Source organism: Hibiscus syriacus, unplaced genomic scaffold, assembly GCF_006381635.1.
Source record: "Hibiscus syriacus cultivar Baekdansim isolate YM2019G1 unplaced genomic scaffold, ASM638163v2 tig00110930_pilon, whole genome shotgun sequence".
NCBI classification, from domain to species: domain Eukaryota; kingdom Viridiplantae; phylum Streptophyta; class Magnoliopsida; order Malvales; family Malvaceae; genus Hibiscus; species Hibiscus syriacus.
This window is the reverse complement of record NW_024062917.1, coordinates 831612-958256: the sequence shown is the minus strand read 5'-3', so window position 1 is coordinate 958256 and position 126645 is coordinate 831612. Positions and strand designations below refer to the sequence as shown.

General features: G+C 35.4%; 10 protein-coding genes, 2 long non-coding RNA genes and 6 pseudogenes across 16 annotated transcripts; 10 read left to right on the top strand and 8 right to left on the bottom strand.

Annotated features, from left to right (window-relative positions):
• Positions 1 to 2849: 2849 nt before the first annotated feature.
• LOC120146678 lies at positions 2850 to 3848 on the top strand. Its single transcript, XM_039160179.1, has one exon. The coding sequence runs from the start codon at positions 2850 to 2852 to the stop codon at positions 3846 to 3848; it is 999 nt and encodes a 332-aa protein (XP_039016110.1).
• A 486-nt stretch (positions 3849 to 4334) lies between these two features.
• Positions 4335 to 8719, bottom strand: LOC120146677 (PHD finger protein MALE MEIOCYTE DEATH 1-like). Its single transcript, XM_039160178.1, has 5 exons — positions 8428 to 8719; positions 7523 to 7766; positions 5907 to 7438; positions 4631 to 4770; positions 4335 to 4439 (listed from the first exon to the last, which is right to left on the bottom strand). Exons 1-5 carry the CDS (start codon positions 8717 to 8719, stop codon positions 4335 to 4337), a joined length of 2313 nt encoding a protein of 770 aa, XP_039016109.1.
• Positions 8720 to 9800: 1081 nt separating this feature from the next.
• LOC120146560 (pentatricopeptide repeat-containing protein At3g26540-like) lies at positions 9801 to 12022 on the bottom strand. The gene is given in 2 exon segments (XM_039160086.1): positions 9801 to 9978; positions 9981 to 12022. Coding segments are annotated over 2 exon segments (2115 nt in total). The 5' UTR covers positions 11971 to 12022; the 3' UTR covers positions 9801 to 9853.
• Positions 12023 to 13710: 1688 nt separating this feature from the next.
• On the bottom strand, positions 13711 to 17197 carry LOC120146585. Its single transcript, XM_039160107.1, has 2 exons — positions 16912 to 17197; positions 13711 to 14012 (listed from the first exon to the last, which is right to left on the bottom strand). Exon 1 carries the CDS (start codon positions 17099 to 17101, stop codon positions 16955 to 16957), a length of 147 nt encoding a protein of 48 aa, XP_039016038.1. The 5' UTR covers positions 17102 to 17197; the 3' UTR covers positions 13711 to 14012; positions 16912 to 16954.
• A 1621-nt stretch (positions 17198 to 18818) lies between these two features.
• Positions 18819 to 23120, bottom strand: LOC120146602 (DNA-directed RNA polymerase V subunit 5A-like). 2 transcript variants are annotated; one of them, XM_039160118.1, is made up of 4 exons: positions 22828 to 23120; positions 20825 to 21001; positions 19484 to 19597; positions 18819 to 19132 (listed from the first exon to the last, which is right to left on the bottom strand). In XM_039160118.1, exons 1-4 carry the CDS (start codon positions 23095 to 23097, stop codon positions 19007 to 19009), a joined length of 687 nt encoding a protein of 228 aa, XP_039016049.1. In that variant the 5' UTR covers positions 23098 to 23120; the 3' UTR covers positions 18819 to 19006. The 2 variants fall into 2 exon arrangements, with proteins under 2 accessions (XP_039016049.1, XP_039016050.1); XM_039160119.1 differs by having other exon boundaries at positions 19484 to 19567.
• Positions 23121 to 30790: 7670 nt separating this feature from the next.
• On the top strand, positions 30791 to 46985 carry LOC120146643 (UDP-N-acetylglucosamine--dolichyl-phosphate N-acetylglucosaminephosphotransferase-like). 3 transcript variants are annotated; one of them, XM_039160155.1, is made up of 13 exons: positions 30791 to 30802; positions 33566 to 33570; positions 42303 to 42661; positions 43113 to 43200; positions 43425 to 43516; positions 43643 to 43761; positions 44738 to 44853; positions 44926 to 45053; positions 45148 to 45234; positions 45763 to 45823; positions 45917 to 45957; positions 46045 to 46165; positions 46455 to 46985. In XM_039160155.1, the coding sequence occupies exons 3-13, from the start codon at positions 42330 to 42332 to the stop codon at positions 46512 to 46514; spliced, it is 1245 nt and encodes a 414-aa protein (XP_039016086.1). In that variant the 5' UTR covers positions 30791 to 30802; positions 33566 to 33570; positions 42303 to 42329; the 3' UTR covers positions 46515 to 46985. The 3 variants fall into 3 exon arrangements, with proteins under 3 accessions (XP_039016086.1, XP_039016085.1, XP_039016084.1); XM_039160154.1 differs by lacking the exons at positions 30791 to 30802; positions 33566 to 33570 and having other exon boundaries at positions 42230 to 42661; positions 46455 to 46531; positions 46579 to 46982; XM_039160153.1 differs by lacking the exons at positions 30791 to 30802; positions 33566 to 33570 and having other exon boundaries at positions 42230 to 42661; positions 46455 to 46983.
• On the bottom strand, positions 36352 to 41294 carry LOC120146676. Its single transcript, XM_039160177.1, has 9 exons — positions 41291 to 41294; positions 40821 to 41032; positions 40432 to 40548; positions 39516 to 40389; positions 38231 to 39339; positions 37865 to 38011; positions 37650 to 37758; positions 37242 to 37483; positions 36352 to 37092 (listed from the first exon to the last, which is right to left on the bottom strand). The coding sequence occupies exons 1-9, from the start codon at positions 41292 to 41294 to the stop codon at positions 36352 to 36354; spliced, it is 3555 nt and encodes a 1184-aa protein (XP_039016108.1).
• Positions 46015 to 51107, bottom strand: LOC120146644. Its single transcript, XR_005518246.1, has 3 exons — positions 51097 to 51107; positions 50627 to 50629; positions 46015 to 46256 (listed from the first exon to the last, which is right to left on the bottom strand). It is a non-coding gene; the product is annotated as an uncharacterized LOC120146644 (long non-coding RNA).
• LOC120146642 lies at positions 49000 to 51233 on the top strand (annotated as a pseudogene).
• Positions 51234 to 54232: 2999 nt separating this feature from the next.
• Positions 54233 to 59929, bottom strand: LOC120146675 (annotated as a pseudogene).
• A 2860-nt stretch (positions 59930 to 62789) lies between these two features.
• Positions 62790 to 80487, top strand: LOC120146618 (chromatin-remodeling ATPase INO80-like). The gene is given in 29 exon segments (XM_039160132.1): positions 62790 to 63022; positions 63202 to 63289; positions 63454 to 63835; positions 63980 to 64412; positions 64497 to 64575; positions 64578 to 64696; positions 64796 to 64884; positions 64886 to 64904; positions 65426 to 65847; positions 65944 to 66052; positions 66162 to 66242; positions 66316 to 66488; positions 68706 to 68831; positions 69374 to 69535; positions 69627 to 69684; positions 69889 to 70119; positions 70252 to 70398; positions 70496 to 71056; positions 71159 to 71387; positions 71390 to 71415; positions 71506 to 71613; positions 72072 to 72166; positions 79135 to 79291; positions 79552 to 79588; positions 79591 to 79617; positions 79620 to 79747; positions 79856 to 79870; positions 79873 to 80010; positions 80388 to 80487. Coding segments are annotated over 29 exon segments (4341 nt in total). The 5' UTR covers positions 62790 to 62962; the 3' UTR covers positions 80430 to 80487.
• A 2957-nt stretch (positions 80488 to 83444) lies between these two features.
• On the top strand, positions 83445 to 85210 carry LOC120146619 (annotated as a pseudogene).
• Positions 85211 to 87447: 2237 nt separating this feature from the next.
• On the top strand, positions 87448 to 89578 carry LOC120146623. The gene is made up of 4 exons (XR_005518242.1): positions 87448 to 87595; positions 88647 to 88688; positions 88782 to 88872; positions 88944 to 89578. It is a non-coding gene; the product is annotated as an uncharacterized LOC120146623 (long non-coding RNA).
• Positions 89579 to 91557: 1979 nt separating this feature from the next.
• LOC120146620 lies at positions 91558 to 95964 on the top strand (annotated as a pseudogene).
• A 512-nt stretch (positions 95965 to 96476) lies between these two features.
• Positions 96477 to 99668, top strand: LOC120146674 (annotated as a pseudogene).
• Positions 99669 to 103818: 4150 nt separating this feature from the next.
• On the top strand, positions 103819 to 109027 carry LOC120146621 (annotated as a pseudogene).
• A 311-nt stretch (positions 109028 to 109338) lies between these two features.
• Positions 109339 to 111632, bottom strand: LOC120146559. Its single transcript, XM_039160085.1, has 3 exons — positions 111534 to 111632; positions 110963 to 111460; positions 109339 to 110013 (listed from the first exon to the last, which is right to left on the bottom strand). Exons 1-3 carry the CDS (start codon positions 111622 to 111624, stop codon positions 109493 to 109495), a joined length of 1110 nt encoding a protein of 369 aa, XP_039016016.1. The 5' UTR covers positions 111625 to 111632; the 3' UTR covers positions 109339 to 109492.
• A 10972-nt stretch (positions 111633 to 122604) lies between these two features.
• Positions 122605 to 125832, top strand: LOC120146634 (leucine-rich repeat receptor-like tyrosine-protein kinase PXC3). 2 transcript variants are annotated; one of them, XM_039160146.1, is made up of 3 exons: positions 122605 to 123154; positions 123368 to 125266; positions 125375 to 125832. In XM_039160146.1, the coding sequence occupies exons 1-3, from the start codon at positions 122926 to 122928 to the stop codon at positions 125698 to 125700; spliced, it is 2454 nt and encodes an 817-aa protein (XP_039016077.1). In that variant the 5' UTR covers positions 122605 to 122925; the 3' UTR covers positions 125701 to 125832. The 2 variants fall into 2 exon arrangements, with proteins under 2 accessions (XP_039016077.1, XP_039016076.1); XM_039160145.1 differs by having other exon boundaries at positions 122605 to 125266.
• Positions 125833 to 126645: the final 813 nt, after the last annotated feature.

The window sequence follows — 126645 nt, the reverse complement described above, 5'->3', positions numbered from 1 at the left end:
ATTTAATCTTTGAATTTTATATAAAATTTTAATTATAAATTTTTTTTGTAAATTTAAAATAATTTAAGGATAAATTTGTAATTTAACCTTCGTAAAATTTTTATTATTCAATGACAGAAAAATGATATTTTTTAGAAAAAAAATAAAAATTTAAGAATATTTTAGTCCAAAACGACGGTAATGTTACTATGTTTAAGGGAATGAAGATAATGACATTCCGATAATATACCAAAATAAATTTAATATTGATAATAAAAATATTACCAGAAATAAGATTTTTGACCAATCAAATATATGAATGTGAAATTTTCATCACATGAGACTCTCATAATCCTGAAAACACCCTTTAAAAAACAGAGAGAGAATGGACTTTTAGAGAGAGAAAGAATAAGAGATTTTGCTTTGTCCTTGCGGACGCCAAATCTGTATTCAAATTGATTGATTTTTTTGGGGTTAAATCAAGTCAAATGGTTTTCTCTCTCTTCACTTGTTTTTGTGGGTTTTTCTCTCTCTTTTGTTATCATGGGAGGATGATAGTAGCATATGCATGCATACATGATTAGATACGATGCATCATCATGAGTCGTGGATGATGGTATTATTTTTGAGTTTTTGTATGAAACGATTATTATTTTTATATAGAATTATATCACATTTATTTCGTGAATATTATATATATAAACTATATTAAATAAAAAAACATATTTTAACGTATTAAACTAAAAAATAATCACAAGTAAAACTTATAAAACTTAAAAGTATATTAATAATTATTATACTTTAAAATATACTTTAAACAATAATTTATGTTTTATTTAAAGCATTTATGAAAATATGAAAAAGTAAAATATTAATACGTTATTATTTATAATACCTAAAAATAAGATAAAACTTTTAGATAAACTAAAGATGAAATTCAAGTGATTAAATTCCATGTTAAAGTTAAGATTATTTTAAATTTGTTGAAGATTATAAACACAATTGCATTAAAATGAAATATGATGATTAAACTATAAAGAGAAGCAGATGGGATAAAATGTGAAATCAGTCATAAAGTAACGATACTTCAAATATGATATTGTACTACTCATATAATATCGATACTCAAATTCATTTTTCTTGAATTTAAAATGTCGAAGTCATGTGAAATATCGATATCTTGCCAATGTATATAATTGGACTGTACCTTATAGATATGGAAAATCTAGACAAGTGGATTAAACATAAAAATGATTGAAAAATCACTTTCCTCATTCTTTTTAAAAATATCACTTTTCTCATTTTTCCCTACTATCTGACTCCTCGTAATTTCTTCTTTAATTTTCACCTGTATTGGATAATCTTTAAGCTTCAAAACTCTATCCTTTGTTTAATTTTACTCTCTTCAAAAATAAAAGTTATATGAGATATGAGAAGAGTATTAGTCTAATCTACAACACCTGAAGTGTGAGATATCTTACTAAAACAGATTTATTTGCATAGTCAAATTGTACTCTGTCAATCGATTTAACGCACCTTATTAACATTATATTATCCAGTGTTTTGAAAATCAGATCGGATCGATCGGTTCATTTTACATCGATTAAACCGCTACTAGTGAACCGGAAGGAACCGTTGAACCGGTTGAAAACCGGTTCTGTTTTTTTTCAAAAAAAATTTAAATCAAACGACGTCGTTTGTTAAACAAGCCGAGTCAAACTAGAAAACTTTAAAAGTAAGCTCAACTCGATTAAAAAACACAATGGCTAAAAATTATCAAGTTCAACTCGAACTTGATATATAATATTGAAACTTGAACTCAAAAAGGCTCGAACTCAAAAAAAAATTAGAAGCTCGATTGAAGCCTGAAATTCAAGCTCGATTGAAGCGAAAGAATATATCGTTTTGTGCTCACCAAAATGCTCAATGATTTTGAATGCAAAATTACATCTATTATTTATAGAAGTCAGTTGGAATGATCTTCTATGTTTCTTAGCTATATGGGATTGTTTTGTTTTCATATTTTTACTCTTTAAACTTTTGTGATGCTCTTCTATGTTTCTTAGCCATGTCAGATTTTAAAAAAAAATTAAACCAAATGACATCGTTTGTTATGATTTTTTTAGCCCCAAATTTATTTTTGATTATAGTTATATAATTATATTTATTATTTAATATGTTTTACCTTAAATATTATATTGTAGTTAATTTAAATCATTTTGTTTCACTTGATTTTATGGTTTTTAACTTATATATGTTATAACTTGCTTTGAATATAACTTGTGATATAAAAAACTATTTTTTGTTAAATATTTTTTATATTTTTATTTAATTTTTTAAATAATTAATTAATTATGACGTCGTCATGTTCTTCCTACCGATTTGACCGGTTCAACCGATTGAACCAATAAACCAATAACACGGCCGATTCGCTGACCGATCCGATTTTAAAAACCATAATATTACCCATTGATAAATGTTAACGGTTGAGTGAACTATCTATTATAAATTGATAATATTAGTAACTAAATTATATTTTTGAGTGTAAGATTAAAAAATAAATTTTTAATGCGTATATTTGGGGTGAAAAAAGAAAGCCTATTTTTCAATTGTTTCATATGTTGAACCGAGTAACCAAGAGACATGCGTGTTTTGATTTGGCTCATTCAAATGAAGACTTTTCCTTTGGAATATGTAATAGATGCTTTTCCTCTTTTTAAACCGGCTTTCGTCGATTTTTCTTGGAAATGTGTATATGTTGACATTGACTTGGTTTCGTACATATAACCCATTCCCTATATCCTTCTCGTCACCATCGGCAATCTCTTCCATCTCTCTGTTTTTCTCTTTCTCTGCAACTCAAAAGCATCATGGATAAAGAGCAAGAAGAGATGCAATTTGTTGGCTTCTTTGGCATCTTCAATGAATCCTACAAAGCCATCTTTGCATGGAGAAAGATGTTCGGCAAAATCACTCTATCTTTAATCCTTCCTTTATCATTCATCTACCTTGTTCACATGGAAGTCTCGAATCTCTTCTTTAGCAAAATCATCCACAACGAGATCGAGCTCCACCATACTCGACCCGGCACTCCCAAATACGAAAAACTCTCCGACCTTATCTCCGATGAGTGGGCTTACTTTTGGCTTTTCAAAGCTGCATACTTCACTCTGTTTTTCATCTTTTCCCTTCTTTCGACCGCTGCCGTCGTTTACACCATCGCGTGCATATACACAGCTCGGGAACTCACCTTCAACAAAGTCATCAGCGTCGTTCCCAAAGTCTGGAAACGGCTGCTGGTTACTTTCTTATGCATTTTCGTCGCCATGTTTTTCTACCACGTCGTGGCGTTTGGCGTCCTGCTCGTTTCCGTCATTTCAATCGGACGAAACGATTTGGGTTTGGCGGTGTTCATTGTTTTAGCCATTTTCTACCTGGCGGGGCTTTTGTATTTAACCGTCATCTGGCACTTGGCTAACGTCATCTCTGTTTTAGAAGAAGCCTACGGTTTCAACGCCATGGTCAAGAGCAAGAACCTGATAAAGGGAAACACATGGGTGGCTGCGCTCATTTTTCTGACAGTAGGAATCGCCGCCGTCGTCATCCAGTTTTCATTTCAGAGGGTGGTGATTCACGGAAGAAGGTCCGGCGTGGGCACAAGGGTTGTGTATGCAATATTTTCTTTGTTTTTACATTCCATGTTGACACTCTTTGGATTAGTTATCCAGACCGTGATATACTTCGTGTGCAAATCTTACCACCATGAAAACATCGATAAATCTGCCTTGTCGGATCACCTGGAAGTTTATCTGGGAGAATATGTTCCTCTGAAGGCCAGGGATGTTCAATTAGAGCAATATCATGTTTGAGTTGAATTAAAATAATGGGTCAATGTTGTAAATTGTAATAGTTTTAATTTTGGTCAGTGGTGTTTTCTGTACCTGATCCACATATGGGATTATAGTATGAAAGTAATATGTAATCAATTTATATTTAATTTCCATTGGACATGGACTTCGTTGAAACCTGGGGTAGTTTATTTGGTAGAGGGAGATTATTTATTTTATTGGATTTCTGGTACAGGGGAATTGTGACCGGAAACACGTTGAAGACGGATGATTGATTCGTTTCCCATACACTCAACGGGTAGGCATTGACATTCTCACATCATAGTTCTATTAAATACACGAGTCTTGTGTTGCCAGATTTGGTGCAATCTGCCATTGTTTTTAGGGTAGTAGGTGTTTTTCAACGTCTTGCTATCGAGAGTTTTTCCCTCTTAACAAGCAAATCCATCCATTTGCACTGATATAAGCCTGATTTGCTTGGCTGAAGCCCACGCCATGTTAAGGTCTTCACATTTCCATATCAAAGAAACTACCAGAGTTTATTTCCAACAACTGATTTCTGTCATAGTTGCTGGGTTTACCACCGTGATTTAAAGCTGGAGATTCTGCTTTCTGGGAACACTTGAAACAAGATGGGTTATTGTACACAGCATGTGGAACTTTATGTTGACCCTCAAGTTATCGCTAAGAAAGGATATAAAGTGGATATTTGGTCTTGAGGGGGTGATTCTTTATGTTTTTCTTGCTGGGTTTTTACCACTTCAAAACGATAACTTAGTGGCAATGTATAGAAAATTTTTCACAAGAGATTTCAAGTGCCCCCCATGATTTTCCCTTGAAGCTCGCAGGTTAATCACTAAGCTTTTAGATCCCAATCCAAGTTCACGAATCGCTGTATCAAAGATCATGGACTCCTCTTGGTTCAGAAAATTTATCCTCGTGCCTGTTAGAACCAAAGGAGAGCTTGAATTTGAAGCTTTCAATGTCAACAAATCATCAAAGCCCGAGACTTTGAACTCCTTTCACTTCATTTCTTTGTCTCGGGAGGAGAAAAGGGAAGTCTTGCAGTTGAGATAAGATTCACTACGACGAGGCCGGCAAGAAGCATGATATCAAGACTCAAATAGGTGGCCAAGTCGGTGAGGTTGAACGTGAAGAAAAGCAAGCGACTATAATAACGTGTCACATCAACCGTCTGTCACTCACAATAATTGTGATTAACGTCGAGGGATAAATTTATTATAATTTGATAGCGTTAGTGATCAACTTATTAGTTTTGAAATTTCAGTGGGGAAAACGAAAACTTAGTAAAAAATTAGTGACCTTGTGCAGTTTACCCTTTTACTTTTTAATTATAGTAATATTTTAAAATTTTATATTTATTTAATAATTTAATTATATCTCACATAGAGAGATGTCAAACAATGACTTCAAGAGTTGTTTTCTTTTATATCATTGACCTCAAGTATTGTTGTGGTTGTGAGCAATAAACTTGGATATTTGTTTCCGGAAAACATAAAGTGCAGTTGCTTCATATTTAGTTTGGTGTAGAATTAACATTTCCAGATCAGATGAAGATGTTGCTTGTTTCGACCGATTTGGCTGTTACTCAAGGAGAACTAGGAAACTGACGAAGCATTTATAAAAGAAGAAACTGCCTCAAAACATAGTATTAGGAAAATGATCTAATCATCTGCACAACCCTATGATTTTACAACAACAGAATTTTCTCTTCACGTGTCAAAAGAATTCATACATCCCGCGCCCAACCATACCAGCAAATCAAACACTAGCAGTTTCCGAGATTACGTGATGGTACGACAAGCTGTCGCCTACAAGTTCTGCTGCTTAATCTTGCTTCGGATATCAAAAAGTATTTGGTGTATGCCAACATGTAAATTTTCAAAAGAATTGAATTCATACTCTGTTGTGCTCCTATATATGCTAGTGTATGACAAGATGAATTTCATACTATGCAACCCTGATGAATCACCATTTTATGGAGATTATCAACAAGCTGCTGAGAAAGATCGTTTAGTCCTTGGCTAGCACTCCATAATCATTGTAGGAGTCCAATACAGTTTTCATACTCGAAGTCCATTCCATAAACGGTGGCCGAATCCAATAGCAGATCATCAGAATTCTGAAATGCTAGGGGAGAGTCAGTCATTGGTGGTCCAAAAGGAATGCAGCACCCTGGGCAGACAAACAATGGTGGCACAGCCTCGGAATCCTCTATGCCACAACAGCGTGTGTGCTGCCACACCTCACAAATATCACATGCTACCATCCTCTCCCCATCATCATCCCGAGCCCCACACTCACATCTGACTATCCAATTACCGGAACCACCTTCATGCCTCAGATTACTGTCCAAATCTATTCCACTCCCTCCAACCAGAATTTCTTCCCCTGATTCAAGTGCTCCAAACAGCACGTCTCTATCCTCCATTTCGCCCAGGTTGTCAATCTCTGTCACCACAAACTTATCCATAATGCAATATGTATCCCTTAATGCTTTTTCAGCAGCTTGCTTTAGGTCATGAACTGTAGCATGTAACTGAACAATGACAAGTTCACCAGTACGTGAGGTCTCGGTAGACATGTTCTCCACTTCAAACAATCTGGGTTTGACTCGGCAAAAGAATCTCAACAACTGGTCATCTTCATCTCTAAATGGCTGGTCCTTCACAAAGTGTTTGCTATCTAGAACTGCCTGAGTGGCAAGTTCCAGCAAGTCTGATTCTGGATAGTTCAGTAGTGTGTTATTATACAAATACACCACATCATTATAAACATCAGTTCCAGGGACAGGAGCAGGCAAAACATCTGGTAGAGGTTTCTGATATATCTCCTCCTTTGCTTCTGACACCTTAACCGGATTGTCTATGTCGTGAATTGTATATTCTAAAACCCGAGCTGAATTAATTCCACGGCGCACAATGTGACATCCAACAATGACATTGTTCATTGATTTCAAAACATAATCCAGCAGACCTGTATCACCAATATGTATACGAGCTGCATCTCTTAAATCTTGCCTAGTCATCCCACCATGACCGACTTCAGATTTATGTTCCTTCAAAGCATCTACAATCACCTCTGCTGCAAATTCTAGCCTTTTTGCTGGCCATCTGCTATCCATATGAGCTATGACATTGGTAAATCTCTTACATCTCATATACTTTTCCTTCGAATTGTCCTTCTTATGGAATGATATTCTGATGGATTTTTTCTGTACAGAAGCTGAAGGAGCAGTAGTAGCTGCTACCAATTTCTTCTGCAGTGCGCTATGAGATTTGACAGTGAGCATAAATTTGAAAAGATCCCGAATTGTAACCAACTGGCTCTCACTTAGATCTCTATAATGCTGAACCGTACACTTGATTTGTCTGCTCTGCTCCCTATCACTGAAATCTTGAATGATTTTGTCAAGTTTCTGGGAGCTGAGAATTTCGATTGCTTTATCATAATTTTCCTCTAAAACACCATAGCTTCCACGGCCGAACTTGTAACCCCATCTACCAAACCATGTATGTCCATATGCAACTCCATGAAGCAAACGTAGATCCATACCGTGCTTCTTTGATGCATCCTCCACTGAGATTTTCCTAAAACAAATATGAAACGATGGTCATGAAGGCATTCTTAAATGTGAACTGGGCTAACTTGAATTTTCAGTTATGGAATTCTACCGTGCTCTAAGAATTTCGCAAATACGATCCCACAAATCCATGATTTCTCTGCCATAGAGATACTTAGAACCACCTTCGACTCCATTGATGCAAAGGAGATGGCCAAATCCATTACAGTGAATCAACCCATGTAAGAGATGGGAGTGGATGTTTAATACATTATCCTCTAAAGGCTTGTTCCAGTCTCGGTCATTTGGTATTACCACATGATACTTCCTTTTGGAAACTAAATGGTTGCTCCAACCTAAAAAGGCAACAAGGAAAACAAAATGTGAATTTGGGCAAAATATTTAGCAACTAGAATTCTGTAACAACAACTTTATCTAGGAGCAAAGCTTTCTTAACTATATGACAGTATATGGCTAATTCCTACTTGTAGTATGTCATTCTGGAATTCATTAACATGCTAAAGTTGCAGAATAGGGAGGAGGGGGATGAGAATGACTTTAGCTTCAAACAAAGATACAATAGTTTAATCAAACTGAAGACTCAAATTCGTTACACTATCCGTATTAATACTACCACTTATGGACGGGAAATTTTTGCAGACAATAGGAACTTCCATAAACAAAACTCAGAATGCAGCAGGTGCAGGCTTATTGGCATAAGATGGTATGATTTGAAAACTATATTTCTCAGAATAACTACACTTAAATGATAAAAAAAAAGTAAGGAATCAAGAGACTGTCATTCTATTGATCTTTAAAACCTAGAAAGATGTCATTTTTATTTGATCTAGTAGTTCCATTCTACTCTTGGTTAAAAATTCATGTTTGCTATGAATTTCCAGCTTCTTTAGATAAACGAAATTGCAAACTATAGAAATGAAAGATAAACAAGAAACCCAAAATCCAGAAAAAGAACACAAAACCCGACTCTGGGAGAAGAAAAAGAAAGGGGCAAACCTGTACATCTGCAGTGATCACAAAAAGGGTTTAGAGAGTGGTTAACACTCTCTTCAATGGTGTAAAGAGGAACGACGCTGGTTTTGTCACGAACGAGAAGGGTGCACCAAATGGGCATCCCTTTTACGCAGTAATCTTCAGGCTCGGCACATTGTTGAAGGAAACAACGAATGTTATCTCGGAAGGGACCGGTGGGGTTTATGGGGCAACCAGGTTCTCCAAATGAATGCAACCCAAATAGCTTTGGCCTTCTCTTTCTCTTCCTGCACGTCTCTAGGATTGGGATTGACATTGTTGAAGTAATGCCTTTTGGGTTCTTTGGTTTCTTCTTCTTGTTCGGAGCATGGGAAAAGCTGAAGAAATTTTACTTCTTTTATGGAGTTCGTCAGTAACTGACTCAAGTTTGCAGTCAGTTCGTTAAGCATGGGGACTTTCCGCGCTCAAATTTTGAGTCGACTTTGTTAAGAAAACCAGTGAAAAGAGGCCCATTTGTCTTCTAATATTGGACTATAGTTCAACAAGGTCTATCAAAAATCCAAAACCAAATAAAAAAATATTTTTTTTCACATGCAAGTATCCATGAACCAAGTGGTCAGTGGTGAAAGGATTTGTTATTTGTTTTTATCCTTTGAAATCTTAAGTTTAAGCACCGCGTATGTTAGGGGTATGAAACTTCATTGTCCAAAGTTTTGAGATTTTTCTTGCCCAAAGACATGAATCATTTCCAAGATTTATATTTGATTTGAATCTTTTATTTTCTCTCTTTGATATCTATAAAATAATTTATTTTTTAGTTTTTTGTCGTTGCAAACTCCATTTTTCTTTAGAAATTTTGCAATATAAACCATGTGTTTTTAAAAGCAATGACAGGCACACTATGTAGAAATAGAGAGGTAAGAAGAGTAGGGTCTAATACCAGTTTAGGAAGTGATTTTCTCCAGAGTATAGGGTAGTGGATGAAGAGTGGCCAAATGTGCCTAGGGTTGTATGAGATAAAATAGTTTCTTTTTCTACACATTTGGAGGGCAAGTTTTCATATCTTTTTATTTCAGCATTTTAATGCAATATGGTGTTAATCCTAATCAATTCATGCATGGGGTTTAGGGTATGTTGATTACTTTTTTGAGCGTTTGTTGCCCTTAATAACTACACCCCCTATTCTAAATGTTTTGTCCAATATAATAATTATGAAATTAAAGTCTAAAGAAGAATATTGATACTATTTTCATTCAAATACTAGGATGAAGTTTCTTTATGTTAAAGAAGTGGCTGAAAATAAAAGGTATAAGATAAAAAAAACATCTTTAATGTTGAATTAATAGTTATTTTATACCTTATTCTTTTTAGGAGTATTTTGGCCCTCAAAATTTTATTTTGGGATAAAAAGACCCTCTGGAGAACATTTTGTTTACATACCAACACTTGCCTACCTACCTGTTTTCCTATTGTCCTTGAGTTGATATCTTAGTGGAGTATAAGAATTCAACTGATTATGTTGTTCAGCAGCCCATTCCCCAAACCTTACAGCACCATGCTTCGTGCATGCATAAAGATTCTGGTCAACATTGCCACAGTTGGCTCAAATGGCATACTCTTAACAAATTTCTCGAGCTCCTCCATGCACCCACACCTGCTATAGAGTTCAATCATGCACTCATAGTGTTCCATCCGGGGTATAAGGAAATATTCATCACTCATTGAATTAAAATAAAGCCTACCCAACTCTGCTTCATGCTCACATATGCATGCAAGCAGAATGCCATGAAAGGTTACATGGTCTGGTTTGACACCCTCCTCCATCAATCCAATAAGTTCAAGTACCTCTCTACCCCTTCCGTTGTGACAAAGTCCGAAAATCATGATGTTCCAAAGAGCCACGTCACGTGAATCTGCCTCTTTGAAAATCACAAAAGCATATAAAACGAAACGACATTTAGAGTACATGCTAACCAATGCTCCTCTTATCACTGTATTCAGCTCATAAAAATTTCTAACCATGAACCCGTGGATTTGTTTGCCATGATTAAGGGCAAATATATTTCCACAAGCTGTAAGAAGGGTTCCAAGGATATATATGCTGGGTATCGACTCCCATTGCATCTCACTAAATAATGAAATAGCCTGCTCACCCCGCTGATGCCGTGCATAGCTAGTTAGTAAAGCATTCCAAGAAACAGTATCCCGTCCCTCACTCATTTGATAAAACCAAACTCTGGCACTTTTCAAGGTTCCACATTTTCCGTACATATTGAGAAGTGCATTGCTTACAAAAATATTGGTGGAAAACCCATGACGGTAGATGAATCCATGAACCTGTTTCCCCAGCTCAACATCTGAAAGGCCAGCACAGACATCTAAAATTAAAACAAGCGTCACATGATCAATTTCTTTAGTTATTCTCTTCATAAGAAAAATAAATTCTAAGGCATCATCCCAATGAGACAATCGAGTATACCCTGCTAGCATTGCATTCCATGAGATAAGATTCCGTTCGGGCATCATATTAAAGAGTTCTCTTGCCTCTCTACTTCTCCCACTCACGGCATAACCCGACATAATCGCAGTCCAGGAAATCAAATCCTTGGAAACAAGTTGATCAAATACTGCACGAGCACTTTCTAGATGCCCACATCTCACATACACATCAATAAGTGAACTAGAGACCACTTTATCCTTCTCATAGTTAATCTTAGTCACAACAGCATGAATTTGCATCCCTTCCTTAAGTGCTGACATGGTTGAACAAGCAACAAGAGCATTTGAGAATGTAAAACTCAAAGGTTTAACATCTCCTCGGATCATCTTAAAAAACATTAATACTGCCTCCTTTCCATCCCCAATCTCAAGATATCGTCTAACAATCACATTCCAGGAAACAGCAGTCGGAGTCTCAATCTCGTCAAACATCCGCCTTGCATTTCTCATAACCCCACATTTCCCATAAATGTCAACGAGTGAAGTCCCCAAAATTACATTTTTTGAATGACCATATTTCATGGCCAACGCGTGAACTTGGCTTGAAAGTCCAAACTCTAAGAGAATACCACAAGAGCCCAATACACTAACGACTGAAAACACATTTGGCACGATTCCTTCTCTAATCATCTCCGAAAACAAGCACAAAGCACTTTCATGAAATCCATTTCTTGCATATGCTGTTATCATCGAATTCCAGGAACCACCATTCCGTTCAGGCATTTCATCAAACAGTCCCCTTGCATCATCCAAACACCCACATTCCCCATACGCTTCGATGGCACGGTTCAGTAGGAAAACTGGGGGACACGGAGAGAACGTGAGTAGGTGGCATTCAAGTTTCCGGGCATCGACGATATCTTTTTTGGAGGAACAGAGGGAAAAAAGATGGGCGTAAAGAGAGTAAGGTAAGGGTTCTGGGGAAGCAAAGAGAACCGAAACAGCTTGTCGGAAACGGCCTGAGTTAAGGTGGTTGAGGATAGATTTGGTTATGGAACTGAGGTTTTGGGGTTTATGGTTTATGTTTTGAAGAAGACGCTTCAGTATTGAGGATGCACTCACAGCCATGCAAAAAACAGAGCAAGAGTCTGGGATTTAACTATTTAAATGCTATGGTTTTAATATGCTGTTGATTATTGTAGTTAGGGTGCTTATCGAGTGGGTCGACGGTGAGTTTGGCAGTATTTAACTTGTGTTTGTTAAATTTTTTTATTGTTTATCTTAATTCGTTGCTCGTTAAAATGTTGTTTGACTCGTGCTTATTTAAAAATTTTACTTCTCGACTCTATTAATTGCTCATTGCTCGTTAAGCTTGTCGTTCTTTACTCATTAATTTCATCATAATTTTTATATTATTTTTTAACTATAGATAAAATCTACTAATATTATATAGAACTTAACAAAGTGTGATAATAATTTCCTTTCCTTAACCAACATAATTATAATATTAATAAAACAGTTATAATATCTTATAATCATGGGCGGGCCCTTCGTGAGAGTCAAGAGAAGTCTTGGCTCTTACTAATTTTTTAAAGTATTAATTAATATTAAAAATATATATCTTTAAAAAATAAATAAAGAAAAATTTACTAAGTCCCCTCAATTAAAATTTTTTGTATTTTTAGAAATTTAAAAAATACTTTGAACCCTATTTTAATAAATTCCTAATTCTACCTCGGCCTATAATAAATAACTAAGATAGATATTACTTCGTCACAAATAATAAAGAACTACTATGCTTAATTATTAGTACTTACTTTGGTCTTTCTCTTCACTCCATAGAGAGATCGACATCAATCTCTATTATAAATCAACATATGTATGATATCCGAAGATAGTGAAGCTCTATAAGATTATGATTTACATACAATTTTGATCTGGATTAAAGATAATGGTTTGGCTATGAAGTTTCTTTCAAGAACAATTGCAGAACTTAGGAAGCTAAATTAGAATTAAACAAATAATTGAAGAGAGGGGTTTGCGAGGAAGGTGCGGCAAGCAAAAGGGAGGGGGAGGAGGGGGGTTTTTAATTTTTTTTAAATATAGTAATTAATTTTAAAGTTTTTAAATAAAATATTTAAAACTATTAAAATAAGACACGTGTTACTTAACATGATTTGTCAACGGTCATTATGATCGAACACTTAAAATGATAAAGTTTGTAACATTAGACACTTGGATTGATCGAAAAATAATTTAAAAATTTAAATGAAAAAATGATATAATTTAAGAATTTATTTTTATATTTAAGCCTTGAATTAACGAGGCTATTGTATAAGAAAATAATTGATACAGCATTGTCGCACCATATCACATTATTAATAAATAAAATAAGAAGAATTAGAGGTCAATAATCCATAGAGCAAATGATTAAAAACTCTTAATTGACACTTCTCTAGTAATTTTAAAAAGTTATGTTAGAAGCAATGTTTACTATGAATACGGACTTTGTAATAAGTTCAAAGCGGCCCGTAGGTATTCTCATACGAATACTGCATATATTCCTATAGTCCTCGTACATGTACAGTTGCATAAGACATATTCCTTCCATCCCAATAAATTTGTCCCTGTATTGTCTTATTAAAAAAATCAACAAATAACATTTATATTTTCTTTTTGCCCTAATATATCTCATTCTTTCAAACTTATCAAAATAAATCTATCAAATCAATTAATCATTGTTTGGAATAATTTTGTCATTTCTTTCATTTTATATAACTTGATACGTGATTAATTTTTTCTCCTAAAACTATGTGCATAATCAATATGCGACAAAAATAATAGAACAGAGGGGCAGCATATGAGTGGTATAAAATGAGTAATGTTCGGATAAACCAGTAAGACTGATCATTTAAGATTCGAGTGTGCCTTCCATGAATGCCACAAAACTGAAGAAAAGTAGTGTCTGTACAAAGTATGCTGTTCATACCTCCAGTAGTCTTTCATAAGGGACCATGCAACATTATCAAACTGATCCAACACTTTACAGCATACTGGAATTTAAGAAAACCAATAACCAAGCTTTGCAAGCCACACCAATGAATGAAATTAAAAATGGTTTCTGCCTTTCCAATCCCCATGCCCCTTCTGTTTCTTCTTTTAGGTTCCTCCTGCAAAATATAGAAATAAAAATGTATCTTTTAGAGGATAGATGGATAACATGAAGCAAATACTACTAACAATGGATTGATGAAAGCACCATTGGGACATGTTATACAAATTGACAAGAGGGTTAGCACCCAACTTGCATTGCCGCAAAAAGAGTAGTTTTGATTGAAAAGAAGTCATCTCAGTTGAAAGTTCACGGTTTCTACAAAACGGCTCCTTATAGATGTTTAAATCTGTTCAGAACTTAGCATAGCTTGCAACAAATGTTCAAGTCACTTCTCATATCTAGGAAAGGGCATGGACAAGGACAAGTATACGAAAATGGAAAACTATCATATTATTTCCTTTTCACTTTTTTCAGTATTTTATCTTTTTCTTCTTCCTTTTACCTTCTCTATTCTTCTTTTCTCTTTTCATACTCTTTTTTCCTTGACACACCACAGCCTGCAGCCAGACAGGCTAGGAGCTGGTAATAAATGGTGCCAATTTGGCCAGATCTCATGCCACCCAGTGCCAATCTGGATCAGAGAGCCTGGATCAACACTGGCTAACCTCCCCTAAGGCCTTGGCGGTTGAACATTAGTGATTCCAGTATCTGAGGAGGAGAAAACAGAGAAAGGAAAAAGAGGGAAAGAAAAATGGAAATAAAAAAAATTGCTCTCCATCTCAACATTTTTCTTTTTCTGACACCATTTTGCCAAATAATTGTATTTGTTAGTGACATTTTATGGTTCGTAAGGCATATTCCATCAAATAGTCCTTTTGTTTTTATCTTGAGCCAAATTAAAGTAGAGCAATGTCATTGAATATTGGCTGGCAGATTTGGTATTTATCCCTAACAATTAATTAACAGATGACTTCCAAACCAATAATAAGACTAAAAGAAATAGAAAAAATAATAAAGCAGGAAATTTGAAGTACAAAAACCAACAAACCCTACGCCGATGCCATAAAGCCCATTACAAGCCTTCTAGAGCTGCGGTTCAGAAGGATTAAATAATGTTCAATAATAGCAATGATAATAAGCAATAAGGCTTTACCGTAATTGCAAATTAAATAACAAAGCATGCATCAATTCTTGGCCCAAGAAGAATGTATATAATCAATTTTGCAAGTCATTAGATGTTAACACAGGGATCATTAATTTTTTTTTTAAAAAAAACACAAGGATCACTAATAAAGTCATCATTATAAAATTCTAAAACTTCTTGGAACCAAACTTAAGCACATCTACCTATCGCTATCCTTCTTCAAATTCATCGACTAAGACTTCAAGGGATCAAAAACCACAAAACAACCTTCAATCTATAGATTAAATTAGGATACATCTTCAGTTAAACTTTCAATTGCACCAAAAACCTTAAATCAAGCATCTCAACTCTCATTCCAATAGTTCCACATGTACTTCGTCAAGTAAAGGCTTCCAAGAAAGCAACACGTAATGGTTCATATATTATTAGTTCTCAACCAAAGCTATCACAAGTTAGAAGCAAGAATGAAAACCATGACGTGAGAATATTCCCATCACCTCACTTCCTTGCAAAGAAATCCACAATAAGAAACCTTTCCAAGCATCTATCAAGTATATGCATTTTTACTCTTCACTTCATGTCCTATAGTTTAAGAATTTACAACAAATAAATTCAGAACAGCTTGCAGATGTCCTTCAACCCCAATGATTACACGACACAGCAGTATGACAATTTTAACTATGAAGGTCAGACAAATGTCACTTTTAAAAAATCCAGTAGTTGTTACTAAGTTTGCGGAGATGCAATCAATAAAGTTGGCAGATGCGGAATAATCCACCAACCAACAAATGCTCTAATTAGGTCTGTAATCGTATGTTTTATCCTTTTTAAGAAAAAATGTTGTGTATAATTCAATGCAAAGGTGTTTGATGCTAAGGAAAACCGGTGAATCCCATTACAATTAACTTAAAAAGTCTAAACTCCTGCATCAAACGTAGATCTTTGGTGAATCCACCATTACTTCAATTGTTAATTTGGGTGAGAAACCATTCATGCTAAGAAGTATCGAATTAGAAGATAGCAGAAAAGAAAAGAAAACTAGAATTTTGCAGTCAGATAATCGTTGATAAACAACTCTTCAAAGTCAGATCCATACGCTAGCGCTTCCTAATGCTTTAAATATGTAATAATTAGCAAATTGGGTATTAGCCAATAATCATTTTCATTGGTGAATAACACACTCGTCTAGCTTTATGATATTACAAAAAGTAACTGAAAGGCGTCTAGGTATCTCTAAATTGGTTTCTTTTACACAGTTCCGTGCAAAATGAAAGCCATCAATAATCAGCTTTCAACCATATCTCCGGTGTGAGTCTCAGAACTAACAAATCAGCAGTAGGATCATGCACAATTTGCCATGGATGGGGGATCCTCCCAATCAAATCCCGATTTCCCACCAGTTCCTATCCCCTATACCCCCTATGGTGTTTTTTGTTAATATAATTTGCAGCCCCAATCCAAATAAGGGTCCATCTGCTTAACATAACAATCTGTGGGAACCTAACACTTATGAGGAGCAGGACAATTTGAAGATCTGATAATTCAGTTAAAAAATGCTTGAAAAGTACATATAGTTAGAAACAAGAGTTTGAAAAGGATTATATGGCAAGAAATAAACAAAATTCTCTTCAACATACCGTTCCACAAACAAAATAAAATTAGAATGCCAAAAGCCCAAATAGTATTTCTTCATATTACGAATGAAATCAATCAAAGTAATCCACCAAACAAGGATAAATAAAGAGTTAAGAAGTAGTATATATATATATATATATATATATATTAAATTGTTGCCTTATATAAACATAAGAGAGAAAAAGAAGATAAGGGAAAGAAGTATGATTTGGGGGGGATTGAGAAGGAAACTAACCAGAGATGTGGGTTTGATTGGAAAAACAAGAGAAGAAATGAGATTAGCCAACATGAAAGGGACCAATATCATCACTTCTGAGAGAGGCGGCGACTTCATCAGCAATTGTCAAGCAAGAACAAACCCATCCACTTAAAGCTATCCACACCATTTTTGCCATCTCTAGAGCCACGCCCAATGGCATTGCCATTTCTTTTCTTTCTTTGAAATCAACAAGTAACAATGGTGCTGGTTATGGGTTTTGTGTATCAATCAATCAAAATCCTTCCCAGTAAAAGAAATCCAGGAGATTAAGAATCAAGTAGAGGTGAAGGTTAAAAGCAAGACTATCCTCTCCTTACATTCATTTTCCCCCTGATTAATTACCCCGCGGTCAATATATGTGGTTCCTTATAACCTTATGTTTTTATCGGCTTAAATCTTTAAGAAATGTTAAAAGTTAAAAATTTTGACGTTTATGAATGAATTAGTCGTTTTCATAATAGATATGTGAAATTTAATATGAAATAATCGATTAATAAAATTAATAAGTGCTCAAATATATATTTTGTTCATTTTAGGCATTTAAATTATTTTTTGCTTATAATATTAACGTTTTCGATGTAACTTTTTTAAGTGTTTAAGTCGTTATAGTCGTTAAAAAATTTATTATTTAATACGTGTCGCGTTTATAAATTTTAAAAATTGTATTTAAATTGAAAAACTTAAAATTATTATTATTTAAAGAAAAATCATTTTTTCTAAAATATCATACAACTCCCAAAATTTTAAAAATATAAATTTCAAATCTTTATTATCAGCCATCACTCACAGTCACTTTTGTTGTCGTTGTCACCGTCATCGAACAACTATCCACCCATCATTGATAGCCATCACTATCATCGCCGTTCGCCAAATCCCCAAACCAATGGGTTTATGATTTCATGGCAAAATCCCAAAACCATTAAAATGAATTTGGGGAGAAAATAGAGAAACATGGAAGGAGATACACACCAGCAGCGCACTTGCACCAAAAGCCATCTGATAGAGGAACAGCCACCTTGGCCAATGGGTGGGAAATTTTAGTAAAAAGAAGAAATGTAGCAAAATATGCTGCTCAACTGGGCCAATCATTGAGTTCATCAACCGAAACTCGTTGCTAAAGATGAAATCAACCGTATTCCAAGTTGTTACGAATGGACATAAATCTGTCTTTTCTGATGGAATTGGAAAAATGTGAGTTGAACTTGCTAAAGATGGTAGCTGTGTTTTCATTCTATAGAAATTTCACCATGCATAACGATTTACTGACCTGAAATTGAATCCAATTCGAAGTGATCTTGATGGTGATATCTACTTTCTTTGTTGGGATACTGATTTGATTCCGCCTAGACAAATTGTGGTGGCGACCGGCTATAGGTGGATGATTGTTCGGCGGTGGCAGCAGCAGAGGTGGCGAGCGGCAATGGCTGGTACTTGCTTTGGGACTTATCGCCAGTGGAATTGCTGCAGCATTGACTCGCAGCCACTGCTACAAACCAAAATGATGCATTTGTTCACACTCGGTCCCTCTGCATTTTGCAAAATTTCCCCAACGTATGCTTATGAATAATTTACCGCTGTAAAGTTTTAGCATCTGTTTAACTTTTGCATGAATTCCTCCCATGCTTGGTTTTTACTTGTAGAACAGAGAATTTCATTAATACAGTATGTAAAAAATAACCATTTAAATGATGAAAAAGTAGGTTTAATGAACTCATCAACGATTCTTAAACTGATCGGTAGATCATATAATTTGAATGGAATGAAAATATGTTAATACGGAACCCATTTCCATCCATATTTAATCAAGGTTGAAACATAAAGAAATAGTCACCCCAGGCATTCCAGCAATTAACCTTTTCTTTTCAAGAAAGCTGCTTGATGGAGGAAAAACGAACGAAAGATAAACATAATTTATAGACTTCAAAGTACATAAGAGTAGATGAGCAACTGGATCAGTTTTCATACAACATCAAACATTAGTCACCCCAGGCATCCCCATGGCATGATTTGAGAAAACACAAAGAACGGGAAAATAAATTCTACAATCACCCGCTGCCTGCATTTGTTTTAATCACCAGACACATCGGAAAGTAACATGGGACTCGGTGATTTCACCACCATAAGTAACTTTCACCACCTGACCCTTTTCAAAACCATAATATCTAGCAATGGCATCTTTCTTTAACAGCCGAGGGAGCTGCCATCAAATATAATTATAATTCGAATCAGATACCAACAACCTCAACCAAAAACAAAATATGCATATATAGACAGACTATATTAAAGATGCAGCTACTACCCTGAAATTTGGTAGAGGTTATATCATCACATATAAAGACATATGCACATACTTTATCGCTGTTCGATCTGAATTCTGATGTTCACATTAATATTAACATTCAATCAAAGCTCACCAACAGCAAGCATTGTAATTTGTTGATACAATGCTGACCGATAGTCTTGAACTCTTAGTTCCAATGACCAGATTTCAAACCTGGCAATCCAAATTATATATAAATAGCAAAGCTCTTGAGCTTTGAAGACTAACCTGCTTCTCTTCTATACTGTACTTCTGCAACAGCCTTTGTTTCTCATGTTCGGTTAGTACCTGGTGCTTAGGCTTTAGCACATGCTTTGTGATATTAACAAGTAAGTCAGTAATCTGAGGAGCAAGAAAGACAAGAGCGGTATTAGGGGTATAGAATGGTTTGAATAAGTTACATATGAGGGGAGGAAGAAAAGGAGATGGCATACTAAATGCACACTTTCTAAACTAAACCATAATGGATGTAAAGAACTAATTTCTTAACAGACTATGTCATGCATAGTCTTTTAAAAATTTAGAAAAAATTATCTGAGATTTAGCAAGGAACACATACTACAGTAAGACGGAATGATGATGAGAAATGTTAACCAATTCCATAGACTAATGAAAGTTACTAGAAATCAATCGGACTAGTTAACTAAATATAAAAATTTCTTTCCTCTCAATAAAACAAGGTAAGGCATTTCAAATGATTACACCAATCGTTCTAAAGATGAATTATCTATATCTATGTTAATGTTTTATTCAATTTAGTGGAGTAACAGCTGGAAGGTAAGAAACTTAAACTTATAGGGATAGAATAAACATCAACAAAATTCCTTAACTTGATACAACTGACAGAAGAAATAGGTCAGTTAAACATTGCAAGCTGTAGTTGATACATTTTTTAAGCTTCTATATTAAATGACTTATCACCCATGAATAGTATTAGCAGTGCATAATTACATATTAATTTTGGTTACTACAAAACATATGAAAAGATAGCCAACCAAATTTTCGTGTTATACAAAAATGCATGTCCCTTGCAGCCAATTGCCATTTCTAGCGATGAAATCTAGAGAGAGGTGTGTCAACTATTTTATCAGCATATAGGATGTCCAGAAACTAAAAGAAAATGTTTAAATCATGTCAAAATATTCAAAATTGAATTACTCAATTCAGAACAAAAGTAAACCAAACCGAGCACCCTAATTAGCATTTTCATCATTCAATATGCTGCTAATCTTAACTGCTAAAGTCCATGATTTCCAGCACAAAAAGACTAAAGAGATCATTTTAAGCGTGTTTTCTCTGCTTTTATTATATTAAACTAGAGTTATGAAAAAAACAATAGCAAATAATTTGAGAAAAAAATCATCGCACAGGGATGCAACTGCATGAAGCATGGATTGGCCATGAGACATGTGCAATATGGAGTGGACAACGGCATAGCAAATTTTAAGACATGAAAGATCTAGAGGTCAAAGCTTTTGGTTATGAAAAATATTTTCCTGCGTGAAATTGAATTTAGAGGACCAACGTCAATGGAAATAACACAGACATGACTGGTAGTACAATTTTTACCTGGAATATCTCCACCTTAAATGAGAAAAGGTCTAGAGCTTTCAAAGCTTGATTTGTCATGTGATTTTGCACGATTAATATCAACCCAGTCAAACTTTCTTTGTTAGTAATTAGACCAGCAATGAGCCGAATCCCACTAACTTTAACCATACCAGGCCCATAGAAAACAACTAGCATCTGCCAGGAAAAGTGTCATTCATCATATTGCAGATCACATTGATTAAAGAATAAAGAATCACCTTTCAATGCAAAAGCCACAGCAATTAGAACAGAAAAATTAGTATTTAGTACATAAATTACAAACGAACTTGCATATGATACAGAAATGGGACATGAGACCATAACAGTCAATTTCTGGAGAACTTGAATACAAGATTGAAAGTTGGAAATTGTTTTGAAATATATACGAACATATTTAATAAACAATGCTTTTATATATTTGGATCTAGCTTCTAAATCAACATTTAACCTTTCTTCACCTTTTTGAGGTACATCTTTCTTGGAATAGTAGTGTATTCTTTGGTAAAGATATCCAATGATTTCATGAAAAAGGTGAGATACAAAACTTTTCTCTATTGGTAGGTTGGCACCAAAAATTTTGAAGAATCAGCTTTATTCGCCAATTCATTCAGGAGTACAAAAACTTCTTTATATAGAGCATCAAAGTGACGGTGAAGAAATTCTATCATCATACCTAAGCTAAGGTTTCTTAAATGATCTCTCCACAAGCAAAGCAAATAAAGCACCAGAAACTAACTTTCAAAACTCTTCCCTGATTAGAATGGTTTAACAACTATAAAAGGAGGATAAGACAACTTGTAATCAAATTAAGAAAAATTCAAATCATTATCGGCTTAACTAACATTCAAAACGCTTCCCTAATTACCAAGAGTTGTTTATTGGTTGCACGAACAACCATAATAGAAGAACCAGAAACTAGGGTGTAATCTTAAAATTGCAGAAGGAAACAGAACCAAAGTTTGACAGACTGAGAAAACACCCCAAATGAACCATATGGACTTCTATTTATAGCCTCACTAACGAAAGAGGAAGAGTGAAGTTATCACGATGTCATCCATGTTTGTGGCATCAATCATAGGTAGTGAGAAAAGGATGGAGGTCAATAAATGTATTTGTATGAAATGGAAAGTATTAGCAAATGTAATTGTATGAAACGGAAACCACGTGGAGCACAAACTAAGAAGTGTTTTTATCACAAACATATAAAGGTTAAATGACAGTACACTTGAGAATGCATTTTCTGTTCAACAGAAATGGGAATCATATGTGTTCTATGAAAAGGTTACGAAGATTTTTAATAATTTCCATATCTGAATCTTAAAGTCATACTCCTCAATACATCCTAAGACCATACTGTAGTAAAATCAAGAATCCTTCCATGCTTCTAAAATTAAAACCAGAGTTCTCAAGTAGTTATAGATCTTGTTAGCTACACCGCAGCTCATCTTTATCAGATGCTACAATAGATGCTACAGAGTGAGGGGCATGGAGCATTAGATAAGCAAAATGCCGGAGGAGCAGAGCAATTGAAGAATGTATTGCTAGTGCTAGGATTAGTCGCGGCCCAAAGTGGCTCCCGGTCTTAGACCAAACAAAAATGTGCTGGGAAGCACTGTCACCACGAAATTACTTATAGAGAACCAAGTTGCCAGTGTCACCACTAGAGAAGTGTTTGCAAGAAACATTGTTGTTAAGTAAGCCTACCTGCTATCTAATCAAAATGTGATTGCTTAACATGTTAATTTCTAAAAACAAAAATTTAGATAAGGACCAACTCAAAAGCATTGTTCTGTTTTTTTCTTCAGAAAACGAATATGATAGGGTTGAAAATGATATCATCAGAACTCAAACTTTTAGTGAGAAAAAGTATATTAAACAATTTAAAGGAACATGCAACGAGTTGATACTGATCCAATCATGCCATGTAGACACGTATAAAAAACCAGCGACCAAAACATAAAGCAGAAAGGGAAAATGATTACCCGCTTGGAAGGATCGGTTTTATGAGTAACAGAGAGCCTGAGAGAATCAAAATCAGGGCTTTGGCCATGAATGTTGCGAAATTCTTGAAGAGAGAGATCGATTTCAGAGTTGGGTACGGCATAGCCTCTGTCCCTGAGCATCTCCAGCACGGTTCTCCGGGAAAGGTAGTACCGATGACTCTCGGTGCTACCATCATCCACCAACCCACTCAAGCACTTCCCTAGGGCTTCCCCATTTGACCCATCGCCTTCCAATCCATTTCCTTTCATTTTTGGCCTTTACTCCAGTCACTATACGAGTTCAGCACAACTTAACTGCGCCCTCGATTGTGACAAGGGACTACTTTTTGTAGAGGTGATTACTGTCTGGGATGTCTTGGTTTGGGCTTCTGGTTTAAATTCTCTTCTTCCAAGGCCCCAAACCCATTAACTGCTAGTTGAAAAAAAAGCTTAAACTCTCCTATTGGTCACTGAATTATAGTACTAATTTGATTTAATTTAAAAACAAGTGTTCAAATTATATTTTAAGTTAATTTTAGGTGTCTAAATAATTTTTTGTTTAAAATATGTGTCTAACATTTTTTTCATTATAGTTTTAAGTGTCTACGCAATAATGATTGTTAAATGACACGTGTCACGTTTACATTTTTTTTAAATTTTTATTTTTTAAAATTAACTTAAAATTATCATTATTTTTTTAAACAAACTCCATTTCAAAAATATCAAAAAGACCTCTAAAGTTCCTAAATTTAAATCATCCAATTCCTTTATCGATCGTCATTTTCTGTTGTCGCCGTCGCCGACCACTTATACTATTATTTCTTGAATGTAACTAATTTCTCATCGACATGGAAATGGAGACATTCATTGATAAGAAAAAAAATCAAAACTTTCAAACTAAACTGTTAAAAATTTAAAATCATTGTTCTTGATTAGCATTCCTATGTTTCTCTTTGGATTTTGCATCGGCTTTTCATCGATCTTTGGATTTTGCATCGGCTTTTCATCGAAGCATGATTACTTTATCATGATATTAGGAGTATTGTGAGTTACTCCGGGTAAGATAATCCTAGATGACTTAAGAATAAAGTGAGATATACTTATGAGATTTTACTATGATAAAAGAAAATATTATTTTTTCTAAAAGTTTTAAATTCAAATAAATGCGTCTGCAGGGTGTGTGTTATCAATTGATTAAAAAATTCTAAACAAGTACTACCTTTTAATCACCTAAATTACCCGAAGAAATTAACTATCAATATTGTTTATAGTTTTGTTTAGGAACAACGTATATTGAAATTAACTATTAAAAAAGTTTATTGAAATTAACTATTAAAAAGTATATTGAAATTAAAGAGGCATTTTTCAGTCAAGGTAACGAGAAATCTCTGGGTCCAGATGGTTTTTCCCAATTCTTTTCTAAAAAGACCTGGCCTATTATTGAAAGATACATTATTGCTGCAATTTCCCAATTCTTTCAAGATTCATTTCTTCTTCCTGCATTCAATGCTACTGTCATTGCATTGATACCAAAGATTCCTAACCCAAGTAAGGTAAAGGAATTCATACCAATCTCTTGCTGTTATGTAATCTACAAAGCCATTTCAAAGATTCTAGTAAGAAGATTAAATTGTATTATGCCTGAGTTAGTAACTCTTAACCAAACGACTTTTGTGAAAGGAAGAAGCATCATAGAAAACACACTCCTTGCACAGGAATTGGTTAGAGGTTACAACAGGAAAAATCTGTCTCCCGGATTCTCTTTGAAGATTGACCTTCATAAAGCTTTTGATTCACTCAATTGGAGTTTCATTTCAGCAATCTTGAAGGCAATCAGTCTCCCAAGGATCTTCATCACTTGGATCGAAACTTGTTTCTCTACAGCAAGCTACTATGTCTCCATTAATGGGAGTTTGTATGGGTACTTTAAGGGAGCTAAAGGCCTTAGACAAGGGGATCCCCTTTCTCCCCTTCTATTTGTCATCTCCATGATTGTCCTCTCTTTTCTCCTTAATTTAGTTACTTCAAAGGTTATCTTCGGCTTTCACCCAAAGTGTAAAAGAATAAACTTGACTCATTTATCTTTTGCATATGATCTATTTATATTTTGTAAGGGATCAACTAATTTAGTCATCGGTGTTACTAGTGTTCTGGAAAATTTTTATAAGATGTCAGGTCTTCAACTTAATGCCTCCAAAAGTGAATTCTTTGCTACATGAATGTCCTGGGGAACTATTGAGAGTATTAAGCAGTCTACTGGCTTCAAACTTGGCTCTTTACCAATGAGATATCTAGGTATTCCACTGCTTTCAAGAAAAATCTCAGAAAAAGATTGTGCAACCCTCATTGATAACATTAAATTGAGATTTCATTGGTCCAGTAAACTGCTCAGCTATGCAGGAGGGCTGGAGCTAATCCGAACTGTTCTATCTTCTATTTCCAACTTCCGGTACAGGCAACTCTTCCTGCCTTACTCTATCTTAAAAAAATCGAACAGCTATGTTCCCGCTTCTTCTAGAAAGGATAAGATAAATCAGCTTCAGAAGCATGTGTGAGCTAGAACAACATCTGCTCCTTAAAGTCAAAAGGAGGCCTCGGAATCAAAGATATGAAGACATGGAATAAGGCTTGCATGTTCACCTTAATCAAACAAATCCTTGTTGGTGAAGGCTCCTTATGGGTAGCATGGCTCCAAAAATACGTTTTAAAGGACAAAGACTTCTGGTCAGTGGAAGTAAAATCCACCACAAGCTGGCGCTTTAGAAGACTCCTGAAACTGAGACCAGATGTGCGTAACCTCCTTTCTACGGGTGCAAATTCAGCAAGTTCCATATGTGATTCAATTCGGGGAAAAAAGCAGAAGGTTCCATGGCAAAAACTTGTTTGGCATCCCCTGCACATACCAAAGCATAGTCTGATAACTTGGATGGCCTTGCTCGATAAGCTTCCAACTAAGGAACGACTCCAACGAATTGGTATTACCAATGAGAGTTCGTGCGTCTTTTGCAGCTCTGACATGGAAACAAGAGATCATCTTTTCCTACTTTGTCCAACTGTTGTTTTGTTGTGGGAGCAAATCTTTTCATTTTCTGGTTTATCTTTTACTGCTTGTTCTTGGGAAGATTGTTTGGCTTTGGCATGCACTAATTGGAAAGATAAATCAATGCTTTCCATTGTTATGAAACTTGCTTTTAATGCTCTGGTATATCTGCTATGGGAAGAAAGGTGTAAACAACTGTTCCAAGGTCGTTCAAGGAATGCTGCTGATCTGTTTAAGACCATCAAAGAAATTGTATGTATTCAACTAAAGGATAGGAATTTTAATAGAGTAGATAATGTAAATTTTACTCTCTACAATCAATGGGGTATTGATGATCACTGATTTTTATATGTAAGTAATTATTTGGTATATGAACCCTAATTATATTTTGTATCATTTTGCTATTTGGATAATAAAATTTTGAATTATCCAAAAAAAAAAGTACATTGAAATTAATAGACAATTTCATTTAGGAGAAGTTGGATAGTGGTCTAATTTGTACTTTGTTTATCACAATCAAAGACCAGTTGACAAATCATTTTAAGAAATTATTAGTAAACTAGGAATATAGATATCCACCCACCAACTTCAGGGTGAGTGTCAGGTTCTTATGTTAGTTAAGAAGCCTAGAGTCATTACAAGTCTTTTAAGATAACGGAGTATGTGTGTTATACTTCATCTTTTCAACGAGTTTTATTAAGAGGTAATTATTAAATGTATTTAAGTAGAGTAATATACCATAGTCTCCGTAATAAGATTGAAGTCATACTCATTTGTTCTCAATAATACGATTGAATTTCAACTTTCGTACTCTTTTGTTCTCTCGATTTCTAACAGTAGCCATGTCATGCTCATGGTGATAATATCTAATAAACATATATCTCATCAAGCTATAGTTTTTGTTGCGGAAGACGTCTATCGGATAGAACAAAATCGCAACTGATAATTTGAGAAAATAAAAATGAAGATAAAAGAGACACAAAATTTACGTGGAAAACCCCTAAAAATTTAGGGTAAAAACCACGGGCAACGGTAGAAGAATTTCACTATGAGAAATAGGAATTACAACCTCTCTCGATCTACCAAGGAGAAAACAATGATAATTCTCTCTAGATAAACAAGAGAAAACAACTCTCAAGAAACTCTCTAAAATCTCTCTAGTATTGGAAGAAAGCTATAATGCTTTGGGATGATTTTGAAGCTAAATGAGCTAGGGTATTTATAGTTGAAACTTAAGGACTAATCTTATAAATACCCTAAATTACAATGACTAAAATTAATTATCCCATTACCCAATTTCAACAAAAATTAGGTGCCTAATTTTTGACTTTGACAAAGCACCATTTGGTGCCTAATTTGGTGCCTAAATTATTTGACTTTTAACAATCTCTCACTTGAAGATTTGATTGGAATAATCATATATTCACACCATTCTTTCTACCTTGTACCTTCATGTTGCTTACGTTTCTGACAGGCCACAGGAAGATCGACACCAGGTAAATTTATCAGCATTGATTGCCTTCGTCATGAAATCTGCTATGTTGTATTTGGTATGGATCTTTTGCATATATACCGTTATTTCTTCCACCTTTTCACGAATGAAATGGTACTGAACTTGTATGTGCTTTGTCCTTGAATGAAATGCTGGATTCCTTGCTAGATGCAAGGCGCTTTGAATGTCACAAAACAGAGAGACATACTCTTGATTGTGCCCAAGCTCCTCCAATAGCATCTTCAACCAAATTACTTCTTTACTGGCTTGTGTAGCTGCTACATATTCTGCCTCTGTTGTGGACGTAGCCACAACTGACTGCAATTTTGAAACTCAGCTTACAGCTCCACCAACAATTTTGAACACATATCCTGTAGTAAATTTGCTTTTATCCAAATCCCCCGCATAGTCAGAATCTACATAACCATTGATTAGTAAGTTTGATCCTCTGTAACATAATGCAATATTTGAGGTCCCTTTGATGTATCTGAGGATCCTCTTTACAATATTCCAATGCTCTTTGCCTGGATTCGCCATGTACCGACTAACCACTCCCACTGCTTGTGCAATGTCTGGTCTTGTGCATATCATAGCAAACATTAAACTTCCTACTGCTGATGCATGCGGTACTCGAGACATCTTCATCCTCTCTTCTTCACTGCTAGGACTCATACTGGAGGATAATTTGAAGTTAATAGGAAGAGGGGTAGAAATTGGCTTACAATCTTGCATATTAAATCGTGACAAGATTTTCTTCAAGTAATTCTTTTGTGAAATCCAAATCTTCCTATTACTTCTGTCTCGGTGAATTTGCATCCCTAGAATCTTGTTTGCTGATCCCAAGTCCTTCATTTCAAATTCTCTAGCCAGTTGTTCATTCAATTCTTCAATATGATCTTTTTTGGGTATTGCAACCAACATGTCATCCACATACAACAACAATATAACAAAATCGTTATCACCAGACCTCTTGAAATAAACACAAGGGTCTGCATTAAGTCTGTTGTATCCAAGACACATAATGAAGGAATCAAATCTCTTATACCAACACATCGGCGCCTACTTTAGACTGTACAAAGATTTGTTCAACCTACAAACCAAGTTCTTCTTTTCTTTTTCTTCAAAACCTTCAGGCTAGAGCATATAAATTTCTTCTTCAAGATTTCCATGAAGAAAAACTGTTTTAACATCTAGCTGCTCTACATGTAAGTTCAATGTAGCACACATTGCCAAAACTACTCGAACTGTTGTTAGTCGAACCACAGGAGAAAATATTTCATTGAAATCAATACCTTCTTTTTGAGCATATCCTTTGACCACCAGTCTTGCACGATACCTCTCCACTTGATCGTCACCATTTCGCTTGATTTTGAAAACCCATTTGTTACCAATTGGCTTCATTCCTTGTGGTAGTGGCACAAGGTCCCGTGTATTATTTTTATGAAGGGCTTCGATTTCTTCTTGCATCGTCATCATCCACAGTGAAACATCTGAGTTGTGTATTGCCTCCTGATATGTTGATGGCTCACCGTCCTCTGTTAAAAGGCAGTATGCAATATTACCTTCTATAACATAATCTGAGTGCCAATTGGGATGTCTTCTCACACGATCTGATTGACGAGTTGTTGGAGCTTCAGAACTCTCTGGTTCTTGTTCATCATGTGTTGGTTCTGCTTCAGAAGAATCTCCTTGTTCAACCTCATTTTCCACATGTATCTGTGTAGTCTCTGACTTTTCAGCGCTATCATCGTCTTCTTTTCTTTGTAGTTTATCTTCTATAAAGATAACATCTCTGCTAATGATCACTTTGCAGGCATTGGGATCCCACAAGCGATACCCCTTTACTCCATCAGCATACCCCAAGAATTTGTATTTCCTGGATTTTGGATCCAACTTTGAAATTTCTTGGGAGTTGTACATCACGTACACAATACTTCCAAATACATGGAGGTTTGAATAATCAGCTGGTTTACCAGTCCACATCTCCATTGGTGTCTTCAGCTCTATTGCAGTTGATGGAGCTCGATTCACCAAATAACAGGCGGTATTGACTGCTTCTGCCCAGAATGATTTTTCTAGGCTTGCATCCCTCAACATTGCTTTTGTTCTTTCTAACAAGGTTCTGTTCATCCGCTCTGCCACTCCATTTTGTTGAGGAGTGTTCGCCACTATGAACTGTCTTTTGATGCATTCTTTCCTGCAAAAGTCATCAAATTCTTCACTTGTGTATTCTCCTCCATTATCTGTTCTGAAACACTTGATTTTATTTCCAGAATCAAGTTCCACCCGCGCTTTGAAGTTTTTGAAAGTTGAAAAAACATCGGACTTCTTCTTAATAGGGTACACCCAACATCTCCTGGAGTAGTCATCAATAAATGAGACAAAATATTTTGCTCCGCCTAGGGATGTAACTGGTGCTTGCCATACGTCAGAGTGAACCAGTTCTAGAACACTTTTGCCTCTAGAATTTGATGTGTTGAATTTCAATCGGTGTTGCTTACTTGTTATGCAATGCTCACATAAAGTAAGTGATACCTTTGTTAAGCCTGGAAGTAGTTTTTGCTCCATAAGGACTTTCATTCCGTGTTCTGACATGTGTCCAAGTTTCTTATGCCATAGCATTGCAGAATCTGAACTACATGAGGCAACAGAGGCTTCTGCTTCTAGCAATGTCTCTCTCTTCAGCATGTACAAGTTTGCAGCTATCTTTTCACCTTTCAGCACCACAAGCGCTCCACGGAACACCTTCATGATTCCTTTCCGTGTTTCAATCTTGCTAGCATTATTATCCAACAATCCGTAGGATAATAAATTTTTCTTCAGACCTTTCACGTGTCGCACATCTCGAACAACTTTAATTGTTCCATCATACATCTTCAATTTGATGGTTCCCACGCCAACGATCTCTAAGGCATGATCATTGCAACTATACACAGATCCTCCTGAGACAGGTTCATAATGATGTAACCATTCTCTTCTTGAGGTCATGTGATATGTTGCTCCCGAATCAATGAGCCATATATCTGTAAATCGTTTTCTTCCTTCCACGGTGGTTGACGCTTCACAGCATAGAGCATCTCCATCATCTGAAGTGTTTGCGGTATTGCCTTATGGATTGGAGTTTTTATTTAGACTCCAATAATCATTCTTCAAGTGAACATTCTTTCCACAGTTGTAACACTTTAAATTCTTCTTGCTTCTCAACTTCGATCTACCATGTTTTTGACTGTTGCTTTGGCCACGTTCTGTTGATATCCCTCTCATCGTTGTCATCGTTGTCAACGCTTCTGCTTGTTGCAGATTTACTTGTCTGTCTTCCTTGTTCTTGCGTCGATTTTCTTCTTGTAGAACAGCAGCTGCAACGTCATCAAAGACTAGACTGGTGACATTACTGTTTGTCAAGTTGATGATGAGTTGATCATATGAATCCGGTAGACTTTGAAGTAGAATTTCAGCACGTTTTTGTTCTCCTATTTTACAGCTTAAGGATGTAAGCTGAGAAAATAAAGTGTTCAGTGTATTTAAGTGTTCCGTCACTGAAGTAGATTCTGGCATACGGAGAGTGTACAATTTTCTCTTAAGGAAAATTTTATTGTGCAACGATGTGGCCTCGTACAGTTTGGTGAGATGATCCCATATCTCCTTAGCTTTCTTCTTCTCCTCGATGCTTGACAATACTTCATCTGCTAATGCTAGATGAAAGTTTGTCATAGCATTCCCGTCCATTTCGATCCATTTGTTGTCATCTGTGAAATCCACCGGCCTTTCACTGATAGCTGCTAGACAACTGTCTTTTCTCAGGATGACCTTCATCTTCAATTTCCACAATGAGAAATTTCTCCCATTGAATTTTTTCAATATCAAATTTTGTTGCCATAGCTTCTTTTATGGATAGCTCCCACTATTTCACTATCGTGAATAGTTCTCTGGAACCTTCAAAGAATGAGTAATAACTTATTACTTTCTTATGTTGGAGGATTCACCTTTTGGTGGCAACCACAAAGACAATAAGCAGATATTACACACTCTAATCTGGCTCGGATACCAATTGTTGCGGAAGACAGCTATCGGATAGAGCAAAATCGCAACTGATAATTTTGAGAAAATAAAAATAAAGATAAAAGAGACACAAAATTTACGTGGAAAACCCCTAAAAATTTAGGGTAAAAACCACGGGCAACGGTAGAAGAATTTCACTATGAGAAATAGGAATTACAACCTCTCTCGATCTACCAAGGAGAAAACAATGATAATTCTCTCTAGATAAAAAGGAGAAAACAACTCTCAAGAAACTCTCTAAAATCTCTCTAGTATTGGAAGAAAGCTAGAATGCTTTGGGATGATTTTGAAGCTAAATGAGCTAGGGTATTTATAGTTGAAACTTAAGGACTAATCTTATAAATACCCTAAATTACAATGACTAAAATTAATTATCCCATTACCCTATTTCAACAAAAATTAGGTGCCTAATTTTTGACTTTGACAAAGCACCATTTGGTGCCTAAATTATTTGACTTTTAACAGTTTTATAATATGATTAGGTAAAGCCTGTTTGGTAAATCCAATAAGGTTATTTCCCCTTTGATCCTCATTCTAATTTAATTAATGCTTCCAGGAATTATAATTTCAAGTAGGGTGAACAAAACTCGGCTCAATTTGAAAAATTGATTTTTTTAGAGTAAAATATGTGTGATAAACTAATTATAAAAAATCATTTAATTTTAAAAAGTTATAATCGAATCACCCAATTAATATATTTTTATAGTTAAACCTTCATTAAAAGTAAACAAAATCTAACGAGGATTGATTTATTCATAAAAATTTTATGTGTCAATAATTTAAGCCTTAAATGAATATATTTAAAAATCAAAACAAAACTTAATTAATTTCCTTCCTCGATTAATTAAAGAACCTCGTTTGTCTTCAAAACAGCATTCCTCGCCTACCTTATATCCCTTCCTTTTATGGTTCTTCCCACATATGACATAGGAGATTGCTCTAAACTCATGATAACAATCTCACATGGTGGTAATGTTTTCCCTTCTTCCTCCAGTATCATGTCGTAGTTATCACCAAAATCTTACTTTTCTCCTCAGTGGCTTCGTTAACATTGACATGTTAACATGCTTCGATTGATGAAACCTTCCTAGAGAGGAACATAAAAATAAAACGATTGAGGTTTGTTCTTGTGGTGGTTTAAGAGTTAAAAGAAATTCAATGAGTTGAAGAAGTTGTTGGGAATTTCAAGTATTCCAAAGTACTTAGAGTAAAGAAAAGATTTATGGTAAAAGAAAGGAGAAATTCTTTGTGGTGAGAATTTGAGGGGTCGCTGGTAGAGTTGGAGCCATTGGAGTTGTCGAAGAAATCATTGGATAAGAAGATATCATATTCATAGAGATCTCCCGCGAAGGAGTAAAATTTGGAAAAGTTAAAGAAATCCTTCCCCAAACAAATTTTTTTTTTACCCTTTCATTAAAAAATATGTGTGTATAGGATACTAAGGTGGACATTACGTGTAAATTATAAAATAATAAAACAAATGTTTTATAACTCACTTTAAACACATGTTTTAAGGCCTAAGATGGTTATTAAAGTTTATGAAAGTAGTGTAGGGATCATAATACATTATTATTACACATTTTTAATGTCTAAATCTTCCACAATGACCTATAAGAACCAAAACCACAAAAACATGGTTGAAATCACAATACAAGCATACAAACTACACATATATGAAATACAAGTAGTAAAAAAGAGTTAGTAGTTGTTACCTTCAGCTCATAAGAAACAAGGACTCTTCTAGCTCAACCTTCCATAACTTTCTCCTTATTCTTGTACTTGGAAGACTCGCCCACTTCTTTTACTAATCAAAGACCATAAAACATCTCTAACATCGATATAATGATCTTAACTAGAAAAGCTACAAGATTTCAACACGAAGATAAAGTAAAAACACCTAGAGAAAGCTCTTTGAGCTTAAATCCTCTCAAAGTTTCTTTGAGATTTGTGACCCAAACCTCATCTTTATGTCTTCGTGTTAGTATATGTGCGTGAGCTATATACGACACTTAAAGTTATGTGATATCATGTAGCATTTATTGATTTTAATACTAGAGACTAGGTGAGACCAAGTACTATAGATATTGATTATTTGATGTTCAATGACATCGAATAGCGTGTTGTTGGTAATTGATCATGGGTGTAAGACATAGAGTTGTGGTTTTGATAATGCTCGAGTGTGCACACGATGGATCCATGTTTTGTGACGTAAGCTCTCTTGAAGAGTCAATTATTTACAAATTTTGATTAGTACAATCTCGACTTCAGTTGCGATCTTTCAAGTTGTGCGATTCAATGGCTAGCATACTTGTGAGCAACAAAGATATGAGAAGCAGTTGAGTTGATGCAGATGTCTAATAAATCAGAGTTATACAATTGAAGTGTAGAGGTTTTGCATGAGAAATTGGAATTTGACACAATATATTCAAGCGATGATATCGAGATTGTGTATGACAAGTATTCGTAGGATCTCGTTGAGATGCATGACAAGTTTACTTGGTTTCAGCTGGTAAAAGAGACTTAGAGATTTTGTGTGGGATGAAATCTCGATTAGGTTGAGTTGACCAATAAAGGGTTTAGCAGTTGTAGACCGAAATATGGTTAAATGTTGTCCTTGTGAAACGATTCGGGCGTTCGTTGCTGGGCAACAAGAATCAGATTTAATGGCTTTGGACTTGTTCCGGTTTTGCTAAAGGCTCGGTGCGAGAGATGTCGTCTAGTTAGTTGTACATATTTTTCATGGATCGCGATATTCATATCGTTGTGCATAAATTTCTCCTCGATGTTCTGACTCGATGAGAGTTTGAGATACTTTTGATGTTTTGATCTAAGAGTGAGATGTTGTTCAATCTTAGTAAATTTCAAAAATAAAATTTATTTCTAGGAGGAGAGAATTATAACGCCTCATTTTTCAAATCAACGCTTAAGGATTGATTCCATAGATTTATGGACCATGTCAAGTTCATAATTAAAATTGTTGGGTCAAGTGTAGGCTTAATTAGATGTGATTTGAGCATGTTGTGCCTTAAAAATATAATTTTTGCATAGTAGACTAATGCGGGAGGACAAAAAATATAATTAGATCATTATTAAAAATCAAGATTAATTTTAAGGGATTTCGGTCAGCCTTAGACGTGAGTTTTATGACACAAAGCTGGTGAATCTTTGTTTCTCTTCTCATTGTCTCCTCTTTCTTTCTCCCCTCAAGTGCCATAATTCAAAATGTAAGTTTTTGAAGCTTCGTTCATGCTCTCTTAAGCTTTAAAATTTGTCTCTTAGCCTTCAAATAACATCTTTTATTATTAGAAACTCATATTTTTTGTTGCTAGCCAGAGAAAGCGAGTGGAGAGCATTTTAGTTCAAGAATAGAAAGAGAGAGTAAGTGTAGATGAAAAATGAATTTTATTACGAGATTTTAATATCAAGGTAGTGTATTTCTAGTATTTTGTGGTATTATGATTTCATCAAATGTGATGCTTTTGTCGGTGATAAAGAAAAAGACTATTTAACATGAAATTTCATATTTATATCTTTATTGGTTTACGTGACATTTAAAATAAATATTATCATATTAGTATGAAGTTCACATAGACAATCACATGATATGTTACCATAAAACCTTTAAAATTTGAGGGTAGATTAAGTGAAGAGTCACTAAACTATGAAGTCTGACTCTATTTTAATCACCGAATTAATTTTTTTTAAAATGCTATCAATAATACTATCGATTGACAATATTTAATGAAAATGATGACAAGGCAGTTAAGTAAATTATATAATTATACTTTTGATCCTCCTTACCTACTCATTCTATCAATTTAGTCTTAATTTTAATTTAATTCAATAAATTTAACCTACCAATCGGATGATAACACATTACTATATGATCAGAGGAATTTTCTCCTAATTTTAATTAATATAATTTATCTCATTTTTCATCAATCATATGTGTTATGGTTTAAGTCGATTAGAAGAGAAATAGAGGAATAGATAAGAGAAATAGAGAGAATTTTAGAAAGAATTAAGAGAGGAATAGCTAGTTCATTCATAACATCCCATTCAGATTGATTCTACAGCATTTTATTTAGTTACAGGGCTCCAATTGTCATTTAATAATGAGCCAGTTGTCTGTACTATTAACAACCTATAACAGACTAATATTCTTCTCTGCTTGCAGGTTGTTGGGCCACCAAGCTGGGCTGCTTCACTTTTCCCGTATGAAGACTTGGGCCGACCCACTTCTGCCAGCACCCTTATCAGGTAACTTCTCTTCATCAGGTAAACGCTTCAATTCTTTTTCTCCTCTTCCAATCCCTAAATTCACTTTTTCAATTCCCTCTCGAGCCTCAATCCCTAACCCTAGATCATTGTTTCCCCCAATTGTTTCCCCAATTTCTTCCTCTCTTCCCCGTTCATCTCCTCGTTCCTCTCCTCCAACTGTAACAATACCCGCCGCTGGAAAGGATCCTTGTCCCCAAGGATCAAATTCAGGAAATTGGCCTCGAAGAACCGTATAATCTTCCCATGTATCACTGGTTTCATCAAGGTTCTTCCAGCGCACTAGCCACTGCGTTACAGGTTTGTTTTGTCTATTTATGATTCTTCTTCCCATAATCTTATATGGCTCGATTTTAATCTGTCCGTCATCGTCCATGGCAGGGGGGGTTCCTTGAAGAGACAATTGAATCCCCGACGTGCTTCTTCAGGAGGCTCACGTGAAAGATAGGATGTAATCTAGAAGAGTCTGGTAAGTCTAACTTATACGCAACTTCACCAATCTTCTCAATAACTTTATAAGGGCCGTAGAACTTAGCTGCTAACTTTAAATTCTTGCGCAGGGCCAACGAAGTCTGACGGTAGGGTTGCAATTTCAGGTAAACTGAATCTCCAACTGCAAATACTCTTTCTGTTCTTTTCTTGTCTGTTTGTTGTTTCATTCTATTACTTCATGCTCAAGTTGTAGCTTCACTAACTGTCTGATATCTTCTCTACTTCTCATTAAGTCACTAACAGACTGCACATTAGTTTCTGCTTGCCAAACCATAGTAGGAGGCTTGTAGCCATACAATGCCTCAAATGGTGTAAGTTTAAGGGCAGTGTGGTAGGTAGTATTATACCACCACTCTGCATGTGGCAGCCATTTAGCCCACTGCTTCGGCTGAAAAAAACATAAACCCCTCAAATATTGTTCCACACACTGATTCACCCTTTCTGTCTGACCATCAGTCTCTGGATGGTATGCAGTACTAAATAGAGTTTTAGTGCCTAGTTGCCTCATCAGTTCTCTCCAAAAGAGACTGGTAAATGTCTTGTCTCTGTCAGAAATGGCCATTTTAGGCTGGCCATGAAGTTTATAAACAGTATCCAAATACAATCTGGCTATATCAGTAGCTGTATAAGGATGTGATAAGGCTAGGAAGTGGCTGTACTTAGTAAATTTATCAACTATCACCAAAATGCAATTTTTCTTCTGGGATGTAGGCAAGCCTTCTATGAAGTCCATAGTAATAATCTCCCAAGCCTGTTGAGGAATAGGCAATGGTTGTAGGAGCCCTGGTTTAGGAATATGTTCTACTTTAGTCTGTTGACAAACTGTACATCCTCTAATATAATTTGCCACCATAGCCTTTAACTTAGGCCAATAAAAATTAGCCTTAATCCTTTGATAAGTAGCCTGTGTTCCAGAATGTCCCCATGAGGTGAATCATGTAAGAGTTGAAGAATTTGTAATCTTAATGTTCCAGTACCTCCAATATATACTTTGCCCTTGAATCTAAGAATACCCTTAGAGTATGTCCAGCAAGGGTTAGCAGTAGGACTTACTGGTAATATAGATAACCAGTCAGTTGCCATTTTATCCCCTTTATAGTTGTCTTCCACTTCTTGCACCCAACTAGGAATGATTAGGGTAGTACCCATAGCCATATACTGACCTTGATCTTCCCACTGTCTAGAAAGGGCATCAGCAACCACATTTGACTTACCCTTCCTATACTGAATAGAATAGTCGAGCCCCAATAATTTAGTCAGCCCTTTCTTCTGGATGGCAGTAGTTAATTTCTGCTCTAGCAAATATTTTAAAGGTTCATGGCCATTTTGATGATAAAAGGATTGCTTTCTAAATAATGCCTCCATTTAGATACTGCCATAGAATGCAATATATCTCTCTCATATATAGATAGGCAGTATGTCTAGGGCTAAGAGTTTTACTAAGGTAGGCAATAGGTCTACCATCCTGAGATAAGACAACCCCAATTCCTCCTGAACTGGCATCTGTTTCTAAATAAAAACTCTTCCAAAAATCTGGTAATGCTAGCACAGGGGCAACACACATAGCATACTTCAGATTTTCAAAAGCAGTTAGAGCCTCAGTACTCCAGTGAAAATTGTCTTTCTTAAGCATTTGAGTCAAAGGTTTACTGATGGTACCATAATTCTTAATAAACCTTCTGTAATAACCAGTCAATCCCAAAAAAACCTCTCAAAGATTTTAAAGATTTTGGCACAGGCCAATTCTTCATAGCTGCTACTTTAGTAGGATCAGTAGAAACCCCAGAAGCTGAAATAATATGTCCCAAGTACTCAACTTGAGTCTGTCCAAAGAAGCATTTAGACATCTTGGCAAACAATTGATTAGTTTTCAAAACTTCCAGAACCAATTGTAAATGAATGATATGATCAGCCATAGAAGTACTATAGACTAGAATATCATCAAAAATTACCAAGACAAATTTTCTTAAGAATGAACTAAATAATTCATTCATTAATGCTTGAAATGTAGCAGGGGCATTAGTAAGCCCAAAGGGCATTACCTTGAACTCATAATGGCCTTGATGAGTTCTGAAAGCTGTCTTATAGATATCCGCAGGCTTAATTCTGATCTGCCAATAACCAGACCTTAAGTCGATTTTAGAAAAATAAACTGCTCCACATAATTCATCCAGTAGATCTTCCATAACAGGAATAGGAAATTTGTCCTTCACTGTCATACTGTTTAGTTTCCTGTAATCAACACAAAACCTCCAGGTACCATCCTTTTTCTTAATTAAAAGATATGGAGAAGCAAAAGGACTTTTGCTTGGTTGAATCACAGAGGAGAAAAGCATATTAGCAATCTGCTTCTCTATCTCAGGTTTTTGAATATAGGGAAATCTGTAGGGTCTTAAGTTGATTGGGGTAGCTTCAGGTTTAAGAGGAATTGCATGGTCATGATTTCTTGTAGGAGTCAGTCCTGTAGGTTCAGCAAAAATAGCTTGATATTGGTCCAGAAGAGACTGGATAGCTGTAGGAGTAGTCTTGGAATCTTCACACATATTGAATAACACTACATGTCCCAAAAGAGGAGAATCAGAAACTGTCATCTTCAATAGGGTAGCTCCTGAAATCTGCTGTAAGAAATTTGACTGTTGTTGACCTTGTATAGTGATTTGCTTCCCCTTATGCACAAATCTCATTGTCATTTTATTAAAGTCCATCAATATTGGACTAAACAATCTCATCCAATCCACCCCTAACACCATATCACTACCCCCCAATTGAAGTAGTCTGAAATCATGTATAAAAGAGTGCCTTGCATCCTCCATTCCAAACCTTGCTGAACTGTAGAGTTGCTGCCCATTAGCTACTGTAATAGCTAGAGGATGAAGAGTATTTATCTGTATGCCAGCCTCAGCCCATTGAGGTGTTAAAAAACTATGGGTACTCCCACTATCAATTAGTATATTCAATGGTCTTCCCTGAATTGTTCCCTGAATCCTCAATGTATTATGACCAATACATCCAGTAATGGCATTCATAGATATTTCTAGATTCTCTTCCTCCTGTAAATTCTGCTGTTCTGGATCATTAGATAAAATTTCTGAAGGTAAGACACTTTCATCTTCAATCATCATATTCAACTGTTTTGCTTTACACTGATGGCCTGGAACAACTTTTCACCACACTTAAAGCATAAATTGTTTTGTCTCCTGTAGTCTATCAGTTCTGTTTTGTGTTGTAGTGGATGTATTCTTCAGTGTAGTGTTAGTTGATTAGGCTTAGAACCAGGTAGAGGAATTGAATGAGCTGGATTTTTTACAAAAGGTCTGAACCTCTTACTCTCAAATTCCACAGAGAGCTCATATAATTTAGCTTGCCTGCTTGCCTCAGACAATGTTTTAGGGTCTAGAGCTTTAACTCTATGTTTAATGTCATCCCTTAGTCCACTAATAAACAAAGAGACAAAAAATTCTTCACCTAAAGTAGGATTCTGCAGAAGCATGTGAGGTTGTAGTTCTTCAAATCTATCCTGATATTCTTCTACAGACCCTTTCTGGACCAGTTTTGTAAATTCCTCCACTATATCAACAAAGGCTTTATCACAAAACCTATGACATAAATCAGCCTCAAACTCATGCCAAGTCACATGATGTTTTTGCATAATATACCCATCAAACCAAATCTCTGCTTTACCTGTCAGGTACATTGTAGCTACTTCCACCTTCTGTTCATCAGCAATACTACAAAATGAAAAATATTTTTGACATTTTTGTAACCAACCTCTGGGATTACTTCCATCAAAAAATGGTAGCTCAATTTTTGGTCTATGCAACATAATCCCTGACATACTAGAAGACCCTCCTGTACCTCTTTTATCCACTTCTAAAGCCACTAACTGAGTTCTAGCAGCACTGTTCTCCCCCGTTTGGTTATCATTTTTGCAGCTAGCTATATGAGCAGGCAAGACATTTGGTTTAGACTTAAGAATACCAGGCTCATCCGGTTTATAAGTAAACCGAGTCTTATCATTGATTACTGTCACCTTAACAGGTTGTTTGTTACTCATATTTGATGAATCAAGGGTATGTACCTGATCCTCAAACTGATTTTGGTCCTCTTTTCTGCCAGTCAAAATATTCAAGATTTCCTCCACATATCCATGATTTGTAGCCAATCTAGACTCCAGTGTAGAAATCCTCTCTTCCTGAGTCTCCTACCATTTAGGTAGATTAGACTCATCTCGTCCTTGTTTCACCAGTGCTGTCAGTTCTTCCATCTGCTTCTGCAACCAGCTAATCTTCTGCCATATTCTGATTTTTCTTGGGCATACCACCAACTTGCCAGAAACCGAGGCTCTCGATACCAATTTGTTCTGGTTTAAGTCGATTAGAAGAGAAATAGAGGAATAGATAAGAGAAATAGAGAGAATTTTAGAAAGAATTAAGAGAGGAATAGCTAGTTCATTCATAACATCCCATTCAGATTGATTCTACAGCATTTTATTTAGTTACAGGGCTCCAATTGTCATTTAATAATGAGCCAGCTGTCTGTACTATTAACAACCTATAACAGACTAATATTCTTCTCTGCTTGCAGGTTGTTGGGCCACCAAGCTGGGCTGCTTCACTTTTCCCGTATGAAGACTTGGGCCGACCCACTTCTGCCAGCACCCTTATCAGGTAACTTCTCTTCATCAGGTAAACGCTTCAATTCTTTTTCTCCTCTTCCAATCCCTAAATTCCCTTTTTCAATTCCCTCTCGAGCCTCAATCCCTAACCCTAGATCGCTGTTTCCCCCAATTGTTTCCCCAATTTCTTCCTCTCTTCCCCGTTCATCTCCTCGTTCCTCTCCTCCAACTGTAACAAATATGATGACACTTTTATGAAATTTATAAATAAAATAAATTTAATGAATGTGTCATTATCTGAATAATAAAATAATTTATTAAATTAAATTAAAATTAGAATTCAGCAGACCAAAAGTGTAATTATATAAACTTAATATAATAACAATTTAAGCACCAATCCGTCATGGCGCTGTTGTGCTCTGCGTGTCTGTTATGAAGTTGAAGTTCAGAACATTCTCAACTCTGCTGGTTTTACTCCTCAAGTTACCCATGGACGACAGGTATCTTGTGGCGATTGGTTAATGGATATGAGTGTTCATCTTTCACTGGAGAGATTTGTTGATTTACTAATTTTATTGTATCAGTTATGGTATCGTCGAAATTTGTTTGTGCATGAAGGCAAACGTCTTCCGGGTTGGCACATTGTTGCTTCTGGGCGTGCTTTGCCCGTCGTCTTTCATCCATGTTTCTTCTTCCGATGATGCCCAGTATACCAGTGCTGTTATCACTTCATGGTCCAAACTTCACCATGGTGCTATAAAAATAAATGTGGACGGTTCGTTTGTTCCAACTTCTAGAGAGTCTGCTGTGGGTATTATTGCTCGCGATCACTTTGGGACAGTCCTCTCGGCCCATGCTCTTCCGGTTCCACAACACAGCACCCCAGCTATGGTTGAAGTTACAGTAATAACGCGTGGCATCCTTTTGGCTTTGGAGATGGAGTGTGATTCTGCAATTATTGAGAGTGATGCAAATAACATTGTTACTCAACTATATTCTGATGCTTTGGATCTTTCAACGGTTCGTTTCCATTTAGAAGAAGCTCGTTCTCTACTTGGCACTTATCCTCACACCTCTGTGCAGCCCATTCGAAGATCTGCAGACAAGGCAGCGCATGTTTTAGCAACTTATGCACTTCCATTGCACTCTCCTGTTTTCTTTTACTTTGAAATCCCTTCTTTTCTTAATTCTGTTGTTATGGACGATGCTTTATTGTTCATGGAATATTTCATGTTCCCTCAAAAAAGAAGCACCTATCCGTCGGGTGATCTAGTCGAAATGTCTAATCGTGAGGTGCTTGTACAATAGCTTATCTGGAAAAAGAAAAGAAAAACTTGACACGTAAGCTTAAAATATGCTTTGGTGGCAATATCTGGTTGGTTTAATGACGCCAAAAATGAAACTTAATACATAGTCCAAGTCTCCAACTTTCCATGGAATTACATATAGTTCCAATGAAAATTTAAAGAGTAAAATTGACAGAAAATAAAAACATTTTTTTTTTGCAGAGAAACACAGCAGCAGCCATGGCAGCTCGCAAAAGAGCTTCAGCAAAGCCAATGCCTCCTCAAACGCCAGAAACAACCATGGCCCAAATCGACCCGCCTATCGCTCCACCTAAGAAATCCTTAATCTTTAATTCTGCCTTTTCTTTTCAATCCCATTTTTACCTTCTTTACCAACACTACAATATCGAGCAAGACCTCAGGAGATCTATCCTCATCAATGCCGCCCTTTGTGTCGCCGGCTTCTTCCTTACACAGAGAATGATACCTGTTGCTTCTAGATATGTTTCGAAACGCGGTTTATTTGGATTTGATATTAACAAGAAGGGTACCCCTCAAGGCAATGTTAAAGTGTAAGCCTCAAAGTTTTTCTGTTTCCCTTATTGAAAAAAATTGGGTTTCAATTGCCTTTGATTTTTGTTGATTAGGTTATGTTTTAATTTGCAATTTTGATTGTATTAGCTAAATTGCATTTGGATGTTTTTTCAAGATCATAAGCTGAGTGTACTGGCTAGATCTTTGTCTATATGTATAAAATTTTGCGTTGTTCAATAAATAATTCTACTTTAAAATATTATTGTCAACTCAATGACTTCATGAATTGTCGATAAGTTGGATCCTCAATTGTGGTTTTGAGTTTTTATTAGAACCTTTGTTTTCTTTTCTAATTCTGTTCGTAGTGCTTGCAGATGCTCCATCATGCTCTCGAATCATGTGCTGAAGTTTGATTTTCTTTTTCCATTCATGAAATAATAAAAATACATGGAACACTCTAGTTACTGAAGGCTGCTTTGGATTTTGCAGGCCTGAGTCATTGGGAATCGTTGTGGGCATTGTTTTCTTGGTTTTGGCTATTTTGTTCCAGTATTTTAACTTCACAGCAGATTCGAATGTAAGTGTGACGTTTCCACGATGTATCATGCTGCTTTTCTGCATACTTTGAATTTTGCATTTGTACAGTTGTATTTTACATTGTCAGCGAAATAGTTTTTGAAATAATTCAAACACTAGCAATGGCTTGTTGTGGGCATTATATTAGGTTTGATGTTAGCTTATTCATGCAGAGTTAATGCTTTATACGATTTAAGAGCAATCTGTTGGCTATTGTTTATTCAGTGGCTCGTTGAGTATAATGCAGCCTTAGCATCCATCTGCTTCATGATTTTACTTGGCTTCGTAGACGATGTCCTGGATGTTCCTTGGAGAGTGTGAGTATATCCTTAGCCTTAAGGTTTTCATGTAGTCCACAACAGCCTGTAAAATATTTGGAAGGATGTCTATGGCTTCTGAACTAATGCTTAACAAGTTCCTCGCTTTCCTTTTGTGAAGAGCAGGAAACTAGTATTACCGTCAATTGCTGCACTTCCATTGTTGATGGCCTATGCTGGACATACAACTATCGTCATTCCAAAGCCTTTTGTTTCATATGTTGGGCAAGAGGTGTTGGTTCTAGGTATGGAACAGTTAAGTTAATTTGGCAGTAAGAATAAGAGCCTTTAGTGATGTTGTTGGTGTTTATTCTGTTGGTCTCATTTTCTTGTGGTACGATGCCTTTTCTTTAACGTCAACCTAACTCTAATAGAAACTGTAAACTCAAAGTTCTGGCTACTGGTCGTGCTGTGGGTCATCTTTGGCTCAAATCATTTAGGGTTTTCACCTTTTCAGATTATTTCAATTGAGGTTCCAAGTTGTTGATCTTTGGTGTTAAATCAGGGTGTCAAATAAGGTTGTCCAAATATAGGGGACTTTGGGTTAGTCCCCTGCCAGGCGACCTTTCCATTCATAAATTATTCATGAACACTTCTGCACTTAATTTTTATGGTAAAAGCACGGCTGTATAACCATGAAGTTTCAATGTTGTCTTTGAAAAAGGGGGGGGGGTGGCGGCTTAATTATAAGCTCTCAACAATGAAGCATATCAAGGAAAGGATTCTGTTATCACATAAAGCATGCAGTATCCCCCTGCCACAGCCACACACACACATTTTCAGGAAAAAGGAATCTGTCTTTGAAGCAATGACACTCCAAATTTTTACCATGTTAAAATTATGTATCTATATGCTCATACATATTGGAGGATATGTGAAGATATAAAGGAATGTGTTGGATATGTCTTGGATATAGTTAGAGTTAACATTAACCTTTCTATCTGAGAAAAGAACAGAGAGGCCTAAATGTTGGAGTTAACATTAATCTTTTTATGTGACAAAAACAGTGCTCATACATTACTCTTTGCTTTCTGTCCCATCTTAAGTAACCTTTTCATGATTTATCTTTTTGAACTGGTTTTTTTGTTTATCTTCAATTCTGATTTCCTTTTTTATTTTAAAAAAAAGAAAGGAAATCTGAATTTATTTTTGTGTATAGAACACCAAGTCAGTGAGCTGTTTATCCTTGCAAGGAACTCACGACTAGGTTTGTTGTGGCAGGATGGGTGTACAAATTATATATGGGGCTTTTGGCAGTATTCTGCACAAATTCCATTAATATTCATGCTGGTTTGAACGGCCTTGAAGTCGGGCAAACAGTTGTGATTGCGTCAGCTGTAAGCAGAAATGCTAATGATCTTATATAAATCTGGCATTATAGCAGTCTAACTTCATTTTGCAATACACAGATTGTGATGCATAACTTGATGCAAATTGGAGCATCTGCAGATCTTGAGTACAAACAAGCTCATGCTTTCTCTATTTATCTTGTGCAACCCTTATTAGCCACTTCCTTGGCTCTACTTTCCTACAACTGGTAATAATTCTGGCATCTTACATCCAGCTGTTTGCAGCTGCTACTTCTTGGCTAATGAAGTCTTCCTAATGGCTTTTTACTTCTTGTGTTTTAGGTATCCTTCGTCAGTTTTTGTTGGGGATACATACACATACTTTGCTGGAATGACCATGGCTGTAGTTGGAATTCTGGGACATTATAGGTGTGTGTTCTTTGCAATAAGTTTCATTTGCCTGGTCTTTGGTTACATATTGCAGTACCTATATACCCACATGTACACTTGAATGTATGTATTGTGTACACACGTCCCTTCACCCAAATGTCATAACAGTTAACTCAGTGCCTTCTGGGTTCTGACTATTCATTCGGGAATTAATCTGTATTAGATTTATGATAAAAAAAGTGATTCAGTAACCTTGAAAGCCACTTTGAAGTCCATGTCTTAGGTTAACAAAATTGATAATTTACCATTATCCTGTCATTTTGGTTATTGGTAGCTATTTTCTGGGTAATTTAACACATATGAATTGCCTAAAAGCAGGTACAACTAAGTTCTAAGCTTTGTGCTGCTATCTGCTATTTTGCTGGACTTACATGGCTTAATGTTCATTTTTTTATGGTCAAACTAAAGTATTTTTGCCTACCATCAGCAAGCTTTAATGCAGAGGGGCTATGCTTATAAATATTGATTATTTTTCTGTCTTTTTCCACTTTAAATTGCTTGTTGCAGTGAAACACTCCTGATTTTCTTTCTTCCTCAAGTGTTAAACTTCCTCTTGTCACTTCCTCAGGTTTGCGCTACTGTTCTCTCTCTGTTACTATTTATAACTTGACTAAATAATATGCAAGATATCTAATTTGCATTGACATCAATATTTGTTTAGCTTTCTGGCTATGTCAAATGTCCCCGTCATCGTCTTCCAAGGTAACTCTTGATACCCATATCATACTTGGATTGCATACATCAAAATTTTATCATCTCTTTTATCATTAATGGCTTGTGCATCTCTAGGTTCAATCCTGAAACCGGACTACTTACTGGAACACGTGACGGGACACTCATAAACTTTTACCTGAGAATAGTTGGGCCAAAATCGGAAAAGTCACTTTGTATCCACCTCCTCTTTGTTCAGGTGAGTTCTCATGTTTGCATTCTGCCTTCACTTAACCTGCATTTTGTTTCTTAATCTCCAAAGTACAAGAGGAACCCAATTTTAGTGAATTCTACCAATCAAATAAATTTCAGTTTCGTATCATCCAATCATAACAAATAGTTCCCGGACCAATTTAAACAAAATTGCACTTCGTAACATATAGTTTGTGATAAATAGTTCTAGCTATACTTAGTAAAGTTGAATGATCTCCGAGTACCGAGCATCATCCATTTGTTTACCAGTCTCGTGTGTTTGCCATTTTCAATAGGCCCTAGGATGCTGCTTCTGTTTCATGCTGAGATACTTCCTGGCTGGTTGGTACAAATAAGGTAACGACATTAAGAAGTGCAAAATGCTTTTGTTATACGGGTTTTTGGCGTAGAATAATTTAGCGAACACGAGAATATGTTTTTCTGCCGAAACAAATGAGCTTCTATCTTGACAACTTTATGATGAATGCTGACAAAGTTTTTACTTTCATGAATTTTTCATTTTATATAATGTCATTGTCACATGAAAATTTACATTTTGTGGAAGATATTAGATTCTGAGAATCCAATACTTAAATACCGTACGTTTTTGGATTGGCAGGTTCAACTAGTTGATGTAGAAGCTGAGGCAATGCCGTGTTGGAAACTGTACATTGGTTGAGATACTTTCAACAACATTTTTATTATATATATATACTCAGTTACACATATATTGATATGGAAATGCAGAATAGGATTGGGGGTTGCTATTTGCAATATTTTAAATGATTATTTCGACCAGAACTCCATGGTCGAGTAACAAAAATAGTCTGTTTGTGGTGTGTGGGGGCAGTGATTTGATCCTGTCAATGGTGTATGAATTGAATAGAAATTATTCTTATTAGGTGCACGTGCTTCAAAAAATGGCATTAGTTTTTTGGTACAATTTTAGTTGCCCACGTACTTGAAAATCCCCACAAGTAATAACGACTCAAACTCGGACATGGTTGCTGCTGGTGAATCCCAAGCGAACGGGCCAAGAAACACTAGGGTGAGCAAATCTCAATTCAAAGGATTGATCGATTTGAAAAAAAAAGGTTGATTCGTAATTTCTACTAAATTTGTTTTAGAATTTGAGTCATCTTATAAAATATCAATTCTCCACCAGTCAATAATTATAGATAGATCCCTCTGCTTTTTGAAGCCTCCAAAAGAGCACATGAGTAGCATAGCTTTTGAATCAATTACATAGCGTAGACAAGACCTCTAACAGACTCACATGATTTATCATAATTAAATCTAAGATTTGATTATTAAATCTATTTAGTCTTCTGACTTATGAGTAGCCATAATAATCACATGTCTGCTACCATTAGTTAGAGTTAATATAAATATTTCTCAACCACGAATGAGAAAGGAAGATACCATATGAGAAATGGGCCATAATGGTGGGACGATGACCTGAATGTGAAGGAGAAGAGGTGAGCGGCTGTGATGTTTGTTAGTTAAGGATTTTGATATTAGAAAGCAATAAGAAATAAAATATACTGAAAAAAATTATTGATGTTAATGGAAAAGGGTCAATCCACCCACTACAGCAAATAAGCTTATATAATCCCAAATGATCAGCTAACAATTTAAATTGTTAATAACAAATTCTCAACAAACCAATAACAAAATATAATTATTTTAGTTCTTCTAACACTCCAACCCCTTTATTCTCTTCCTAGATTCTCAACTCCTCTTATGCCTCCACCTCTCTCATAAAGAAATCTCGGTCATTCTTATATCGACTACAATTCTCTACCTAAACTAAAAGGGTTAAACTGTCAACTGTCGGCACATTCCATTTATTCCATCAACAAATATCTAAATTTGTTCTTCAAATAAGGGAAATAATTATAGAAGAATCAAGAATGTGATCAACAGGAAAAAAAACGGTGTTTCAAAAAGTACTGCAAATATATGAATGGGATGCCTTTGTTTTTCTTTTTCCCACATTGAAAGCTTCGAGTCTATATAAATATATAATTTTTTATGTGAAAGCCAAAAGACATGCCAAGAATTGACATGAGTAAATAAATAATTCTTAGAATGAAAAGAAAATTGTGACATCCTAATGGAAAAGCTGTGCTGGTATTGAAGTGGGTGTTGTTCAATCGAAAAAACAATAGTAAATGGAGTAATAATTTCCAAAGTAGTAGAGTTTGTTTCGGCTCAAAAAGGCAACACGACATTATATTAAAAGGTGGGATCAATTTAGGGATGTCTCACTGCTGTTATTAAAGACTACCCCAAGCCCACATCTAGTCTTCATAGAGTAGTGTTTTCCTCGGCCACTCAAACTGCCATTTCCATGTCAACTTTCCATTATTCCCCATGACTAAGCACCCGGCCCCTACATAGCACACAGTTGAATTCTGCATTAAAAGCTTAGAAAATCTTATTTGCACAGTAGGCAGACAACAAGAGTGCACGCATACAAAGAAATACTTTAAGTATGACATAGTCAAGAGAAACAACACAGGCTTATGATTACAAACCATGAAGCAGAAAGTAGAGACCGTGCATTGTCTTTGTGTTGTGCAGACAATTATCATTGCATCTTGTAATGTAAATTGGTTGTAAGAGAAAAAAGATAATTACCTCAGATTTAAAAAAAAAAAACACTCGCTCGATGTTGGAGCCATCGTAGGATATGCCAGACTAAACCTTCCCCTTTAAATTCTCGTGCGCCTTTCATTTCCTTGGGCTCTTCTTCACCTCTCTTTAAAGCTTTTTCTCACACAACACCCACAACCTCTCTCTCTCTCTCTCACACACACACAAACATATTATCGAGAGATGGGGCCAGCAGCTTGTGGCATTCTCAAACAAAACAACGTTATATTCCTTCAATTTTTCGTGATTTTGGTGTGGAGCTGCATCCCAGATAGAACCAATCTTTGTTATAACCACTCTTTTAATACCCCAACCATTCCACCTCATTTAAGCTCCTCCAGCATTCCCTCATCTTTGAAAACTCTTGCTCTGGATGGCTACTTCAGTTTCGAGAACCTTGAACATGCCGCGGTCACATATGTCACTACCTTCCCTCAGCAATTTTACACCCAAAATCAGTTTCTGATATTTCTTCCACTATCAAACACATCATGGATATGGGTTCTGCAACAAAGTTGACAGTAGCAGGTAGAGGCCGCGGTCACTCCCTACAAGGTCAGGCTCAAGCCTATCAAGGTGTGGTTATCAATATGGAATCACTTCGACGACCAAGCATGTATGTTGAGAACGGTGAGGTGCCTTACGTGGATGTTTCCGGTGGCGAAGTGTGGATTAACATCTTGCATGAGACTCTTAAATATGGACTTTCTCCCAAGTCTTCGACTGACAATCTTCACCTAACTGTGGGAGGTACTTTATATAATGCGGGAATAAGTGGTCAGGCATTTCGGCACGGACCCCAGATTAATAGTTTACCAACTAGAAGTTGTAACAGGTACGTTTAAGGAGACAACAACAACGTTTTATGAACTCCAAGACAACTCCATACAATCATTTCGTGGAAAATTGTAGGACTCCATCACACAGGGTCTAGCAAAACTCAAAACAAACAGTAGAAGGGAACACAAGGTTTTCAATAAAATGAATGAACTCAAGTAATATGGAAACAATTTGAATCTAACTTGGGATTTGAATGCAGGAAGAGGAGAAGTGATTACATGTTCAGATACGAAGAATGCTGACCTGTTTTATGGCGTTCTTGGGGGACTAGGACAATTCGGCATCATCACCCGTGCTCGAATATCTCTTGGACCAGCAGCAAAGATGGTAAGAAAAAAAAACTTCTTTCCTTGGGTTCACAAGGGCACCGGGACTCAAACCTTATTTATCATCGTTGACAGGTGAAATGGATCAGGGTTCTTTACTCTGAATTCTCAACATTTTCTAATGACCAAGAGCAGTTAATATCATCCAATAATTCATTTGACTACGTTGAAGGGTTTGTTATGATAAACAAAACTGGTCTCCTCATCAAATGGAGATCTTCCTTCAATCCCAAAGATCCAATTCAAGCAAGCCAATTCAGTTCAGATGGGAAAATACTTTACTGTCTAGAAATGGCCAAATACTATAACCCAGAGAAGATGGATGTTCTGAACCAGGTAAGACTTTAACAAGAATGTTCAAGCATCACCCCATATCATAATATTAAATTGAGGTTATAGATGTTGCAGACGTTACGACTTGATTTATTTCCTAAAAAAATCATTATTTTTTAAATTGCTGAAATGGAAGCCTTGCGATGTTGTGGTGACCTTGAAAAACATTATGATGAGACCATTACGCTGCACTGCTGCCGTAATTTAGTACCATGCAGCCAATATGTTTAACTGATAGAATGGAACTAACCAGTACGACGCATATTGCAGGATATTGAGGAGTTGTCAGAATTAAACTATATCCCATCTACACTCTTTCTATCTGAAGTTTCTTATGTGGAATTCCTCGACAGAGTGCACTTGTCTGAGATAAAACTCAGATCAAAAGGATTATGGGAAGTTACTCATCCATGGCTCAATCTTCTTATACCCTAAAGCAAGATCTTTTGAATTTGCCCGAGAGGTCTTTGGTAATATCGTGAAAGGTCCTATCCTAATTTACCCTGTCAACAAGGCCATGTAAATTTTCAGTATATATATGCAGTTGCTATTTACAATTCTTAGATGCCAAATTCTGAACCTGATATATCTGTATTGCAGGTGGAATAATAGAACATCCATGGTTACACCAGAGGAAGATATATTTTACCTGACATTCCTATCATCTGCAATCCCCTCATCCACAGGAACAGATGGCTTAGAACACATTATGAGCCAAAACAAACGTATTCTTGACTTCTGTACCAAGGCACAGCTTGGAGAAAAGCAATATTTGCCCCACTACTGCACCCAAGACGAGTGGCGAGTTCATTTCGGCACTCACTGGGAAACTTTTGTACGGAGAAAATCTGCATACGACCCTTCGGCGATCCTTGCTCCTGACAGAGAATCTTCCAATAGGCAATCTCAGTCTCATAACAGTGCCATTTTTTCCGAGGCCATATATTAAACACACAAGGTTGCCTACACCTATAAGTTACGGCCAATGAAAATTTCCTCTTGTTATTCACCACCAACACTCCCAAGTAAAATAGGAAAGCGGCTGGTTATCAGACAATTTTGCTTAGGAATTGAAGCATTTGGCAATCACCAAAATTCACTTGTACAGAGAATTAAAACATAGCCTAATAAGGACATTTTAAGTACATTCTCTCTTCCATCAAGATACAAGGTAAGGCTACCCATAAATGTTCACTTACTAAAAAAACAAATCCAAACAACTGACTCTAATGAAAAGGTGAGACAAGATAGAAAATACCAGAATCTTTGAACTAAAAATTAGGGGCGAGTAAAACTCAAATCTAAAAAAATTGAATTTTTAATTCTAAATATTTGATTTTTTCCGATTGGACTCAACTCGTAATTTTATAACTAGATTCAACTCCAATTTTATATCTATATAGTATATGATTATAAGAATTGTTTAAACTATAATCAAGTAATACCATAACATTATGAATATTTATATTTAAATTTAAACAGAAACTTAAACAATAAGACTCCACTCAAAATTTATAAACTTAACTCGACTAAACAAATTTCAAATAAAGTTTGAGTTATAAAATAGGACTCGTCAACTCGATTAAATTGATTTTTTTACTCAAATTGCATACTCACCCCTGCCAACAACCCACTTACGTAGAAATGAAAATAGAGGCACTCCCTTTCTGCTACTTGTCTCCGGCCAAAACCTGGTATGAGTGTTGGAATTAAAGATAAAAAACCATAATATATCAGTTGAAGAATATCAAAATTTTCATGAATTCCAAAGAAGATCACGCATCAAAAGATTAGAGAGAAAGAAAACCCAACTTACAATGTTTATTGATTCGTTTGTTTAGGTTCCTGAACAACCTTACTGGATTGTCGCAAACCAAAGTAATTCAATCTCCGATCACCCCAATAATAGTATACAGTAGAATGATCTTCAAGAATTATCCATGAGAAATGATTATATCATGGTTAAATATTTTTATTTATTAGTTGATGAAGTAGGTGGAAAAATTATTCTCAAGTCCCCAAATGACAAGGAGTTGATAATCATTATTAAGAAACATAAGGTTTAAAGATTATAAGTTTAATTATAACAATTTGATATCAAAATTTACATCATAATTTAATTATTTTTCAACATATAAAAGATATTCACATTCATTAAATTTTCTTAGCAATTTGTTTCAATTATTTTAGCTGCAACATAATGTCCGTCATATCATTGTACATTAAATTAACTAACCCTATTCACATATGTAATGAGGTAAGGAGAGGTAAGGTAGTAGGTTGCCCCCAACGGGGTTGAGAGCAACTTTCGTGGAAGATCTCCGGCAGTCAGAATTATGAATTGCCTACCGTGGGATTTGATCCCACGACCACAAGAGCCTTGCGCTCTACCAATTGAGCTGGACGGGTAACGGGTAATTCTTTAAGTAAATTACACATATAATTATTAATATTTAATTTTTAATTTTTCTCAGTGGAATTTTAAAAATAATTAATTAGTTGAGATCATTAACGATAATAAAAAAACTAAGCAGCCACAATTTTCAAAGGTAGCAAACAACATCGTCTACTTCAGTCATGTAAAGCATATAAAAGAAAGTCAAAATGATTTCAACCCTCTCCTTGTTCGTCTTCTCCACCGGGACTAAACCTTACAAATTAAGATGCATGATGCGTGATCAATCTTACACTAGGCAGTAGAACGGACAGACAGTTTTCTAGAACTAGACCAATCAACAACATAACAGGCTACAACTCCGAATAGATACAAGTCAACTTGAAAGATACATAATAAGCTATAAAACATAGCCCAAAGATGTATTCCACGATTATGAATTAGTCTAAAAGATGCATAACAAGCTATAACTCTCGAATAACAGAGTGAGGCGGCTCAAAGCTTCATATCAAGTTACAACCTAGAAGATAACAGAGCGAATTAGACCAAAAGACACATAACGAGTCACGGTCCAAGCATCAGAATAACCCACCCGATGCACGTAAAATGTGAAACGTGAATTCTAAAAGATACAAATCAAATTTAAAAGCATGCGTACAAAATACTTGATCAATAGAATTAGGTATTCACAGAAAATACAGATATTTATATACGTAGAATTATCTGGTCAAAATACCACATGTTATCACATCCAACGCATAAAACAAGAGTTTAAATAGACAACATCAATCAACTAACGGACACTAAATAGATTACCAACGTATTAAATTTACTCAAACATTGACAAGACAAAATTGATTCCAACAAAATACTTGAACTTTGCCTTACGTATTACCATGACACAACAGTAATCCAAATTACCATGTTTTTTATTACTCTATTTAATTACTGATTTTTTATTTTTATTTTATTATTATTATTATTTTATATTATATATTATCTTATTACATTCATTTATTTCATTACCTGGTTTATTATATTTTTAGTAATAATTAAGGGACAAAAAATATATTGACAATAATGTTAACCTATGAGGTCATCCCTTAACAACAATTAACATCACAATGAACATTTTATAATGGTAGAAAATATTTAATGATCATTTTATAACTTTTAAAAGTTCAGTGACCAGATTGTTTGAGTACAGTTTAAGAACCTATAGTGTACTTTACACAAAATTTCAACAGCCATGGCACTAAACAATAATTTTAATCACGAGTGAAAACTAACACACGTTGACGTTAAGGATTTAAAGTGCGATTCTCCCAAAAAAATTCAATAAAAACAAACTAGGAACCAAGTATCTAGAGATTTCAAAGATGAATTTATTGGTACAAGCTAAAGACTAGAAAAACGAATTTGGAAATTATCAGCCAACAAATAACAGCTGAGAGGAGGATTTAACTACAAAGAAGCCCCCGTATTTACATCATATGTATCCCCGTCCATGAAAATGGTCAACTGAAGTTCCATTAAACACTGCAAGGCAACAGAGCATTGGACAAATCTCCATCAAGATACTCTCATTCCATGTTTACATTTGGTTTCTCCAAGCTGTAAATCCGAAACAAGTTTCAGATATGTCGGATTTTCGTTCCTTGTGTCCGTCCCACGGCACATGGGTGATTGTTCACTGCAGCATGTGGCATATTGCTGGAAACATGTGAAGAAGGGCTGAAACTATGTGAACCATGATTCAATCCTGTTGCAGATGTGTGGGTGGATACCTCAGGAGTAGAAAAGAGGGGATGATGGGAAGCTACCGCACAGTTCATGGTTTGCGCATATCCTAATTGAACTGTTTCGCTGCGGAAGACAGACAACACACGATAAAACAGATATTATAGGTCAGACTCGTGACAGATCAAAAAAACTCATGCAGGATCAAAACTTATGATTCAATATGATGAATAAAGTCTAGAGCGGAATGAATGTGAATATCCACATTCTATACCTATTATATGCCGATTTCCCTTTCGTGATACTTCTGCCTGAGGAAGTAGACTTCACTTCAGTTTTATGTGTAGGGAAGTTTATCGCACTGTTCAAGTTATCCTATATGAACATTATATACATAGTATCAGTTTACTAATATTATTTGCATTTCATTCTAATCAAAACAGTACTTTGGACTTCGGAGCCCATTAATCATAAAATTAATGAACTTATGGTTGATGCTTACTGTTAGATTCAACCTAGAAAATGCCTGCATCAGGATCGATCCATTTTGATCAGCTGAATTTCGTAAAAAGGGATGCTCAAGTAGCATAGCTGCCGGCGGCCGCTCCGCTGGATTTCTTCGAAAGCAACAACGAAGGAAATCCTTTCCTTCTGGGGATAATGCTTCTGGTATAGGTGGGGTTTTGTTCAGAACTTTGAACATAGCTTGGGGCTGAAACAAATCAACCGTCCAAACATTATAATATGGATCGAATTATAAGAACCTTGGTAAAACAATTTTCATATTTTTAGGTCATTTTTGAGAAACAATCTAAATCATACTACAGAAAATGAAAAATTGGACTAACAAATATGTCTAGGAACCATAAGGAAAGTACATTCTAATAACAACAAAGTTATCAATATTTAATCTATTTCTTAGCATATTGATGGACTTAATTTAACTCTCTTAGAAAGCATTCACAGAACATTGAAAATAAAGTTCAGACATAGACAATGATCAGATTGATGGTTTTGAAGATAGGCTTACCCCTTCAAGCTCACTCCAAGGAGGTCTACCATTAACCATCTCAATGACGGTACAACCCAAGCTCCAAATATCAACAGCCAGAGCAAGATTTGAGCTCGAATCTTTCTGCATGGCTGCCTTTATGACCTGCCATAGAAAACAGGAGTAAACACAAAGAGTGGAAAAAAGCCATGGAGAGCAAAGAATTGTGTATAATTCACTATAATGTTGGATCACCTCGGGAGCCATCCAGTGCGGGCTGCCCTTCAAAGACAGCTCATATGATAGACCCGTAAGCTGCAATTTAAAGGGGATGGGGGATTAGACTCATAAGGACTGCCCTTTGAATAAGGCTCGTTTCATCCTACTAACACATTCAATCATCATGCCTCAGATATTACTCTAAAGATTTCAAATCTATATAAAGCAAGGCTTTCACCAAACCTGATAGAGTGCATGATTTCAGATAAACAACCATTAAGGAGACAATTGACACCAGTTGTGGCCCCAAGGAGAATAAGCAAGGGTCACCAATCAGTTAAACAAAGAACAAACACCCTTGAATGAACAAGATTAACATACGAATAGCAAGACATTCTCAATAAGAAAGGCACTAGCATCAGCTACACATTTGTAACAGTAGCCGCACCATGTAACCACAAGAATGCTGCAATGATCTTTATAGAATTCTTATTGTTGAAACATTCCAATTGAGAAGTGATCAAATGACATCCGCAGAAAGGAAATTATAAAAATAACACTGAAGAAGCATGTGAAGGTAAACCTAATATTTGGGGAAATAGAATTTGCACCACAGCATATGTTTAAAAGGATGTCAAATACATACATGTTTTGCCACACCAAAATCTGCAAGTTTAACCACGCCATTGGCGTCTACGAGCAAATTTGCTCCTTTGATATCCCTGTATGAAGAAGCAGTCAAGTGAACAAAAACTATATATTGGAAAGGAACACTAAATGCAGTAACCAAAAATATAATCACATATTGACCACAATGTTCCTAATTAACCATTAATACATTAGAGTTTTTAGAATTTTAACATTTTGCAAAGGCTTGTTCGTATGATTAATTGATTCAATGAATTCTGAAAGTGATAGGAAACTTTAAACTGCAACATAACTCATTATTCATTCCAATAGGGCTTGATTGTCACCTGTGGATTATGTTCAAGCTATGCAAGTAAGCTAAGCCAGATAGAATATGGCGGGTAAAATTGCGAACAACAGATTCTGTTATAGCTCCACAGTGTTCTCGGACATGCTTATTAATTGAACCAGGATGAATGTACTCCAAATATATAAAAGTGATCATCAACCTGCATATGAAACAGGGAACCACAAATCAACCAAGATTACAGATTATCTATTTAAGCATATTAAGTGGAAAGACTGCATACTATTTCACTTCCGTAATATCGAACAATATTTTGATGGTTTAAATGCCTCAAAACACTAATTTCCTGCAACACATAAAACCAGTGATAGAACAAAGGAATGAGTTCATCTTCTTTGCAAGTAATGATATAGATGGTGAAGTAAACCTGGTAGCTACTAATACATAAGATAGTAATAAAGGACTTTGGATAATAACCTGCTCTAATTGTTTTATACATTCAAGCGATTTAGGGTCATCAGGGATTATATCGACTTCCTTCATCGCACACAAAGCTCCAGTCTCTCTGTCAAATGCAATAATGAACAAATGTGACCACTGGAAAGCAATGAAAAAACTGATTCACAATTTTGCAAACCTGTTGGTAGCTTCATAAACACTTCCATATGTACCACGTCCAAGAAGTCTACCTTTCTTCCATTGACTTATCATTGAGTTTGTGATTGGCTTTTCTATTAAGTGATTTGAAACTGGTGACAGTTGTGGAAAACGTGATTGTGATGGCGGTAAAGCTCCAGGGGGAAGGGGCAATGGATACACATTTACTTGCCGATTGTTTTGAAGCCACTCAGAATGGTCTGAATGAAAAGGACCTACTGTTCTTGATCTTTTCGGGCTAACAGGACTAGAAAAAGCCGTTGTTGGAGCACTCCTGGGATGAACATTCAGCCTCAAGTTGTGGTAAACACTCCCATAATTCTCAAGAGAGAAGCCCCTGCGATGACTTAATAAAGATTTGGCTGAATCTGCAACATCATAAGAGTAAAAATGATCTTGGTTGTTCGATCTTTGAGGACTGGCAGGGGTTGAGAAAAAACTTGTTACACCCCTACTCGTTGTGGCGACTATTGGCTTTGTGATTGGTTTTTCTATTAAGTGATTTGAAACAGGTGACGGTCGTGGCAAAGGTGATTGTGATGGCTGTAAAGCTCCAGGGGGAAGGGGCAATGGATATGCATTTTCCTGCAGATTGTTTTGAAGCAGCACCAGATGGTCTGAATGAAAAGGACCTACTGTTCTTGATCTTTGGGGGCTAATGGAAGGACTAGATAAAGCCGTTGTTGGAGCACTCCTGGGATGCACATTCAGCCTCAAGTTGTGGTCAACACTCCAATAATTCTCAGGAGAGAAGCCCCTGCGACGACTTAAGGAGGATTTGGCTGAATCTGCGTCATCATAAGAGTAAAAATGATCTTGGTTGTTCGATCTTTGAGGACTAGCAGGGGTTGAGAAAACACTTGTTACACCCCTACTCGTTGTGTCGACTATTAGCTTTGTGATTGGTTTTTCTATTATGTGATTTGAAACAGGTGACGATCGTGGCAAAGGTGATTGTGACGGCTGTAAACCTCCAGGGGGAAGGGGCAATGGATATGCATTTTCCTGCAGATTGTTTTGAAGCAGCACCAGGTGGTCTGAATGAAAAGGACCTACTGTTTTTGATCTTTGGGGGCTAACGGAAGGACTAGATAAAGCCGTTGTTGGAGCACTCCTGGGATGCACATTCAGCCTCAAGTTGTGGTCAACACTCCCATAATTCTTAGGAGAGAAGCCCCTGTGACGACTTAAGGAAGATTTGGCTGAATCTGCATCATCATAAGAGTAAAAATGATCTTGGTTGTTCGATCTTTGACGACTGGCAGGGGTTGAGAAAAAACTTTTTACACCCCTACTCGTTGTCGCAACACTTGGTTTCGGGCTATTTTTAAAGATTTCAATAGGTTCATCATGATAGAATCCCTTACGAACATTGGATAATGATTTTGCTGTAGTTTTTGCAGCAGAATCCGCATTCTTCCTAATAATTTCGTAAACAATATGTCATCAGAATATCAACATATTATATTGCAGAAATTCTAACAGCTCTGCTTCAACACGCACACATGGACTCTACATCTATCTATCTATGCTATCTAGCATCTACATCAACTCAATTAGCAAAAATAAATAAGACGAAATTATAAATAATGATTAGCAACTCAATTAATAAATAATATTTTAATATTAAAAAAAACTATAAAACACAACTTATTGTCATGCAATTTTTTACAAAAACATTTGTTTTATTTCTTCATGAATAATAATCATTAGGCATTTATTAGGGAAAATAATTGCATAAAATAAAATAGATCGATATTGACCAAGTAAACTTTTAAACTTTTTAAATTTAATTTTGAAGTTATTATTAATGAACTTTAAATTTTTATATTTAATAGTATATATTATAACTTTTTTTATTTGATAAATAATTAAATAGATCGATATTGATTTTAAAACTTAAAAAAAATCATAAACAGTATCTTATAAAAGTATATGCTATATTTGCTATTAGAATCTTATATAGTATAAATATATATAACAAATTAATGCATGTTACAGTATTTATGATATTAAAAAGAAAATTCAGAAGAACCAGTCGTAAAGTTAATTATGATTATGGTAAAAACAACTTCTAGAAACTCATTACTGTACATAAACAAACGGCCAGCTGTTATACAAGGTTTTTCGAAAATATTTTGAAGTGACATACGCAAACGTTTCTACGGTTAGATAATTTCCTTTTGCACAGTTTGAGCTGAAAATACAAATTTGAAAGAAAAAACTAAATATTATCAAATTCAATAGAGCGAATAAATTCGCCACAAACAACCAGCGAAGGGAAGCCTATTTCACAGTGACATGTGAAAACAAAGAGTTAAGTTGAGGGTATCCAAGTAAGAAAGATACCTTCTACCGGAAAAAGCGAGCCTTTCATCTGGCGAAGCGAGTTGACTCGTTCCGGACACATTGGATTTCTGATTCATGAACACCTCTGGCAGAGGCAGAGGTTTGGGCACCGCGGACGAAGACCAATGTTGCAGACCGTCAAGGGACCTGGGCTTACAATCATTCCTTGCGAGCGTTGTCTCCGGCGAACCAGGGAGGGAAAAGGAACGATCGATGATATGATTAGAGGTTAAACCAATCTGATCATCGGTCACGTGTCTGAGCTTCCTAAGACGAGTGAGACGGCGCTGCTGTTGGGCATTGCCAAAAGTATAGCGGGAATTAGGCATTGAAGAGGAAGAGAAGTATTTTTCCTCGTCTTCTTGTGAAAATTAACAAACAAACAAACAAAATATATGATACGGGGTTTCGGTTTTTCTTGTACGGAAGTGGAAACACCTCGGTGCTTTCTCTGTTTACTTTTCTTCTTCGTTTTTTTTCCACCGTTTACTTGTTTTCGTTTTTTAAAATGAAAATTCAAATGGGACTTAAGACTTAGCAACATGAAGGTTACTATTTTTGTTTCTCCCAACCATAAAAGATTATAAAATGATTATTTAATTTTAAAAGAGTAATAAATTAATTCATTATTGTAATAAATCTAATGACAAATTACGTGGTAGTTAATAAAAATTGACATGATATATATTTAGTTTTCAATTTTCACAATTTTTATAATTCAATCATAATTTTAGAAATTTAACTCCAATATTTTAAAATTAAAGATATAATTATCATTATAACTCATTCTCATCGTTATTCCTTTTATTATTACCTTCATCGTGACAAAGCTAAGTCCTCATTCTTTCATTCTCGATTTATTATTATTTTTTGATATTCTGAATTTAAATACCATAGATATTTGAATAGAAATGTTTATCGTTAAATGATTAAGAGTTTTTTAACGTTAATTGTTAAATTTTTTCAATGACATTAAAAGCCCTTGTAATTTCTTCTTGCTTTAGATAAATTCCAATAAAAACATACTAAGTAAAAATATTGGAAACAATCCCTTTCTCGGTCACATCATCCACTATTTTTGAGGAAAAATTAAAAAAATGAACAGTTATTCTTTATAATATTTTTTTAATTTTATTTACTTTTTAGTGTTTATCAAGAGTCACTGACTAAGAAGTTTAATTTAAATTGTTTGAATTTTTGTATTTTGTTTGGATTATTATTATTTTTTTAGATAAAAAATTATAAAATTTCATTGATTTTGGTGTTCTGTTATAAATTATTTATGATGTTTTTCTACAGGATATATAATTCAACTGCTGAATTTATATGATGACAAAAAAGAAAAAAAAACTACTGGAAAATAAAGTTAAATACAAAGAAAATTGGATTTCATAGCAAAAGTAACTATGATGAAGAAATGGAAAATAGATTATTATTACTGAAGAAGAACAAAGTTGATTGTATTATAAAAAATAGTCAAATTTTTAAGAAGAGAAGTAGAAATATGCTAATAGTAGCAGTGAGTTTCTTAACCTAATAATCAATCAAGTTATTCTCAATAACTCGAGATTAGGGTCCTTAATGATTTGAGTAGTTTGTGAGTTATTCGAATTTGATTCGGTCAAAACTCGATCAATGCTTGATTTGAGTTACTTTTATTATGATTTAGCTCGACTCGAGACTTTAATGAGTTGAGTCGAACAAGGTATAACTAATTTGTTAATAGATGAAATATGCTAAATTATTAATTAATAATTGCTACTAATTTATTAATTTTCTAATAAACAATAAAAATATTAAATTAATATTTATTAAATTTTACTCATAGTTAAAAACAAAGTAAAAATTCTAATGAGTTTAACTAATAACAAATCGAGTAATATTTAATTAAATCTAACGAGAAATGAATCAAATCAAGCAATAACTTTTTAACAAATCAAATCAAATATTATTTAACTTGTGATAATTTGCTGGATATTAAAGATGTGAGCTAAAAATAACTGATTTTGGAGAGTTACTAGAAGGTGTCAACAATAGTGGTAGTGGCAGCAGTGGTTCAACTTTTGGTGGTACCTTGAGACTTGGAACCTTTATTTTTAGCTAACAAAATATTAAACTAGGCGCGAGCTGAAAACCACCAGCTTAAGACTAAGTTTAAACCTAAAAAATAGAGTATAATAGACTTGAACTTAACACTGAAATTTTAATAGAGATTAGTTTAAGTGGTAAGTAATTTAATATCATTTAAGTAGATTAAAGTTTGACTATTTGTATATGTAGAAAATTTTTGTTGAGAGACTCACTTGCTAAAATTAAGTGTACGACACGGATCGATCCGTATTAATCATGACGAAACTTTAAAATCGAGAGGATAACCAAATTTTATTTTTCAAACTTACAAAAAATAAAGGGATCAAAATTTTTGAAAAAAAAATGAAATATAAAATAAATTATTTATTTAATCATCCACTCATTATTTTAACTATATTTTCATCATCTAATTATAATATCTTCACATGGTGAATGAATCATTGAATTGTTTTCGGTCCAAAGGTAAGCCAATAGCAGCATCAAATCTAGGACTTGTCACCGTGACGGCACTATGCATTGAAGCTCAGGCAACCAAATTGAAAGTGATTTCGACAATATTCTTTTAAGAAAAGTGAATTAATTTAAAAAAAAAACTAATTAATTTATGTGATTACAAGTAATAATATTATTTTTAAAAATTATTAAATTATTTAATAATAAACATTCAAATACCTTAACAATTATTAGTGCTCGAACTTAGTATTTATAGAAATAACAATTATTCTTTTAATCACCGAAATTGTTATATGTCTCTCTACCATTCGAAAATCAAAACCAAATTAATTAATTAGATTACTTTGACTAAATTGAGCAGGTCTAGTCAATTAATTTGATTCCAACGAATTTAGCTACTCCCTATTTTTTTTACCAAAAATATTAAGAATCAAATTATTTTTTTAAAAATTTAAGAATAATGTAATATTTGCTCCAAAGGTTGCAGCCTACTCGTGTTATATTAACCAATAACCATATTCTTTTTGAAGAAAGCAGGGCGCACATTAACAGATGTCACCTTAGCGGTGTATGTTAGCAAGGCCTCATGCATCCCACCCCGTCTGTATCTTCTATTATGTCGTCCGTTCTCTTTCATTGTCCACCCACAGTATCTCACGCACCTTCTTCCTTCTTCTCTTTCCGCATTGGATATATATAATTTCCCCTTATCTGCTAGGTTTAGGGGCTTCTTACACCTTATTTACAAAATTCTTCCTCCATGCTCGTCGTAGAGTTAGGGTTTTTCTATTTGGGATTCTTTTCACTTTTTCTTCTTCATGGAATCTAGGCGCCAATCGAAGGATTCGTTGTCCTACACCAGTCTCTTCAATCTTGAGGTCTGTTACTAGCCTTTCGACTTGTTTTCTTAATCGATCTTTTTTGGGTTATATATATATATATTTGTTTTGTTTTTTATTTCAATATTTTTTGGTGAACTTCGTTTCATACTTTTATGTTGATCGTCTTTCAAGTAAACTTCTTCCTTTTTTGTTTTTATTTTTGGTTTGTGTTGTAGTCTTTGATGAACTTCAAAGTTCCACAACCTGATGATGATTTTGATTATTACGGGAATAGTAGTCAGGATGAGAGCAGAGGTAGCCAAGGTAGGTTTTTTATTTTTCAACTCGGAATTAAGGGCTCCTTTGGATTTTATCCTTGTAAATGAACTTTTTCCCCCTCTTTTCATTGGTTCTGTTTATACGTGTAGATATTAAAGATAATTTTTTAACCAAGTGATGTGCATTGTTATGTAATGAGTTTTCAATAGGTGGAGCACTGCCGAACCATGGTAATGGAACTATGTCTCAGAAGGAATTGAGTTTGGCGAAGCGAAAGTGGAGGGGGACTTTCAATAGTGACGAGGAGGACGAGGATTATCAAGGAACTCATATTACTGAGGAGCGATATCGATCAATGCTTGGGGAGCATGTACAGAAGTATAAAAGGAGGTTCAAGGATACCTCTGCGAGTCCTGCTCCTTCTCGAATGGGCATTCCAACTCCAAAGAGCAATTTGGGTAGTTCAAAAACTAGGAAATTGGGAAATGAACAGCGAGCAGGGTTCTATGATATGGAGACCACATCTGAATGGATGAATGATGTTAGTTCTCAGAGGTTTCCAAATTATCACGAAGCAGAGCTTGTACCCAAGTATGATATTATTTGGTTTAATCTTTCCTTTGGTGATACACTATGTAGTATTGTGATACATCAATTATAAATTATTTCTTTGGATTGCCATATTCATAAAACTTAATGACATAATCAACAATTGTTTTCACATATGATCTGCAGAATCATGTATGAACCTGCTTATTTAGATATTGGAGAGGGCATCACTTATAGGATTCCCCCAACCTATGATAAGCTGGCATCGTCACTGAACTTGCCAAGCTTTTCAGATATCCGGGTGGAGGAGTTTTACCTAAAGGGTACTTTAGATTTGAGGTCCTTAGCAACAATGATGGCTAGTGATAAAAGATTTGGATCCCAAAGCCGAGCAGGGATGGGAGAGCCATATCCTCAATATGAATCACTTCAGGCAAGATTGAAGGCTTTGGAAGCTTCGAACTCAACTCAGACGTTTAGTCTCAAGGTATCTGAGAGTGCATTGAATTCCTCCATTCCTGAGGGGGCTGCTGGAAATTTACAACGGTCTATTTTGTCAGAGGGTGGTGTATTACAGGTTTACTATGTTAAGGTTTTGGAGAAAGGAGACACATATGAGGTTAGCTCAATTTAAGTTAGGATAATCTTCTTTTTATTTAATTTGTGAATACTCTAATTTAATTTCCTCTGCGACTGGATGCAGATAATTGAACGAAGCTTACCAAAGAAACCTAAAGTGAAGAAAGAACCTTCTGTAATTGAGAGGGAGGAAATGGATAAATTGGAAAAGTTTGGGTTACCATTGTTAGAAGAGACATTCCAAAGCATCATAGGACTTTCACTAATTTTCATCGAAAGCAACTCATTGATTCAAAGAGATTTGCTGAAAACTGCCAGAGAGAGGTATGTATGTTGCTATGTGATCTCTAGAGTACTTTAGGACAGAAGGCTTTTGTGATATTGTCCCTTGAAGTTTTAGTGACGATCTAATTTCTTTTCCAGGTGAAATTAAAGGTGAGTAGATCTCTCAAATTTATGAGGGGTGCTGCACTTCGCACAAGGAAATTGACTAGAGATATGCTGTTGTTCTGGAAGGGTTGACAAGGAGATGGTATCTTTCTTCTCCCTTTCTAATGTTCTGTGCTCTGCGAATGTACTTTAAACTTTAAAAGTGGTCATCATTTTGTTTGTTAACTGCATGCTTGGAATTATTTTTGAAAGGACGACGAAGAGTATGCCTATTATCAGTAGTTGAAATATGGAAGGTCTTATTGGATAGTTCCTTTCGATATACCAGTACCAGATAATAACGAGGGTGGTTGGGTACTTTTGCTGCATATTTTATAGTACTTGTATTTCTTGTCATGTGCCTTGCATGCGAAACCTGTTTTTATAAACTAAAACATTTCTAAAATTATAGTTGTGATGGAGAGAATTTGAATGTCGCTTTAGAATTACAATGAGAAAATGTCACTGTTCGTAAATACACAAGTTTTTCAACATATGTAATTATTTGTATGCACATATTATATAAATCATGGTTTAACTTGGTTACTGTGTGACGCCACTTTCTGCATATTATTGATTTTTTTTATTGAACCTGCCTGCTATGTAAATTCCTATCTTTAATAGGCAGAAGTGAGGAAAAGGGAGGAAAGAGAAGCTGCAGAAGCTTTAAGGCGTGAACAAGAGGTTCGAGAAGCGAAGAGGCAGCAGCAAAGGCTCAATTTTCTTATACAACAAACAGAACTTTATAGTCACTTTATGCAGAACAAGGCAAATTCTCAGCCTGCTGAAGTTTTGCCTGCAAAGGATGAAGAATCAAATGATGATGAAAAAGAAGATGATGGTGGGCCTGGCGGTGAAGAAGATCCAGAGGAGGCTGAGCTGAAAAAGGAGGCTCTAAGAGCTGCTCAAGATGCTGTATCTAAACAAAAAAAGCTGACTAGTGCTTTTGATACTGAATGTTTCAAGTTGCGTCAAGCTGCTGAAACTGAGGTGCCTTTAGAAGATAGTTCTGTTGCCGGGTCCAGCAATATAGATCTGCATAACCCGTAAGTTTTATTGTGTTCGATATTAGAATAAAAATACAGTTGGAGGGGATCTTTTTCCTCTCAACTTTTTCTCATTTTCCCTTAATTTATGTGCAGTTCCACTATGCCTGTCACCTCAACGGTTCAGACACCTGAAATGTTTAAGGGTTCCCTGAAGGAATACCAGTTAAAGGGGCTTCAATGGCTTGTTAATTGTTATGAGCAGGTTGTAAGGGAACCTCTTACTGAATAGTTTTTTTTTAATAATTATCAAATGAAACAGTTTGAGCTTCCTTTTTACACGATTATGATGGAAAGTCTATATTCTCTTTCAGGGTTTAAATGGTATTCTTGCTGATGAAATGGGCTTGGGGAAAACTATTCAGGCAATGGTGTTCTTGGCTCATTTAGCTGAGGTAATCGCTACAAGTTGATGTTTTGTTGCTTAATTTTTTCTTTATCCTAACTAGGATTGGTTGTTTTATACAGGAGAAAAATATATGGGGGCCTTTTCTTGTTGTTGCACCTGCTTCTGTCTTGAATAATTGGGCTGACGAGATTAGTCGCTTCTGTCCTGACCTTAAAACTCTTCCATATTGGGGTGGACTTCAGGATCGGATGGTTCTTAGGAAGAACATCAATCCAAAGCGACTTTATCGAAGGTAGTCTAGTCTACTTTTGTTTGCAATATACAATTTACTTCAATGATATGAGAAACATTGTAGCTTTCAATAATAAAAAGAAACATTGTAAGTTGGTGCCATAACTGCTAATACTGATTTGTTTTTTTATAAGAATGTTAGGCCTCGATATAAACCCCCTTCTTGATTAATGGAGCTTGTAGGAAAGCTCCTTAATCAGCGGATGGAGGAAAAGAGTGGCTTAAGTTTTTATTCATCATAAGGAATTACATAGGAACAACAAGAGAAACCCCCTAACAAAAACAGGAAACCAAAAACAACCCTAAACAACAACACTAACTCAGCCTATGCCTTCTTTAGCTAAGGCATCAGCCTCTAAGTTGGCTGTCCTATTTACCCATCTAACAACACCTTCAAAGACTTTAAGCCTATGAACAATATCTAATACTGATTTGTTGCAATCTGAAGTTTGATGTCCCCAGTTCTTCCAACTTGTAGAGGTTTCTTGAAAGTTATATATCAAGGTCAAGCAATAATACATCTTTTGTTGTACTCAAATATCATCCAAACAGAGTGATGTGGCTTTTACCACTCGAGTACCTCCCTTGCTGATAGGATTTATATGCTATTTGGCTGGGGAGCATCTTCTGCTCAAAATTTTCAGGCATCTTCTGGGTTATACATTATAGGGTTAAATTATTATTTTTTTTGGGGGGGGGACTATGGAATGAAGATGAATTATTGGTATTAATAAACTGGAATTAACTTGAGAGTTTCTGAACCCTAGTTAGTTCCTTTGAATTCAGCCTAGTGTTGATATGGCATGCACCTTAGTTCCAGACAACAAAAGCACCTTAGTCCTTCTGGATGAGGTGCGTGCCTATTGCTCCTATGTGCTCTTGTTTGTAAGGTTGAAGGTGAATAATCTGCCTGATTGAAACTCTCATTAATTTCTTTAATTTTTAAGTTTTTTAGGCAACTATACCTATACCAGTAAAAGAGGAGGTAATATCAAACTTTCAATTTTCCAATGTTTTTTCTGCTCAGCAAGAAAAATTTTATTAATGAAAATCAGGATCACTACTTCCCAATGTTTGATTATTCAACAAAAGGCATGGGGCAGTAAGAAATCATGCATAAAGACCAACAAAAGAGAGAATTTCACATGTTTTATAAGATAAATTGGATCTCCTTTTAGAGTTTATTGCCATAAATTATATATATATATATATTTTTATAGAAATAGGGGGCCTCATTAAAAACCTCCCTCATAGTGGTTCCTTTCCCAAAAGAAAGAACCAATGAGCGGAAGGAGGAAAAGAGTGCCTTTATTAATATAACAGCATTACATAAGACTTAACAATTACACCAGAAAACAGAACCTACAAAAACGAATAAAACAGCCTAAAACCAAAAACCTTACATACACCCAATCCCTTCCTTTGCTAAACTATCTGCCTCACAATTACAATCCCTTGGAATCCACCTAACAAAAGACACCTTATCAGAAAAAAGAGACAAAATCTCCTTAACTAGAGAATTAAAGAAGACAGAAGCCAAAGACGGAGACTGAATCCACTCCACTGCAGACTTACAATCACTTTCAACAATCAACCTACCAACAGAAACCCAAACTGAAGAAAGAAAGATTTCAATGCCTCTTTTAATAGCTTTTAATTCAGCAACTGGAGGGGGCCCTTGACCAATACTTTCCGAAAAAGTCATTAGAGTGCTACAATTCCAATCTCTTAAAATACCACCTATACCTCCGACCAACCCATCAAACCTTACAGCTCCATCAACATTCATCTTAAGAAAATCCCGTGTAGGGGGTAGCCAGCAAAGCACATGACAGCTCTTAGATTTAGGAACAGAGACACTATCTGCAAGGGAAGGATCTCCAATCAGCACATCCTCTTGGATAAGAACTTGAGGAAACCATAAATTATATTTTAAGCTTATTATATATAGACAAATTGATATGCAAAAACATATACATATAAATTGCACCTTACTTCACTGAGTTAACTGCATTTTTTGTGACTTGTGCCTTTGGCAATGTAAGGGTTCTAAGTTCTAATGGCTAAAGCATGTCTTGTGGCCTTGACAGGACTGGTCTCACTTAAAGTCTGTTTTTGATACTTATGGAGCCGGAGTTCTTTAAAATGGCTACTTATTAACTCTTTCTTTTGCATCCCTTATATTGTTCATGTAAATTTATGAATTATTTCTTTCCAGGGACGCTGGATTTCATATTCTGATTACTAGCTATCAACTGCTGGTGTCTGATGAAAAGTATTTTCGACGAGTGAAATGGCAATACATGGTATTAGATGAAGCACAGGCAATCAAGAGTTCAAGCAGGTTTTTACATTTACCTTCTAATTTGTTTGTTTCCTTAAATTTATGAGCTTTACTCCTTGTTAATTATTTTCTATTTAGCAAATATTTATCTGATGAGCGAGTTCTGTGTATAAATTGTCTTGTTGCCTACTGGCAATCTCACCCCATTGAATGCCACTTCTTTGTTGTTTTTTTCAATTGGGTATTTGGAAGCCGGACATCCCTACATGTAATGATATTGATGTAAATTCTTTATTCTTTTTATGCAATGTAAATGTTATTGAGAATAGAATTACAAGTATTTGTCTTATCTTGTGTTCATAAGTATGTAGATCTTAGTACTACTTGAACACAAACTTATACATGTATACAATAGATTTTTGTTGACAGTAGTTTATCATTTTATCTGTTGTAACAGTATATTTCCACTACTGGTTTAAGAATCTTAAATGTTCTTTTACTGCAATAGATTACTCCATCCAGTTACTCGGTGTTTTTCCGTTTTTACTTTCTACTATATTCTCATATACTCAAGTTTTATCTGGTATATTGTGGCTTTGCAGTATAAGGTGGAAGACACTGCTTAGTTTCAACTGTCGTAACCGCTTGCTTCTGACTGGTACACCGATCCAGAATAACATGGCAGAACTATGGGCTCTTCTGCATTTCATCATGCCAACCTTATTTGACAGCCATGAACAGTTTAATGAATGGTTTTCTAAGGGGTATGTTTTCCTTATGCTATCCTACTCTATTCTTTCACCATCTGATGAAAAATAGTTTTCTTATTGATTGCATCTCTTTCTATATCATCAGAATTGAGAATCATGCTGAACATGGAGGTACTTTGAATGAGCATCAGCTTAATAGATTGGTGAGTGTTTTTTTTCTTGCTAGATTTTCTGTGAGGATGAAGTTGTTGGACTTGTAAAGACTCTTTTTCTTGTATTTATTATAGTTTGATTTATCTAGGAGCTGAAACTGACATTCTTTTTTCTTTATCAAAAGGAATGTATTATTTTTCCCCTTATTGTGTTGATATTTCTTAATGGTATTTGTTTTCCCTTTCGTGTGGCAGCATGCAATTTTAAAGCCCTTTATGCTGCGGCGAGTTAAGAAAGATGTGATTTCTGAGCTGACTACGAAAACAGAGATTATGGTTCACTGCAAGTTGAGTTCCCGGCAGCAAGCTTTCTATCAAGCTATTAAGAATAAGATATCTCTAGCTGAATTGTTTGATGGCAATCGTGGATATCTTAATGAAAAGAAAATTCTGAATTTGATGAATATTGTAATTCAGCTGAGGAAGGTAAGTTATAGTTTTCATGTTTTATTTCTATCCTGGCTTCGTATGGTTAACAAGTTGGGAAAAAACACGGATCTTGTTTCTTTATGTATTGGAGTTTCAGATTGTTTTGAATATCTTTATGTGTAATGGTAGGTGTGTAACCATCCAGAGTTATTTGAAAGAAATGAAGGAAGCACATACTTCTATTTTGGAGAGATCCCAAATTCTCTTCTGCCTCCTCCCTTTGGTGAGTTGGAGGATATACACTATGCCGGAAGTCATAATCCCATAACCTACAAGGTACTTCTGTTACACAGTCTATAGTTCTGATTGTATAAGTCTTGTTTGTTTTACTACTTTACCACCCATACCATTGCCCTCTTTTTTCATTCTTCAGATACCTAAACTTCTCCAACAAGAGGTTCTACATAATTCTGAAACATTATGCTCGACAGTTGCTCGTGGAGTTTACCGAGAAATGTTTTACAAATACTTCAATGTATTCTCCACGGCAAATATTCATCAATCTATTTTCCCACAAGAGAGTAGCTCAAATGGCTTGTGTGTCAGAAGTGGGACATTTGGGTTCTCCCGTCTGATGGATTTGTCTCCAGCAGAAGTTGCATTCTTAGGAACTGGTTCTTTTATCGAGAGACTCTTGTTTTCTATTTCAAGATGGGACAATCAGGTTTTAGATGGAAGTTTAGATGATTTAATGGAGGTATTGGATGATGACTTCAATTCCAGTTACCTTGAGATGGGAACGGTTAGAGCTGTGACAAGGATGTTGTTAATGCCATCTAGATCCAAGACCAACTCGCTCAGAAGAAGATTTGCAACTGTTCCAGGAAATGATCCATTTGAGGCTTTAGTTGTCTCTCATCAGGATAGGCTGCTATCCAATACTAAACTTCTTCATTCAACACACACATTCATCCCACGAACTAGATCTCCTCTGGTATATTCTACTTTTTATTTTATCCTTTTCTTTACTATTATGAGGGACAACTTAAGCTTGAGTCAGATACATTATTCACTGTTAATATTTTCTCCTTGATAGATTGGTGCTCAATGCTCGGATAGAAATTTTGCTTACAGAATGACTGAAGAACTGCATAATCCATGGGTCAAAAGATTATTGATTGGGTTTGCTCGAACGTCTGAATATAATGGGCCTAGAATGCCAGATGGTCCTCATCGTTTGATTCAAGAAATTGATTCTCAGTTACCAGTTGCACGACCTGCCCTCCAGCTTACATATAAGATATTTGGTTCTTGTCCTCCCATGCAAGTTTTGACCATGCAAAGTTGCTAACAGTAAGAGTATTTTGTGATCACATTATAGCTGCTCTGTTGTGGTTTGATATATTTATATTGACAGTTTGATATATTTCATTTTCTTGTTAGGATTCTGGCAAGCTTCAGACGCTTGATATATTGTTAAAACGTCTCCGAGCAGAAAATCACCGTGTTCTATTGTTTGCACAAATGACAAAAATGTTGAATATTTTGGAGGTATTTTTACCTGTTTATTCTTCACCTTTATTTTATAAAAAAATTTCTAAGCTCGTCTGTTCTATATTAAATTTGATTTGTAGATATAGTGCTAAAGCATTTGGAGGTAGCTGTTAATCATGGCTATCAGGTGGATAGTTAGATTTGATATGTAATAAAACGAAAGCATTTAAAAGCAATCTTGTGCAATGTGTATGCTATATTATTTTTGTTGCATATAAAGTGCAAGTGTAAAGTATGGCTTTTATCGTTGCTTGTATGCATTGGAGTTCGGAGTTAGAAAGGGTTTTCTAATTCTATGCATACAGAATTCAGATTTTATTGTAACTGCAACATCTCAATCTACATAGCTGAGTTTCATGTGGTTGATTGATTGCTTTATACCGATGCATTACTTTGGGTTTTATCACTTGTCTGTATCTGCAAAATGTTGGTGTTGACTCTGTTTATTGTTGCAGGACTACATGAACTATAGAAAATATAGGTACTTGAGGCTTGATGGGTCTTCCACGATTATGGATCGACGAGACATGGTCAGAGACTTTCAGCTGCGGTGAGTATTTCATTCACATAATCACATCTGACTCGCTCTTTTTTTTTTGATAGGAATGGAAGGCCTCGCTAAAAACCCCCTTCTTGATTAGAGGAACTTAGTGGTAAGCTCCTTAATCAGCGGAAGGAGGAAAAGAGTGCCTTAAAAACTTTATTGATAATATAATCTTACATAAGATTTAAACACTACATGACAATACATCCCATAAAACTTAACAACAATTTTCTAATAGACCTTCTCGCTGGACCAGAAAATCCAGTGACAGGTCCTTACATTCAACCTATCCCTTTCTTAGCTAAGCTATCAGCCTCCCCATTGCTCGCTCTTGGAATCCACCTCACTGAATGAACCTTGCCATTTGAAAGAGTCAAAATCTGATTAACCAAAGACAAGTAGAAAACAGGAGCCAAAGCCGGTGATTTAATCCATTCCACTACCGACTTGCAATCACTCTCAACAATCAATCTCCCAATAGAAACCCAAACTGAAGCCAGAAAAATTTCAATACCCCTTTTAATAGCCTTTAATTCAGCTAGCGTAGGAGTAACTTGGTCCACTTTCTCTGAAAAAGTCAAAAGCGTGCAACACTCCGAATCTCTCAATATACCTCCTATGCCTCCACCCGAGCCTCCAAGCCTAACAGCTCCATCAACGTTCATCTTAAGAAAATCAACAGGGGGGGAATCCAACGCAGGTTATGACCAACTCTGTCTAAAGTTAACGAAAACCCATCTGCTAGAGATGGATTACCAATCAGCAAATCCTCCTGAATATTAACCGTAGGAAACTTTGCTAAAAACCATTTTGATAACCTGAATCTAACTGTAAAGAACAAAGACATGCTGTCCAGGTTAGAACCTTCGAACACTATAGCATTCCTGGCTTTCCAGATTGACCAGAAGATAACACCTAGAATAAACTTCCATATCGTCGAGTTTCCCCTCAACTCACCCCAGGAACTAAGCAAAGCAGGAGGGTCTTGAGGAGAACAAACAAATATCCCAGAAGCTAGCTATTTTATTCCACAACTTCCAAGCAACAATACAGGAAATAAATAAGTGTTGAACTGTTTCCTCGTGAATCTTGCAGAAAGGACACTGTATATCCTCCCCTAAAGAAACTCCTCTCTTAACCAACTCAGCCTTAACTGCCAATTTCTGATGTGCAAGTTGCCATAGAAAAGCTTCCACTCTCGGTGGAGCCAAACCCTTCCAAACTCCTTGTAACCACACATCATTACTCCCTACCTCCGAGCCAATGTTTTCCCTGCATGATTTAACCGAAAACAGTCCATCTCCACTAGCAGACCAAGAAAGAGAGTCCTCCACCAGCTCTGACAGTTTGACATCCTTTATTTTTGTCATCAAAGCTAACCACTGGTCCAATTCCCAATCACTCAGATTCCTTCTAGTTTGGACAGTCCACTCCCAACCACTCGGTCCATAGCTGCCAAACTCAACAATCTCCCCCCTTTTATTACTGGAAAGCACATAGATTCTAGGAAAAAGTATTTTTAGAGGGACCTCATCCGCCCAAACATCATTCCAAAAAGAAATTGATTTCCCATTACCTACTTGCAGCTTCGAATTCAATCTAAGAAAGTTCCCTACCGAATCATTCTTAGAAAAATTATTAGCAATGCCTCTCAAGATCCATGAAGATTTCGGAGAAGTAACCTTTCCATAGACATAGTGTTCCAACTGATCTTTTGCTTACTACACAACACCGATTTCCAGAGAGAGTTTTTGTCATTGGCAAATTTCCACACCCACTTGCCTAGTAAAGCCCGGTTAGTAAGATTCAAATCAAGGACACCTAGTCCACCACAGTTCAAAGGCCTGCAAACCGTGTTCCAATTTACCCAGTGAATCCTCCGCTTATCCCCCTCTCACCCCAAAGAAAGTTAGCCATTAAGGAATTAAGCTTCTTTCCGATATTGCACGGCATTTTGAAAAGAGATAGAAAGAAAATCGGCAAAGAGGTTAGCACCGACTTCAACAGGACTGTCCTCCCAGCCAAAGACAGACAAGACGCTTTCCACCCCGCAAGTTTGGAACTAAAATTCTTAAAGACCGGATCCCATAGAGCCTCTGTGTTTTTCCTTGCTCCCAAGGGAAGTCCCAAGTATTCTGTAGGTAGAAAACCAACCGAACAGCCCACTTGTTCTACCCAATCCGATAACACTCCCTCTTCCAAATTGATACCGAACAGCTTACTCTTTGCTAAATTGAGGTGTAAACCTGTCATAATGCTAAAGATCCTCAGCACCCTTTTTACATTTTTGATCTGATTAATGGAGGCTTGACAAAAAATTATTAAATCATCGGCGAATTGTAGATGGGACAGCCTGGTAGAATTTCCAGAATTCCCCATAATAATACCCTGGAATAAACCCCTCTCGATTGCTTTAGAAAGCATTAAATGTAGCATCTCTCCTATAATGTTGAACAAAAGTGGAGAAAGACTGCAGCCTTGTCTAAGACCTTTTTCCATTGCAAACTCCTCAGAAGGTGACCCGTTAACAAGAATCGAAATAGAGGCTGTAGACAGACATTGAGTAATCCACGATGACCATCTGTTTCCAAATCCCATTTCTTTCATTGCTCTAAACAAAATAGGCCATTCCACAGTGTCGTATGCTCTTCGGAAGTCAACTTTAAAAACTACCCCTTGTAGTCCTTGTTTTCTCCAGAAATCAATACCTTCGTTCGCAATGAAGGCGCAATCCAATAACTGTCTCCCCGGAATAAACGCAAATTGGGATTGACTTATTATGTCGCCAACACAGCCACTCAACCTTTTAGATAATACTTTTGAGAGAATCTTGTATAAACTACCTACAAGGCTGATTGGTCTAAAATCCTCCACACTTTCCGGATTAGTCTTCTTCAGAATGAGAGTAATAAACGCGTGATTAACTCCGTGTTCCCATTTTCTACCTATGAAAAAATCCTGGAAAAACTTCAATACATGTTCCTTTAAACCCGACCAACATTTCTTGAAGAAGCCCATGGTAAAGCCATCCGGTCCTGGTGCTTTAGAACTATCCGAAGAAGCTATCGCTTGCCATATTTCTTGTTCCGTGAACTGCTCCTCAAGTTTTAAAGATTGGAACCCTGATAGCATAGCAAACTCCAGGGATAAATCCTCTACACCCAGCGTTGACATAGAACTATAGGATTCCTTAAAAAAGGCCGCAATATGCAACTTAATAGATTGCGGATCTACAACTTCAGAACCATTGATCTTCAAACTAGTAATTTCATTTCTCCTACTCCTGTTTAGAGCAGTTAAATGAAAAAATCTAGTGTTTCTATCTCCATCTTTAATCCATTTCGCCCTTGATTTATGAAACCAGATGCTTTCTTCGATCCTATACAACCTCCATAGATCCGATCTGAACTGTAGCAGATGCCCCCAGTCCTGTTGGCAGAGGTCCCCAGCTTGAGCTTTAAATTCAAGATTATTTATCTTCAATTCCAGATCTGCTATGGACTCAGAAATTCCATTGAACTTTCTGCCCGACCAACTTCTGATCGCTTTTTTAGTTTCTTGAAGAATGCTGAAAATGCCCCTACCCCTTCTACTCCCCCTCGAAACATCCAAGGATGATTTAACTATATCCTCAAACCCTTTTTCCTCTAGAAGATAGTTAAAAAATCTGAATGGTTTGGGCCCCAATCAACATTTTTTTCCTCCAAACAAACGGGATTATGATCAGATAAAGATCTCGGTAACAGGCTTTGCAGAACATTAGGAAAACTTATCAGAAATCCCCAGAAATTAGGAACCTATCCAATCTGACCCAAGTAGAGGCTTCTCTATTATTACACCAAGTGAACCTTCCCCAACCATAGGTAGATCGATTAAATTAGTATGATTCAGGAAATTTCTTAGAATAGCTATAGAAAACCAATTCTGTGACATTCCTATCTTCTCTGTCGGATCAAAATACACATTAAAATCACCCCCAATGCAAACTGATACTGTTTGAGCAGTGACAAATTCAGCAATTCCCTGAAAATCCTCCTTTTCAGCATCAATACTTGGACCATATACATTAATAATCACACATTTATCACATGAATTCTTAAAACTTCCAAAGACAGCTATGAACCTGCTGCTTAAATGACTATTTGTAACTTCAAATCCTTATCATTCCACAACACCATTAAACCTCCTGCAGACCCCACAGCTGGAACAACAGTCCAACTATTAAGAATACTTCCACCTATCCTTCTCCTAATAGCCTGAGAACATTTTTCCAGCTTTGTTTCTTGAATGAGAAGAATGCCTGGTTTATAATTCCTGACCATAGTAGCTACGGCTCTAGATTTTTCCTTTTTTCGGATACCCCTTATGTTCCAAGAAATAATCTTCATCTTTACCATGTATATATCTATGGAAACAAAACCTCAAAGCAAAGCAGCCGAGAGATCCCTACTCCCCCGGAACCACCCCTTCCCCACGATCAGCCAAACCTTTCTCCATATTAATTATTTTATCCAAAAAGGCCTTCTTCCCCTCTTTGAATGAGATCCCAAGCAATTTACTGACTTCCCATGTAGCCAGCGCTCTTCTAAAATAAGGAAAAATTTGGAGAATACACAGTAGGGATACTAGCCACGTCCAGTGCTTCCCTAATCAGAATCCTTTTCTTTCTTCTAATACCAATCCTTGCTTCTGATCCATGCTTATTCCCTTTAACACCCTCACCATCTCCCCGGGGAGGCTGTGACCGAACTACATCTGCTTTCTGACTAGAACCATCATCATCCTGGGTCTCAATCGGGCTTCTCCCCGATATATTAGTAATAGGTAAAATACTCGAGGTAGGAAAATTTCTAGACCTATTGTGATCAGACACCTCCAGTGGAAACATTGAACCATTTTCTCTGCGTGGATTAAACCACACCTTTCTACCTCTGGATCTTCTATACACTCTGGAGACAGGCCCTCTCTTCCACCCTCCCAAATGCAGACTCCTAGGCAGGTGATTGAAAGGACTCCAACTACTAAGGCCAATAGTATGAGGCTCCTTATAACATCCACTCTCTTGATTCCTGCCCATGTGAATCGACTTTTCTTCCCTAACCTCCTCTATACCTTCCTCACTACTAGCTTCTTTGTTCAGGAATGTTCCTCCATTAATCAAAACCTCATTGGATTTGTTAGAATCTTCTCTATGTACTGGCTGTATCCTAACGACGACCCCACCAGGAATTGGCTTTGGGAATAGATAAGAAGGATCATTAGCCTTTTTTTGCACATTTGATTTATCCGAACCAGATTGCTGCGGCTCCACCAAAGTTTCCAACCGGGATTCATTCCCCTTACCAAACCCCAAATTGGTTAGATTAACCCCAGGCCCAATAAAAGAAAATGGGTTGTCCTCACTCGAATCCACAGATTGGGCTGCCACACTTTCAACTATAAAATCATCTCTTAAACCCAGACCTCGATAATCCCCTTTTAAATTCAAAATCCCATCTGGTAATTCTGACATCATAGCACCACTATTTTGACTTTGTAGTTCCTGCGACAATAAATGCTCTTCCCCTTTGCCGCCTACCATAGATGTATAGTTTTCCCCTACCAACCCTCTGACATCTGTATCCCTAGAATCCTTAGCTATCAAGTCCAGCTTACCAACTCCAACTGAATGGTTATCATCTTCCTCCTCAGGTTGAGCGTCGTTACTGTACACACCATCTCCGACCACCATAGATTTTTTTACTGCAAAGCTTTCCTGTTTAATACTAACCGATCCCAAGTTAATTTTAACCTTGAAAGAACGCCCATACGAACCCATATTAACAAATTCTTGTATGTCGAACGGACTGGCCACCTTCAGTAGAGCTCTTGCCACCGCCATATCCTCCCTTTTGATTGTCGACTCATGAATACAGACCAGCTTCCCCCACTTTGAAAGTAACTTTTCCAAGAAAGATTCGTTCCAACATAATAAAGGGATTCCAACCAATTCAACTGAGCAAAAAGCCAATGGAACACCTTCTTCGCTCATAAGCGGATCAAGCCAATCAAACCAAAACAACAATTCCTCCCCTCTGCTCGTCCTTGCTTTTTCTAATTCTTCTACTGAGTCGAAAGTTAAGATACAAGAGTTCCATGTATAACCCCATTTAGCTCCCCTGACTATGATTCCATCACTAGCCAGCCCCTTCTCCACTAATTCCAAATCAAACTGGGATTTTATAATTCCAGTCAATGATCTTTAACCCAATCATACTCATCTAATGGGATATGCATCTCCCATACATTTCTCAGTCCTTCTTTCTCTCCTGGACGACCCTCCTTAAACTCTTTGTTCCCCTGAACTTCCCTTTGCTCGTCATAAGAGACCAGCACATCCTTATATGTTCTTTCATCCCTCAATTTGCTGATCGACACTGACCTTGGTCTTCTTCTCAAAGTCGTTCCTATTTTCCATTTACCTTCTACCCTTCTGACATCTCTATTATCCTCTTGCCTGGACCTCTGCTTCTGGTACTTAGCCACCAACTGAGACTTTCTTACCATCTATCCAAATACCATTCAAATTGCTATCGCTTTCATCAACCCATCTTCCTTCTCAAACTGAACGAAAGCAAACGTGTAGTTCCTATAATTCTGCTTGGTGGAGCTACTCGGAATGTAGACCCTAATAACACTACCATGTTGTTGAAAGATTTCCTTTAGTGTTCGCCAAGTTACCCTCTTACTCAGGAAGTTGACAAACGCCGTCCATTCCTCACCGGAGGACTGGCCGCCTATGGCACTCTCTCTCACTCTCCCTTTCCCTTTCTCTCTGACACTCATAGTCTGGAAGTTTTTTCCTTTGATTGAAACATACACCAGATTGTTGCTCATTGCACCTCATTCATTATTCCGTTCACACTTCAGTGTAATTTGTTTTCTATTCCTGCAATAGAATCCAAGATTGAAACGTACTTTGTTTTCTATTGCAGGAATGACATTTTTGTCTTCTTGCTGAGTACCAGAGCTGGTGGATTGGGTATTAACTTGACAGCTGCTGACACTGTAATCTTTTATGAAAGTGACTGGAATCCAACCTTGGATTTGCAAGCCATGGACAGAGCTCACCGTTTAGGGCAGACAAGGGATGTAAGATTCTGCCTCTTACACCTCTATTATGATTGCATGTGAATGATTTTATGTATTATTCTATCATTCTTTGAATAACATTGCTTATGTTATACTGGTTAATATCTGACTTGCATTTCCGCATAAAACTTTCAGCTCATTTTGTTTTTTTATGAAAATATTTATTTATTTAAATTTCATACAATTTTTAGTCGGTAATAGTCGGTTTAAGTTATTGAATTTATTTGTTTCAACCTTTTCACATGATCTTACATTCGTAGGTTACTGTCTACCGACTCATTTGTAAGGAGACAGTTGAGGGAAGATTTTGCAGAGAGCAAGTCAGAAAATACTGTGCAGCAGCTTGTCATGACAGGTGGCCATGTGCAGGGAGATCTCTTGGCTCCTGAGGATGTTGTATCTTTACTTCTGGATGATGCGCAACTGGAGCAGAAATTAAGAGAAATTCCTCTTCAGGTTAGGTTTAACTCTGAAAGCATACAAATTCTCTTCTTTTCTCAGCATCAAAAGAGATATAGAACTGCTTATGGCCCCCTATACTGATTTATGTTTATGCACCCTTAGGCTAAGGATAGACAAAGAAAAAACAATCAACGAAGGGCATACGGTTAGATGCGGAAGGTGATGCATCTTTGGAAGACTTGGCAAATACTGGAGCTCAGGGTACTGGGGCTGATCCATCTCCAGATCCAGAAAAAGGCAAATCCAGTAATAAGAAGGTACTAAGGTCACCTAGATTCAAATTATGATTGAAATATCTGTTTTTTCGTTTTACAAGAAATACTGAAGGCCAATATAGAGAGATTCTGGGGTTATCCCAAATAAAATAATACACAAAAGATGAAATGTTATTGTAAGACACATATTGTATCGTGCAATCCTATTGGTTTGTCTCTTGTTATATTAGCTGCTGGAAAGAATGATCTAATTATTTTTGGTTAATCCTAGAGGGGCCCCTTTCTGACCGGAGTAAAGCATAGAAAAACTTGTGAAAGATGTTCCTGCTGCTTTTGATTCTGCTGAACATGTTGAGAATAACCTAGTTAGGCAACACGTTATGTGTGTTAAATAATTCTATTTATTACTTTTTGTGCAGAGGAAAAGTGCTTTGCTAAGCAAAGGAATTGTAGCCTTGTAGAAATGAGTTAGATGACGGCCTTCAGATGATGACATGCAATCAAAGAGGCCCAAGAGGCCTAAGAAGAGTGTTAACGAAAACCTAGCACCAGCAGTTACTGCATCAGCTCCGGGCAGGCTCAGCATCGACCTGGGAATGAGTTTGGTTCCGGTGTTTTCGGGACTGAAATGGAGCATAACATGGGGGCATAATACTATATAGGCGTGAAAGGTACATTTTTGGTGGGAGGGAGAATTGTTTAGGTTTAGTGGTTAATTTACATTATAAAATTGGAGGACATGCGGCATAATCATATATTGTATATGTAACCAGCCTCGGTCCAGAAAATGTCCGTTTACCAACACACCCATAATATATTTAATGAGCACTCCAGTTTGGGTTCATGCATGCTTCCCTTTGGATTGTTTAATAATGATTTCTAATTGGATATAGGGATGAATTGATTTCTATATATTTAGAGTTAATTGTTATAATATTTTTTTATTTAAATTTTTAATTAAGTTTTTATTTTACTTAATAAAAAGGAGAATTATATATATATATATATATATATATATATATATATTAATAAAAAGGAGAATTAAATTTCTTTTGGCTATTAAAAGAGGGTTGATTCTTATTGAGGAAGTTGAAATTGATTTCTATTCAAAACAGAGGATTATTTTGGAATCAGACTCTTCTAATGCTCTGAAGTGGATTAATAATCTGATCCTTAGTTTTACTTTGTTCCAATCCTTGGTAACGGATATAGCTTCTGCTGTGGAGAGGAAAGGTATTATCACAAGGCACATCTCGAGAGCAGTTAATTGGGAAGTTGATGAATTAGCTAAAGCTAGCATAGGCTGATTTTAGTTGTGTAACTGTTAAGGTGTTGTCTTGGTTGTTACTATTAAAAGTGTATTAGGGTGTTTTATGCTTTCAGAATTATGGTTGTTTTGTTGTGTAAGAAGTTGTTGTTGTTGAGATGTGGAGGTGTATTATTGTTCTTATTAATAAAAGTTAGAGGCACTCTTTTCCTCCTTCCAATGTCCTTCATGTTATGTTTGTAATAACGAGGCCTTATTCTATCAAAAAAAAAAAAAAAGTCGATGGCAAACGCACCTTCATTAGGACATTCCAAAATATAAAAGTAAACATATCAATTAAAAATTTATTCCTTGAAGGCTTGTTTTTTGCACTAATTACCACATTGGACCAATCATTTTTTGTTATTTAATTTTTAGTCAACTAATTCTGATGAAAAATGTGGTGGTTCATTGGTTTGAAAAAAAATATATTTCACCTTTTTCAATATATAAGCACCTTACTTTCACTGATATTAGTTTTTTTTTTTGAAATCTCTGCCTATAATTTGAAGCTATCCCCATGATATGAGAGTTAAATTTAGTAAGCTTTGTTGTAAGACAACTAAACAATCCCTTAACATTTCAATTGAAGGTTAATCTGAGAAAACAACCATAAAAGTTGGTTATTTTATAATTTTTAAATAAACATATAATTTTTAATAAGATTAAATTAACAAACAAAATACACATTTTTATTCTTATGTGTTTTTTAATCGTATCGTAATAACAATCAAGGTATATATATAATTCTAATACGATTATAATTATTCTTTAATATTGAACCTATCAAGGGGAAAGTCTAATAAAACGATAGAAATAGGCTCAACCGAATAAAAAAATATAATATTTTAGGTTGAATACGACCTAAAATGTCACATTATTCATAACATTTTCGGTTGAACCTAAAATGTTACGAATAAGGTAACATTTTCGGTTGTCAACAAAAAATATTATAAATAATATAACATTATAGATTATCGAAAATGTTGGCGTAATCTAAAATGTTATACATTTTTATAACATTTTCAATCATGTATATCTCCGTATTTTAATCTTAATTATCATGTTGTACTGCAGAACTATCATGCTTCGCTGATTTGGAGGGAATTGGAATACCGCGTCGAATATAGCTGGCTGGATAAACAAACATTTCTGAAAAAAAAACTCAACGGTTGGTTTTCTTAGGAAAATGTTAAGGAAATGTTGTTTGAGTTACTGAATTTTTCAAAGTAAACGATGGACAAATAATTAAATAATACAAACCAAATTTAAAAATCTATTTGCTAGCTGTATGATGGTATATATTCATATATAATAATAATGTAATAATTTTGTAATTCTTAAAATTATTAATATTTCATTTATAAATGGATTAATTTAAATTTAATATTATAAATTTATTATAAAACAATCTTTCTAATTAAAATTATTTTATTAAAGGTATCAAAATTTAAATAAGATTTAAATTTATTTGAATAATTTATTATTTTATATTATCACAACAAACTATTTTTATAGGGTAATTACATATATTTAGTCATTCAACTATTTTCATAGTTTTGTTTTGGTCAACCAATTATTATTATTATTTTTTCAAAATCACACCTAAGGTTATGTTTTGATTCTGGTTTGATCATCCATCGTTAAAAAATTAACGGTTATGCTGATGTGTTACCATAAGGTAAACACGTCATCATTGAAAAAATAATCAAGTCAACAATTCTGTTTTATTTTTTAACAACGGGTGATCAAAATAGAATAAAAATGAGTGACGTGACATTTTCACCAAAAGCTAAATAGTTGGTAACCAAAAAGGAACTGCAGCACTAGTTGAATGAGTAAATATGTAGTTTATACTTTTATATAACAGTTGTTGATAATATCAATGGAATTTCTTTGGGTGATGTACTAATAGCATATTTAATGTCAACGGAAAACGCCGAGCAAAGTAGAGTAACGTGTTTCTCTTTTCATTGAGAATATCCACTACACTTTCCTGGAAGAGTGGAAAATTCCTATCAAATTCATATTCATGTTATCGACACTGCAAAATTTTAATATCTACATGTTTGGGTTTATATTTTAATTATTATTATTTTGCAATATATATATATGTATGTGTTCTTCCGGTCCCTTCATATTACTAGTACTTTGAGTGAAAACAAGAAAGATGTATAAGGTAGCAAATGCATCAGAATATCTGGTCATTACAGGCATAGGCATCCCGGACATAAAGCTTGCCAAGAAGCATGGATACTTCCCGGTCAGTCTTCACCGTCTTCGACCTCTCCCCGGTAAACTACACCTTCGAAGTCCAAGCCATGAGCGCCGAGAAGCTCCCTTTCGTCCTCCCGGCGGTCTTCACAGTTGGTCCCGAGTCGACGATGAGGCCAGCCTCCTCAAGTATGCCAAGCTTATCTCTCCCCATGACAAGCTCTCTAACCATGTTAAAGAGCTTGTACAAGGTATCATTGAAGGTGAAACAAGGGTCCTTGCTGCTTCCATGACCATGAGGAGATTTTCAAAGGAACCAAAGAGTTCAAAACTCGAGGTTTTCGAGAAAGTCCAGCTTGAGCTCAACCAGTTCGGACTACTGATTTACAACGCTAATGTTAAGCAGCTTGTGGATGTGCCTGGACACGAGTATTTTTCTTACTTGGGTCAAAAGACTCAAATGGAAGCTGCTAATCAGGCCAAAGTGGATGTGGCGGAGGCCAAAATGAAGGGGGAGATCGGGTCCAAGCTGAGGGAGGGGCAAACGCTTCAAAACGCTGCGAAAATCGATGCGGACACGAAGTTATATCCACGCAGCAGGGAGAGGGGAAGAGGAGGATAAGGGTGAAGACTGAGGTGAAAGTTATGAGAACCAAAGGGAAGCTGAGTTAGCTGAGGCAAATGCAGATTTGGCAAAGAAGAAGGCGGGCTGGGCTAAGGAAGCGCAAGTGGCGGAGGTGGAAGCGTCCAAAGCCGTTGCATTGAGGGAAGCTGAGTTGCAAAGGGAGGTGGAGAGGATGAACGCTTTGACCAGGACGGAGAAGCTCAAGGCTGAGTTTCTTAGCCAAGCAAGTGTTGAGTACGATACCAAGGTAAACAACATACACCATGCAGATGCATCTGCTCGAACCCAGAGTTTCTTATCCAATATATACCATTTGCTTTTGATCCTTTGAAACTGCAGGTGCAAGAAGCAAATTGGGAGTTGTACCAAAAACAGAAACAAGCAGAGGCGATATTGTATGAGAAGGAAAAAGAAGCTGCGGCGCAAAAGGCCACTGCAGATGCAACATTTTATGGTCGTCAGAGGGTTGCCGATGTAGAACTGTACGCGAAGCAGAAAGAAGCGGAAGGGCTGATGGCACTGGCACAAGCCCAAGGTGTTTATCTACGAACACTTTTAGACGCATTGGGAGGCAATTATGCAGCCCTGAGGGATTACTTAATGATCAATGGTGGAATGTTCCAAGAGATTGCTAAGATCAACGCTGAAGCTGTGCGAGGACTTCAGCCAAGGATTAGCATTTGGACTAACGGCAGTGGAGAAGCAATTGATGGTAATGGTAGCAGTGCAATGAAGGAGGTTGCTGGTGTTTATCGGATGCTGCCGCCGTTGTTTAAGACGGTTCACGAGCAAACTGGAATGCTCCCTCCGTCGTGGATGGGCACATTGCCGGACTCAAAACAGCCTAGGACGGATTAAACAAGCGTGTCGTCCAATGTCAGGTTCAATCACACTTTGTCATGCACCTTTCCATTGCTGGTTTTAAATAATATTGTTTTTAATTATTTTGCTTTCGCTATACATATGATGTTGGTAACGTGATTTTACTTTTGGTTTGAACTGGTTTACCGATAAGTGCTTCATGAGTGATGTATCTTGTAATTTAAATAAGGTGATACTCGTAATATTCATCGTTTATCATTGTGCTACCTAACAACATAGTTAAATACGTGAACAAAAGTCTTCTGCGCCTTCACCATGCTCTTAATTGTGCCCATCCTGTCATTTTCGACGTGTGTCTTCTTTTTCCTCTTTATTAGTATTTTCATTTAATCGGTAATACAAATGTTGGCTTTAATCAAAGTTTGCGGTTCACCACATGAGTCGTCATCACTCACTGCTATTTAACGAAGACACTAAACATCACCACTTATGATTGTGCTGACTGTGAAAAAAAATTATTGGTTCGAGCTACGACTGCGAGGAGTGTCGATTTTTCCTCCACAAGAAATGTGCAAAGCCCCTTGGAGATTCATCACCCTACTCACAGCAACCACCCTCCTCTACTTCCAGCTTCCAAACATCAGAGAAGAATATTCCGTTGCAGCTTTTGCCGCGACTTAAAAGTTAAGAGGGATTTATTTAGGGTAAACCGTACGAATAGTCCCTTTTATTTTTAATTTGACTGATTTTGATCACCAATTTAAAATATTAAAGTAAATAATACCTGACTCTGTTCGGTTTAAATTCTTAATTTTATCTATCAGTCTTATTTAAATCTCTCACCGTTAACTTCATTAACCCCTTAACAAAAAGTCTGCATTGGCAATTAATTTTTTTTAAAATCTAAAACCTACGTGTCTTCTTCGTCTTCTTCTTCAAAACCTAGTAAACCAGTAACACCAGCTTCAATGAGTGCAACTGTCCTCAACTCCTTGTACCAGCAGAATCAGCATCGTCATTAACTTTCCTTATGTAAACCGCGATAAAGCTTGAACCTGAACGATGATAAATAACAAATATTGATAAGTGATAGAAAAACCTTGCAGGTTAAATCCTATAGAAACTTGTTAAATGCTATAGAAACTTTCATTATTATTTAGAGATGAAAAGGCACTACAAATGTTACAAAACTGGTATTGAAAAGGAAAGTGGAGAATCCATGTAGCTAAATATTTCAAGATTATATAAGAAAATTTAGTAAGAACTACGTAGAATACAAAGTCTTCATAAGCCCACTCCATTAATATGATGTTGTTAATGAAGGAAAATTAGGAAAGGAACTTACAAGTTACAACATATTGAGACTGAAGTTCCTCCTCAAGTTCTTTTTATTAATCCTCGAACCATTTCAATTAATATCCCTAAAAAATTAGATATTCAACCAAGGCTCCTCTTTACCGACGAAAACGACACCGTTCTCAGGATCGAAGAGGGCGACGTCGCTCTACGTCCTCAGGTGAGGAAGGTTTTCGAGGAAGATTCACCGGACCTTGGGGGAAGCCTCATGAGACACGTGGGGATAGAAACTCGACAGGATTCTCCAAGCTTGGAGGTTCAAAGATTTGAAGCTCCCATGTAGTAGTAATGAAAAAGACTCGTTTGTCTTCTTAAACCATCATTTGCCTTCTTCTTCATCGTCGACAAAAACTAGAAGAAAAACGAAAAAGAAGATAATAAATTGAAGGTGAAAGTAAGAGAAGAGAAACCGAAGGCGAAGAAGAGTGGTAAAACGGAGTCACCTTTGGCTCACGAAGAGCTTTACGTTAAAATTGATTACAACACAAAGGGAACGACGGTCGTATTTGCCATGTAAGCAGGCCAAGTTTTTCACTAAAGTCAACGACTTAAGCAGAATTTATCCTTTTATTTATTTTTAATTTAACAACGGAGGTATTAAAAAAAACGGATCGATAATATTATAAATCATTTAACTTAATTTTTAAATTAGTGATTAAAGTCTATCCGACCAAAAACAAATACAACTATTAACGTAACTTAATCATTTTTATCAATATTCTTCTTGTAAATTTTTACTTTGAAGTGGCGGCCTTAAAGTTAACCTTGTATTGTAAATTGAAATGAAATGCTAATAAGACAAAAAAGAAGAAGAGACAAATGTCAAAAATAATAGGTGGGGCACAGTCCAGATTTTGTTCTACATGTTTATCAATAATATCATAATCTAACTAAAGTAAAATTTAAATTTATTATTATATAATTTTATTAATTCTAATTCATACGTCGTTATTTTTTTAAAAGATAAACTTACAGCAATTTTCCATTAACTTTAATGACAATTTTATATTTTTTGAAGACACAATAAAAATACATTATAATAGAGACTATCTGTCCTACTTTTAGAATACATGTGGTATAAATTAGTTTGTATATATATAACAATTTTTATTTTATTTTATTTTGCTGCTTCCACACAAATCAACAGTGTTAATCTGCGTGGAAGCAACTAAAACGAGCGTGGACTATGCTCTGAATAGAACCACTAATTAGGGTTTAAATCAGAGTTTTAAGTTTAAACGAAACCAAACATGGCGAGTGAAGAGCTCCTCAAGCCCTTCTACAAGAGAGCTATCGAGGCCGAGGTTTGCAATTCTTTTACTTACGCTTTTCTTTTTCATCGTTGAACATATTTTTTTAGTTTTGCTTTATGTTTTGGTACGGAATGCTCATAGATTAGTAATCTTGTTAAAATAACTTATTTTTTCCCAATAAAACTCAGTATTTGCCTAATTCTGGATAAAGGATTCTCTTAATCTGCATTTTTTCTTTCTGGGTTTGAAGTTTGAACCCCGTTTTTAATTGTCAAATGTATTTCTTCATCATTTTCTCCAGCAATGGCGTTCAATGGACGTACCCTAATTAGATTCTTACGGTGGGTTACTAGAGATGTTTAATTCTTCCATTGTTATCGTTTGAGCAGTCATGGAAATTGCCTTGGCCTGATTTATGTTCCCTTTTGAAATAAATCTGCATAGCTTTCCATTTGTGCACAACTGGATTTTTGGCCTAGCTATTTGTTTAGCAATGTCCATTTTCAACCCCTGAAAGTACCTTATGGCTCGTACCTGTGATTTTATGTAGTTTCTGACTTGTACCTTGTTGAATAATCAGAACTTGTTGAATTTGGTTTCCTTTGAAACGCCTATGAATGGATGTGATTAAATTATTATTTTCAATGTCAATTCATAAACATTGGATTTTTTGATAGGCTTAAACTAAAAAAAGGTACCTAAACTGTGCTCTTTTTTGCTTTAAGCCCCTAAATTATTTTTTGGTCAAAATAAGTCCTTAACTATTATGTGACCACTTTAAGTACCTAAACTATTTTTGGTCAAAATAAGCCCTAAACTAATTATCCTTTTTCTTTAATCCCCTAAACTGTTTTTTTGTCACAACAAGTACCTACCTTTGTGTGACATGTCACATTTCATTGGCTGAAAAATTTTTCTAACTGAAAAAATGGTAGGACTTAGACTGATCACATATAATAGTTTAAGGACTTATTTTAACCAAAAAATAGTTTATGGTCTTAAAGCAAAAATGGGGCATAGTTAAGGAATTATTTTTACTTTAAGCCTTTTCTGATATTACTTTCTGTGCTCTGCTTACTTCTATTTTGCTTTCTGTATCAAGGAACGGTTGTCCAGACTAGAAGCCGTTCTAGCAGGCATAAAGGTAATGGTTGATGTATTTATGTATTCCATTTTCAACTGGGTTATGCTTACATAAATTAGATTATAATGAGGTTACTAAATGTTGGCGATATAGATGTAGGAAATCAGGAGCCTTCCCATTAATAAGTGAATTACAGGCAAAGTTAGAAGTTGCAAATGCTGAGGCGCTTTCAGAGCGAGAAAAGGTAGTTGAAACTTTGTCTTATATTCTGTGGAAAACAGTAGGGTTTGTAGCATGCTGACTTGTTGCTTGTAGGCTAAGCAGCTGACCATGGAAAATGAAAAACTCAAGTATCGGATTTCCCATCTTGTCCAAGCAGTTAAGGAGGCTGATCAGAAGTTGGAGTGTGTGAAAAGTAAACGTTGAGAAGTGCTGACTATTCAGTTTAAATGTTATCTATTCTCCTAGAACCAGAAATTATGCGAGTAAGTTTGGATTTAGGACAGCAAAACTCAGGTAACCTGTAGTTCTATAGTAACTAGACTTTTGAGAAAATGTGTTTCGATTTATTGTCAGAATATACATCTCAGCTTATGTGAATAATTAGTCTTAGGAAAGTTTGCAGCTTGTGCTTCAGGCAATATGGTTCTAATGCTTAGAGTGCGCCTGAGCTTCAGTATACTACTATGGAATCATGTTTATTTTCTTTTTCATCATTTCTTTAGTTTGAGTCCGGGCGTGCCATATGTTGGGTTTGGCCACTGTTGCTAATACGTCCAATCAACGTCAACAGGCCATGAGATTGTGAGTTTGGTCCTTGAAGATTGACATTCTAGCTGAATGATATACATTGTTTTTACATGTTTCTTGTCGACTCTGCAGGCAAGGTGCCTCTAAACATTTTGACTTGTATAATCGTTTGATGCATTATTTCATCTTGAAGAAAGTTTCAAGGTTTTTTTCAAAATCTTTTGCCTCAGTTGAAGGTGGTTTAAGCCTAATTAAGAAAAGGAATGAATTAGGGCTAGTTTAGCATTGCTGTGATTGAAAATGCAATTGAAAAGCTGCTTGAGAAGCGTAAATGAGTGAACGTCTTGGTCCCAAAAGCACTTTCTAAAAGTTAAATTCTAAACACACTCGTTAGTGTTAGGGTGCACATTGAAATTCGAGCCAAACCATTTCAAATTTAAAGAGTTCATAATTTGAGATTGAGGAAATTCGTGTTAAATAATTTCAAAAAAAACGAATATGATAAAATTTGAGTAAAAAAAACTCAAACTCATAATGGTCTAAGTTCGAAATTGATGTAGCCCGAGCTCAAAACAGATTTGATACAAAACTCTAAAATAAAATGAGATTTCTAATTGAATGAATATTGATATAATTATATGGTAATATTTAAAACAAAATTATAAACCAAAGAATGATCATTATTCAATTTATGAAAATTTATTTATAAATATTATCATAGAAATTATTAAGCAAAAGGTCTAAACTCCAACATAATTGCATCCTACATTTTGTCAAGTACCATAGTACTTGCTTCGCTCTACTCCTAATTGCCTTTAGGACCTATAGACATAGTAAACAATGAGTGTGAGCTTAATGGAACTCAGTAAATACGCAACACAACTACAAAGCCAACACTATCGTATAGATTATTTAGGAATATTCAACATGTATGCTTGAGCAATTAAATATGAAGAAATATATATTTGTATTATATATAGTTATAAAAAATCATTTAAATTAGAATCAAATAATATCATAATATTTAAATATTATAATTAAATTTAAACGAAAACTCGAAACTCGACTCGGCTCAAAAACAATTCAAATCAAGTTAGAATTATAAAATATGACTCGTCAACTCGAAACTTTCTGACTCGACTCGATTGAATGCTCACCCCTAGTTCAAATCATATTTTGCAAGGTTGGAGAAGAATTTATCAAATAAAAAATGAATCAAATGTGGGAGAAGAGAATACGGAAGACTCCATGGGACGTGCCACTTTGTAACTGTGGAATGATCATATTCTAGTGGAAATGAACTCAGAAGTTGAGTCAATACCAAAGGCAGGTTGCAAATAAGAGTAACAGTGGCCACCTTAGCAATTGCAAAGTGACATGTAAATGGATTCTTCCATCTTCTCCCCACGTCAAACTTGTAAAAAAAAGTATTTAAATTTAAATAGATGTTTTTAGAGATTGATGATCGGAGTTAAATGACCGGTCAACAAGGTGTTCAAAATTCGGTTTTAATCGAATTAATCGAATTAATCGACCGACCGAATTAGTTCAGTTAATTCGGTCGGCCACCGATTTAGTTCGGTAAGGGAACGGTTAAGGTTTTTTTGGAATTCGTTAAATGTTAAATCGGTTCGAATCAAATTAATTAGATATTTTTATAATTAGATATTATTTAAATTAATTGTAAACTGTTTTTTAATTAAAAAATATTAAATTCTAAAATTCTAAATTTTTTTGATTAATTCGAAAATTAACCGAATTAACCAAAATTTATTCGGTTCGATTAATACTTTCAAAAAAAAGTTCAATTCGATTAACGATTAAAGAAAAAAATTTATTTAATTTGATTAAGGGTATTTCGGTTAGGTCGGCCATCATTTTAATCGAATGAACACCCTTCAACATGGTTGTCTTGTATTGTAAAACGGTACAATATCAATTGATTTAACGTGCCACATCAGCATCTCGTTACTTATAGTAATATTTGTTAACGGTCGGTGACTGATTTATTACAAATTAACAATGTCACTGATCAAATCATTATTTTTAAAACAACATTAGATAAAAAAGAAAATTACTCAAATATTATTGCTATTTATGTAGTTTACCTACAAAAACAAAATCAAAGATTTCCATTGAAACTCAAATAACAGTTTCTTCTTCTTTAACATCAACAATAGATCCAGCTCTTTTCCCTTCCACCCTTCAAATTTCCAAAAATGTCATCAACCCAGCAATCATCATCATCTTTGTCAACGAAAAAGCAAACCCTTTTCATAGCTTCGCTTATAATCCTATGGTACTCCGCAAATATTGGAGTTCTTCTCTTAAATAAATTCTTACTTTCCAACTATGATTTCAGATTCCCAATCTTCTTAACAATGTGTCACATGTCAGCTTGTGCTTTTCTCAGTTACATCTCTGTTGTTTTCATGAAACTTGTCCCTTCCCAACCTATCAAATCCAGGCCCCAGTTCTTAAAGATTGCAGCTTTAAGTGTTGTCTTTTGTGGTTCAGTTGTTGGAGGTAACATTTCTTTAAGATACCTCCCTGTGTCTTTTAACCAGGCTGTTGGTGCTACCACACCCTTTTTCACTGCCTTGTTTGCTTACCTGATGACTTTCAAGAGAGAAGCTTGGTTTACTTATGCTGCTCTTGTACCTGTTGTTGCTGGGGTTGTCATTGCTAGCGGGGTATGTTTTTCTTTATCCTCCTTTTTGGATCTTTTGGTGTTAAGACGAAAGTTTCTATTTTTATTTTTGGTTAGAGATTATTTACATAATTATGTTTTTTTGTAATGTGTATGAGGTGATTAGATTATAGATCTGAAATTGATTTAATGTTATTTGGCCATGAGAATTAGCTGTGAATGTATGTCTTGACCTCTGACTGCATAAATCATGAGTGTATAATAAAACTGCGACAGATTAACAATGGTAATGCGTTAGTCAATGTTTTTATCAATAATCCCATATTGTCATAGATGATTAATTATTTTCAGAAGTTGAAGCAATTAGAACCAGCAAAATATTTGTAGCTTTTACATTTGTTGTTGTCAGCATCAAGTTGCAACTAGGAAGCTGGATATCTTGAAACTATAGAAATTTATTCAATCTGAAGTAAAAGTGGATGTTGGTGAGGTTATGCTTAAGTTACGCAGGTGGTGTCACAGAACTCAGTTATGGATTGCACTTGTTTAATGTGTATATGTTTGAGGATGGTTTTTTACGCCCTTGTGATAATAACTATAGATATAGTCTTATCGTATTTACTTAGGCCGAGAACTTTAACTGTAAAATTTTTCCTGCACTAAGCCATTCAGAGGGTAATTCAATATGATTATGATATTCTGCAGTAGGTGTGCAGTGAAGGTGTAAATTACTTCCTTTTTGATAGAAGTTTTGACATAATCAGGAGCGAAGTATATTTATTAGAGATATTGACTGCATAGTGATTAGCCCTATCCACTGTGTAGCTTGAGATTCGTAGATCATACAAGCAAACTAGTTTGAGATTTTATATTTCTAGAGGAGGAAACGAATAGCAAGAAGGAATAATCAAGCAAACAGGCTAGAGGCCTCCATTCTGTTTACCAGCAATGATTTCTATGAAGTATAATTGACTATTGATCTAGTAGAACTTATTGTTGCAACATTTTTTAGTTGTTCCACACACCTGTCTCCCTCCTTCCAATCTTCTGCAAAGGAAAAAAAAAAGATACAGAAGTAAATAGGCTCACTGTGGACAACACTAAACTGTTTTTTGGAGGCAAAGGCAAGTTTAGTGCTCATAGTCATACTTTTCTGTTAGCATAGCTGTTGCCTATGTTGGCTACTCCAGAATGAAATTACCTTAATGTTTAAATACACTAATCAATGCTTCATTCCAAAGTCCTTTATTAATGTGTTTAGTCAAGTTTCCAAAATAAGTTGTGTGCTCTTTGCTACTTGTCATCAGTTCATGCTAAAAAAATACGAGGAAAATGAACTTTTCTTGAAAACCCTGTCATTCAAATCTTGATTTGTTAACATGGAAAGAGACAAAAATCTAAGCAACTTTCAGCAGTTCTACAGTACCTTTATTTCTTTTTAAGAACTTATTTGGTTAATGAATTTTGTGGCAGGGTGAACCAGGTTTTCACTGGTTTGGATTCATTATGTGCATAAGTGCAACTGCCGCAAGGGCCTTCAATCTGTTCTTCAAAATCTAAGCACTTTCAGCAGTTCTACAGTACCTTTATTTCTTTTTAAGAACTTATTTGGTTAATGAATTTTGTGGCAGGGTGAACCAGGTTTTCACTGGTTTGGATTCATTATGTGCATAAGTGCAACTGCCGCAAGGGCCTTCAAATCTTTCTTCAGGGCATTCTGCTTTCTTCTGAAGGGTATAATTGTATTTTTTATAGCTCATTATTTGCAGAAGGCATATTTTTTATGTGTTTGATGTGTAGCTCCCACAAAATCGGAGCATATAGTGTTTGTTTTGCCTTTTGTTTCCCCTGAGAAGTGGGGAGTTCCCGTGTAGGCAGTATGAGGTGAAACAATCACTTTGTGCACCAAAGTTAAGTTGCCTAGAGTTCCTGCTAGTGACAGGTCATGTAGCCAAATGGTGCTATTAAAGTGATTTTTCACTGGCATTGTTGATATTTCAATCATTTAAAGAATGAACTGTCATTTTATGTCTTTGTTGAATTCTATCTCCTGCCCGCTATGTCGGGGCATTTCTTCCATTTGTCCTTACAGAAATTGTATTTTGGGGGAAAACAGGTTAAGTGGAGGAAATTTTTGAAAGCCTGTTTTATGGGAGAATAAGTGGCCTAAATACCCAACGGATAGGATTTACTCCTCCCTTCTTAAACGTAGGACCTCAGGGACGGTAGCCAGCTTTTCTGTCAAAGAGGATATGTCAACACTGGATGAAAAGAAAACTTCCCACCATTAGTTTCTGTGTAAATGTCTTTGCTTGTTGATTATCACATTTGCTTCATTGATATTTACCATAAATGAAATGAAATTAGAGCAAAAGGGGTCTTTGTAATTGTTGATAACAAGAAAAAACCTTGCATTTTACATACCCTTCACCTCCAAGTTCCAGCTTAAACAATTAGTCAGAGCAGCAAAACTTAGACCTTGATTATTTCCTACTATTTCAATTTCTATTGGTCATGATTTATAATAATATCGTTGTTTTAATTCCCTTTATTCTAATGTGAAAAACCCCCTCATCAAACTAAGTGTTCATGCATAAGTGCAAAGGCTTTTACTTTCATCTCAAAGTAAGTTAAGGATATCTAATGTTTCTGCTTCCTCCTCTCCCAGCGACCGCATAATATCTCTCTCTTTTATCCTACAAGCATTTCTATTTGGCTTTCCCTTAACAGACCTGCTTTTGCTGTTTGTTCATTGTTACAGAGAAAAGTTGAACTCGATGAATTTGCTACTCTATATGTCCCCAATTGCAGTTCTCGTTTTAGTGCCTGCAGTACTTATAATGGAGCCCAATGTGTTAGAAGTCACGTTATCACTTGGAAGACAACATAGATACATGTGGCTGCTTCTTTCATTAATTCAACAATGGCATATGCGGCTAACTTGTCAAACTTCTTGGTGACTAAACATACAAGTGCTTAACTACAGGTTCGATATCTTCTTCCTTCCTCTAGTTAATTGTTTAATGTATATTGTATGGATCATAGTGGTACATATTGACCTTCAGCACTAAACTAAAGCTCGTAAAAATCTGATTAAAGTGATACCAGTAACTGCTTTTATCAATTGCTTTCACCATCATTTATACTCGGCTGAAATGTTGCTAAAGCCTGTAGGTTATACAAGTTTATCGACAAGCATCAGTTTGTAGTCTGTAAAGGCAGTGCCTAGCCAATAAATGCATGCATACTCTGCTTTCAATAAAGCTTTTTGTTGCATAGGTGGATATCCTTTATTGGATATATTAAGGGATCTCAGAGTCCAGATTCATGCCTTCTCTAATGATCGAGTGTGAGGGTCGGGACTCAAAGAATAGCTTACTTACTTTAAAATCTCTAGTGACCAGGAAGGGAATCCCAAGCTGTGGACGCACGTAGAAAAACAATCATAAGCATTTCCTCACAATATCTATATAGCTGAAAGCTAAATCAAAAGCTGGTCATTAAGTGGACATTCCTCTTCTGCATTTCTCCTACAATAATAGGAGCAATGTGTTTTCACATTGTTCTTGCTTTTTCTCATCCTCAACTGGAATGTGATATTTGTGACCAGGTGTTGGGCAATGCAAAAGGTGCTGTGGCGGTTGTCATCTCAATCCTCCTGTTCAGAAATCCTGTCACAGTTATGGGCATTGGTGGTTACACTATAACAGTCCTTGGTGTTGTTGCTTATGGAGAAGCAAAGCGTAGTTTAGATAAACGATTCATCGCATTTTGCTGATATTCTCTTTAGTCGACCTGTGAGAGTTATGTTTGCATGAAGAGCATAGTGAAATTTAAAGGGCAGATTCTTGGTGATTGTAGCATGGGAGAGGGATGCATATCTTGCCTTGTATTGGATGCTATATTCTTATGCAATCTTGCCTTGAACTTGGGTAATATCCTCCCCTAAGCTGTTCAAAATAATCTTTCTCCAAAGATTTCTTGACCTTTCTAAGTATATACTAAAAATCAAATGACCTTCCATTTTTAATATTAATCAGGTAAGCTTTTATTTTAAAAAAAAATCATATCAATTATGTTTAATTGGCATGAGTCACATTAAATTTGTTGATATGATTATTTTTAAAAAAGAAACTCGTTAAAAAATTCAAGAAAAGATTCAAATAAAATTCAATTGATTTATAATGAAGTAAAAACTTGAGGTGGGGGTGAAAGGATAGGTAAGAGTAACAATTTAGGAATCAAACAAAATGTGTGAACAGATGAATTCAAGTAAAAGCCTGAGAAAATGAAATGTTAGTGTAGTTTTGGGGGGCAAATTTCATGCAAGCTCTGGACCAGTAGGAAGTGCATCATAGCCATCGTGGTGCTTTGGCTTAAACATCTGAGCTTCCGACAGGGATGCACTGGAGAATCACACCAACAATCAAGCTAACTGACCTAACTAGATGCAAAATACCCACAGTTGCCAGCTCAGAGGCACAGTGCTGGCAAATGTTCCAAGGTACTCAACTATCACCACTAGGAACGCTACCGTCACAACCATCACGCCTATGAATCATGCTAAACATCCCCGGAATATATTTATCTTCTCTATATCACGGCTATTCATTTCATTAAACATCTGCAAACCACAATAAACCATATGTTTCCTCTAGGTATCCTGTTGTGCTTGTTAAAGACGATCGAATTATAAAGTTTTTGGGGGACAAAAACAACTTTTCTGAGTAATGAGAATTTTTGTTATTTATTTCAATGAAATTAAGGTGTTAGATTTAATTTTGATTTTTTTTCTAAGTATTTGTTTAATAAATTTTTTTTTTTTTATTTTTTAATAAACATTATGTTATCGTCAAATCACATCACTAATATTTACTGACAATAAGACTAACAATTTTATTAATCAAAACAGACTTGATAGCTAGTGATGCCCACGAACAATTTTTAGAGCTAAATTAATTAACTATTGTTTTTTAGATTGCGAAATCATACGCATAGCATTTCAACACTTTCCTTTTCCTTTTACAAGGAAAGCTGTAAATTTGTTTACGACGGAGAGCGGAATGACGACTTCGGAATTGCATTTGCAGCCAAAACTCCTTGAACGCTTCTGACTTCGATCATACTCCTTTTTACTGGTTTTTTCTTTTCTCTTTATTTCTTGCTTTCCTTACTCCACTCTTTCATGTTTTATAATTTATCCTGAAATATCAACTTGGTGTGCTTCCAGTGAGGAAAACGTGTATTTCCTCTGCAAGAAACTTTGTTCATCCGGGATAGCCGATGCTCAGGGATCTGATCTCTTTGTCGTTTTCATCTCCAATGACAATAAACAGGCGTGTATATCTTTTCCCATTTTCTTAGCTTTGTCACTTCTTTGGAACTGCTTATCCAATTGGGATATTAGGTTTTTCTTTCTCTTTTAGAAATGCATGAATTTTGCATTATTGCATGTTAAAGTTGTAGTGAACCTATCTGTAAAAATTATTCCTATGAATAATACATTTTGTGAATTGGGGGTTTTCCTTTCTTTTAGAGAATATCCAAATTTTACATCATAGCATGTTAAAATGTTTGAGTTCTTTTACTTTATTTTTCGTTTGGAAAAAAATGAGATTATACTTTGGATAAAGTATGATGCTGAAATACTGAAGCGTGTTATTGTAAACAGTAATTGTGTTGAGCTTTTCCAATGAATAGTTGTTTCTTCATTTGCGAATTGGGGAATATATAGGACATGGGAATTATGAAGTGCTGCTTCTGTGAAATGGTCCTAGTGGCCTTTTTTTTTGTTACAACTCTAATTCTAACTTGATTGCCTTGTTTATAGTTTCATGAATGTTTTTCTGATGTTATCCATGAAAACTTTGCAGATTCCACTGTGGCATCAAAAGGTAGCAATAGAGCAGATGGTGTAATTCTCTGGGATTATCATTATTTGTGTCAGGCGAGAGCTGAGTCTTCATAGTGTGATTTAATCTAGTGAATTTTGTTCTCATTCAAACAAGATTTAGGATCATTTCATGAGTTACTGTAACTGTAATTGATTGGTTTTCTTTTCCTTCTTTAGAGGAAGAAAGATGGTGATACTCATTTAATATGGGACTTGGATTCAAGTCTTCCATTTCCTTGTCCTTTAGCTACCTATGTGTCTGAAACTTTCGGCCATCTTTTCAGCTGTTTTCAGAGTTTCAGAGGTGATGTAAATTTTAGTTTCTTGCTGCTAATGTTTGTAGAGGATACCCTTTGTTGTTCAATACCTGTATTTGACAGAACAAGTGAATGGTATTTACTAATAATTTGTGTTGGAGCAGTACTATATCGAATTATTCGTCATTTTTTTTCTTCTTTTGCCTTGTACCTAGATATAATCTGATGATGGAACTGTGAAATCTATTTCTCGTAAAACCTCCGGTGATTGATTTTTATCTTAAATATTGGTGTTACGAGTTAGGACAAAGTGCTAAGATAGAATTTGAAGCCACATATCACAGAGTACATATGCAGTTTTAGGAGATTTTGGGGAAGCTCTTTATTATTTATTATACTGTATACTTCCCTTATGCAGACATATGGCATCTGCTAAAGGAGGCTGTCATCATTCCACAGTGTTTAGGTCGAAATTCAACTTTAACATTAATTTTAAGAATGTTGATATCACTAAGCTGACCTTTGTGCCTCTGCTTGCTCTGGTTTATATTATTTTTGATCATTATAGTTTTCTTTACCCTTTTATAGTTTTATTGGAATATCTGTGCTTCCAGAAATTATATTCTTCTAGTTGTATTCGAAACATCCTAGTCATGATAGTCTTATCCAAAATCAACCTGTAATTAAAACATTACCATTTGTTTAGTGTTTTGTATAGAGTTCTAGAAGCATTCTGGTGAGGCTTTATGGTTTTCATTTCATGTAATTGCACAATGTTGGAGACTTTACAACATTTTGTTTCTGCCCTTTTTCCATTTGCCAATTCTAAACAAGCACAGGAAATTGATACATCATGTGCTGATTAATGTAGTATGTTTACAGTCTAAGCATGAATTCGCATAGTTATTGAGAAACTTCCTTTTTCTATTACCCTCATTATATACATATATATTATATCAGGTTTTTTTCGGGTAGTGCATGCTCCTTTTTCCTTTGTCACTTTGCATCTGATAGAAGACACATGAAAGATTCTGAAGGGAACTGGACTGCTCAACCTCCTCCATATGAACCCATAGTTGCCGAAGGTACTGTGCTGGAAACTATATATCAAATATATACATATCAGTTATTGTTTCATTCCCAATGGGTTAATACTGAATATTATCTAACTCAAAACTTATACATGAAGTCTATCTGGTTTAGAGCATGTAGAAGATTAATCCATCTGAGAGTAATATGTTTTGTTCCTAGCTGATTCTTAAAGTGATAGGCTGTTTGTTGAGGCATTGCATCGGCTATACTTAGCTTCCTTTTTGTTCTTAGTCTTCTGCCTGTTGCCTGCAGTTTATTTTTCTTGTTTTGATATTTCGGAGTCCCTTTCCTTTGTTTTAAACTGCTAGTCAGGCAACGGAAAGACTGTATAAACTCTTAACTTTTTGAGTGAACCGGAGGAAATTCATGGGGGCTGGAAAATGAGTTTAATATATAACTGAGAAATCTGCTAGATGAGTTTTTTTCTGTTCGTACCAAAAATAAAACCACATTTATGAATCAGTCAAGGAAGAAAGATTATTGCATTCGTAATTTGTATAATGACTTGTACATGGACTGCATGTTCTCTGCGTTCGTTACTTTCTCATGCATAGCTACTAGTTTGTCTGACATTTGATGAGTGTTGATCAAGTTTTTGATGTAGGATTAATATGATTATTTGAAGCAATTTGTTTGGGGCTCTTACTTAGAGTTTATTTAACTCGCTCTTGTGAATGTGCGTATCTAGATGAATCTGCACAACTGAACGAGTATGGCGATCAAAGCTGCTGATGTGGTAATATCTACCACAGGACTTGACGAGTGAAGTTTTGGTCAAAAGCACGGGATGGTAATTGGTGAAGCACAGCTTGAGGAATTATTTCTCGGATTTCTTGATATGGTGGCACTTGTACCTAAAATCTTAGGACTTGCATCTTTGATGCAGAGCCTTGGAACACTTAAAACAGCTGCTGTACAAATTTGTTTCTGTGCAGTTATATGTTGTTTGCCACAAGCCTCCCAAAATTGAAGGAAAACAACAATTTTAAAGCAACATTGTCAGTATATTTCTGGTTTTTGATAGTGTTAAAATTCTTGATTTGTCCATATAGCTCGAGGAATTATACAAGCCTGCAAAAATTGTGTTTGTGTGGGTTCTTATTTTACGTATATGTATTGATAAGGCATAGAGTGCACTTGTGTTTGGGCATCGAATTATAGATAACATTCTGGTTGCGTACAAGTTGCTTCAACCTTTCTAAAGTAAGCATGTTGGCTGGTACGAGTCTTTTCCTCTTAATCTTGAGATGAGCAAGGTTTATTTATGATAGGGTGGAGTGACGTTTCCTTGATTTAGTACCAAACAAAATGACCTTAGATGGTTGGATTCAACGCATAATGGAGTGTCTATCCTCAATCTCATATGCGATAAAAAATGGACCTAGAGGGGTGGATGCGGTAGTCGTCCTTCTAAAAATTTCAAATTCCTATATGTTTTACATATTCTTTGTATTTTCTATTGAAAACATGTTTGTCCTCCTAAAATTTTATAAGTTCTCCATACTTATATACTTATTTTATAAGTTCACTCCTAATATAGAATTTTGCTTTCGTCCTTGGCAATAGTTGTAAATGAGATGGTTAGTGACAGTTTCCGACCATCACGTGTGTCCTTGGCGATAGTTAAATGAGATGGTTAGTGACAGTTTCCAACCATCACGAGCGTTGAGACAAGGAGATCCATTAAGCCCCTTATCTATTTTTTATATGCAGTGAAGCCCTTTCCTCCTCTTTGACCAGCTTCTGCTATGAGGACTAAAAGCTACTAGAATAACAAGAGGTGCTAGAATAACTGGGAATCTTATTGATTTCTTTGAGCCACTCAAACCCCAGAGATGAGATGAAGTGCACTGGTCCCCTCCGGTTCAGATAGAACTAAAAAAAACGTGGATGCACAATCCATACCTCGAAACACGACAGTATGTTCAGAAGTTGTGATTCGGGATAGTGAAGGAGAAATTTTGGGATCGTATTGCAGGAACTGTTTCGTTTCCCCGGTGAACTCCGTTTTTGCTGTGAAAGCTTTAGCAATGATGCATGGCCTTCCGTTTGGTAAAGATTTGGGATTAAGAATAGTTTTGGAACGTGATTACCAAGTGCAAGTGGAGACCAATGAATCTTCCTCTTGGAAGAGCAAGAGATACCACCTCTGTCCCTGCTTAGTAAAGGTAAAAAAAGAAGAAAAGAAACAAGTATGAAACTTTTGGGTGGAATAAATATCCTTCATATCTCAGCTGATTCCATTAAAATGTAGGGCAGGGGCTGTTGCATTGCATCTGCTAACTGTTCAGCACTTGCAAAAATTAGTTAACTCTAAGTTTACCACTTTCTTTTAATCTATACAACTTTACCTTGCAAGGCAATCAAACCCAGAGTTTAATAATTTGTTTCTTGCGTTTCATACACTATCTTAGCATGTTGTCAATGTAAGCGCCTCACTGGTTCCCATCAAATATTACGACATCCACAGAATATTATAGTACTTACCATTAATGTTTCTATATACTTGGGTCTGCAAGTTTGTGTGCATTGTCAATGGGTAAAAAGTTTTGAACAGATACTACATTAAAACCACTCTAGACTACTCAAGAAAATGTGTAAATCTGTAAGCAATTTTAAATCAAAAGTTGATGAAGAGATTCATTTGATGTTCTGATTCAAATATTAGAAACGTGTGCTTCTACTATAGAATCCGATGGAGTGTAGCATGCTTCCTAACAATTCAGGTTCTGCACATGTAGGTGCATGCATGATGGTTGTGTAGGTGAAAAGATTCATTCGGATGTTCTAACTCATAAATTGGAAATGTGTGGTGGAATTTGTAAACAAACAATGCTAGAATCCTCTAAGGATCTTACAAACTTTTATTTGATTAAAAACAATTGATAGTGGCATGCAAGTGATTCAAGAAGCATGCATGCATACTTGAGGTATAATAATCACTAGTAATCTCCTTGAATGGTTTGTGGCCTAGATGTTGCAAGAATATGCCTCTTTTGTTATCTTTTAGCTACTTCTTGGAGGGTAACTTTTTTTTGGGGGCTAGTGTAGAAAGTAGGACCGTAAATGAGACCAGATAAATCGTGAGCTACTTGAGATTGACTTGATCAAAGTTCGGTTAATTCTTGAATCAAATGAATTTGACTCGAGCTCAAACGCAACTCGAATTATTAACAATTCAAACGAGCTACTTGATACCCAACTCGCAAAGCTCGTGAGCAACTCGAAAGAATAATATACTAAATTTTAAGATTTTTAAATTAAATTATTAATGATATTAATATTTATGTCTTTTAAAAAAAATACAATATAAGGCTTTCATGTACTTAATTTGAGCTTCAATCGAACTAAGTTTGAAAATATTTCGAGTTCAAATTTTTTTGACCTCGAGTCGAGCTTTAATTTTTTATTTTGAGTTTGATTCGAACTTGATAATTTTAAACTCATAAGTATTCGAGACAAACTCAATTTTACATTTTTTTGAGTCTGAGTTTAAATTCGGTTTCACTCATTTACAACCCTAATAGAGAAAACAAGAAACGAGAAAGCAAGGTTAGAAAGTCCGACAACTTGTCAATCCAATTCTCAATCAAGGTTTGCATTGTTGATGATAACAAATAAGTCATGTCAGTGTTGATGTTTTTTATCTTTAGTAAAGAATCTTAGTTAGTGGTGATGTGATGTTGGACCGTTTAGATTCCCTCTCTGTGAATAGGTAGAGGAGAAATGAAAAAAATGATTCTAATTCTTTATCTCAATTTTAGTTAAGAGATTTTATAGTTACTTTAATATGATAACAGACGTAAATTATGATGATTATTCATAGAATTTATTAGGGATATGTAGATCGTGTCAATAGTTGTAATTTTTTTTATATTTGGAGATATTCTCCTGGAATCTTAACTATGGATGAGATCTAAGGTCTTATGTGCGAAGACAAAACTGATGTTCCCTTAATGTCTTCACTGCGAAAGAAATCTCCAAAAAAATTTGTGTAGAGACAGATTAATATTTTCTCAAGATTTTTGTTACGAAAATTTTCTCGAAGTACAATTAACATTAAATATTATCAAGGAGGGAAGTTGAGGGAGAGTATGCATAGCTGCTGCCGTTATCATAAAATGAGAATGAAAAGAAAAGAAAAATATCAGTTTCCTTATTCACTGTGAATCTCTCATTTATCTTGATGTTCACATGAAAATGAAAATAAAAAATCTTTTACAATCACATTTTCTGAATCAAATATCACATCTCTCTCGCCTTCTATCTATCTATCTTGTTTTTTTTTTTAGAAATCCAAATCAGCCAATCAGATTTGAGCAAACTCCATCGTCGGAATCCAAATAGATAGATAAACTCTCACACTCTTTTTCTCTCTCCTCTCCTAAACTCAACCTCACAAATGCAATCTCTACTAAAAACCCAGTTTGCCACGTGTTTGCTCCTTCTACCACTAACCTTAAAGAAGAAAACATTTTTTCCAATTCTCAAAATCCCCCAGTCCACACAAAAAATATAAAACCGGCAAACCTTTCGGTTCCCAGAAGGAAGAAGGAGAAGAAGCTCAAGCTTGAGCAGCAATAACCCAAAATTCCTTTCTTCTTTTAGTTAAGGAATCTCCTTCTCTTCTTTGTAAGCGAGAGTGCTCTGTTTTTGGTTGTGACTACCGAGAATGGCTTCTCTTGTTTCTTCACCCTTCACTCTGTCAGCTTCCAAGGTTGATCACCTTTCTTCTCTTTCTCAAAAACGCTTTTTTCTTCACTCTTTTCTTCCCAAGAAAAAGTAACAATCCCAACTCGAAATCTTCCTTGAAAGTAAAATGTGTTGGCAATGGCCTTTTCACTCAAACAACCCCAGAAGTTCGTAGAATTGTGCCAGAGAACAAAATAATCTCCCCACTGTCAAAATTGTCTATGTTGTCCTGGAAGCGCAGTACCAGTCTTCCCTTTCAAGCGCAGTCCTGTCCTTGAACCAAAACTCCGGCTTTGCTTCATTTGAAGTCGTTGGCTACTTGGTGGAGGAGCTTAGAGAGATGAAAATACTTATAAACCTTCTGCAACGATCTCGAAGACGCAAATATCTTTATTGGGTCTTTGATTTTCGTTGAGGAGCTTGCCCTGAAAGTGAAGGCTGCAGTGGAGAAAGAAAGGGATAGGCTTGATGCTGTTTTGGTGTTCCCTTCAATGCCTGAAGTGATGAGGCTAAACAAGTTGGGTTCTTTTAGCATGTCACAGCTTGGTCAATCGAAGAGTCCTTTTTTCCAGCTATTCAAGAGAAAGCAAGGAGCAGGCTTTGCTGATAGCATGTTGAAGCTAGTGAGGACATTGCCTAAGGTTTTGAAATACTTGCCTAGTGACAAGGCACAAGATGCTAGGCTTTACATATTGAGTCTCCAGTTTTGGCTCGGTGGTTCACCTGATAATCTCAGAATTTCTTGAAAATGATTTCTAGCTCTTATGTGCCTGCACTCAAAGGGACAAAGGTTGACTATTCTGACCCAGTTTTGTTCTTAGACAGTGGAATTTGGCACCCGCTGGCTCCTTGCATATGATGTGAAGGAGTATTTGAATTGGTATGGTACGAGAAGGGATGTTGACGAGAAGCTTAGGGGGCTGGCGCACCGATTTGGATTGGTTTTGCAAAGGAGTCACTTGTTACCGGTGATGAGAGCCACTATGTAGCTGTGATTATGGAGTTAGAGGCAAAAGGGGCAAAAGTGATACCAATTTTCGCCGGTGGACTTGATTTCTCTGGACCAGTTGAAAGGTTCTTGATCGATCCAGTTACCAAGAAACCAATGGTGAACTCATGGTTTCATTGACAGGCTTTGCTCTAGTCGGTGGACCGGCTAGGCAGGACCATCCAAGGGCCGTTGAGGCACTTATGAAGCTCGATGTTCCTTACATTGTTGCACTGCCTTTGGTTTTCCAAACAACCGAGGAGTGGCTAAACAGTACTTTGGGACTACATCCTATTCAAGTAGCTCTCCAAGTGGCCCTTCCAGCTTGACGGAGGCATGGAACCTATAGTTTTCTCTGGCCGTGATCCTAGAACAGGCAAGTGAAGTTACCCTTTTTGTTACTACTCATACTTAATGTTTCGTTTTGCCTTTTTATTGTCTGAACTTGTTTGATTTTAGGTGCATAGTTTTGGTTAATGAGGAGTTAAATAAAATGGTGCTTTGACTTTGATTTCAGGAAATCCCATGCTCTTCACAAGAGGGTGGAACAGCTTTGCACTAGAGCTATCAAGTGGGCTGAGTTGAAAGGAAATCAAAGGTAACTGTTTTCCATGAGAGCATAGCTCCAAACCAAATAGCTTTATGAGTCTAGGGAGTATATATATGTGTGTGTGTGTATTTAATGACTAAGGATACAATGTCTATCTGATCCACTTATGACACTTATTAAATCTACTGTTCAGCCTTTAATCTAAAAGGTATCTTTAATTACTATGCATATGCATATACATCTTCAATAGGCCATCCTGCTTAGATGTGTTGATGTTGATAATGATTGAAACTACAATATCCTGTTTTCTTTCTTCACATTCCATGACCTACAATGTGGTAAAGCTGGAGAATCTTCTGTTGCTATTGGCAGTGTATTACAGTCGATTAGCACACATGCGCTCTTTTGGTTTTGTTCGTTATGGTAATTGTATTTGTATTATCCCTGCAGACTGAGAAGAAGTTAGCAATCACTGTCTTCAGCTTCCCTCCCGACAAAGGGAACATTGGCACCGCTGCCTACCTCAATGTTTTTGCTTCCATCTATTCGGTTTTAAAAGACCTTCAGAAAGATGGTTACAGTGTTGAAGGTCTTCCAGAGACTGCGGAAGCTTTAATTGAAGATGTAATTCATGACAAGGAGGCACAATTTAACAGCCCAAACCTTAATGTTGCTTATAAAATGAGCGTCCGTGAATACCAGAACCTCACTCCTTATGCTCCTGCTTTGGAAGAAAACTGGGGTAAGCCTCCGGGAAATTTGAATTCTGATGGAGAGAATCTCTTGGTGTATGGAAAGCAGTATGGTAATGTCTTCATTGGAGTACAGCCCACTTTTGGTTACGAGGGGGATCCTATGCGATTACTCTTCTCAAAATCAGCTAGCCCACATCATGGATTTGCGGCGTACTATTCCTTTGTTGAGAAGATCTTCAAAGCTGATGCTGTTCTTCATTTTGGTACTCATGGATCCCTTGAATTTATGCCTGGAAAGCAGGTGGGAATGAGTGATGTTTGTTTCCCTGATAGTCTTATTGGGAACATTCCCAATGTCTACTATTATGCTGCTAATAACCCCTCTGAAGCTACGATAGCTAAGCGTCGTAGTTATGCTAATACTATTAGCTATCTGACTCCTCCGGCTGAAAATGCTGGGCTCTACAAGGGACTTAAGCAACTGAGTGAGCTGATCTCCTCATACCAGTCCCTTAAAGACTCGGGTCGTGGGCAACAAATAGTTAATTCGATCATCAGCACGGCCAGACAATGCAATCTTGACAAGGATGTAAACCTTCCTGAAGAGGGAGAGGAAATTTCAGCGAAAGAACGCGATCTTGTTGTTGGGAAAGTGTATTCCAAGATCATGGAGATTGAGTCCCGACTGTTACCCTGTGGGCTTCATGTTATCGGTGAGCCTCCATCTGCTATGGAAGCAGTCGCAACTTGGTGAACATTGCAGCTTTAGACCGACCTGAAGATGGAATTTTGTCACTGCCAGCCATATTAGCTGAGTCTGTTGGAAGAAACATAGAAGATGTGTACAGAGGAAGTGACAAAGGTATCTTGAAGGATGTAGAGCTTCTGCGGCAAATTATTGACGCCTCACGTGGGGCAATTTCTTCCTTTGTGCGAACAACCACAATAAGGGTCAAGTTGTTGATGTGGCTGATAAGTTAACCTCGATCCTCGGGTTTGGTATCAATGAGCTGGATTCAGCACTTACAGAAACAAATTTTACCGTGCTGATAGGAAAAGCTTAGGGTATTGTTTGAGTTCCTAGGGGAGTGTTTGAAGCTGATTGTTGCTGATAACGAGTTGGGCAGTCTGAAACAAGCATTAGAGGGAAAATACGTTGAACCTGGGCCTGGTGGCGATCCTATTCGAAACCCGAAAGTGTTGCCAACTGGAAAGAACATTCATGCATTGGATCCACAAGCTATTCCAACAGCAGCTGCATTGCAGAGTGCAAAAATTGTGGTAGACAGGTTGGTTGAAAGACAAAAGGTTGACAATGGGGGAAAATATCCGGAGACAATTGCGCTTGTATTATGGGGAACAGATAATATCAAAACTTACGGCGAGTCACTCGCTCAGGTATTGTGGATGATTGGAGTAAGGCCGGTGGCTGATACATTTGGTCGAGTCAACAGAGTTGAGCCAGTTAGCCTTGAAGAGCTTGGCAGACCAAGGATTGACGTTGTTGTTAACTGCTCCGGAGTTTTTTTCAGAGATCTATTCATTAATCAGGTACTGCTCCTAGTATGTTTAAAGTGGTCTCAAATATGCATTCAGTAATTCATGATTAGATGTCATATTTTTCTTACCATTTGCCGTGTCTTTTCTTACCATTCCGTTCTCTTATTTCCTATTTGAGTTGACAGATGAACCTCCTTGACCGAGCTGTGAAGATGGTAGCTGAATTAGATGAACCAGTGGAGCAGAACTATGTACGGAAGCACGCATTAGAGCAAGCCAAAGCCCTGGGAATCGAGGTTAGAGAAGCTGCAACAAGGGTCTTCTCCAACGCTTCAGGATCGTACTCTTCCAATGTCAACCTTGCTGTTGAGAACTCCTCATGGAATGATGAGAAACAGCTCCAAGATATGTACTTGAGCAGGAAATCATTTGCTTTTGACTGTGATGCCCCAGGTGCAGGTATGACCGAGAAAAGGAAAGTCTTCGAGATGGCGCTAAGCACAGCTGAAGCTACTTTCCAGAATCTCGATTCCTCAGAAATTTCACTCACCGATGTGAGCCACTACTTCGATTCCGATCCAACAAATCTAGTACAAAACCTAAGGAAGGATGGAAAGAAGCCGAGTGCATATATTGCAGACACTACGACTGCGAACGCTCAGGTATGCAACACACAACATTTCTCTGAATGTTATAGGATAGTCTCCTATACGTGCCAGGTTTTAGGCTGATTCTACAGCTCTAATTACCATTAATACGCCTCAAAAATCATATTTTGCTCTAATTTAACAGGTTCGAACTCTGTCTGAAACCGTGCGACTAGATGCACGAACCAAGTTGTTGAACCCAAAGTGGTACGAAGGAATGATGTCCAGTGGATATGAAGGAGTTCGCGAAATCGAGAAGCGCCTTACTAATACGGTAGGGTGGAGTGCTACTTCGGGACAAGTGGACAACTGGGTTTACGAGGAGGCTAATTCGACTTTCATTCAAGACGAGAACATGTTGAACCGGCTGATGAGCACCAATCCCAACTCATTCAGGAAGTTGGTGCAAACATTCCTAGAGGCCAACGGACGTGGTTACTGGGAAACTTCGGAGGAGAATATTGAGAAGTTGAGGCAGTTGTATTCTGAAGTTGAAGACAAGATCGAAGGCATTGATCGATGAACAATAAACCCAGAAGTTTCTAAATTTGCAAATATTTGCTCACATTGATGACTCAAACTTGAGCCCCCCTCCCTTTTGAATGAGCCGAAACACTCTTTAAAAATTTATGGAATGTAATTTCGTTCATAAAAATTTTAAAATTAAAAACCCTTTGCTTTGTAATTGTCGGTCATCCACCATGCATTGTTTTACGGAAAATATAATTCATTTTAAGAAAATTTTCTAAAATCCGTTTTCAGTTAAACAAACAATACCAAAAGAAATTGTTGGATAAAAGTTAAATTTCCAATAATTATTAATTACTAATTAAATTTTTAGACTTCAAGTGAGGGGGGGGGGAGTAATTGAAACGTAATCATCATTCATGGATGCAGAAATAAACTTGGCAATGACCCTAATATAATGGATTCCACACTAATGCAACTTAAACATGTAAAAAACAGTCTTAATGAAGTTATTAGAAGCTACTATGACTAATCTCCAATGACTCGTTCATACTCAAAAGTTATAAGAAACCTCCCAACTCAACCCAGAAAAAAAAGTTGTTTCACAATGCAAAATAAAACTTGTACTTTGAATATCTGTATTGATTAAACTAGTTGATGCCGTGATCGGAGTGGTTTCGGACTAAGAGACGGGGACAACCTCGACATCATCTAAGACAGGCCCGCACATATGTCCGAAATCGTCCAACTTGGTGTGGTAGTAAGCACTGTAAAATGTGATCCTTGTTCTAGATGAGATTGCCTGAAACTTAAAACTTGCCGTCTTGAATCCTCCTTTTCCTTGAGATACGTATGGGACTTTGAGAGTTTGCTTGCCGGCGAAGGCTTCGACCATCATTGATCCATGGCAGTTGTTCTTGGCATCTCCTACGGTGAAACTGAGTGTGTAGAGTTTGTTGGGAACTGTTCTGATGACTTGTGCAATGGCGCTCTCTCTTCCGGCAACCATTTCGATGGCGAACAGCCCCGATGGGACCGAGAAGTGCTTCTTGTCGATGAATTTTACGGGCTTCAGGGACTCGATGATCCATCCAGGGAGTGGTGAAATGTTGTCTTGCTTGTGCGGAGGCAGGAGGACCCCTGTTGAGTAGTTCTTGAACGTATGGGGACCTGTCTCGAAACCACTGTTTTTTACTAAGTTTCCTGTGATGTCAATTAGGTGAATTCGGATTTCAGTATCCATATGGATCAAATATTATGTCATTTATGCACATAAAATATTCAATATACCATGACGATTAAAATGCGAATCCACATTAAAACTTACCCGGAAAAAGCATCTTTAGTATAATCATCTGTATGTTTTAATTTTGCATAATGACAAAAATAGTATTCAATGTTTATCTAAATGATCACTTTTATCCATATTATTTCCTTTTAAGCATTTTAACTTCAATATTTTAATTTTGATCAAAATAAATCATATTGGATAGAAATTATTAATTAATTAACGGTTAACACATATTACTAACGTAATATTTTCATTTGTGTTTAATTGTTGACATGTCGCATGTTATGTTTTCAAAAAAAAATGATATAACATGTACTATATCATTCAAAGTGATAATGTCACATGTGTCATGTTATCTAAATGATGATATAATATGTCACATCACTAACTAAACACATGTGTATATCCTATGTCAGCATCAATTAACGATTTTCATCAAATGAAGATTATTTTAATCAAAAATTAAAATGTTACAAATTTAAATGTTCTAAACAAATAAGAGTCAAAATGATTATTTAGATAAATATTTAAAACTAATTATGTCATTATACCTTTAATTTTAGAAAATATATAGACTTACTTTTCTAATCAATTCTAGTATTTAGTAAACTAGAACAGTGCACATTTATTCAAACTCCCTCGTTAAAAGGCAAGCTACACCTACTTTATTATTATTTTTATTTTCCCCTTATTAATGGGAGGCTCCTTCAAAACAAAACTGCATCCAATTAATAAATCAGTATGCACTAATTAATGGGATCTATCTATTTTCTACCCAAAAATAAAAGAAGAATAAGAACGTCTAGGTGAGCAGATTGGCTGCACTATACGTCGTTTAACAAAAGACTATTCAAAAAATACCTGGTGTATAAGTTAGAGGAGGCATTTCTTTGATGGCAATGGCGTCCAACAGAGGTCCACAAGTTGGATCTTCTTGAACCCCAAGGTTATGGAATGTGACCCTCACCGACTTATCCGTTGCCTTGAAAGCAATAGCCATGGTGTCACCACCATCGGTGCTGTAAAGGGTCTGAATGGAGATGTCGGTGGTTTGACCAGGCACCAAGATCCTGAGCATCTCGTCTTGGGCGCAAGTCCTTGTGGCACCAAATGTGATGGAGTAAAGGAAGCCAGGCTTCGCATCCACATTCTGAGAGATGGAAGCCTCATTGCCCAGCCTCACCGCATGTGTACCACGGGGAATAGGGAAGTAAAACCCACCAGGCTGAGGCCCTCCCGATACGAACTCCACCAGGCCTTCGATTTCCCATCCTGGAAGTGAGTATTTCCCCATGATCACTGTTTTGTTCAGCTTCTCTTGCTTCGGTGCTTTCTCGAAGTTACCGTTCCTCAAAAATCCTGAACAAAAAGCTCATGTTATTAGCATAATGTCCGAAAGAAAGCAGCTAGGGTAGCAAAGTTGAGTATTTACCATCGAGTGCTGGTGAAGCGGGTGGCGTCCGAGAGGCATCACACAGAGAGAAAACCAGAGTAAAGCAAAGAGAGAGTAACCAGCCAGCCATTGTTTTGATGTAGAGGGGGGGGGGGGAACACAAGCATTAAATAAAAGAAGAGCGCAAGATTCGCATTTAAAAGGGGTTGCCAAGATTTATTTTTTATACGTAAAAGTAGAGGTGGGGAGGAGCCATGTAATCATGTTAAAGTAGCACCAAATTAGCCGTGAGATGTGTGGCTTTTCTCTGTTTTTCAATACCTAAGTTGGACATTTTCTACACATTTCTACATACATGAGTTGGACCCCAATATGTATAATACATCGTTTACCGTAATTTGCTCCTTTCTTCATTCATGTTTATTTCATTTTCAACTTACAATATAACTCAAAAAATGATAAGAATAACTGCATTAAATATTATACAACTCTAACCGAATTTGAACTAATAAACTAGAATATATGAACTATGTCAATAAAATCAGAATATATAAATAGTTTAGCGTAATAAATCTAAATTAAGCTTCGTACGAATCGATTTACTTCAGTGGTTAAATGATTGATTGTTATTCTTGAAGATCTCATATTTGAGTACCAAAGACGGTAATGGTGTAAACTTTCATTGTCAAATGATTGAGAATCTTTAAAACATATATTATCTTATAATCACCCTAAATTAATAAAAAAAATTAAACTAAACTCAAAAATAGAATTTAATCTATTGAGCATGTATCATAATCTATATACAAGGGCAAGGTCATAAATATTCGCATACAATATACTATTCATCATTATCAAATATCAAGAAAGAGTGTTAAAGGAGTAATATAGTGTTATCTCAAAAAATAATAATTTATTAAGGTCATCTCCAGCGCATCGCTGGAGTGGTATTCATCTCCACTTTGGAGATGATTCTATGCTCCAGCCCATCGCCATTGTTATGTTGGATTGTGGCGTCGGGCTACAGTGCACGTTACAACTGGCGTTGCACTGTATCTATGTTATTTTTTTCTTTTGATTTTTGGTTTTTTTATTCTTACATTCTTTTGTTATTTTCTTTTTGTTTTGTTAATTTGTGGAATGAATATTCTAATTCGGAGAATTAAAATATATAATTATGTAACTTATGTGTTTTCGCATTATTATTATGAATCGTAATTTTCTTATTTATTTTTATTTCCCAATGTTATTTATGAATGTTTTATTTATGCTTTTTATCTTGAAATTTTATTAGAAATGTATAAGTTTTATTTTATATTTGTAAAATCAATATTATAATAGTTAAATATTATGAATAAAGTAGAGTTAGCGGTAATGTAGAGACAGTGCTGGAGATAAATTATTGTTTCATCTTTAGAGTAGAGATGAGTGCCGGAGATGGCCTAAGCGTTTAAATCTGAAAATGGAGAGGGACAAAAGTTGTATCTAACTAAAGTTTAAATTAAAAAAAAAACTAAAATACTGTTATACCAAAAAATTTGGAATTCAAGCACCATGTAGATTAGTCCTTGTACTTGAACTTTAATAAAATGCTAATATGGTACATGTACTTTGTTAAAATCCCCAATATGGTACATGACTTTGTCAAAATGTCGAATATGATATATGAACTATTTTTTTTTTGGCATTATTATGGTATTTGGAATAACACCGTTAGTGAGTATTATACATAAACTATAACTTTTGTATATCATTATTGTATCTAGATTAAGACCGTTGATAAGTACTAAATATATTAATAAAAACTTAAAAGTAATATAATAATACACAAAATATCGATTCAAATAACACAATACATTTTTTATTGAAGTATAAGTGTTTAAACTCTAAGTATCATATGTGGCACTACTCCCTTAGTGTGATTATTTATATAACTTTGCATTCATGGCATGTTTAGCAATATTTAAGCAAAATGAACGTGCAGGTTTTGACTTACCCATCTACAAGCAGCCACCCATTATGATTTAAATCAATGCACGCTCCTTGCTTGCTTCCTACCTTCTTCCTATCACATTAATCATACGTCTATCAAATTTATATGACTAACGCTGCTATGGTAAGCACACATAGGGTTTTTGTCATTTAATTTTTAATGGTTAAGATGTGGACATTATCGTTATCAGATTTAAATTATATTATTTTTTAAATTATTCAATGAGATTTTGAATTAATATGTAATTTGAGATCTTATAATATATTAATTAGAGAAAATATGAGAAAAAGAATTAACTGATTACACTTAAAATTTACATGCTCATCCAAGCTGACATGGCAGCAGCACCTAATCAGTGTATTGTAATTTTATAATTTATATATATATTATAAAATTTAATAATATATATATATTATAATTTTATAATATTTTATCTTCAAAATATTTTTGAACTTTCTATTTTTTATACCAATAGATAAAATAAATAGCGTCAATATATTTTTAATTAACGATGTTTTTTAACACTATTAAAATTAACACAATATTATATAAATTGTTAGCTTTCATCAAATTAAAATATAAAATATTATTTAATATATTATTATAAAAGAATTTTCACAAACAACTTTAATCTATCCTCGAATTTCGTTAATATTTCATATAAACAATTAATGGCACATAAAAGTGGATAATAATAATAATAATAATAATAAAACCTCCACCGGTTCAGGCATGATATTCCTATTTTATGTCTATATTCAAGCAGGAGATCCGAATTATAAACAATATGTCAAGACCCAGCCCAGTAATATCATTATTCATGGGCTTTGTCCTATAATACCTCACGTTCTCGGTTATAAAAGAAATCGATTAACTTCATATAACGATGATAGGCCACCACGTCGTCTTAGGTCCATTTCCTAACGAAATTTATTTTATACTGTATGAATCAAGTGACTTCAGTGGTTAAAATATAATTGTTATCTCTAGAGATTTCAAGTTTGAGCATCAACGATTGTAGGGTATTTGAGTATTTAATCTAAATGAATCATTCTAATAATCAATAGCTAACGTCTCCTGCTTGTTCCTCTTTTCATATAGTTATATTAAAAATGATAAAACAAAATAGGGCCTTGGCCTACCTACACGAATTATTTCATCAGGATTTGTGACATCTTTGGGTCTCAGACAAGTAGGGACATGGGTGGTCTATTCCACATTAAGATGACCCACCACCACATGCAAACATGATTTATCATCATATAAGACTTTAGGTAAAGGGAGCAAAGCCAATGATAATATTATTCGTTATTTAAAAAAACGAACAAATAATCTTATATTAGGATAAATAAATTTATAAAATTTTTAAATATATATAAAAATTATTACAAAAACATATTAAAAAATTAAAATTTATTATAATTTAAAATTTTTAAAGATAACTATTTTTAATCATCCCTGAATAGGGGTGTAAACGAGCCAAGACGAGTTTGAGTATTGCTGAGCTCGATTCGACTCGAAAACTCTGAAATTGAGCTCGACTCGACTCGAAAACTCGCGAGTTTAAAATTTTCAAGCTCGACTCGAACTCGAAATCTTGAATTGAAGCTCGTGAGCAGCTCGAAAAGGCTCGAAATGAAAAAAAAAATCTTAAACTTAACTCGATTGAAGCCTCAAACTCAAACTCGAACATGAACCTTAAATACATGAAATCTTACTGTATTTTTAAAAAAAAATCAAACATAAATATTAATATTATTATTAATTTATTTTTTAAATAAAATCTTAATATATTATATTTTCGAGCTTCTCACGAGCTTTTCGAGTCAAATATCGAGTAGCTCGTTTCAGCTCGTTAAGAACTCGAGTCGAGCTCGAGCTCGAGCTCAAGTCGAGTCTATTCGATCCGAGTATTTATCGAACATTGATCGGGTTAATCTCAAATAATTCACGATCTATCTCGTCTCATTTACAACATACCCCTATATGCGCCTTACTTACCACATTTTTGCTCATCAATGCAAATGTCAGAATCCTTACGGCTTGAAATCTTAAACCAAAGAGCCGTTTAATTATCATTAATTGGTTGATCTAATGATATGAAACATTAGATTTATTAAATAAAGTTAAGATTTTAAATTTTGATATTTACGGATAAATTGAATTGAAAGAGTTATCATTATCTCTATGATATCTAATTTAGATTAATTAATTAATTAATCAAAAATAAATAATTAATAAAAAAAGCCCTTTAATCCCAATTTTCATTTCTATAATTGACTTCTTTTGCATCATAAAAAGTTGGATTCATTATTGTTTTCTAAATTTATAAACAGAAAAAAAAATTGGCAAAATTTATGAGTTAATACGATGGATGTCCAATTCACTTGGTCTAATTTATCTGATTTTGGTCGAATGTGAGTATGCTTTTTTAGCCTGCACCTAACTCATATAATTAAAAAAAATGTTTTATTTAAATTGAAGTATAAAAACATATAAATATTAATTTAAATTCTAATAACTAACAGTCTCACGCCACCAATTTTTCATTACATTTATAAATTAATTATCGGAACAACCTGATAGATAACTTTTCAAATCAAAAAATTTCGAAATATATTTCTACAATTTAATTCATCAACTTACCTACGAGTTAAAAAATATAAATTGGAACTTATTCAATAACATCGGTCGTTAAAATGAGTGTTATTATCTTTGAAGTTTTTGAATTCGAGTAGTTGATTTTACAATTTATGTGTGCATTATAAATAATTAAAAAATATATAAACATATACTATTTTATCATCACTCTAAATTATTCAAATAAAAAATTCAAATCAGGCCAACAAACTCAATGACATGATTCATTTAGATTAAATTACCCACTCCTATAACATAACTTGATCGAATAGTCCCAATCAAATTATACTAACTTATTTATTATCAATTATTAGAACAAAAAGAGTGATTAATATATATAATATGTAAGAAAATAATTGTAATATATTACATACTTAAGATAAAATATAAAATGTACTTAATGTAACACTCTATCGCTTTTATAATGAAGAGTACTTCAGTTACACCCATTGTGTAAATACTTATCGAGTTGCCCTCGTTACAAGACTGTCCTAAAATGGGTCAAAAAAGTTGAGAGCATTAACTCTAACGAAGTTGCCCATATCCCAAAAGCGATAGGTGTTGAGACACCTCCAGTATCATTTCACAGATCACGACTCTCCGTCCAAGCTAGAAGGGATGAAATATTATCAGTTGACAAGATATTCTTCACAATAAATCTCAATTCAAACTACTTTATGACATTCTCTCAACTACGGATGACAGCTTGTTACACCTTTAGAGATAACCTCCGAAAAGCTCCAAACCTCTACCAGATCGGACTCATTGAAATTATCAGCTATCAGCTTTCCACCAGTCAAGGTCTTCAGACATACTTCTCCATCCATCAGAGCCTCCGACAAGCCTCCATCTTCTAACTACAGGCTTCTCGATAATTATAGTGCATAGACAAGACCATTAACACACTCACGTGATACGCCAGAACAAATCAACCCTGACTCACTAGTCTACAAATAGTCATAATGATCCTACGACTGACACACGCACTAAATGCCACTATAAATACCTACCCCAAGACTGAAATAGGGGATGATTGTCTACAATTACGGCCAGCCAACCGACCTTAAACACACGTGTAATCTTCTTTCTCATTATGAACTCATTCTTTTTTTATCCAAACACCAACCAATTATAGTTATTTCACTGATTGCGACGAAATAATAAAGAATGAATAAGTAATGAGTGACGAGATAAACTTATTGTCATCAATAATATTATATTTAAATCAAAATAAGAAAAAATTTGAAGTACTATTCGAATTCCTTCAATTTCATTAGAAATTAAAGACGTATAATATAACTTTCAGATCAAGTCCAACAAATAACAACAAAAAGAAAAAGAAAAAAAAGGGCTGTTGTCCAGAGAAACAGAAAAAATGATGTGAATTCTGCTTTATCAAATGACAAAGAGTGAGCTAATAGTTACAAATAAGCAAAGGAAAAGAGACAGATTTAGACCAAAAAATAGTAGATTTGGTCCAATGGCTCTACTAAATTGAAACCGATATTGTCTCCAATTATCGTCCTCTTAATTTAGGTGTAGGGCAGGGTGCCTTAACGAGACACCTAAAAGCTAAGAAAACACTGGATCCCATTTGCTATTTTTATCAATCTTATACTTTGACACGTTTATTTATAAGATAAAATATACGTTTAATACCTAAACAATTATTTTTATTCTATTTTAATACTTAAATAAAAAAAAATCATAGCTAACGTTTAGTTTAAATTTTATTTTAGTACCATGTGATTAAAATTTTAACAGAATTGCTCCACGGAACATTTATTTGGGTAAAGTATATCATTTATCACTCAACTTTCTTTTCACTCTTATTTTAGTGATTGAAGTTTAAACTTTTTTAATTTAATCTCTTAACTTTTGAATTACTCCAACTTATTCTATTAATATTTTTAATCATATATCATATTTTAATTATTATTTTATTAATATACGTTTAAAATAAAAAAGGGGTGAGTTGAGAGGCCAATAAGAGTGAGGGTGGGATGAGGGTTTTGATTTAAGGTTTGTGGTAAATTTTGGGTTTGGATATATTTTAATTTTTTAATTTTAATATATATTAATAAATAATAATAATAATAAATGTCATATCACAAAACAATTATAAATTAGAATGATTAAAACATGAGCAATTTGAAAGTTTAGTTTTTAGATCGAAAATTTTAAATTTTAGTGAATAAAATTGGAGTGAGAAGATAGTTGAGTGATAAATGATATAATTTACTCATAAAAGATTTCACGCACAACAGTTCCAACTAAAATAACGACAGACAAGCCATAAAAAGTGGTTTTGGTCCCTGAAATCGTGTTTAGTTTACTGCTTGGCACACCATAATTACGTCGCAAACATTTAATATAGTACAACTAAATACCGATGGCCAAGCAGTAATTGTACCATATTGAAGGTTTGGGACTAGGCCTGTAAATGAACTGAACGTTCAACGAACCGTTCATGAACCGTGCGGCGGGAAGTTCGTTTATGTGCGTTTATTTATTAAATGAACGAACATGAACAAGATTTTTTGTTCGTTTAATTAAATGAACAAACATGAACATAGGTCTCGATCGTTCATTTACGTTCGTGAACGTTCGGTTATGTTCGTTTGGTTATGTTCGTTTATGTTCGTTCGATTATGTTCGTTTATGTTCATTCATTTATGTTCAACACAATCTTCTTAAATCAATTTGGTGACCAATTGTAAGTATCTTAAAATATTAATCTGATATTTTGATGACCAACTCCATAATTAACCCAATTTTATTTGGAGATTAAATCCAATATGTTAACCTGTGAGGCACCTCGCACTTATATTCATTTTTCCCTTTTTTCCCAAACCTTATTGTTCACTGGAGAGTGGAGACGATCTCTGAAAGATTCAAAACAAGTTATATTATAGTGCAATATGAAGTTTTACATGTCTGTTTTCATCTCTTTCTCTGTTTTATTTGACTTAATAGTTGATATGTAAAGTTATTGTGGGTATCTTCACATCTAAAACTCAAGAAAACATAATACTTCTTTCTAGAAATAGATGGGAAGATAAAGGTAAAAATCGGAAGTATATGAGCATCAGTAAAAAGAAAAATATATAGAATTTGCCAGAAAACAAAACAAAGGTTTCTATACAATTTCTGAAAAGAGTGTAATAGCGGAAAATGATTGTTCATATGTAATCATAGAACACTAAGATAAATGTTATAGCGTTAAATTAAAGTCGTGTGAATCATTTAATATCTTTAAAATATAGATCGAAATATTTGATATCTTCAAACATTTCATCACTGCTAATAAGCTCTTACGCTATTTATCACTGTAGATTTGGTTGATTTGCATTGTCGACTATTTTCCATGAAAGAACAATGGAAGGTAGGGTCTCCAACGTTTATGTTCGTTTATGTTCGTGTTCATTTATGTTCGTGTTCATTTATGTTCGTGTTCGTTTGTTCGTTTTTTATTAAATGAACGAACATGACAAGTTATATTCCTAATTAAACGAACATGAACAAAAAAATTTTGTTCGTTTATGTTCGTATTCGTTTATGTTCGTTTATTTTTTAAATGAACGAACATGAACATACCTTCGTTCGTGTGCGTTCGGTTCGTTTACAGGCCTATTTGGGACGTAGTTATGATGTGCCAAGCAGTAAACTAAACACGATTTCAGGAATTAAAATCATTGTTTTGAATCGGTGACTAAAATTAGATGGGCTAAAAATATAGTGAACTATATGTGTAGTTTACCCAAAACTAAATTAGATTGTGCAGACTTGTATAACTTTGTATAAGATTTATACTGTAATATTTTTTCTTTCATTATTTATGAAAATCATGCACTTTGAATTTTGAGTAAATTAAAAATATCTAATTATCTATTTAATATAAAAAAAAGTAAATAATATGTCAAACTAGTGTGATATAAAGTTAGATTAATTCGAAATTTTACTAGTATCACAAGTGTAATTATACGACTAAATCCAATAATTAATTTATTAAATATAATTTTGGTTCGGTGCATTTTTAGAAAAAAATAATGGTTAATGAAATATTTTGATTTTGTAATAATTGCACTAAATAGCATCCATAATCACATTTTTTCTTATAGTATGAGATGACTATATAGAGATATTTATTTTTTTAACCTATTAATAATGTACACGTTCCACAAACATAACTGCACAAACTCATAATTTTTTTAAAAAATAATGTTTCTTTTACTATTAAAGTCATTTGATGGGTTCATTTAATTTGATTTTTTTAAGTAAATTAAATTAAATGGATCTATACACCATATCTGGAGTTGTCCCCAATGTCATACCAAAAGCATATTTTGTTAATCTTAACGCTTTAGTTAAATTATAATTTTGATTACTCATTTATGTATAAATTTAAGATTGATATTTTAATTTAAAATAATTTATAATATTAATTTAATATAAAGATTCTATATAATTTGACATTTTTCTCATATTTGTATCATGTATATACTATTTTTATGAGATGATATATTTTATTTATTAAAAGAATAATAATTACATAATTATTTTTAATTTAAAAAAATATTTAAAACTTTGTATAACAATTTTAATCAACGTTCACCATCGATAGTCTAATGGTCACCGTCAACCCTCTTTATCTCTCCGTCTTTCTTTCTTTATTTTTATAATACACCAAATTCAATCAATTTTAAAGTGTTACATTGAGTTGCTAAGACAATACAATAATAAGGGTCATATGAATACAAGTGTCCACTAAAAGTAATAGTACAATACTTTGAAAAGAATGTTGGAAGTCATGCTATGATAGTGCTCATTGAACAATTCAAGCTACTAATCTACGAACGAAAACATCCAAACGTTGATATTACAAAACTCAATATTATAATCACTAATCTGGAGTAGTATGGTGAAGCTCATAAACATAAGCATGCTAGAAGACAAGGTAAAAAGTAATAGGTACATGAATAATTATAATCAAATACTACCTAAGGTTATACTTGGTCTCTAACCACAATATCATACAACTATGCATCATCATATGTAATACGCAATCATCACATGAACACAATGATAGTACTTGATATCGCCATACTTATTAGATACTAATCACATATGGGGAACACAATGTTACACAGTCCTCAATTAAATTATCGCCAATTATATAAATGATCTCTTGATCATTATATAACTTTCGTGTATAGATCATGAAGGAGAAACTAATCATCACGTAGACTCTGTATAATTCTCACTCAAAATATAGCATTGACTTGGAGTCACAATAGCCGTCAAGCCAAACATTATAGGCATCCATCAATCAATATCAATGCAATCACACATGCATACAAGGGCACCCATATACCACACACACCAATCAATGCCACACAAGAGCAATCAAGGTGGCTCGACTTCTCACTATTATAGTTCATCATAATCAGGTGAGGTCATCCCTCACTCGTCACTATCTCGCTCATTCTCGCATCTAGAACGTTATGTAAGGATTTATTAGTCTTTTTACATCTAATAATTCATTAAATCACATTATTTTGGTTACCTTAATAGACAAGGTTGTTTTGGTCATTTTTACCTTTAAAAATGTCTTTTAGCATTTTATGTTCTAACGATAATTTATGTTATCGCTACTCACTTGGTATATTATTTCTTAGTTTGATACTAGATTCGGAGTCCATTATTAGTAGCGATTTTCTAGTCACTCATGTCACACGTTCGCATGGTAACATCATCTCACTTGCAATCATATCCTTCACGATGATCGTTCCTTTGCGATTGTTTGATATGTGTCCGATTAGGATTACTTCGAGTATTTTGAAGTATAGAATACCGTGTTCTATAACAACAAAACTAATTTTTTTAAATAAAATTATATAAAAAATTATACTTTATTTTCAAAATTATAAAATATGATTAAAATTATAATTATGGAAACTTTTTTTTTACAAACCGTGAGAATCAAACAAAATTAAAACACAAAAATATTATGAAAATTATAAAAATTTAAGACCACAAACTATTTTCTTCAAATGATTTTAAATCGATTTGAAAAGTAAAAATAGATTTGAGAAGTTTTTCTTATTTTAAATCAATTCGATTAAAATGATTTCGGAAGGGAAAAAACAAAATCTGAAAAAGAAGAGTGCTTGGCAGTATCATGTCTCATGAGAGTTTTGAGCTGTGAGGGGGAGAGATCCCGAAGCCGCAGAGTGCAGCCCTGGTTGAGTGATGGCAGCTAATTTCTCGTGAAAAACACTTTACGTGAATAAGTAGTAAATTCTTTAATTTTTCAATTCTCTTTTCCCCCTACTGTTCCCACCACAGTCTTCTGTCTCTCTTTCCCTCCTTGTCTTTCTTTTGTTTCTGCAAAATAACAAATGTCATCATCATCTTTTTTCTAAATCAAACATGCCCATTTCCTCCTATGTTTTCTGATTCAACCCTTTTGTTTCTTTCTTCTTGTTTTGCCTTTCTCTCTCATTTTAACCATTCCTAAAACTATGGGGTTACATGCTTCTTCTTCACTTGTTGGGTTCTGACAATATCTCTACTGGGATTCAAACTCTTGGTTGTCTCCATTTTCTGGTGAGTTGTGATGCTTTGATCAGTAAGAAAGTTGGTGTCTTTAGCTCCATGCTCACCGCTTTCTACCTCTAATATCTGCGATTTGGAGGAAAGATGAAAAAGGGGAAAGTGATCTTTTGAAAAAGTAAAGTGGGTTTTCTACCTCTAATGTTGTTGAGTTCTGGTATCCATAAAAGGTAAAGCATAAAAATGGCATATTTGCACTTGTCTTTTTTGCTAGTTTGGTTTCTATCAAAATCATTTCTTGGGGATGCTCAGCTCGATGACACTGCCACATTGTTAGCCATTAACGAAGAGCTAGGTGGTGTAGCAGGTTGGGGTGACAACACAACAGACTATTGCTACTGGGAAGGTATTCTTTGCGGCATCAACCATTCCTTCGTTGAAAGACTTGATCTTTCCAGACGTATGCTTAGAGGTAATGTTGCTCTAATCTCCAAGCTTAAAGCATTGAAGCACCTTGACCTTTCTTATAATAACTTCAATGGACCAATTCCTTCGGATTTTGGGAATTTTTCTGAGCTTGAATATCTGGATTTGTCATTGAATAAGTTTGAAGGTTTTATTCCAGTAGAGTTTGGCAGTCTTGGAAAACTTAGATCGTTGAATTTGTCAAACAACTTACTTGTAGGAGAGATACCTCCAGAACTTGAGGTGCTGGAAAATTTGCAGGATTTTCAGATTTCTAGCAATAAATTGAATGGTTCAGTTCCACATTGGGTGGGGCATTTGACCAATTTGAGAGTTTTTACAGCCTATGAGAATCAATTAGTTGGTAAGATTCCCGATAACCTAGGCTCGGTTTCTCAACTTGAATTGCTGAACCTTCATTCAAACCAGCTTGCCGGGCCAATACCGAAGAGCATTTTTGCCATGGGGAAGCTTCAAGTTTTGGTTCTAACCCAGAATGGACTTACTGGTGAGCTTCCTCGAGAAATCGGTGATTGCAGAGGCCTTTCTAGTGTTCGTATCGGGAATAATAAACTTGTTGGTACCATTCCCAGGACCATTGGAAATGATGGTAGCCTCACATACTTTGAAGCTGATAACAACAATCTCTCTGGTGAAATTGTCTCAGAGTTTGCTGCCTGCACTAATCTTACACTCTTGAACTTGGCTTATAATGAATTTACCGGAATAATTCCTCCGGAGATCGGACAGCTTATGAATCTTCAAGAGTTGATTCTTTCTGGAAACAGCCTGTTTGGGGATATTCCTAGATCAATTCTGGGGTGCAGGAATCTTAACAAGCTTGATTTAAGCAACAACCGGTTTAATGGTACTATACCAAAGAAAATTTGCAATATGACTAGATTGCAGTATTTGCTCTTGGATCAGAACTCAATCAAAGGGGAAATACCTCATGAGATTGGAAATTGTGTGAAATTGCTTGAATTGCAGCTTAGCAGCAACTTGTTGACCGGAATTATTCCTCCTGAGATCGGTCATATTCGCAACATGCAGATAGCTTTAAATTTGAGTTTCAATCGTCTTCATGGTCAATTGCCACCGGAATTAGGGAAACTAGATAAGTTGGTTTCTCTGGATGTCTCCAGTAACCTGCTTACCAGTAATATTCCACTGGCATTTAAGGGCATGTTGAGCTTGATTGAGGTCAATTTCTCAAATAATTTTCTTGTTGGTCCAATCCCGGTGTTTGCACCATTCCAGAAGAGTCCGAGTTCAAGCTTTCAAGGAAATAAAGGACTCTGTGGGGAACCATTGAGCTTCTCATGTGCAGACTCTATTGGTTCTGACCAGGCAGGTTACCACCATAGGGTTTCTTACAGGACTATACTAGCTGTTATCGGTTCAGGTCTCGCAGTGTTTGTATCTGTCAGTGTAGTGGTTCTTCTCTTTATGATGAGGGAGAGACAAGAAAAGGCCGCAAAAAGCGAGGATATTGTAGATGAAGAAACCAGTAGCCAGCCGACCATAATAGCAGGGGACGTGTTTGTGGAGAATCTCAGGCAGGCTGTAGATCTTGATGCTGTAGTCAAAGCCACATTGAAGGATTCAAACAAAATCAACAATGGGACTTTCAGCACCATTTACAAAGCAGTTATGCCATCCGGATTGATTTTGGCAGTGAAGAGACTGAAGTCGATGGATAGAACCATAGTTCATCATCAAAACAAGATGATTAGGGAGCTCGAAAGACTAAGCAAGCTTTGTCATGATAATCTTGTGCAACCTATTGGTTTTGTCATCTATGAAGATGTTGCCCTTCTGTTGCATCAATATTTACCGAATGGCACACTAGCTCAACTTCTTCACGAGTCATCGAAGCAGTCCGACTATCAGCCTGACTGGCCCAGGAGACTATCAATAGCCATTGGAGTAGCAGAAGGATTGGCTTTCCTTCATCACGTGGCAGTTATCCACCTCGACATATCTTCGTGTAATGTACTTTTAGATGCAGACTATAAGCCATTGGTTGGGGAGATTGAAATATCAAAGCTCTTGGATCCGTCCAAAGGAACTGCAAGTATCAGTGCTGTTGCTGGTTCCTTCGGCTACATTCCCCCAGGTAACTAATGAACCATTATTTATTATCATGTTTCCTTTATTTCATTGTTGCGATTTTTCGCTTAATCTTTTTAATTTGTTTATCAATTCATATCTGTTTTTCATCCAGAATATGCATATACAATGCAAGTCACTGCACCAGGTAACGTGTATAGCTACGGCGTTGTGTTGCTTGAGATCCTCACCACCCGCTTGCCAGTCGAAGAGGAATTTGGCGAAGGAGTGGACTTGGTGAAATGGGTTCACGGCGCTCGAGGGAGAGGGGAAACCCCTGAGCAGATACTTGACGCGAGGCTCAGCACTGTATCCTTCGGGTGGAGGAGAGAGATGCTTGCAGCTTTGAAGGTAGCTTTACTCTGCACCGATGCCACACCTGCCAATCGACCCAAGATGAATAAGGTAGTGGAAATGCTTCAAGAAATAAAGCAAAAGTGATGGAGAATTAAGTTCAACTCCATTGTGGAAAAAATTGTCTGAAAAACTGGACGAGGATTCTTGGAGGGCTCAAACAAGAAGCATAAGATATGATTTTATTGTGTATAATTGGAGGGCTTAAAAGTCAAATCCCAACCTTAGTATATATGTGTGTTCATTTCTCCATGTTCAATGATTGACTTTCTCTTAGTCTCGAATAATTATAATACAATATATGTTCGTAAAATTTTCAATTATTTGACATTGAATGTTTAGATATTTATACAGATGACGAGCTTGAACTTATAGATAACAACTATCTTTCTAACTATTAAGGTCGTTTGGTTCATCAACGTTTGTAGTCTTATATAGCAAGAAAAAGTCCAAATCAGCCTTGCAAGGGTAGGCATAGCCGCATAGACCAGGGAAATAATCAGCTGCCATTAGCAAAGAAATTGTCACCATTATTTCTTTTAATCTTTTATGTTAGATTTACAAATTCATATGTAGGGTTGGTGATTGACTTCATTATATTTTTAATTTGTTTTTTGTTAAATTTATTTCAATAATTTGGTTTTTTTAGTGTGGAATTAGGGGTAAGTGAAATTCGATTCGACTCGAAAATTTTTTAAATTTAAGTTGAGTAATAGAATTCAAATGGTTCAAAACTTTTAATAATTAGTAGATTGATTTTTAAGTTGAATTTAAATCTCTAAACTCTGTATGATATATGTATATTGCATGTGGAAAAATATACATGTATATCATATATAGTTATAGAAAATCGTTCAAATTGAAATTAAATAGTCCTGTAACATTATAAATATTTACAATTAAATTTAAATAGAAATTTGGGCAACTCAAGTTGAAAAAAATTCAAATAAAGTTTGAATTATAAAATAAAAATCGTTAAATTAAATAACTCGAAATATTTTAACTCAACTAGACCTGAATCAAATATTCAAC

Bases quoted from the DNA above. Each gene is read 5' to 3' on its own strand.
- LOC120146676 (XM_039160177.1), bottom strand. The intron at 40,390-40,431 runs GTGAAACAAGGA...CCTAAATGGTAG, and splicing joins TGGAAGAACTGACAGCACTG to GAGACTCAGGAAGAGAGGAT. The intron at 38,012-38,230 runs GTAATGCCCTTT...TTCTTTGGACAG, and splicing joins AAGGCCATTATGAGTTCAAG to ACTCAAGTTGAGTACTTGGG.
- LOC120146585 (XM_039160107.1), bottom strand. From the start codon at position 17,101: ATGGCAATGCCATTGGGCGTGGCTCTAGAGATGGCAAAAATGGTGTGG.
- LOC120146634 (XM_039160145.1), top strand. From the start codon at position 122,926: ATGGCATATTTGCACTTGTCTTTTTTGCTAGTTTGGTTTCTATCAAAA. The intron at 125,267-125,374 runs GTAACTAATGAA...TTTTTCATCCAG, and splicing joins CTTCGGCTACATTCCCCCAG to AATATGCATATACAATGCAA.
- LOC120146643 (XM_039160155.1), top strand. From the start codon at position 42,330: ATGGCAGCTCGCAAAAGAGCTTCAGCAAAGCCAATGCCTCCTCAAACG. The intron at 45,824-45,916 runs GTTTGCGCTACT...ATATTTGTTTAG, and splicing joins TCCTCTTGTCACTTCCTCAG to CTTTCTGGCTATGTCAAATG. The intron at 45,958-46,044 runs GTAACTCTTGAT...GTGCATCTCTAG, and splicing joins CCCCGTCATCGTCTTCCAAG to GTTCAATCCTGAAACCGGAC.
- LOC120146602 (XM_039160118.1), bottom strand. From the start codon at position 23,097: ATGAAAGGAAATGGATTGGAAGGCGATGGGTCAAATGGGGAAGCCCTA. The intron at 19,598-20,824 runs GTAAAAATTGTA...CTTGCTCCTCAG, and splicing joins TTAAGGTGGAGATATTCCAG to ATTACTGACTTACTTGTTAA. The intron at 19,133-19,483 runs GTTAGTCTTCAA...ATTTGATGGCAG, and splicing joins ACAGTATAGAAGAGAAGCAG to CTCCCTCGGCTGTTAAAGAA.
- LOC120146559 (XM_039160085.1), bottom strand. From the start codon at position 111,624: ATGGCTGGCTGGTTACTCTCTCTTTGCTTTACTCTGGTTTTCTCTCTG. The intron at 111,461-111,533 runs GTAAATACTCAA...CTTTTTGTTCAG, and splicing joins CGCTTCACCAGCACTCGATG to GATTTTTGAGGAACGGTAAC. The intron at 110,014-110,962 runs GTATTTTTTGAA...TTGACATCACAG, and splicing joins TCCTCTAACTTATACACCAG to GAAACTTAGTAAAAAACAGT.
- LOC120146677 (XM_039160178.1), bottom strand. From the start codon at position 8,719: ATGTCAATCCCAATCCTAGAGACGTGCAGGAAGAGAAAGAGAAGGCCA. The intron at 7,767-8,427 runs GTTTGCCCCTTT...TTGCCTTTTTAG, and splicing joins TGATCACTGCAGATGTACAG to GTTGGAGCAACCATTTAGTT. The intron at 4,771-5,906 runs GTATTGGACTCC...TGGTTCTAACAG, and splicing joins GGACTTCGAGTATGAAAACT to GCACGAGGATAAATTTTCTG.
- LOC120146678 (XM_039160179.1), top strand. From the start codon at position 2,850: ATGGATAAAGAGCAAGAAGAGATGCAATTTGTTGGCTTCTTTGGCATC.